At 38.8% G+C, this 144,179-nt stretch overlaps 5 protein-coding genes and 1 long non-coding RNA gene across 8 annotated transcripts; 2 read left to right on the top strand and 4 right to left on the bottom strand.

The window, feature by feature from the left end:
* Nucleotides 1-85,333: 85,333 nt before the first annotated feature.
* On the bottom strand, nt 85,334-94,307 carry gmppaa (GDP-mannose pyrophosphorylase Aa). 2 transcript variants are annotated; one of them, XM_044218160.1, is made up of 13 exons: nt 94,151-94,307; nt 93,314-93,411; nt 92,848-92,951; nt 92,316-92,508; nt 92,061-92,120; nt 91,851-91,981; nt 91,689-91,703; nt 88,444-88,578; nt 87,983-88,080; nt 87,821-87,867; nt 87,584-87,676; nt 86,587-86,755; nt 85,334-85,903 (listed from the first exon to the last, which is right to left on the bottom strand). In XM_044218160.1, exons 1-13 carry the CDS (start codon nt 94,188-94,190, stop codon nt 85,803-85,805), a joined length of 1,284 nt encoding a protein of 427 aa, XP_044074095.1. In that variant the 5' UTR covers nt 94,191-94,307; the 3' UTR covers nt 85,334-85,802. The 2 variants fall into 2 exon arrangements, with proteins under 2 accessions (XP_044074095.1, XP_044074096.1); XM_044218161.1 differs by lacking the exon at nt 91,689-91,703.
* On the top strand, nt 94,267-95,739 carry LOC122886160. Its single transcript, XR_006380275.1, has 2 exons — nt 94,267-94,398; nt 94,881-95,739. It is a non-coding gene; the product is annotated as an uncharacterized LOC122886160 (long non-coding RNA).
* Nucleotides 95,740-95,973: 234 nt separating this feature from the next.
* Nucleotides 95,974-103,996, bottom strand: pnkd (PNKD metallo-beta-lactamase domain containing). The gene is made up of 9 exons (XM_044218162.1): nt 103,801-103,996; nt 103,131-103,246; nt 102,707-102,819; nt 102,167-102,225; nt 101,230-101,322; nt 100,435-100,598; nt 100,020-100,106; nt 99,640-99,755; nt 95,974-98,159 (listed from the first exon to the last, which is right to left on the bottom strand). Exons 1-9 carry the CDS (start codon nt 103,956-103,958, stop codon nt 97,986-97,988), a joined length of 1,080 nt encoding a protein of 359 aa, XP_044074097.1. The 5' UTR covers nt 103,959-103,996; the 3' UTR covers nt 95,974-97,985.
* Nucleotides 103,997-104,014: 18 nt separating this feature from the next.
* On the top strand, nt 104,015-109,335 carry LOC122886159 (protein lifeguard 3). 2 transcript variants are annotated; one of them, XM_044218164.1, is made up of 13 exons: nt 104,015-104,214; nt 104,792-104,962; nt 105,372-105,661; nt 105,773-105,840; nt 105,999-106,063; nt 106,177-106,230; nt 106,369-106,419; nt 106,558-106,597; nt 106,790-106,827; nt 106,940-107,027; nt 107,378-107,473; nt 107,608-107,661; nt 108,682-109,335. In XM_044218164.1, exons 3-13 carry the CDS (start codon nt 105,388-105,390, stop codon nt 108,829-108,831), a joined length of 978 nt encoding a protein of 325 aa, XP_044074099.1. In that variant the 5' UTR covers nt 104,015-104,214; nt 104,792-104,962; nt 105,372-105,387; the 3' UTR covers nt 108,832-109,335. The 2 variants fall into 2 exon arrangements, with proteins under 2 accessions (XP_044074099.1, XP_044074100.1); XM_044218165.1 differs by lacking the exon at nt 106,369-106,419.
* A 52-nt stretch (nt 109,336-109,387) lies between these two features.
* On the bottom strand, nt 109,388-136,978 carry dars1 (aspartyl-tRNA synthetase 1). The gene is made up of 18 exons (XM_044218159.1): nt 136,822-136,978; nt 133,554-133,656; nt 131,606-131,635; nt 131,177-131,234; nt 129,918-130,010; nt 128,545-128,647; nt 123,646-123,748; nt 123,148-123,228; nt 120,608-120,667; nt 117,361-117,472; nt 115,698-115,832; nt 113,877-114,024; nt 111,985-112,131; nt 111,594-111,636; nt 111,036-111,116; nt 110,393-110,504; nt 110,112-110,183; nt 109,388-109,917 (listed from the first exon to the last, which is right to left on the bottom strand). Exons 1-18 carry the CDS (start codon nt 136,842-136,844, stop codon nt 109,826-109,828), a joined length of 1,596 nt encoding a protein of 531 aa, XP_044074094.1. The 5' UTR covers nt 136,845-136,978; the 3' UTR covers nt 109,388-109,825.
* Nucleotides 136,979-140,240: 3,262 nt separating this feature from the next.
* Nucleotides 140,241-142,354, bottom strand: cxcr4b (chemokine (C-X-C motif), receptor 4b). Its single transcript, XM_044218158.1, has 2 exons — nt 142,182-142,354; nt 140,241-141,854 (listed from the first exon to the last, which is right to left on the bottom strand). The coding sequence occupies exons 1-2, from the start codon at nt 142,185-142,187 to the stop codon at nt 140,733-140,735; spliced, it is 1,128 nt and encodes a 375-aa protein (XP_044074093.1). The 5' UTR covers nt 142,188-142,354; the 3' UTR covers nt 140,241-140,732.
* Nucleotides 142,355-144,179: the final 1,825 nt, after the last annotated feature.

Genomic DNA, 144,179 nt, shown 5'->3' with positions numbered 1-144,179 from the left:
TCATCACTGCCATTATCATTAACAGCAATGAAACAACATTACAACCCTCTTTTCTGATCACTTTTAACACAGAACTAACACTGGCTAATATGGCTAATTTAGTCTGTTATCTTGAACATCTTGAAGTGGCTTTTATATAAGCTTTATTGTTATTGCTGATTGAGAGCTATTTGGTTCTAGTTAAAGGAATAGTTCCACATTTTGCAAAATATGCTTTCTGGCTCATTGTGGTTTTACAAGGGGTTATATGTGAGACTATTTTGCAGTGATGTCCAAGAAATAGCCTGGCTGAACTCCTGCAACACCACAACATGTAATTTTAATGCTTCGGTTAGTGTACGAATTAAATAAACAAGATATAATGTATTAATTAGTGAGCTTTAGAGGTGCTAGAAGGCAAATTTTTGTTAGCTTTGGACAGAGCCAGGATGGCTGTTTTCCCTTGTTTCCAGTCTTTCTGCTAAGCTAAGCTAACTGGCTGTAGCTTTATATTTACCATACACTGGTATCAATATTCTCATTTCTCAGCAAGAAAGCAAAAAAGTTGAACTATTCCTTTAAGAGTCTGGAAGCTTTTCTGACATCACATTAAACAGTTTGTAGCTCTTAATCATCAGTATGAATTTGTCAAAATCAACCTGGGCTCCTAAAATTAACCTTGTCATGATATAAAAACCATCTCTTTCCTTAAGCTTCATCCACCTTTGTCTGTTTTTCCTCTGACAACTTGAGTATTGCTGACCTTTTGTGTAAAATCCCTCTTTCGGGTAATTCAGATTGGACCAAAAAGAACAAGATAGAGAGGGAAAGAAGGGTCCCTGTCGACACCTTGTTCCAATACTCCACACCAGCTGCAGGCTAGTTTAAGCCTCTGGGGTTAATCTGCCATTTAGTAGCAAACAAGAACCACATTAAATATATTTCCACTCAACAAAGCCCTCTGCAAGAAATGTTCTGCTGGACTCTGATTATGTTCAAGGGCTCACACTTATGCTTGAACAGAAGGGTGTCTTCTGCCAAGACTATGCTGATTTTCATTCAAAGAATTATGCCATCACTGGCATGAGGGCAAGTGCTCCTGCCCTTTGAGCTGTGTGTGCCAAAGTGCCCTATTTTAAAATCTTTATTCAGCTAGCATATGACAGTGACCTTGTGGGACACCTCCATGCTTACTTTTTACCCTAATGTCACAACAGAAGGGAACCTGAGCGAACCAAATGACCCTAAACATGGGCTTTTCACCCCTGCCCCTTAGAGAATCTATGCATGCCGCAGATATGTGTGACCAAACAACAATAAATTAATGCCGTTTATTGCTTGAGTTTCTTTATGGTAATGTGAAACATCCACTGAAATTCAGAATATAATTATAGACTGCAAAAATCTATTGTTTGCACATTAGATCTAGATTTCTTACGCACTGTAACAGAATACTGCATGTGTTGCAAATATGTTTATCAATTGTCTGTAAATAATAGTAACCTGCATCAACAAATAATTCCACCAACACAGTTTTGTGGCCTAGTCAGCCTTGCACCGTTATATACTGTACAGCATGCTGTGTTCACTGTTGCTTAATCTTTCCCTCATCATTAGTTGTGCCACATTATCGACGTAAAATAAAAGATTAATGTGTTCTGTGGTTATACCTTCAGCATAAACCTCTCCCCTAATTCAATGTCCACTGCTTACAGGCTATTGTGCATGTGAGCAGAATACTAATGTCACTCCAAGGACCTGATGGCTTTGAAGTGTGCTGAGGAGCTGAGAAAAGCACAAAAAGCTTCATTTAAACTGAAACAGACACATTTCTTGTCACATTTTAAAATATTGTCAAAAATAAATAAACACTGTTGTTGTAATTATATATGTAAATTTAAACACATACTTTACACTTTAATTGTTCATCAATGTCAAATGCAAAGGAATTCCAACGAACTTCGTTTATTATTGTCACATTTGGCTCATTTTTGAAACATCAAAATATGAAAAAAAAATAAACACACTCTGAAAAAGTTACTTCAAACTTTACATGAAAAAGTTACTTCAAACTACATTTCACAGTACATGAACATTTTGCAACTTCGCAGATATGTTATGTTGATAAAAATCCAGGCGGCATTATTTTTCTCACACACATATTTGCTGCTGCAAATTAATAGTACATGAACATAATTTTAGGAGGGTTGCCCACCTCACTTTATTCAACACTTATTATTATGATCTTATTATGATACACGGTGATGAAGAAGTGTGCACAAAATGCCATAATGTAAAATAAAATAAAAATAAAAAATGTATTAAATGTGGAGAGTGTGTGTGGCATTCTTCAGTGTATTTTGTACAACTAGGACACACATGAACCAGGTGTAACTAAACATGTAAAATCAATGTTACAGCACGGATCAACTGATGTATTGTAGAAATAACAACTGTTGTGAGCTAAGCCACTGGTCTGGGTAAAATGTCAAGCTTCACCGATCCTCTGCTAAAAATAGTCAAAAATCAATTCATGGAAGTATTATGTAGAAAATACCTCAATTTCCAGTTTTTCAATCACAAAAAAAGAGTTTTCTGGGAAAGCTTTAAAATGTTTTGCTAAAAACAATGTCTTTGATTTTAATTTTTTACTGTATACAATATCTGAACTGAAGTCATGAACGCACCTTTGATATATCACACTTTGAACTGTTCACTTGAACCTTGGGCAATTAACTAGGCTTTTAACGTGTTTGCTTTGCAATCAGAACCCACTTTACCCCACAAAATGGTTGAAAACAAAAAAGCACTTGTTCATAGCCCTGTAATTCTTTCTTTTCTACATTAAGGCTTGAAGTGAGTAGAAGAACAGAGGAATGACACATAAATCCCTCTGCATTCTCATTAGCACACAAAAGGCATCTAATAAAAGGCTGACCTTCACACCGTGTTTTTGAGGGAACCTGCAGTTTTAAAGTCAAAGTCTTTATGCCAGATAAGCAGTAGTGTATTTTAATCCTCTCTCTGCTGAGTGGGGCATCTGGTTAAATAACTGTCTTTTCACCTCTACTCTTTGTAGTGGGGATTTCTGTTATGACCGCGCTTCCCTCCGCAGATCCCCAAGACCTCAGATCCACCCATTGTATGGGCACATTGTGTCAAGCTTAAGCTCCCGCTCCAAATAGCCTTCACAGGCTAAGGCAGCATATTCCTGTCCATGGCATGAACCAATCCTTATTTCCGGTGAGTTTAGATTATAAAACTTTTTTCAATATTTCTGTTCCCAATCCTGTGTTTACAAAAGCTGCTGTTGGTCAGTTATGGTTGAATCTCAAAACCAATTAACTTTTTTTTCTCTCCTCACTGAGCTGATGCCCCCTCCGACAATATCTTTTCCACTGCTTGGTGCTTCCAATCCAGTGTTTCCAAGGCATCAAGCAGGATGCTGCAGGTTTGCCATTTCAACTCCAGCATTTCAGCCGGGTTAATTACTTATTAAAGATTTCAGAAGTGCACACTGACATGGTCAAGACATGAAGTGAGAAGTGGGTGGTTTCCTGTAATGAACCTCATTATGCTTACCTTGTTTTCACACCCTGATACAAAGCAAGTGAGGTTGTACCCTATAAATATGCATGCACTGAACGTTTGACTGTACTACCTGACAGGCAGTATGTCCAATCAAAGCTGTCTCCATGCCATATCTGAAAGATCACAGGAGGTGTCAGTGTATGACAGTTTCTGTGCTGCTGACTTTAGTGATGCCGTGGTGATGTTCCTCAGGCAAGGGATCTTCAGCTAGCTCATTCAGAGATGATATATGATGCTTGGAGATGATGCAAACTGGTTTAACGAAGTGGCAACTAAGACAACCCCTTCTCAGCATCTGACCCTGCTGAAAATTCCTACTACTTTCTACTCCTGTTCTACTCTGCTTTAATAATTCAAAAGCTTCAACTTCCTTTTGAAAGTCCCTGTCAAGTGGGAATTTCCAGGAACAAGATACACAAATTTCGATGCTGTCTGTAGCCATAAAGTGAAACAGAGAAAGAAAGCCAAAGCAGTGAACAGCATCTTAAATTGAAGATAAGGTTGGTATGACCTTGTTACAGTACATGGAGTAACAGCCATGTTGGATGACGAGGGTGCACGGCCTCAGTCCCTGGTGACTGGCACACTAATCTTCCTCTCTGCAAAGACTTTGACACAAGGAAACCACCAGATGGATTTGCACACAGAAATCTTTCCTGGTCTGAATAGTCACACACTTAAGTTACATGATACTAGAAATAACAGACATTTTAAACATTTCAATAACACTTGTTCATAACATTATTAACAGACACTATTAAATGCTTAGACTTGCACACAGTCAGTAGGAATATACGGCAAACCAAGGCATGGCTGCATTCTCATTGTATAATCCTTTGCCCTCCAACAGTGAATAGAGTACTGCAATTAAATTTGCAATCTAAATTAATGTTACAGTCCACACATGAACAAAACATAACTTTAAGTTTGCAGTTTTCCATTATGTTCCATTATTAATTCCATTAGGCATAGTTTATGTAAATCCCATTACAGCTTAAATGCACGTTTGGCTTTGCATTTGTTCCATGTTCAGTTGTCATGCATAAGACAGCAGATATGAAATGGCCACACAGATGGTTTTGGTAGTGATGTATAGTCGTATTTTTTTCTTTTTAATGTAACTAGGAGTTGGGGAGTTGAATGGTGGGGGTGCCTATCATTAATGAAAGCACTGACAGAGCCAGGACAGAGGTCATACTCAAACAGCAGCTCCACAGCAAAGGATGGCCGGTGACTGGTGGAGCACATTCACAAACTGAACACCTTAAAAACAAATAACTCAAAAAGGTATGTCATGTTTTAAAAGCATTTAATGTCTATTTCAACAACATTGCTTATTTGGTTTCTACATTTTGTATCAATTCTTCCAAGTGGAGATGTCTTTTCTGATTTTGGCATATTTGCCCCATTGGACAGCTTGATGTTGAGACAGATGTCAGAGACAGAGCGAGATGATGTGACAAACGTCCTGGGCCTGATTCAAACTCAGCATACAGCATCATGGTTACATGGTGCTGCATGCACCTTCAACAACCATCTCTCCTATTAACTTTACATTGTAAATATTATACGTATATTATTGACTGAGTTTAGATGTTTATAATAAATTCAAACATATAAAACAAGCAAATGTCATTTAATGTTGTAAGCTCACCTGTAATACTAAGTGATGGTTAATTATACTCTGTGGCAAAATTACATCTATATATTTAATGTGTGAGAAATCCAATGAGATCATAGCATATTCACATCCATGCACGTGGCCATTGTTGACTCATTAATGCACTCTACTGAGCGACTGTTTTTTCATATATCTCCCATCTGCATTGCACACAAAATAATGCAGAAGCAATTCCTTTTTAACTTCATGGTACATATGTGAATGCAATATACTGTAACTATGTGGATCTTTAAAACCATTCGGAGAATAAATGGGGACACTTTCAGTGGAGTTCACAGCACATCATTTAGAATGAGTGTAATGAGGAGTGAGAGGAACGGCAATTAACATTTAAAAGCGGAGCCTTCCTCGTTGGTAATGGCTATAGTGCCATGGGTCTGTATGACTTGGCACAGTGCAAATATTTAACAAGGTCCTCACTGGAATGGATGAATGTAAAGAGGGTGACAGAATTTCATGTCTGAGAGAGGCACTGACGGTAAAATTTTGATAAAGATACACATTACACAGTAGATATTAAATTCTTTCTGGGAACTTTCAGAAAAGTAACAAAATAATTAATAGTCGTATGACTAGGCTTAGAGAAATAACACACTGCACAGTAAAATGAAATAAGACAAAGACCTGAAAAAATTAGAATATAGAAAAAAACAGACACATTTAAAAAAGGTTTAATGATCAATCAGTGTAAAGAGTACAAAAATCAGTTACAGAAGTATCACATTTAAGATTCTTTTGAGTGAGAGCTGGGGTGGGAATTTGTTCTGTTCAGGTTTGCAACATTAGACAGAATTTTGAATGATTCACAGCAGCAGTAAGGACAGAAGTGTAGTCCCTACTTCGAATATGCATTGAACTAATTCAATCTGGGTGTATAGTAGTTTGTAGTAATTATGAAAATCATTGATACATTTTATCCCAATCTGCCATGTCATTTGTAAAGTAAAGGTTCAAATGCAAATTACCCCAGCAGTCATCTGAAATAACATTCTTGCTAATTTCAGATGAGGTGTGCTTTTGGAATGTAATTTTTTCTTGAAGCTGCACAATGACTGTCCTCCTCCTGCGATGAAAATTAAGAGCAGTAGTGGAATCTACAAAGCAATGCATTTTGCTAAATCAGGGGGGTGACAAATTATAAAATGGATAAGATATATGGACTGACACAATCTTGCTGATCCACCCCACGGTGCAGTGCGCATCCAGTACTTGCTCTGCAGCTTCCTCTCTGTTTGAAATTGCAGAAACACACTCTGATGCTAAGGCCTTGCATTTTGGCAGTTTTGGATGAGTATGAAAAAAGCTCAGTCAAAGCAGGAGGCACTACTTTATGAATCTGGACCGCTTTCATCCATCTCGTTTGACAGAAGCATTTCCAGTAGAGCTCATTTCCCACGTCAGCTGTAGTTCTTTGATGTCAACAGTGAGGATTAGTTTAGCAAAACGCAAAGTTCTTGGAGGAGAGTATCCCGGGCCTGCTGTCCTTCCCTGCCCATTGTGAAGGACATTTCCCTCTTCCAGACTGCCCAATCAATCAGCCTCCTGCAGGGAGAGGGAGCTTCCTTGTCCCTGTCACAACAAGTGATTGCCTTGGCTCCAATACTAGCAGAATGTCAAGCTCTCAGCAGCTCATAATCGTCCTTACCTGACAAAAACTGTCTCAGCAGATGCAGGTCTGGAGTTGACTGAAAAAGATATTTGACAACACTGTATGGATTAATTTGTGTTAAAAGACTGGTGGTTTTTTCACGTTTTAGTATATTAGCACATTAAATAAAAACCATGCAGTATGGTGTGCAACTCAACTGAGAGAAACCAGAAACTTGGCTGAGATAGATAATCTATCACAGTGAGCATCGTGTTTGGTTTTATTGTCCTTTTAACCTTACATGTTGAAGCAGTTTGGGTGAGAACATAATCATCACTATCAGTCTACATTTAACTCAGTCTTTTACCCACAGACAGTATATTTATCTCTCTAATGGCAGTGAGTCCACAGATTGTTGTACCAGTTTTTAAGTCATTCAAAAACCTGCTGTTTGAAAGCTTGAAAAGGATTGCTAAATACAGACCTTAACTGACAATTATGTGAAAATCCTTTTCACAGTCCATCTTGCTGATGTCAGATTTGATGGCATGTAATAAGGTTAATGTGCTAAAAATTGGTATGGCTCTTTATCACACTCCTATTCTCTACTAAACTTGCTTGCTGTGTTCTGTCTGGATGGCATGGAAAATATCTTGCTTTAAAGAGAAAATTGGTCAAGTAGGAGGTGCTGAAGTATTTACAGACAATTCATATATTTAATTATTAAAGATGGATAGAAGACGCATTAGCAACTAGTGACACCATTATTTCTACAGTTTCTATATGCAAGGGATGATGTACGGCGAGCCAGTCATTATTGTGAAATTAACCCTGACATGGTGATGCTTTGCGGAGGGGTCTAGAATAACCCTGAAAGGGTTAAGTTTGCAATAATGACTGGCTCGCTGTACATTATCCCACTTATTATACGGATACTTACTAAAGAAATCAATAATTTGACACCAAATATTGATTTAATTAATTTAAAAATGAATTTTAAATGTTTTTTTGCCACAGGACTTCTTTCTGCGGATTGATATAATTGAACTCCAGTGTCCATGATCAGAACTGCGTCCATAGCAACGGTCTGTTATTTATAGCAGCGGTCAGCTCTTCAGAAATAACAGACCTTAGAATGCCGTAATTGACCAATCAGAATCAAGTATTCAACAAAGCCGTGTAATAAAGTAGCTTAGGGGTTGGAAAATAGTGGTCCTTGGCTCAAAATCTGCACCTCATCCAAAATAATTTTTCTCCCCAGTTCAATCAGATACTTTCTTATTTATTTATATCACCCCAAAACCTTTTAGCAATTTTAGTAAATGTACTCTATATATAATGATATATAAATAAAACTCATGCAAATCCCAATTAAAATGACCTTACTGTTTATTATCATCTAAAAATAAATACCTTTATGATATTTTGCCTTCTGCACCACATGCTGACAGTTTAAGAAGCCACACAATGGACAGCACAAGGTTTTTATTATCTACCTTTCATTTGCATGGTTTTGAAGGAGACATGTCTTTTATCTGGAGGTGCTGACTTTGACTGTAGCCTATCTTAATGGAAAATGTCACAAATTTCCATCCACATCATTTAAGTCTATTTCAGATTTTAAAAGATTTAAAAATACAATATGAAATGTGAATATCAATATCTGTTCACACATGTAAAGTGTTGAAGACTTCCAACCAGCTGGATATGTAAAACTAAAGACAGGGCTGACAAACCTGCTCCACGCCATAGATTATTCAGACACTGTGGGTTACATTTGGCTCATAAGCTGCATATCATCTCATCCACCCTTTGTTTTGTATGCTGCTAACAATGAAGTAGAAAAGTCAAGTCATATATATACAGCCCAAAATCTCATGTTTGTCTCAGAGGGCTTCACACCCTCTATTCAAAGACGTTGATTCAGCTAAGGACATTTTTTAAACATTGCGTCACCAAATTTAAGTTAAATGATATATTGTAAGTGATATACCTATTTAAAACGTTGGCTTATTGAACTGTGAACCTGCAAGATTATAATTATAGAAAATTTTGTCTAAGCGCCTCACAGTTTAAATGACCTCTGGCTGTAATGTGACGGTGAATAGCCCTTTGGGAAATGAGACACAAGGTGTACAGGTTGCCATGAAGGTAGCCTAACGCGAGAGACAGGGAAACAAAGGAACAGTTACAAAGTGAGAGTGGGTGCTTTTAGTGCTATTTCTGTCCTTTTTGAATCCAGGTGAGTGATGTGAGGCTGTTGCTTGTCTGCTCTACTCAGCCTCAGGCACCATTTTCTCCTTTCTTTCTTTCTTTTTTTTTTTTTTTTTTTTTTTTTTTTTTACACTGAATTGTCAAATGAGGCCTACTGTCAGAAGCAAAAGCTTTTGCTTGGGAAATTGCATCAAATAATTTCCAAAAATAATCTGCATAAGTGCAAAAGCACATCAGTGTCTTGCAATATAGAAGACTAGATTACAGGGGGAAACATTATCCTATTCACTCCACTCCCGCTGTGGTAAATCTGTTAAAGTATTCTGTTGTGAGAAGGCAATAATCTGAAGGTTTGTGCAGGCTTCAATTATTGGTATCTAATGTTCCTCTGTACAGTATTTGCTACATAGGGGGGAGCTAAAAGAGTACCCTAAAGGTTTCTTGGAATCACCAAGAGATTTTGTTTTCATTTCAGACCAAAAGGCATCAGAGTTGTGTTGTGCTCACTGAAAAGAGAATTATGGTCACATAAGTGCAGTATGTTCGTGGTGGTAATAATGAAAAGCAAAGCTGAAATGAGTTTTGGGGGAGAAATGTTTTCCTGTTTTTGCTTGGCAGTGCATGTTATACAGAAACATGACTGCGATCCAGATAACCTTTACTGCATATCAGATGGGAAATCCTCTTTCATCAGGGGGAGAGGCAATGGAAGGCGCATGTCCCACAGATGCCTCCATATCCCTGTGATGATGGGTGGACAGAAAGATCAGGGATAAAACAAGCCAGCCAGAGAAGTAATATTTCCTCCGAGGCTGTAATATAATGGCTTGGATCTTAGCTGTGATAGATTTTGCTTTGACACTGTGTAAAGAAAATTTCCACACTATCCAGTTTCCATCTGTAAGCGCAAACAATGCCGAGATGGCTCGACGGCTAGTTTATTTGTTTCACGTTTGTTCTCCACTCCCTGTGGGTAATAGTTTGCAGAGAAGTGTCATTGAATAAAACAGACAAACATTTAAGCTGAGAGCTGCCCTGACTGTAAAACAGTCTCTGAAACCAGCTGTATCGATTTCTTGTCCTGGGTACACAAACACAGTAGCAGGGTAGAGTACCATCTTTATCTCGACTTTCCATCGCTACTGTGACTGATAGGAGAGGCCCTTTGCTAACAGGTCTGTCCTCTACATACATGGACAGTTCAGACCAGCTATACATTGTCCTCTGCACACACCCTGCCAGCCCCCTGAGCCAACAGTTACAGTATTTGACAAATGGACTGATGCTATCTCGCTCAACAATACATTGACTTCAACAAAAAGCAATTCACGGGGACATTTTGGTATTTATAAATGTCAGCTTAAGTAAAAGCTAAGGTCTCCAGCTGCAAAGGTTTTGTAATTAAAGGTCAGCATTTGTGATAAAGCTGTTGTTTTTTCAAACCATTCCATTTTTCCATTTTCCTTTCTCACACTGATGGAAAGGACTAAAACAATCTAAGATTAGAGGTAAAGGTCTGCATTCCAGCAAGACTCAAAGTGGGGGTGCAACAGATGCAAATTTTAAGATTAGCTATATATTCTCAAGGTTTGATACCTAACACAGTCCACAGAGGAGAGAAACTGAACACTAATGGAATTCACCAATCTCCCTACATATTTAAACCAAAGTCTCAAGCCACACACACAAGGTCATTATTTCATGTCAACAGCAAAAACCTGCATGTGAACTATTTGAACAGTTTGTGATGGTGACCTTCTGAGTCAATTAATGCTGTCTACTGTATGTGTGTCTGTCCACCGCCCATCACGCTTTTCCCTCGACATCCCAGGAGCTGTCAGCCACTCAGCAGAGAGCACCGGTGGGAGGAACAACTCAATTTGAGAGGTCCATGTGCAGAATTGAAGCAACAAATAAATAAATAAACAAGAAAAAGTCAGTGAAGGCCTGGAGAACATCAAACGAGACACCTGGTTCCACTCCAGTAACATGGTGACAGATAAAGAGGGGTGGCCTCCCCCTGCTGAGCAGGACCTTCTCAACTGGCCCCATCATGACAGACACGGTGATATGTTAGCTTCAAGAAGAAACAGAAACAACTTCACACTTATAAGTTGCAACAAAACACAACACTGCACAGGAAGTAAAACAGATGAAAGCCTGAATTAAAGCAAACTCTGTCTTTTATTTCACAGCTTTAATGTTCTTACCAGTCTATCTTTAGTAAACTAATTAAAAATTGGTGTTAACTGATCACACATGCATTTTCAGCAGATGTCAGTTTGTTTATCATGTCATAGTTGAAAAACTTATGTTCAAAGCATGGGCCACACGAATATGCATAATCAACACTGCTATTACAGCAAATACCACTGTTTACAAATGTCAGTAAAATTTGAAGAGGCCAACTCATTCTTTGTATTATTTAGTTACAACCAACAAAGACAGCAAAACATTTTCTGGCTTCATGACTAAGTCTGATTGTTTGTTTGTGTGTCACATTTGATATCTGAGACACTCCTGAATTAATAAAACTTGAAAACACTGCACTCGGTTCTGGCATTTTGAAAATTACACCAATTGGAATATTAAAATGAGAGAGGAGGTGATGTGATGGTTGTTTGTTTGTTTCATTTCAAGGTTATGTCAAACACAGCTATTCACTTTTTGATTAAGCTTAAATAACTAATGCATTTCACCACTTGTTGTGTTGCAGTTAACATTATTCTCAGACAGTTATGGTTTGTGTTTTTTGTTTTGTCATCTGGGAGTGTTGGGTGGGCGTGTGAATAAAAAAGGATGGGGGTGGGTTGGGGAGGGCAACGCAAACAGTTCCTCAAAAGCCTTGAATCTATGGGCCATGCGCAACAATGCTGGGTTTGTTATTAATTCAAGCCAAAAGACTCTGATTAATCATGATATTCATGAGGCACCAGCGACAGAGTGGGAGTGACCTTGACTTCTCTCTCAATGTGCTTATGCAAGCCCCGAAGTCAAAGGATATCAAAAGGGACACAGTCCTGGAGATCTGGGGCAGAGACATCACCCACATCCGTCACAGACCTCTGGGCTAAACAATCACTTGGAGAGGCTGAACCACACTCTGGGTAAAATATCAGACTTTTAGTGGGCTTCCTAACTTCCAAACTAGCCAAATCCTAGGAGGCCAGTGTAGTGTGTGTGTGTGTGTGCGCGTGTGTCAGCACACAGAAAGTAAGAATATAAGATATAATATATATACACCTACAAGATATAAGTACAGCTAAGCAATAAAATAATCTGAAAACTACATCACAATAACATTTCCTTGATTAAGGAAGTTCTAATTAATCAAACATTTCTAATTAATGTAGTTTTTACATTTCAGCCAATCAAGCTGAAGCCAATCAGGATACAGTTTGTTCAGTGCAGACAATCAGGCTGTAGTTTGCTTATACGTTGTCACAGTTGCATGTAAAAAAGTAGCCCTTGAAAGGTAAGGCAAGTGGGAGAGAAAAGAAACAATACAAGAGCAGTGTAGAACCAAGGACAACAAAAATACAGCTAACCTCCAAACATGAGGAAATTATTGATTAAAAAAAAGTCACTTTCATGTAAAGTGGATATACTTAAAAAAATAATTGATCTCTTTTATTACCTGTATATGTAGGTGCCATACCAGTACACTGGGCCAGATTTACGTAGCGATATTTGTGCTGTACGCTTTCATTCAGCACCGTCTGCATGAAATTAGCATTTGATTAAGTAAAGCAGCAGGTAATTATGTAATCAGTGACTGGATCTGTCTACTTTGTGCATTCTGTGAGTGAAAGACCACTCAAAAGATGCTATTCAGTAGTTGTAGAAAAGCAAGCTCAGAAAAGAAAATGATAACAAGTCAACAAGTCAGTTCAAAAGCCATTTTTACATAGTTGTGAAAATGTTTGTTTTTTGTTAGAGGAATAAGGGAAATTAAATGTTCATGTACATTTACAGCATCAACAGACAATGTTAAAAGAATCCATCACACCAGCATTGGCATTGTAGTGATCATACAACATTTGAAGGTCCAGGTAAATATTTACACTCTGCTGACAGCCAATATCTACATTAACATCAAATACTATAACCAACGTCACTATCATAAAAATGTACATTTAAGTTAGTTGTTCTGTTATAGATGATGACATCGAACAAACCACTTTATGGGGTTTTTTTGTTCTGAAGCACATAGTCAGGAGCACTGGTCATAGTAACAACATCAATCACTGAGGGCATCAGTAATTTAACGCATTAGTGCTAATGCAACATCAATAACTGATATCTGGTTTATAAATACACCTGAAATGTGAAAAATGAGGAATAAGTACAATAGAAATTGGCTTAGATTTGTTTCAGGCAATACATTGTAGTTTTGGCTAAGCCTCATATGTTTTGTGTTGCACTAACTATTTATGTCCCAATTTAGAGTCTCATAGTGTCACATTAAGAGTCTTATTAATAGGGAGTGTTACTCATTTGAGCTATCTCATCTATTCTGCACTGTCTCCCATTTCTGTCAATTTATAGCACTCCAAGGGAGGCACCTGATAGCCCAGCTCAGCCTTTCTTGAGGTTCACGTTCTGCAGCGCCAGCATTGGCTGTCAGGGACATTTAACACAGAATTTGCATTATTTATGAGGCTACCTTTGAAATGCTTTCCTTAATTATGTTCCAAATTTCCATACAAAACTCGTGCAGTCTACTTAAAACATCCCGAAAACACATGCCTAACGCAGCAATCGGAAGAACAGAGCTTGGTGTCTAAACAAATTGAGTTGTGACACAGTTGCTGATTGATCATGTTTACCTCACCCATCTCGCAACTCACATTGTGGGTAAATGAGTTCTAACCAATTTACAACACTTAAAGCAGTAAGGTTTCCTTGGTTACTTTTTTGTCCAATCACAAAGCTTGATGCCTGTCCTCACCCCCCACCACTCAGCCTATAAATGGCAGATTAAGTTAGGGGACTTGGATAGATCCATTCTAAATAGCCTTGGGTTACACTAAAACAAGCAAAATAAGGCAGGAACTAAATTACCTTTGTTTGTGCCTGTGAATGATATCACTCAAAGTCACTTTCATATAGTGTATCGGGAGGGAGAAATCCTCCTGATTGCTTGAGGGAGTGCCTAGTGAGGCAAAATCCAGTTTATTTTCATATATTTGACAACGTATCATGTGTTCGTTTGGGTTGTGGATCAACCAACAAACATCAACAGTAAAGTTTTTATATATAATACTGCTCTCAGTCACCAATCTGCCCCAGTGAATAGGCTTTGAATCCATAGTGTAACATAAAATCTGCCACAGTCCTGTCTTTCGAAGCATAACCCTCTGTATGGCCCTCAGTTTTGAATCTTAACGCAAAGATTTGAACAAAACAGATTTCTTGAGTCTCACCGAGGACCCACTTGTGAAGAATAATAATCTATTACTGGCTTTATTTTTTGGCTGCCAGCGTAGCCATTTAAAGGTGGCATTTAGCATTTAAGTGACTGTGAAAATGCCGTGTCCCTGCCAAGTGAGTGATACAAGCTGTTGCTGCAACATACAGCTCATATTAATTAATTAAATCATATTAAAATATAGCGAGTTAAAAGGCAATTCCTAGGATAAAAACTAGACTGTTTTGTCTACTGTAAAACATCAAGACACCAAATTCAAAACCTGGTATTTGGTAAAACAGATTTTGAAAAAACACGTCATAAGAATTGGAAAGGAACAGAAATGAGTATTCCTCTGCAAGAATATCTGTCTGTATTTCCCGGATGCATGACTAAATAATATCTCCTCTCCAAGTAACAGAGAAGTAATCAGGTGCTCCTTCAGCATCTGGCAGAATGATGAATTTCCTCATCGGATCCTTCACTGAAGTGTTAATGTATTTAACAAATTGCATTCTATTCTGAAACTGATACATTGTGGGGAAGGGGTGGAAGCTGGGCAGTTGCTATTTGCCTTTGCGCTACTTTTAATGAAACCCTGTCAAATTTCACTGACTTTTAAGCCATCGGTTAGAGAAAGAAAATATGCCACATGCAATTTTTGCATACACATTTTGAAATGCAAAGGATAATTTCCAATACATTAATGCCCCTATAGTATGTGCAGGCTTTGAAAATGTCTCCTGTCTCCTATACCTTGTATCAAAAAAGACCCAGTGGCAGAAAGCAAAGTTTGCCAACTCTGAAATTTATGCCATCTGAACAACTAAAAAATAACTATGTTCATAATCACAAGGTCACATAATAATAGGTTCCTATGTTTTTGATCCTTCATAGGGATTAAAAGTCAGGATATCTTGGCCTCTGCTGCATTAATTTTGACCATTGTTTATTTTATATTTGTCTCTTCTAAGTCCCCCAATTTTATTTATCCCTTTAAACAATATTCAACCCTTGTGGTGAGTGTTGTCCCCAAATAGTATGGCAAGAAAGCATTTAAGGCAAAAAGTGAGTATTAAACCAGGAAATCTCAGTACTCACCCACGTGATGTTTGAGTCCAAGGAGTGGCTCAAAAGTTCTGTCCTCTCCTAATAGATTAATTGTTGCGATTTGGTGCAGCACCTTGAAATGTGCATACAGACAATATATAAGATTTTTATCTGTGTGCTGTAAGTGGGATTACTTATCAATACGTGACATACTGTGTGATGTTAGCAAAGACAAGTGGATAACACCTAAACAGATGGCATGATGCATCCAAACATGGTCTTGGCTTTGCTGTTAAGCCACCTAATCTTTTTAAAACACCATCACATGGACTGACTGCAACCCCTCTTTCAAGATACCTTTGCACATTTCGCACATATTCACAAATGACGGAATCTTAACGGAGCAGCTTACAAAAGGAGAGGAAAGACAAGCGAATCAACTCTGAGAGTGGGTGGTGTGACTCTGCTTTGAGGGGACAGAGCCAGAAACGCAGTGAGAATGTGGGGAAGACGTGAGGTGGAGGAGAAACCTCCAAGAAAATAGACAAAGAGAGAGATAGAGATTTGGAAGATCTAAAATAATAGTGACATTGTCTCTAGACAGCACTCATTATTTCTCTATTGAGTGAGCTCAGTGCTGAGGGGACATGGCTGAAATACAACTTCAGAATACATTTGACAGCGGGAGCAGAGATGAGGCGGTGGATTTACAGTGCCATACAGTATCAGCGTAATATTCAACTCCTGTCATCACAAATCACAGCGTACTGCACACCGGATAAATCCTACAACTTATTTGCAGAGGAGAGATATTTGCTGTTTGTTTAAAGGGAGAGGTAGGACAGATAAAGGCCATTTGATTTAAAAGCCCACATAAAATCTTGAGCTACAAACACCAAACCAGAGTATGTGATCAAGTGCCAAATGATATGTGAGCCATCAAAGCAAAGACACCGCTCTGAGTTTGCTTCAACAGCTATTTGACCTAAGATTTATCCACATGAATTACTGGTGCATTTATGCTACACACAAAACAAAATAGTGGCCAGAAAAAACACTAGTATACAGAATACAACATTATTACTGACAACAGGTTCTTGGTTTTGCCTCATTCAAGTAGTGTGTGAAGTAGAGTCAGATAGAGCTGCAACTGCAGCTAAATTGTTCTTTAGTGTGCTGATCATTTTCTTTCTATCTTTTGTCTATAAAATACACCAAAAATGCCCATCCCAATTTCCCAGAGTCCCAGATTGTTTTCTCACATCAGCAGTGTAGACCCCAAAGATGTTCAGTTTACAATGATATGAAACAGAGAAAAGCAGCAAATCTTCTCACTGGAGAAGCTGGAGGTTTCGATTGATAAATGACTTAAGCAATTGCTCAATTATCAAAATTTTTGCAGATTACTTTTCTGTCAATCAACCAATCCATTAATCAACTAATTGTTTCAGTTCTAGAGTCATGTATCAAAAGTAAATGCAAAGGGGAAACACACTCTTTTCCCTTTACTGCAAAGAGCCTAAATATGAAGGATCCTTCCAACTTCAGCAAAACACATATAATGTGCTCACAAATATGTGTTCCTACCAAAGTTATTCAAGATTATTTGTACTGGGAAGCCTGTGAGCCTTACTTCTTGCCTCATTATTGTGTCTGACTTGTATAAAGTACTTTGATTGCTTTATGACGAAATGAGCGTCACAGTCTGGACAGTAAATAGAACTGAACCACAGTGTGACACCATCCTGCTTCATTTAATGAATCCTGATGACTACAAAGCCAAGTTGCTGAGAAAAAAAAAGGAATAAGATGGAGGACAGTTGTATTCTTTGAAGACATGAATAAGTAAGTAAAACAAATCTGTCTGCTCAAAATGAGTGGCCCATATTAATCAACTAAATTGCTGCGTATGAGTTGCCCTTTAAAATCCCAGCTGTCCCTGGGGAAGTGCTGGCTGTTAATATTTAATATGTACATGTGTAGTGTCACAAATCAATCTGTCATACAAATTAGTTCGAATTAATTCAATTGGTGGTCAAAAAGCCATCTGATTAACATGAAGTGCTGACATCGGTACTGTGGAGATTAATAGTGCGGTTGATGTCACGGTGGCTTTTCTTGTGTAACATGATGCCGTTTAAATTTTTCTGTGCAAACTGCACACAACGTCAAACCATTTTTCACATTTTTGTGTCACCTTAAATGCAGATGATAGTGGAAAGTCATTCTGTGGTTTGTTAAGGTTAATGTGGCACAGGCACTATTAGTGCTCAAGGCTCGTTTTGTTCTGGCTCTGCTTTGGTAAGCATTCGACTGGGCCGGGTGTTAAACAGATATTTCTAGCTGCAGTCAAGGTGGCAGCGCATCATAAATATGTATGTACCTGAGGCGCTCATGGAAAGCAATAAGACATCATCATCACAGAGATCACCCTGCTGTCACTCCCCTCTGCAGGGCCCATTAATAAATACTGACAATCAGAGCCCTTGACCTGCCCCTGTCACCCTGGAGGGGTGAGGGAGCGGAGCATCCCTGTTTCCCCAATGTTCCTGTACACTCCTTTTCTCTGATGTCCATAATCAGTTTGCCATAGGAATATTTTTAGATAACCATCACTACTTAAAATCTTTCCTAATGCCAGCTATATACAAGTATAACTAAACAGAGGGACGATCAACAAGGTCTTTCTCTTGACAGACATTTACACTTGACACAGCAGGAAAAGCACAGGTGTAAAGGTCTATTAGGAGACTGATAGACCAGATTAGAGCACAGTAGGTGTTCAACTGTGGGTGAGACATAAAGACACCAAGTACGCTGTCCAGAGTTTTGTGGGTGTAGTGCAAAAAATAAGTAAGCAATGAGCCACAAGGGCGTAATTTCTACTTTTGAAAATCCTATTTTTGTTCCATTTTACAGTTTGTTTGATTAACTCACTAAAAGACCACTAAACAGTGTTGTCTTACTGTCTAACCACCATAATCCAGCTGGGAGACGCTCTGACAAGCATTAGAACATTTAGAACTTTTACAAGCAGTAGCAAGTGATTTGCTGATTTTTTTTACTCTGGATTTTACCTCTCAGGCAACACACAAGCTGTCCTACCTTCTGGGGGAGGATGTTGGGGCTGCATGCAGCTTGTGGGGAAGGCTGCAGAGAATACTCAGGGCTAAAGGAAAAGTTCAGCAGCTCCTCTGCATGTCCAAGTAAAACATGATTTTGCTGTTTTTGTTTACAGATAATTCTACTAAAAAAACTAGAACTGATCAGCAATCAAAAATAATGCAGTAAAAGACAGATCTCTTTTTTATGTATTGAGTTTAAAAGTTTGTTGTTGACATTGGAAATGGTAGTTTGAATCTTTTGTCAAACATTTTTTGTATAACATATTAGCAATATTTATCAAAAAGTATCAGGTCTCAAGGAAATTATACGCGATTATTGGGTTAGTGCATTATAATGCAGGAGTTTATGTGGTTTCTTTTGGTATACTAACATTAATGGAAAGCACAATAACAAATTGAAACATAATTTGATATTTGCTAGTTGATATATATTTATATAACTTGTACATTCTTCTTTGTTGTTGTTGTTGTTGTTGTTAATACAGCAGTCCGATATATAGTATAGACCCCGTTTACACCTGGTATTAAAATGTGATTTGTACTGCATCTGGTTAATAGGGAAAAAAAGGGAAAAACCAAACAGGGAAAACCCCATGTTGATGTAAGGTGTAAATGCATGTAACGAGCACTGCAACCAGAATGTTATCGCCCAGACCACATGTGGCGGTGGTCTGTCAACACATCATGATCGGATCTCAGGCAAGTGTAAATGCAATCTATATAGTCTGGCCACATTCTTTAGAAAAACAAAATCCTCCCAGCAAGTTGAAAATTCACCTAACTCATCTCAGGCTGCTCATCAAAAGGCTACAGACCATCCCTTCCTCAGCAGAAGAAAAATAAGTAAAGTCGATACGCTTCCCTTCGTCTGGCACGCGCCATGTTTGTTGACAGTCCACCAGCTCCACCTACGTAATGTGCATATTAGGACCTGATCTCAATGCTGGAAGAATTGAGACAACAAGAATCCTTAATAATACTAGGTGTATTATCCAGCGATCCGATGTCATTATTCAGATTTTTAGATAGCGGTCGCATGTTAATACCAGGTGTAAATGGGGTTATAGAGACAATTATATAAAGAGCAGTGAGAAAAAATCTGCACTGTGTGTGATATACAGACAAGTGAACAGACACTTGTAGCGCACCCCACGCCCCTTGGTGCAATTTTTAAAATGCCACAAAGGACACATCATTTGTAGGGTTTTGTGGCACCCAAAATATTGTACATGATAGATGGACAAATACAGATTGAGAGAGATGAACCATAGACCCTTCCAAATTTCATTACTGGGGACAACAATACCTCATACTGTAGTAGCAATAGGGTATACATCAGTACTACAGCAAAAACATTTTTAAAACGTACTTCTATTTTGAAATTAATTGCATTCCAAACATAGATTTTTTTCTTTCTTCAATTATATTCTTCCTGTAAAGGCTATGTAAGTATTTAAAATGTGCTTTATACAGTATATCATAAGGCATTTTGCGACAAGTGCTTAAGGTGAGCAAAATGACAACGATGGACAAAATGTCTGAATTCCAGAGCAAAATTCCACGCTGCATTTCCATTCATTCAAGGAGAGCAAGTGTCTATCCGTGTTTAAGTAAATAGCCTTTATAGAGAGACAGGGTGGATTTTGCCTCCAGGTAGCAGGGGCCTTGGTGAATGAACAGGAGACCTGTCACACCAGAGCTGTTCTCCTCTGCATGTCTGGTAGGATTAACCTTTGTTTATCCCTGCCTCCACTCAGAGGGCTTCCATAGCCAGGCGGGTGCCTGTACCAGCATCCCCTCCTCAGGCCTCAACCTACCTCACATCCTCTCCACGAGATGTTTTGTAGATGTGATCCCTTGTTACTATAAGAAGTAGTAGATTAAGACTTAATTGTAAATGTTACCCAAAAAAAAACAAAAAACGTAACTATGTGATGTAATATGTTATTATTCTTAGTGTGTGCAACAAAATAATCTAATTTCTTTGTAGAATTGTACTACAGATATTGATGGATTACTAAATGGGCCGACTGGGAACAGGCCTAGGGGCCCAATTGATGAGGAAGCTCCTAGGCCAGAGCCTCTGTTTGTTGAAGTGACTGTTAATATTTCTTGTTGAAAAGTCAACCAAACAACTACAAAAAGAAGCTAAACGACCACAAAGAGATGCAAAACGACCACAAAGAGACGCAACACAACTACAAAGAGATGCAAATCACCCAAAAAGAAACAACAACGATTACAAGGAGATGCAAAACGACCACAGAGATGCAAAATGACAGCAAAGAGAAGCAAAATTACCACAAAGACACGCAAAATTACTACAGGGATGTAAAATGACCACAAATAAATGCAAAATGGCTGACACAAAGAAACACAAAACAACCACAAAGAGACAAAAAAGCGAGTACAAAGAGACACACGTCTTTTTCAGTCTAGGTGTCTTACTCCGATGTGGGAAGGGTTCTGGGGGCCTTTTACATGTCTGTGCCGAAGAGCCCATTGTCTCTAATCCGTTCTCATTCCCAGGTCGTCAAATACAGATGTTTCGTCACGTCTCATACAGCACTATCAGATTAATTTGCATTTCAGTAATGTTATAGACCACAATGTACAAAAAACTGCAATAAAAACTTCCTATAGGAAAGCACATGAGGTAGAGCATGAGGCTATTAAACAGTAAATCATTACTGTAATTCTGTACCACCACATATTTGCTAATTTATTTTCGAAGTGTGCTGCAGCTGTGATGAAGACCTCTACTGAAATGCTGTGTGGGCAAGTGTGCTGATGAAAACATGTGAAATAAATAAACGTTCTAGTTTGGTGTGAAAGTATGTGGTGAGTATTAATCCATTCAGAAGAATATTTCATGCATCACAAATATACAAACCTACAATTTCATACTTTGCACTATGGAATGTATGCCAATTAAACCATTAGAAATTATAATATTTGAGGGCTATTCTGATATGTACATAGGTTCAGAGTCAAAGTCTTAAAAGCTGTGTAAAAATACTGATCAAATGAAAATGCACTTTGAAGATATAGGTTTGAGGAATTCTTTTTAATAAATCAAGTGGCAATATACATGAGGAGACGGTTCCACTGAGGTAGCACATGTCTTTTAGCTTTACTCCGCTCTCTCTCCTATTAAGCTCTGATTTATGGCTTCATAACCATAATTGCTGAAGGGCAGCTGCTCCATTGCATGATTCAACGGATTTCCAGGGTGTCAACTGCATCACCTGCTGTTCTGCTTGGAACTAGACATCACAGGTAGCAGGCTTCTGATAAATAACACCATGTGCACCCTGGCTGAAGTCAAGAAAACCACAGCAAGAAATTGAACTGAAGGCAAAAATCATCAGTGTCTTCCTTCATTTCATGTAATTCATCAAATATGAACCCTGGACCCCCTGCATAAACCTTGTGATTTAGAGAAGTAATTAATGATATTACTGGATGCGTCCTAATAGGAGGAGCCGGATACAGGAGATGGCTGCCTGTTGTGTGCTGTCATTTTAATACAGATGTACATTTAGGAATATCTAGTAAGAGCTTTATGAAGTTTGCATTACCTTGGAAACTGCTGGCAACTTAACAGCCCTCCTGTCTTAAAATGCTTTCCTTGTTTTGCATTTCAAATGTAATCATGGATAATTTTGCCGCAATTTATTTGAGTGACAGAATGACGGTGGAGTAATGATTGCAAAAGAGCAGTTTATCATGTCGTCACGTCACATTCCAAATTAAAGATACAATTCAGAAATCCAGAATCTGGCAGTCTAAATTTTGGTTGTATATTTTTTCTGGTCTGTCTAAGAAGAAATATTTGGAATCTTCCAATAATTTAGGCTAATAAAGGGAGGTTGCTTGTACTGCCAATCCAACTAAGAATCATCCCAAATCTGCGGCTCTTCAATTCGATGCTTTAAGATCATTGTTTTAGTTTGCCAGTCAGACAAACCAGAGGACTTTGGTGATGTGAGCTTGTTTTGAAGTCTTTATCCTCCAGAGAATTAAAAAACAACATAATTCAATTTTAACAAGTGAAACAACAGGCCTTATAGCACTACAGGATCGTCAACCGTTTGGGTTCCTCAGACATGTTGGTATGAAACAGTCACCTTCAGTCATTGCTCACAGCTGACCTTCAAGTGACAACTGGAGATACATGAGGTGCTGTACCTCTCTGCCATCCATGGCATTTTCCATCCAACTGCTTGTGCATTTCAGCACAGTAACATGTATGGAAAAGGGAAATATATTTCCTCAAAGAAGAATGTTGCAGTACTTCAAGATAAGAAATATGTATTTAAAGTAATTAAAAAATAACTGTTATTTTTCAGAAAACTGCAATTATTGTTCAACATCACTGCTATAGCAGCACTTCCGCCACACACCAAACATCCCAGTTATGGCACACAACTTCCTGGTACAAATCTACAAAAAGCAGGGAGAGATGTTTGTCTAAATATAGAAAAGTAAATATATATCCATCCATTTGTCAGTGTCCACACAAACTCCTAGCAAAGCTTTAAGATATCAGCGATGGAACCAATCAGCATAGGCTTTAGAAATCAGATGGTGAACGTGGTAGTCTGTTTATTCTGCTATAAAAGGCAATATTGCTTTCTTCTTCAATGCTACAATCACACAGACTATCTCTTGTCAAATTAGTCCTTAATCAACTTTCTGAATATCTAATACACTTTGAGCTGATACGTTTAGAAGTTGGCTTTCATCTGTGTTTCAAATGAGACCTCTAATGTGGATGTTTCCTATGCATTTCCCCTCTGAAACTCATTAATGTGTAGAACATGCATGACAACATGCAATTTACAGGTGACTAATCGCAATTAGACATTTTGTCCTGCATCTGCTTAAATGCAAAATGCACATAAAAAACTGGAAAATATGTTTTCAAATTAAATGAGAGGAAAACAGTCCATATATAAACTGCTGAAAAATATCTGGAGTCAACTCCACTTACTCCAGCATAAAGAGTGTATGAATGCTTGTGTAGTTATCTAGACAACATAAGTAATGACTTTAGGTTTGCTGACAGGGATGAAAGCTCATGAGCTAAATGGAGTAACAAAGACATGACTATATCTTACACACAATTCTGGACACATTATGACAGATATTACTGATCACTGATAGAATTGTAACAGCACAATATTGCAGTCCATTTTGGAACAGTAAAAATCATGCTGCCTTTTTCAGACATATGTTTCCACCAACTCTGACTAGAATAAAAACAAGATTTGAAGTGTAAACACAAACAGAAGAGATCAACTTGACTTATTCAGCAGGGACATGTGTAAATGAGATTTTGATTCCTGAAGTCCACATTTAATTGGGTAATGGCAGTAATATAATGGCAGCAGTGATTCTGGGTCACAAATGACAAACAGCTTCATGTGATTTTTCTGTCTGAAGGAAAAAACATTGCAGACACTCTAGCGTCTGCAATGTAATACATCTCATCTATTGATTCCTGGACATTGGAGCCTTGTGTTTAAACAATAATTGATTTGTTTTCTAACTGTGTTTCTGGAACCATTGATTTGAACACATCAGCAGCTGCTATTGTATGGTGCTAATCGGTTTGGAGGGAGTTGTTTCAAATGTCATTATGAGTAAAAATAAAGAAAGACAAGCTGTGTTATGCTTGTATGATACTGAGGAGATCCATAATTCGAACAATGTCACTGCACGATTTTATTCCTGAAATGATTTACTCATTCTTCTTTGCAGACAGTAGAAAGTCTCAGAGAAGGAAATTATTTAAAGTAGACTGTAGAAGTCATGGGTATTGTTATTTTTTTTTTATTTTCTTCATATCATGGGATAATTGTCATAGCCACAATAATTATGTTGTGACCTTGACATAGCAAACTTTGTTTGTTGTGATATAGAGAAACTCTATGTTATATAGTTTTGTGTTACATAGTATTGTATTTGTGTTATGTGCATGCAAAAGAATACAGTGTGTCATGGTTCAGATTAACATACAGAGTTCACTGTACACCCAACATCTAAACGTTTGAATGAAAACCATTTGTGACACTAGAAAAATATTTATTCCTCCTTAAGTATAACCATTTATAGTTTTTACATAGATTTTAGTGAACATGCAAATAATAGAATTAATTAAATTTCAAAAAGCATCTCCATACCTAAATAAAAAATAAAATGTCACGAATAATGTAAAATGGGGACGGTATCTTTAAAGCAGCATTTAAAGAGAAAATATCTGAACAAAACCACAAAACCCAGTTTAAACATCATCAGAGAAAGTGATTTTGTATTTTTTGACCTATGGGCAGGGAAAGCAGCAGACCAGTGACAGTTCACAGTGTTAATGTATGCAACTTAAATGTGCTGTCTGTCAATGAATTTAAACTAAAACCCTTAAATTAAACTTACTTAGCTCACCCCAACTACTTGTTTTTTTTTATATTCAGGTTAATTAAAAAATACACACTGACTAGTCATAAATTGTGAGCATTCCAACTTTTTAACAGCAATTAAATCAGATCTGATTTAATAGTATGGTGGATTATTTTCCCAAAATCAAGGCTAGGAAAAATCTGTTGTTAATAAGCAGTTTGACTATGACTCTATGATCAGTGCTTCACTGTTTGATATGTAAAATTGGGGTTTATTGTGCAACTTGGTGGCAGCTACCAGTTAGTGATTCAGGTTTTGAAAGATTCCTTTGGTCGGGATTCAGAGCATTTTATTATGATTTTTAAGAGAAAATCAAACAGATGGGGGTTCTACACTGTCTCCACGTTTTAAATGTGTGGTCAAAAAATCCTGGACCCATAACTTTGGATGACTATTGCATTCTGTTTCCTTCTGCTCTCCCTTCTGGTCTCCATGTGCTGCTGCAGAGTCTTTATCTCTATGGGCAACAGCTACAAGTGAGCTAACTAGCTACATGCTAATAAAAGACAATATTAAAGGGTTGGTTCACCCCAATTACAAAAACACACATTTTCTTATGTACCTGTAAGCTTGCATGCACAAGTGTTTATACAGAAAAGTGTACAAAATTGTGAGCATGTACATGTTAATGTGTGTGTAATGTGTGTAAATGTTTTTCTCCTTTCCATTCATTCAATATTAACTCTATGTATTATTAACTGACTGAACACCAGGAGCCTGTATCACAAAGCAAGTTTAGCTGACTAGCCAGCTGTCTTTGATCATACCTCAGTACAGACTGAGAAAACATGATGGCTACCTCCTGACAGCAAGAAGAGCTCCTTTGTTTGTTGTATTTAGCTGAACAACATGACATAGTCCAAAAAAGAAAGCTGCGTGTGAAAGCTTGATGGGAATAGGACCAAGGATGGGGAATACAGTACAGACATACAGTGCACAGCTTTTCTACGCATGCGTAGTCAGTGTGTGTGCCAGTAGTGCGTACAGTCTGTGTGGTTGGCCTGCACGCAGATGTCCACACAGGCTTTTGCGGTCTTGGGCAGATTTACATCACGCAGACCCCTGCAGCCACACGGTTGGAAACCATGAACTGGCCTTAACTCAGGTATCACAAAGCTGGCTCACTTAACCTGTAGGAGGTCACCATGGTAACATATGCTGCACACCCAGTCAGCTCTAGTGTGGGCTATTAACCAATCAGCTAACTGGAAAGAAAATTGACAGACAAAATTACTACATTTACAATGACTTGACAAGCAATTAACATTTCAGTTTAAAACTGTTTATTTGCTTTCTATGATAATTATTGATGTAAGAAACATTTGTAGCACGACCATTTGTCCAATCTGGTTTTTAAACAAAAGTTCTAACTTCAGGGATTAAATAAACACATTAAAAGTCGGCCCACTGTTTTTTTTTTTTTGGAGAAAAAATGTCCACACACTGTTAATTAGCTCCCAGTAAATTATAAATGCAACATTTTGATCAGATATCAAGCATTGATTTATTTTCTGTAAGTCAATAAACTAAAAACTGTCATGTTTGAGGGTCTGTGTTTGGTTATTTCCTGTTTTATTTTGAAATATTCTCCTTGCCTCACATGTCTGGTAGTTTTACTTCCTTTCTTTGTTTGCTTTTCCAGCCAGTTTGGATTGTTAGCCTGGCCCTAATTAGTTTCACCTGTTATCTAGCCCTCACCTGTGTATAAAGACTCTGTGTTTCCTTTGTCAGTTTGTCCTAGTTGCTATGTTGGTTTTGGCTTCTCTGATGTTTGGACTTATATCTGCCTGTTACCTGTTTGGTACCTGCCACTAAGCTCTATTAAATCACTTAAATCATCCTGCTGCCTTCTCTGTCTGCATTTGGGTCCTTTCCTGTTCCCTGTTTGCCAACATTGTGACAAAAAGCACAAATGCCAACTTATCTAAACAACGTAACTCAAAGACAGCTAAACTTTGCTTTTGATACAGGCCTCAGATGTTGAAAATGTTGGTTTGGTTTTCCTTTTACCACAGATCTCTATATTAATTTTTACTGTGTACTGTTTGCAACAGTGACAAAAGCCAAATAAACAGACAAAAACCACCTCTGAGTATTTCATCATATTACACTGTTACAGACCAATGGCATGTTTTCATTGCTTTGGCTGTGTGCTGCATTCCTCAGCAGCTGGGAAATGTAATGTGCTTATTTTGTGAAGACCAGATGTGCAAGAATTCTAGAGAGTATAAAGTCAACCACGACCTACTGTTACACCAAAAAAGATGTGCATCTTGTGATGACAAAATGCATCAAAAGAACTGCAAAAAGCAGTTTTTGAACTATAATTCAGGCAAGCTGTCAGGTCAACAATTAAACAGAGAGCACAAGCAGGACAAATATTTTCTGCACAGCAAATGTCTGGTAAAATTGTTCATACTAATGAGTTTAATTCAGCTTTTCATCTATCAACATCTTTCCTTTCTTTTGTCTTAAGTGCTGTGTATTTTACAGCTTGCTCATTTTTCAATGGTAAAAGCCTATTTTAGTGCTATTCACATGGGTACATTTTAAGGTTATACTAATGCATCTTGATGCAAGAAAATTACACTAAAATACTTGAGTGCTGACAGGGAAAACGTATGTATTTGGCCTTCCCTCTGACAAACATTTCACTATCCTAAACTAGGGCTAAAGAACACTTTAGGTAGACCCTGGGAAGTTTGTCATTATTTTATTATTTATGTTTTTCAAGAAAAGTTTGAAAAAGCTTCAACATTATGCATTGAGGATTAATGTTCACTGACACATGGAGATAGCCAAGCTTTGCAAATATTGTATAAAAAACAATAGCCCAAATAATACAAAAGTGAAAATTACCAGTTCACTGACCTCTTCTGATTAAATGTTTCAAGTCTGCACCTCATTTCACACCCATCCATGTCCTTCAACTATTGCTGGTCAGCAAAAAAAAGTTACTTTTTAGACGAGAAAGCTTTAATGCTTACTTTTCCCTTTCTTTTTGTTGATGAGCAGGGACGCTCCAATCACTGTTGTTAGTGCTGATAAGGATTTAATGTAAACAATCAATAACCAAGAACCACTTGGTTATCTGGACAGTGATCAACAGTCTCAACATTTCTACAGAAAATGCCTGGGTTCGCAGACCCTGCAAAAACCACCACTTTGCCTCATGTCTAAACTTTATGTGTATTATTTTCAAAAGTGGACTCAACAAAATATTAATATGGTCCTTTACTACCCATTTCAAGTGATTCACTACTTTTGAAATTCTTGACAGTTCTAGATAGTGTCTCTGGATAGAAACTGTACTGTTTTTTTTTCACCCAAGAAGTTATCAAAAAGGCACTGATGGAAAATGTATAAGAGTTTGGATCTTTCAGCACAACGGGTAATAAAATTCAAACTAGGTATACAACTAACATTTATACTCATTATTGATTCATTTGTGGGTTATTTGTTGATCAGCTGGTCTACAAAATCTCTAAAAGTATGACAAACGCTGATTAAAAGTCACTGGCCAAGTTCATATTTTCAAATTGCTTATTTTGTCTGATTAAAAGCCAAAAGCCCCAGAGGTGTTCAGTTGACATTGTCAAACAGAGAAAAAGCAGCAAAACCTCTGAAGGGTGTCAATGTACCAAAAAAAAACAAACAAAACAAGAGGTCATTTCAGTATTCAAATACTTGAAAAATAGCATGTGAAAACGAACTTGTTTACAATGTATCAATGGACCTATCATTGGATCCTACTGTAGTGTAGCATACATGGCAATCTGTTGAATATATGTAGGTGATCCAAAGCACAGAAAAGATTGTCTGCACCAATCTTTAAAAGAAGATTAAGAAGATTGGCCTCAGGCTAGCCTGCCAGCACCACTGGAATTTGGTGAAAGTGTGGTGAAGTGCCACTGCAGTTGTATTGCTTTTTATTGATCCTCTTATAACAGTTTTTTCTATTACTTTTCACTGAATCAAGGCTGGGTACACACAAGTTCATGTAGCATTAGTTCAATAACATTTTCACAGAACAGCCTCAATTATGAGATTTCTGACAGAATCTGATCATTTTCACTGTGTCATGGCTTCCAATTATCAACGTGTTGTATAACAAAGTGTAAATGGTATTGTGTCCACATGTTCTGTGGGTGAAGAGCTTGTGCAGAAAGCTTGAATACCAAAGCATGCCAAATACAGTGAGCTATAGCCACTCAGATGAGTTTTAAGCTGTTTGAATCTAACATGGTAAATGATCAAATGGGAGGCAAATTTTCACGAGGTTAATTTAATTGACAGGGGACATTTATCAGATTAGTTGTACACATTTTTCTATATTGAACTGGGAATGAGTCATGGTCTTAAACATTTTGCAGTTGTTGATTTCTGGACAGGATTAAAATCACTGACCAGTGCATGCTATATTAAAGTAACCAGACGCCACTGATAAATACTATCTGGATAAGTCTTTAATCTAAAAATAGCTGACAAAATGAACACTACTGTCATGCAGTGGTGGAAGAAGTATTAAGATCTTAAGTAAGACTCTCAAAATCACACTGCAAAAATACTATAAAAAGTATAAAAGTATTGGAAACAAAAATTACTTAACGTTCAAAAGTAATGACCCAGTTAGGCAGCAGAATGGCCCCTGTCACTGTAATGATACTGTATCATATACTATATTATCTGATTATTACTACTATAACATTACTATTAATGTACCATACTTTATATATGTTACTAAATGGTAAGTCAACCCTCAACAATATATCATTTTAGAAACTCATTTAGTGTAGGTTTAATCTAAAAAGTAACTAGTAACTAAAGATAAATGTAGTGGAGTAAAAAGTACAATATTTCCCTGTGAAATGTGGTGGAGTAGTAGTTTAAAGTAGCTTAAAATAAAAAAAAAATAATTATGAAAAACTCAAGTAAAGTACAAGTTCATAAAAATTGTTCTTACATACAGTACTTGAGTAAATATATTTAGTTACGTTCCACCATCATGTCAATACAAATTACAGGTCAGAATGGAAATCATAAGGAAGCAAGGAGGGACACTCCAGTCCAAGTTGTAATGAGTGAGCATATGTCTGTACATGCATCGTTGCTCTAGATGCGATCAGTGAAATTAAACTTGGAGTCAACAGACATGATCAAATTGTCCCTAATCTGACAGGCTCATTCATCACCCAATGGCAGATTCCTTCCTGTCAGTGCCAGCCTCTCAATCTGCTCTGCTTAGTTGCACTGATTGAAATATGATACAAAAATTAAATATATATAAGTATTGTTTAGTGCAGGTATTGAGATTTTTTTCAACAAGCTCAGAATACAACTTCATTTTGAAAAAGCTTATTCATATTTAGTCTTTCAGTTACAATTAGAAAAGTCTAGGACATACAGTAACACTATACAAATGAACAGTTTCTGTCTGTTCGATTGTGACTGTAGAAGCACTGACAAGAGCACAATACAGAATTCATACACAATGCTATTTAATTGACTTATATTATTGATTATCCTGTCTCGTTTATTTAGGCAGAAGGAGCACAGGCCAATCTGGCACTCCTCCTTGCTGGGGTCTTGTCTTTAACAACCTGTTACAATCATTAGGAGCAAAATATGTATTACTAAGCTAAACTGTAAAAGATCTTTAAATTATTGAACAGCCGTACTGATTATTTCTTCACTGCTGACAGAAAATTAGATTGTCTGCCATTGTGCATTCAGTTTGTGCTGTTTAAATTAATTCCTAACTCAAACCAGGTGATGCACAGCTCCAAATAAACAATAGTTATCAAATAATTTACTTACACCCCTTATATCCTAATTAGGCATGTTTACTTTGGCAATAATCATTTTCAATTTCACGCCATTTTAACTTGAAGTTAATTAAAACAAGGTTGTTCATTAGCATGGTTCCAGACCCTTCCCTAGCCACTGCACCTGCACTATAATGCAATGCAAATCGGTAGCAGGGGGAAACTGAAGTGCTTTCACATTTCCTTCAAGGAAATCTCCAATGAAATGGGCAGAACAGAAAAAGGGAAAACAAACAATTAAAAATAACTCCACAAATATTCTCACAGATGGAAAAAACACTGCACTGCTTAAGTGTTCATATTTAGAAAAAAACACGTGGACAATAATGTGGCCCTTACGTGAGTTTATTTTTCTCTGCTAAAGAAACATGTCAGTTTCATCTGCTTTAGAGCATAAAGAGCATTAAAATGCTAATTAGTGTATTTTCAAACCCTTAGTTCACCACTGCACCCATGTTATAACATCATGTAGATGACAGGCACAGGAACAATCAGGTGCTTATCAACATTTTAAATTAAATACTCTCCAGAGGGCTGTGTTTGTCCAATGAAAAATAACCCAATTAAAAGAGGCTTGACAAATGACCTTTCTGAAGGTAAAAATAATGAGCAGAACAGTGCCCGGTAAACAGTTGTACTGAGAAACACAAAAACACAAAGGTTCCATGGCTTGAGGCTGCGCTCATGTTCTGCTCTCGAATGACAAGCCATGATATGAGCTCACTGCAATTCATTCATCTGGCTGTATTCATTTCTAATCAAAGCCAGCACAGAATCCAACACCTTCAAAAGTAACAGAAAGCATTGCTAAGTTAAAAATATTTCATGTATCACTTTGTTAAGGTTTCTTAAAACTGAACTCCTTCGGTTTCTGTACAGTGAAGAGAGATAAGTTAAATTATGGCTGAAGAACAGAAAAGCATCCAGAGTCATACTTGTGCAAAATAGAGTTAACAGTATAAGGCGTTTATACAAAAGTAACAATGACGCAACACAGGCTATTACTTTCATCTGTCAAAATTCAAAGTACAAAATACCTCTCACAGATCACCTCAGAAACCCCCACAATCCCAAGATACGTTTCAGACAGTCTTATTCTATTCTAACAAAGCCATTTCTACACAATGATGTTAGGTTTTTATTGCCCTTTATCGTTGATAAAGTTGCCAGCATCAGAACCTGAATTATGCCCTCCCAGTTTACTGTATCATGCAGTGGGGTATCAAAAGTAATTAGCTTGTGGGCCTACCTCTTGTACAGTATATATGTATGCTTAATCTGAATAAAATGTGATTTTAGTACTGTGGTGGAGTCTAGGTTCATTGCAGGTTTATTTATTGCAACCCAATCACATTTGATTGTCTCACATTTGAAATAGGCCCAATGAACTCTCCCCTCCTACGGCCGAGATAAAATGTGTTTTGGTGCAGCCACAGTGAGCATTACGACAGTACGAAGACTAATCTAAAAACCAATGATCACTTGTTTTCATTATAACTTTATTTCAGGTTGCACATATCCTGTTACATGGTAGCATTAATGTTCACTTTCATATTGTTGATTGTGGCTGTATGTGGTCGATTCCATGGTGTGGTGCATGTTTGTATGCAGCTCTGGTAAACAGTCAAGGTTGCACTCTGGTTTGCATGATAACACTGTGATTTGTTTCTTCTGTATGTAGCTGCCATGCACGGTGTCAGTGTCTTCATTAACCAAGCGAAGGAATCCTACTTCCCTCTGAGGCAAGTCTTGTTCACAGTATAAAGAGTGGGGGTGGGGGACCTCTGGTGTTTCACAACCCATGGCTTCACAGACTATGCTCCCTGATTGATGTTTTTATAAGTAAGACCTTGCACGGCTTTCCCTCTGGGCCGTGCCTAGGCTTCCTGGTATCAATCACATATCATTTCCATTCTTGCGCCTTTGCCTGACAGAAATACTGTAAAGGTGATCTATGTGTGTGTGTGTTAAGTAATTATTAAGTGTCCAGCTACACTAATAAATCATTCACATCATACCAACACCCCTGCCTCTAACCTCTCTCCTTTGCCCCATTTCCCACTTGTCTCTTTACATTTTCTTTCCTGCTTTCTGAAACAACATTATAAAGAAAACATTACAAACATAAAGGTGCAAATGAATAGCTATGGTATGGTCCATTTCTCTCTCTCTCTAGGTTTACAGGGGACTTTTAATTGCAGTGCAACAGCTTGTGTAAGGGAGGACGTGCCGATTGGACATGTAAGGAGGCCTTGAACTACAGTGGCATTAATGACATGGCTGCCATCAATCAAGGGCTGTGGGAAATGACTGTAAATAAGGTTCTGATCATGGGAGGTGTGTGGTGACAGGCAGGGTTTCTGGTACACTTTACTCCCTCCAATTTGACTTATGTAAACATGTGTCAAAGCAACAGAGGGCAAGGGTTGGGGCAAAGCTGGGACCGATAATGTCCTCACACAACAAAATCCCCCATATAAATATATAAATATATTTAATATATTTTTTTTATCACCATTTTTTATTTTATCATCATAGCAACATATCGTCAGGCGTGTTTCGTTTTGCCGTCCTGCCATTCCATCGGCCTGTTTGTTTGTTTTTCCTGTGCTGCCCAGAAGGTTTTGTCCTTCTGCTGTCTACCATCTGCCCGAATCTATGTGAATGTAGCATAAACGTTATTGCGTTACATTTTTAAAATGGGGGCGGGTGTATATGATGATGTATGATACTACTGATAAGAGCACTGTTTGGCAGGACGAACGGATAGAGTGGTGTGAAAAAGCATTTGCCCTGTTCCTGATTTCTTATTTTTTTGCATGTTTGTCACACGTAAATTAAGGTTGTTATTATTAAGGGAAAACAAAATCCAAACCTACATGGCCCTGTGTGAAAAAGTGATTGCCCCACCTGTTAAAACATAACTTAACTGTGGTTTATCACACCTGAGTTCAATTTCTCTAGCCACACCCAGGCCTGATTACTGCCACACCTGTTCTCAATCAAGAAATCACTTAAATAGGACCTGACAAAGTGAAGTAGACCAAAAGATCTTCAAAATCTAGACATCATGCCGAGATCCAAAGAAATTCAGGAACAAATGAGAAAGAAAGTAGTTGAGATCTATCAGTCTGAAGAAGGTTATAAAGCCATTTCTAAAGTTTTGGGACTCCAGCGAACCACAGTGAGAGCCATTATCCACAAATGGCGAAAACATGGAACAGTGGTGAACCTTCCCAGGAGTGGCCGGCCGACCAAAATTACCCCAAGAGTGCAGCGATGACTCATCCAAGAGGTCATGAAAGACCCCACAACAACATCCAAAGAACTGCAGGCCTCACTTGCCTCAGTTAAGGTCAGTGTTCATGACTCCACCATAAGAAAGAGATTGGGCAAAAATGGCCTGCATGGCAGAGTTCCAAGACGAAAACCACTGCTGAGCAAAAAGAACATTAAGGCTCGTCTCATTTTTGCCAGAAAACATCTTGATGATCCCCAATACTTTTGGGAAAATACTCTGTGGACTGATGAGACAAAAGTTTAACTTTTTGGAAGGTGTGTGTCCCAGTAACACCGCATTTCAGAAAAAGAACATCATACCAACAGTAAAATATGGTGGTGGTAGTGTGATGGTCTGGGGCTGTTTTGCTGCTTCAGGACCTGGAAAACTTGCTGTAATAAATGGAACCATGAATTCTGCTGTCTACCAAAAACTCCTGAAGGAGAATGTCCGGCCATCTGTTCGTGACCTTAAGCTGAAGCTGAACAAAATGAAGACTTTGGAGTGGCCTAGTCAAAGTCCTGACCTGAATCCAATTGAGATGCTGTGGCCTTAAAAAGGCAGTTCATGCTCGAAAACCCTCCAATGTGGCTGAATTACAACAATTCTGCAAAGATGAGTGGGCCAAAATTCCTAAACAGCGCTGTAAAAAACTCATTGCAAGTTATCGGAAACGCTTGATTGCAGTTTTTGCTGCTAAGGGTGGCCCAACCAGTTATTAAGTTTAGGGGGGAATCACTTTTTCACACAGAGCCATGTATGTTTGGATTTTGTTTTCCCTTAATAATAACAACCTTCATTTAAAAACTGCATTTTGTGTTTACTTGTGTTATCTTTGACTAATATTCAAATTTGTTTGATGATCTGAAACATTTAAGTGTGACAAACATGCAAAAAAATAAGAAAACACTGGCAAATATTCTCACAGATGGAAAAAAAAGATGGCAAACACTGTATATATATATATAAAAAAACTTTGTCCTTCACCCTCCGCGGGTGGTCTCGTCCTTCGAGCTCGGGTCCTCTACCAGAGGCCTGGGAGCTTGAGGGTTCTGCGCAGTATCTTTGCTGTTCCCAGTACAGTGCTCGTCTGGACCGAGATGTCTGGTGTTCTTCCAGGGATCTGCTGTAGCCACTCCTCCAGTTTGGGGGTCACTGCCCCGAGTGCTCCGATGACCACGGGTACCACTGTTGCCTTCACCTTCCAGCTCTTCTCCAGCTCTGAGCCCTTGGTACTTCTCTAATTTCTCATGTTCCTTTTTCCTGATGTTGCCATCACTTGGTATTGCCACGTCAACCACAACGGCTTTCCTCTGCTGTTTGTCCACCATCACGATGTCAGGCTGGTTCGCTATTACCATTCTGTCAGTCTGGATCTGGAAGTCCCACAGGATCTTGGCTCGGTCATTCTCTACCACCTTTGGAGGTGTTTCCCACTTTGACCTCGGGGTTTCCAGTCCATACTCAGTGCAGATGTTCCTGTACACTATGCCAGCTACTTGGTTATGGCGCTCCATGTATGCTTTTCCTGCCAGCATCTTACACCCCCTGTTTGGCCGGGCGACGTCTGAGCCGGCATGTCATGTATTTCATCGTCACTCATCATCATCATGAGGTAGGCAGCAGCGTGAAGGGTCTTGCCTAAGGACCCACACTGGATGATGGGTCATTGCTCATTGCGCTCCGAGGGGGATTCGAACCCTTGTTCCCCCGTGAATGTCCCGTGGCCTACCAAATCGAGCGATCCAGCCGTTCCACACTGGATGATGGTCATTGCTCAATGCGATTCTAACCTTCTGTCCTGTGACTTACCAATTGAGCTATCCATATATATATATGTGAAGGGTCTTGCCTAAGGACTCTATTGCCTACATATATATATATATATATACAGCCATTGCAAAGTGGCAAAGTCTGTCTGATTCAGCAGCCTTCTTAACTTGCTACAGTTTTTCATTTGATTGTTTGTGTTAAATGCTCACTCACAAATGAAAAGTTATTTACTGAGTAAAGTGCTAACCCACTGACAAAACTACAGCTGAACACACTCTACATTAGGAGGGTTTCAGCTGCATATTTCCATTGTCCATCTCACATCTGTCTGATACAGATACAGCTCCATTTTAATCTACACAGCTGTAAAGCTGTAAATGCTTGCGCTTCATGACTGTAATTGCAGAAATTCTTCTTTCATTTCTGTATATATGTTGTCATTATCTTAATGCATACTCTTGACTCTGTATATATTTTTTTGGATCTTTTGTTTTGTATTTTTTATTTTTGTTATGTGAACTTTGACCTTCTTGACAATGTTATTACATGCCAGAGGCCTTGCTAAGGGGAAGTGAGTGTATGCCAGTGCTTTTGACAATAGAGTGTTAAAACCTGGTAAAAGCGCTGAACAGCAGGGTAAATCTTTTTTTAGGGATCACAGATATAGTATGGCATTTACCTGTGAAAAGTATTTTTGCAAAACACAGCTCTTCATTGTAACATGCTTTTTTTAGTGATTTCAATCTAAACATGTATCTACAATGTAATCTACAATGTATGTATTCAGTGAGCCGAAGGACTGAGGAGAGGTGTCTTGTAGAGCAATGTCATATGATGTTGCTGTACTGACATTATTCTTTGAAACTGGAAGCCTTGGAAGGAGAGACTAGACTAAAGAGCAGTGGTCCTCGCTTCCTTCAACTCCATATACACAATGTAGATTTTGTAGCATGACCATGTGTCAGAGCAGACCAGCTACATGCGTGTAACTACATTTCCCGTGTACTAGGCTGGGAGAGTATCTGAGTGCACAGCAGTTTGTGGCTGAATGGATCCAGCAGACACAGAGACATGACTGCAGCTGCTGGTGCTGTTTTGCTGACGTGCTGCGTTTTGCTACGCAGTTTCTGTAGACAACGTGTTATACTTGCACCTTTGTCAACAAAGTTGCAACTTAATCTCAACTAATCAGTTTGTCCTTTTGATATTAATATTAAAAACGGAATCAGGGAAGAAAGATGAAGCCCACCCACCAGTCTGACGTAGAGCTATTAAACACTATGTGACAGTTTTCTGTTTATATCAGTGTTGCCTGATTCACTGTCGACCCACAGGTTGACCAGCCCACAGAGGAAATCCCACTGCTCCAGATGGCCAGACTTCCTCTGCTGTCAGATCATCATTGATGTTTTTTTAGCTAACTTTGATCACAGTTAATTTGTGACAAATTATCTTCTCTCTTTCCTGTTCATTTGTTGATGAATAGCCGTCTGACTTGAGAGGATCAGAGATACACCTGTATTACAGGGTCTGCAGCTTCCACACAGCTGATTTTAATCTTATATGGGATTATTTTGCCATGACAGATCATCATTTATAATTGTGGCAGGCCACCATGATAAAACATATTCTATGTGGGGAAACAACTGATGCACAAGTCCATTTTTTAAAGGTTGACTGTTCAGTCCGTGACCAATTGATAAGTTGATTTGTGAGGTTTCAAGAAAGGCTGATATTTAAAGGAGCAGTGTGTAGGATTTAGTGGTATCTAGTGGTGAAATTGCAGTTAGCAACCATTTGAATGCCGCTTGCCTCGCCCTCCCCTTCCAAGCATGTAGGAGAAACTATGGTGGCTGTGAAACGCACAAAAAACGCTAAAGGCCCTATCTAGAGCCAATGTTTGGTTTGTCTGTTCTGGGCTACTGTAGAAACATAGCGGTGCAACATGGCAGCCTCTGTGGAAGGGGACCCGCTCCCATGTAGATAAAAACGGCTTTTTCTAAGGTAATGAAAACACAACAATTCTTATTTTCAGGTGATTACACACTAATGAAAACATACTTATGAATATCATATTCCGTTTCTGCCAATAGATCCTTAAGTAAAGTTGTGAGTTTGTGTCCAGATGTATTCGTGAATTTTGAGAGCTCTTGCCCCTCCTGACACATCACCTGCCCTGCACACCAGTAGCTTTTCCATTAGCACTTTTGGCCACACAGGGTTGTGCGGAGGTGTGGTAGTGTTAATTTGTGCTTTAGAACGTAACTGCCGTGAAACAATCAGAAAATATCGTTTTATTTCTTAGATTCACTGCTTTGTTCTCGCTAACGCCGCTCCCTCTCTTCATTTATTCTAATGCTTGCTCGACCACCCTTGCTCCCTCTCTCTGGCTCGCTCACTCAAGACACACCTTTAAGCAGGTAGCACTGTTGTAATGGAGATGCTAACCCCCGCCAAACTGGGATGACGTGCAGAGTCAAACCGAGTCGAGCCAAGCCAGCAGGTATAAGGAAAAGGGCTACAGGTGGCCTTCCCTTTCCTGCAACCACAAGCTTGTTATCCACCTACAGTAGCTACCGACACTGTAAAGCAATTCCTTAAAGTGATTTGAGGTGATAAGGTCACCAAAGAAGGGCTTTGTAACAAGAATGAACAAATAAAGCATTCACCGTATGTGCAAGCCCTTGGGGTTCAGAAGGCCCTGGATTTCAAGACTCAGTATGCAAGCAAGCTATATCTAATGCAAATTAGAAAATGACTTTTGACTTTAACTTTTGATTTTTTTTTGATAGATAACATACAGTAGAGGCATTAGAGCAACTTCTCGTATTCCAAAAGAGTGCAGAAATGAGTTATTGATGTGAAGCACAAACCTGCAAATATGAAAACTCATTTTGAAACAAATTCCATAAAATACATAACTTGCAACACAGCTCAGATAGATATACTGACTGTGGTATAGGTTTCAATATTCAAACAGACATTGTTAATTATATTTTCCAAATTTTACTTGATCCAGTACTAAAAGCACTGCTTCTTCATCTGGTTAGTGAAGAGAGCATGGCCCCCATGGGAATCTGTGAGAGATAGGCATAGTGATTGTCTGTTTACTTCTATATGTACAAAAATGCATTAAGTTTAATTACTGTAGCCTCGTGTGAAACTCTCCATTCAGCTGACCAACTCAAGGCAGTTAAATGGATCCCTGCAGCTTCTCAGATCAAAATGTTTGCATTAGATTAAACTAGTACACACACATTTTGTATCAGACCGAACATTTAGAATGATGCCTTTGTTGTCTACAACTTTTCTAATATTTCACCTAAAAAACAATTAGTATGAAAGACACTGTAGAAGCCTGTCTATCCAGTGAATAAGTGCCATCACTCATGATCTGATGCAGAAAACCATTTCCAGTCCATTACTTCTCTTGCTTACTGCCTCTACTACTAAGACTATAGTCTCTACCTTCACTCACCTGAGAAGACCTGAGCACCAAACCAAGGATATAAATCTACTGCTGAGCTGTGGCGAACGAGGTGAGCGATGTCATACTAATAACACAAAGGACTGAGAGAACAGGTAATGGTGGAAACTTTTTCCAACAGTTGGGCTTCATCTGTCCTAACTGCTGTTTCTGGAAGACATCAAGCTAACAGAAAATTGCTCTGTTCTAAGAACGGCTACTGTTAACTGTGGAACAGATGGCACAACTTGTAACACACACATAATGCAATCAATGTAGTTTTTAAGCAGTGCTGAACACACATTAAAAATTTGGTGATGATAATGTTTGCAGCAATTTTTACATTTCTGTCTACTTACTTATGGACACACAGTTGCTTCCCTTTCCAGGGATCATTCCTTTGAATTAAATAATTTAAAACACCCAGCTGGCCTTACTTATGAAACCTTTAGATGCTCAGATTTAATCTTGACTTAATTTAACAGATTGATTTACCCACAAATTAAGACCATTTGAAAATAATTTATTTTTTGTCAGAAATGTTCCATTTGTGATTGGAGTTATTATTACACTGAAATGTTTTTTATTGAAATTTTGCAGCAAGTTCTAGGCCATGGAATAGTAAATAATGCATTACTGAGGTTTGGGAAATACAAATAATAAAATATTCTAATGGTGTAGTGCTTTTAAGATTTTACAGTATTTTTAAGACAGTTTGTCACATAGCTTAACAGAAACATTACCTGTTGTCTAAATCATACCAGTTGCTAATTTGCTTGATATTAGGATTGTGCAAAGTGCAACAACTACAATAGACTACTTCACAGCTAATCAAAGAAATAATATGGATTCCTTCAACATAAGGAAATGGTGCCTGGATGTGTGGCCTTAGTGGGATGTTCTCCTGCTTACAGTTCACTGTCCTGCCAGCCAAAAGTTCAGTCTCTCCAATCACAGATCGAATGCGCTCCTCCTTTTCAGTTGTTTGGGAACTGCCCCCCCCATGGCCCCTCTGTCCGTGGCAGCTAGCAGCTGACAGATGTTTTATAGTTTCTTGTTTCAAATCAAACTACTTCTTTCTTCTTTCTTCTAAACTTCCACACATGCAATTTTGAGCTGATATTACACTGGTGACTGGCTCCCAAACATTGTTTGTGTGCACAGTTGTTGCTGTTGATGCACTTCTGTTGTGTTTGTTTGTTTTCATTTATTTGGTCTCATATGTTCTGATGTTTAATACTCACTTTGCACAGGATGCTGGGGAATGCTGCCCTCATATAGGATTATTTTTGCCATTTATAGATGCATTGCCAGGAATGCACATCTAATTTAAGATGTATGTGTGCTCAGACATATGGTTCTCTTATTTTCCTGCTATTCATGTTGGTGGACAAATTCAAAAGGGAAAATAAGAAAACATTTGTGAGTTAGTCTCAGTGTCACAGGCTTCCATTTCATCCTTTTAGCTGGTTAGTGGATGTGGACAGATGGGTGGTTAAAGCCACACAACATGGCTGTATTGCTTTTTCCTATAACTCCAAGGTCATAGTTCAGGCTTGGCTCAGTGTGATTCCACTCATGTAACTGTGACTACACTGGGCTCGCTTTATGAAGCATGTGCCTCGATGTGATCCCAGTGCAACATTTCTACTTGGTAGCCCCTGCTGATGAGGCTTTGGCTATCTGTACTTTGCTCCTGCTTACTGACGCTGCCTTCGTGACCCCTCCATCTTCATTAACATTACGATGATATCCACCCTTTGCACACAAACAGACACTATTCCTTATCCACTCTGCATCCTCCTCTTTTCACCCAGTGCACTTCGGTCTGCAGGAAAAAAACGAAGAAGCATTGATTTTCTAAAGCTGCCGTCTGATGTAGAATGATTTAGCAGCCCCCATGCCCCTCCCTTGCTATGAACTCTACGTATGAGCCTGTCCAGAGCAGGGCAGGGCTGAATAACTCAGACTCACTGATGGATTTGGATGAGACCTTGTCCGCCCTCCTGTCTCCATAGCAGCGGTAATGATGGCAGCAGCGCCAGTTATAGTGCACACCATGCAGACGGCCATCCATATAGATAAGAGGAACAAATCACAGCTAGTGTCTTTCAGCGTAAATTAGCGTCCATCCCCTTGAATTACTGAGCCAACCTGTGCCTTATCTGCCATTATCAACACACCATGACCACAAAGTCTGGTTCAGCTAAAACATGAGAATACAATAGGCCTATCATCCTCCCAGGAGTGTGATCTGATACCAAGTTACCAGCCTTACACCACTACTGGAACAGTGTTGATGAAATTATCACAAAGTACTAACATCCCCTGGTTTCACACATATACACAGTAACTGCTGATTCTGACTTTTGGATCTGGATGATTATGTTTAACAGTATTGACAGAGCAGTACAGACAGTTATACTATGAATATTGCATAGTTTAACATAGTTGGGTGTCTTTTACACTGAGCATGTATAATGTGTTTGCAGGTCACAGGACAGAATTTCAAGAATAAACACATTGCAAACAAATAAGATTAATCTTTGCATCAAAATATCATAATTCTTCTTTTTGGGGGCTCATATTGACGGTCTTGCAAAAGCAGAAAGGCCTGGAAAAATATCATAATGACTCTGGATGTTTAAGCTTTATCATCTTACCTGCTCAACACACACTTAAACATCAACCAAAGGTGGGTGTATGGTGATTTTCCAGTTTCAACTCAAGGGAAGAGGGAGGAAGCTTTAGAAATAGTCTGTATTCTTTAGCAGTTTAACATTCTGGGCATGCAGCAGCACAGAGATGAGAGAGAGGGGCTCAAAAGGTTTAGTTTGGGTTGCAGAATGAAACAGCTTCACTGTGTATATATATATAGTAATATAAATGTTGAGGTTACTCTGTAATAATTAGAGAAAGGACGGTTCAGTAGGTTTAATAATATTTTCCAAATCAATTTAGCATGGCTATGTAGGAAGCTGACTGCAAGACAGACAATAAGTCGTGCAAACCTCATTAGGCTTTCCTTTTGTGAGTGTGCGTCTGCAGTAGTTATTGCATTTAACTATAATACAGATTATGTGATAATAGCTTATTAAATTCAAAGTTCACTGTGGTCGTGGAAATTAATTTCAAGCAGGGAGCATACCTTTCTGTAACATTTAGGTATGCAAGACTTCCTCAATTGCATGACAAACAGAATTACCCCAGCAGATAAGCTAATATAAAACACCAACATTGCATTATTATATATTTTTTTTTGTGTTTTAGTGTTACTACACTGAGGGTGGCTGTTGAGTGTTGTACACTCAGTGCGGTCCGCGGCACATCAAGCTTAATCAGTGAATGTTTACTGTAGATGAGAAATTCATTCACATTCAGTGCATAACCATTTACTGTAACCATTTCTTGTCTTTTTCAGGACTGAAAGTCAAATCAGCCTGAATGTTTTTTACAGCATTTCTTAAAGGAGAAACCTTTACCAGTGTGTAGCCACTCCTACTGTGGCTCATCATCCCACTGTTTAACTTTTACTGTGCAGAATCTGGCTGACAACAGTATGTTTATACATACCCTTTATCTGCCCATCTCTACCCTTGGACTTAACATTCTCCAACAACATTTTTTTTGTCAACACTATAATCAACAATTATTACGCTTTAGATTTACTGTTAACAGAGACTCCAGCCTGCAGTGCAGTTCATACACTTCACTAATAAACCATAACTGTAGAGTAACATTAGGCTTCATGATCAAAGAAAGTTTTTATATCACTTCAACACTTCTGTCCATATTTGCCTCTCTCTTGCTCGTCCACATGAGTCTGCATCAAACCTTTTTATCAATTGATGGTTTTTATAATGCCTGCACCCCTACTTCCCATGTCTATGTCTCTTTTGAGAGTTGCACAGTATCGATCGGGCAGGATGTAGCCTATGATTTCAAAACGAGAGCTCTTTAACGCTTGCGTTTTTGTATTGGGCGACTGTGGCTTAGTGGTAGAGCGGGTCGTCCACCAATCAGAAGGTCGGCGATTTGATCCTGGCTTCCCCCAGCCCACATGTCGAAGTGTCCTTGGGCAAGACACTGAACCTCAAATTGCTCCTGAGGGCTGTACGTTCGGTGTGTGTGAATGATTAGTTTGTTTCTTTGGACTGATGAGCAGTTAGCATCACACATCAGTGTGTGAATGGAGTGAAGGTGACATGTAGTGTAAACAGCATGGAGTGGTTGGAAGACTAGAAAGGCACTATACAAGTACAGTCCATTCACCATTTATTGGTCACACCACACATGTTGATTACGTTACTGTTAGAGTTAAGTACATGTACTAACATTGCGTTGCTGGGACTTGACAAGAGAGAGCAGAGAGGCAGGGCGGGGAAAGAAAAAAACAAAACAGGCAGAGAGCAGGGCCACAATGCCGATGGGCATGCGATTTTCAGGAGGACATCAAGGCCAGACTTCTTGCCTGCTCTCCACCACACACCTGTAGAAGGAAGAGAGGACCGAAGTGCCAAGCCCGGGGGGCGGCTCGGGGGAAGTCCTCAAAACGAGCATAGAAGGTGTTAAGAGCATCAGGAAGACACAGGTCCCTGGGGCATTCTGCGTCTCTTCTGGTGTAGTCTGTGATGCTCTTGATGCCTGTCCACATGCTCCGGGGGTCGTTGGTGGAGAAGTGACCCTTGATTTTGAGAGCATGGGTAGCTTTGGTAAGCGAGCCTGTTATCATAATTCTTCAAATTACAGTAGTTTTATCAAAGCAAACTACAGTGTTTGCAGATATACCAAACTTTTTAAAACATCAGGGAAAGAAAAGCCTTTGTTGAGCTTTGCTGAGAATGTAAACATAGATTTCAGACCAAGTAAGACAGAGATGTGTATTCACAAGAATTTTAAACAGGTCACAGACTCAACAGCTGTAGTTACTGGTGAGTGGTTCACATTGTGCTCCCTAAAATCAATAATAATCTATTTGGCTTTGTCTACACTGAAGGATAAATTGTTATCTCAGCACCACAGTAAAAGTTCTCTCACCTCTGTTCTATAGACATCCATATTATTGTCATAGCTCAGCCCAATCACTATTGTATCATTTGCAAAATTGACAGTTTGGCTATAAACATTTTTACTGATACATGACTAATGAGTAAACATACTATAGAGTAAAGGACTAAGGCGTCATCCCTGTGGTGCACCTGTGTTAAGGATGATAGTGGACGAATGATTTCCTCCCACCCTTACTGTTCTGATGAAAATCATACAACCAAGTACAGATGGATTGACATAAGCACAATTCTCCAAGTTTAAACACCAGTTTTGTTGGCACAATGGTATTAAAAGCAGAGCTAAAATCAATGAACAGAAATCTGATATAGGTATTCCTTTCGTCAAAGTGTGAGCGGTGTGCAGGACAAGGAAACTGCATCCTCAGCTGACCTATATCATAATTTTCTATTATGACCAGTTGACAGACAAGTTGCTGATTTGTCATCTAAATGGCACACTCTTGAATTGAAAATGCAAATGAACCTGTAGAGCAGTTGTGCCTTTGTGAAAAATTACTGATTATTGTGTGTAGGAGCCATATATATACCTGATTTGACCACTAGGGGAAGTATTGTTTTTCTTTGTGTGTTATGATTACACATGAGCCCCTGGGGCCTGTACTACGACTCAAGTTCAACATACCCCAGGTCTCTTTTCATTATCTGGCTTCACTAACCCTAACAACCGCAATCAGGATAAGCGTTCACACGACGCTGGTAATCAACTCGGTAAATGAATCCAGGTTTTCCCAATCTGAGGGCGTTTGCAGCATATGACCAATTGCAAACATGCACAAGTCTACTGGCATTAGAGCGGCATGTTTTACAAATGAATAGCAAACTATAATATTAGAGAAACACCAAGGATAAAATGTAAAGATAATGGGTAAATTAAAACTTAAAATGGAGCAGTGCAAGACTTAAGTGCAGCTTCAAGAATAAAGTATAATGTAACTCAATACTTAAGAATTTAAATAAACCTAAAAATTGTAATAAGAAAATATAGGAAGGTAGGAAGATTTGCGTATTCCATTAAATTAATGTGTTGCTTAGATGTATTCTTATGGTGTGTATGCCAATTTTAGCCTTATTCTTTGAGCTGCAACCCGAATGGTGTGAAACGGACTTGGGAGCAAATAAAAGCTAAATATAAAAACATAATTCAAAGCAATAAGTAGGCTTACTTTCATACTTTCATTAGCTCCACAGCATCTTCTATGAATGATGATGCCATTTTCCAAGAGAATTGATTGGTCAATAGCCTATAAAGGCAGTGCTTTTATACATGTTGATCTGTTATCTCCAACATGCTGCTCCAGAGCAGGTTTGGTGTTCAGCATGAGTTACCATGCCAATCTACCCCGGCAAGAAGTGAACCACTGTCGTAGGACTGAATACCCAGGGTTAAATCTGAAGTTACCACGCTAACCCCAAATCCGGCTTCGTAGTACAGGCCCCAGGTGTGTTATTAAGAGCATGAAAGATCAGTTTTGAGATCGGTTGGAGTTGGCAGGTGGTTTGGGAGCACATGGTTCTTACCGTAAGCTGTAAGCCGTAAGCAACAAAAAAAGTCATAAAATGTAAGTCTACCATATTTCATCTTTGCAATAAACTGGAACATCACCCAAAAGGAAATAAGTCTTGGATATAATTTCATTGCTCTATGTCTTCTATGGATACTTGTCAGGAACATTCCACACTACCTGCTAAAGTGGCTGAGTAAGGTTTGGGCAGTCACTTCAAGCTAAGAAGAGGATCTTTCAGAACTACACATATGCATACCCAAGTTTAGAGACCTCTAGTCTCTTGCTGGGCTTTTGCTGGGATGTGTGGGAGGTCTGCTTCTCATCGTGGTTAATAACTATCTAACTCAAATCATGTCTTTCCTCTTCGGAACACATTTAGAGCTCTTACCCTGCCAGTGATTTTAGTATAGCTGGGGTCTTCTCAGACCATCACTCTTCCTGAATTTCTGAATCAAGGCTAAGGAGCTGAAAGCCTCTTGTGCACTGCTTGGTCTGCCTCCTGTACATCTCTCTCCATTAGTTGTGTCAGCCTGTCCCTCTCTGATCACAGCCACACGTACACAAAAACACAAGATACATGCACACACACACACAAAGTCACAGATGCATGCTAGAGATACACATACACGCAGTTGGAGGTTGCAGATGGGCAGTGTCAAATAACCTTGCTCTGCAAACAAGCGCGGGAGGACGACATCATGCCAAAACAGCTCATTAAACGCTATTAGCCTGTCATTTCATCTGAGTGAATCCTTTCTCGATTCCTCTGCTTAGCAAACAGCTTTGGGGTCACAGCTAAAGACGAAGAAAAAAAGACAAGCAAATGAAGCAGGGCCACTCACCCTAATGGTGCTTGTGGGACTGACATAGAGGATAATGTGTTGTCAACGATCAGAGAACAGGATTTGAATCTAATTAAACACAGAAAAGAGTAGTGGATGTTTTGTGCTTTTGAGAACATGCATCTCCCGGGTTACAAAAAAACCCAAATTACTGAATTAGAACATCAATGAGCCATGTAATGCAAAAAAAACAGTGATTCATGTTAAGCAATTAAACAATATAGTTACACGCCGATTGCAAAGTTAATGTTAAGTGCTGAATGAATGTAACAGTTTGAAGCGCACACAAAATGGATGAATACATGGATGAGATGAAAAATCTAATTTTTACAAAATCGTTCAATCATTAAGCTGTCAATTTCTAGTGCATTAGTGTATAAGTGAGTCAGAGTCAGAGAGAAGCTGCACTTGTCCATAACATTAAGATAAAGTCATTTGAAACTGTGACGGAACTCATAAAGGTCATTATGCACCAGACAAATCAAGGTACTGATTTGAAATCAATGTAAATGAGTGAAGAGGTTCATGGTCATGCACCTTGAATGGAAAGATAATCTATAGACTAATGAGCTGCTCTGACATACATCTTTAAAACAAAAATGTAATTCTTCTACTGTTCTTTCACTCTCTGCATTTCCAAAACAAGATTAAGGATTTAATTCTGTAAAATCAGTGTTACTGTGTATGTCGACCATAATATAGCTGAGTAAGACATTATGTTTCTGACTTTCTTCCAAAATCCCAGATGACTCAACTTTCATCTGAACTGACATTGGCTCAGAAAAAAAGATATAAAGTGAAGCCAAATGGCCACTATTTGAAGTCCATGGATCCTGTATAACATGGAGACACAGCAAAGCCTTTATAGTAAAGTCTGTTATGATGTTAACAATTTATTTATTTATTTATTCACTCTGACATACAGGAGGCGCCATTCAGTCCTATTTGAAAAGCTGTTGTCTGGTGCCTCCCTGCAGACAGCTTTATAAATCAATATGACTCCACAAAGTCAAAACACAGCCTAAATTGAGACTAAACAGATGATTAATATGGCTCAAGGTTTTGATAAAGGTCAATTTGGTAAAAGTATGCATCGGTTTGAAGCAATTACCACCTATGTGATCTGGCTCCACCTGCAGAATTAGAGTTGCCATGGATACTTGCTGAGCAGGAAATGGTGATGCTTACCCTACATGACAACATCTTAAATGTATTCATTACATCTATGTTTACCTGTGGGTATGGGTTTCTCCTACATATTCAACAACATAAATCGAGTGGATTGGAGGATATTACACTTGCAGTATACTATGTGCTACTGTATATGGTTGCACAGAAGACTGGCTCTCCAGGTAGGATAAGAACATAATGTACAGCAAAGCTACATGTAGATCTAGTTAAAACTTGATTCCACTCTCAAAAACTCTGAATATTCATAAAATATAAACTCATGGTCTTATGGTACTGGTGGTATGGTAACTGGTTACTCCCAGCTAAAATATATGTGGTGTTACTTCATCAGGAATTCAATATCCTGCACTGAAGTTCAGCCTTTGGTCTCTGTGGGTAACAAAATTTTGCTGATAGCAAAAGTAAAAGCAAAAAGAAGCCTGATGACTCAAGCTGTCTTTGAGATTGCACTTGCCACTTTGCGTGTTTGTGGCTCCAAATAAAAACAGGAGGTAATTGTTTCCTCAACAGCTCCGAAATCAAGTACACGTCTCACTCCACTGTCCAGTGCCAAAACTGTTCCAATACAATAGTTGTTCAGCTCTGTGGAAAATTCCCAGAATGCAATGTTTGCTCCATATACTCACTGAATATATATTTACATTTACACAAGGATCTCAGCTATTACATTTTTTTGAGTATTCGGAACATTATACAGTTTACAAAACCTTGATAAGCTGTTCTCTTGGTTTTGAGAGGTCTGACTATGCCAGCTAAGTTACTCCAATAGAAAGTGCGATACTACAGATATACTTCAATTCTAACCGGCCATTTATTGGCTCAAGCCTTACTTGCTTCATATTCAGCCTCAGCCTAATCAGCTTTTGTTTGAATACCACAAGTACATTTTAACTAAACATTTACACTGTAAAATATTAGAATTTTAATGTAATAAAGAATTCATTTATCACCTCAGATAACACCTCAAAGCCACTAATACGTTTGTTCTTCCCATAGCAGCACTTTCAGTTCCTCCTGTCTTAAACTTTTATAATGACACTTATTTAGATTTTCTTGCAGTAGCAAACTTGTGTGCCTTGTCTCAAGTAAGTTAATATGTAGTAAAACACAATCCTAGTGTTACACATTTCTTAGAGGTGAAAAACCCCAGGGGCCAGATGCATAAAACTCACGACTAGTGTAATACTCTGTGAAAAGACAGAAATATGCATATGCAATCTTTTTGTCGGATTTATAAAGCCGCACATAGGCATGGTTCTGGTTCTGGCATGTCTACATATATATATATATATATATATATATATATATGTATTACACATGTTGATGTCCCCAGAGAGTTGCATGAAAGGGGAGGGTTTTTGAACCACAACGGTGCTTGCAATTGGGCTCTAAATATTTTGGGATCCCGTTTTTCTTTGGGCCATCTGCAGTCTACTCAGTGGTTAGATGGAATAGGTTTAAACTGTGATTTGTCAGTCCCTTGTAGGGCAAACCCTTCATACAAAATAACATCTATTTGTAAAGAGGACTTCCTACAACCTAAAAGCATGAAAGACCATTCAAAAATATAGAGTATTCCTCTCAGCCATCTGACTGTACCGAATCAACCTTTTGCAGCAGGCGACTCCAAACTTTTGAACAGTAGTGTATATATATTTTTAAGAAAACAAAGGAAATAAATAAATACATAATAATCAGTAAGTCATAGAAGATAATTATGTTGGAAAATGAGTGAGGAAGTAGGTTGATCTTAAGCATGTGTGTGATACCTAAGGTATGCAAGAGTATGTATGTGAGTGTTTGGCAGTGCCAGAGTTGTATGGAGGATAAATAAATGAAATAACAAAATCAAAATAATAATAAATAATTATCATTGTCATCACATCACTGATAATACTAATAACAAGGACAACAACAGTAATGACACTAACAAAAGGGGGACAAGTGCTAGATAGTAAAATATAAAATAATAATAATAATAGTAATATCACCATGAAAAAATAGTGTAATTATCGTCATTATGTAGGTTTACATGTGTGATTACATCTCGACTGTGAAATGGAGGTTCATCTGACTAGGAAGAGCACAGAAAGCTATGGGCCATCTCTAAGAGGAATGAGTTTGACCTGCAGTTGGACCGTGGATAGAGGCATTAACTTCACCGGCAAAGGATAGTGGTTGTTATTTTTGGGCATGATTGTATGTAACTGTGAATGAGTGAGTGGGTGAGTGAATATTGCACTGCATATGTTTCTACGGTAGTGGAGTGTCGTATACTTTGGATAGCAGGTGGAGCCGCTGTGGTACTGAGAGGTTGTATCTATTTTTCCAATTCCTTAGAATGGTTTTCTTAGCAATTATTAAGGCGATCAGAGTTGGCTGTGTATGGCTGAGTAGCGGTTCAACTGAGAAACGGTCTCCTGGAAGGCATACAGATGGTGGAGACTGGAATGCTGCGACTCAGGGTGTAACGTTTGTCCAGAATGTTTGAATGCGTGGTCAGAGCCAGGTGGCATGGTCGTAATCGTCTGTGGTGTTTGGTGTACAGTGTGTGCAAATGTCATAGTCTGCGAATCCCATTTTGGACATTTTATGTTGAGTGTAGTGTGTAGGATTATATACTGAATACATTGCATTTTAGTGTTAGAGGACATTGAGAAGATGTTGCAGATTTGTTCCCAATAGTTGATACGGCGATTTTTTTGTGAATGGTGAATTATTTGAGGTGGTGGAAGAGTGTCTTTTGATAGGCTGATTTTACCTTTTAGACAGTATTTAAATTGTGAATATTGCAGGAAGCTGTTACCACCAATATCGTGCCTTTGCCTTAATACTTCGTGTCGTATCAGTGAATGGTCTTCAAATAAATGTTCCAGGTGTGTAATACCTGATTTTTTTCCCGTGAGTTGAATGTCACGGCTATGAAAGGGTTTTTGAAATAATTGTGTTTAACTGGCTGTGAAAGAAATGAGAGATCTGGTAGTGATAATTCCTTACATTCATATTGTTCAATATCCATGGGTGTTGTTTTTGTTGGTTCTCTTGTAGCCATTTTGTTATGTGTTGTAGATGGTTTGCGAGATGATAGAATCAGAAATTTGGTGCTGAGAAACCTCCATGGTCTTTGGGTTTCTGCAGTGTGGATAGACTGATTCTTGTTTTTCTTGTATTTTTCTAGTAAAATGTGTTAATGATGGAGTCTAGAGTGTTAAACCAGTGTGATTTGGGTTGGACTGGGGTCATGGAAAAAATAGAATTTATTTTTGGTAGTACGGACATTTTTACTGCTGCTGTTCTTCCAATCCAGGAGATGGGTAAGTTGTTCCAGCGGATAAGGTCTTCTTTGACCTTCTTCTCTGACAGCTTGGTAGAAATATTGATACCAAGGTATCTGATATTACCTGCTGCTACTGTGAAAGGTAGCTTTTTCATCGCAGCGTTCCAGTCTACCCCACAGTAGTCTGAAATGTTTGAAAATGTATAAATAATACTGGAGACTTCTGTAAGGGAATTTAATGAAGTTTTGAAGAAGTGCAATTTCACCGACTGTGTTAGCACCAGAACAACTGTCATTATGCACAGCCATTATGCACGGATGTAGCTATCTCCAGTGACCGTACCACTAATTCATCACATGTACCAGTAAACCATCGTCACTGTGATATCTCTATCATCATTGTGAAACATCAGAAGGATGATCAATGATTCATTTGCTGAGTTCATATTGAAACAGACTTTACAAAGTGCTTCACAATTCAGGATAAAATAAAAAGATCTTTAATAGGGAAAAGATGGTTCAAATGTAAATAAAAAGAATGATAAAATACAATTTGGTTTATAAATGCACCTTTGAGTGACATTTTACAAAACAATAACCCAATCAGTGAAATTAGCAAACAATCTAAACAAACAATGTTTTACTCTAGGTTACATCTCTCATCTTATATATCATATCACCTGCAGCTAATCTCAAGAAAACCGTGTAGGCCTGGTCTGAAGTATGTGTGAGGTGTGCACATTCTCACCACACATTCTTCTTTTAAAAATACCAGTTCATGTGTGGGAAATGGTGTATGTATGTTTTTTGTGCGTACGTAAGTGGTGGGTTGGTCATTCATCTCATTCGTCCTTATCTTTGCTCCGACAAACCTTAAACTGTGTCACAGGTCATCAGAAATTCATCATTGACTCAGTGTTCACTGAATCGGTAATCCAATCAGTATTCCAAATTGACTCTAGAGAGCAGTTTCAGACGTACTCCAAGATATCAAGTAACGTGACGTCAGCAGATTACAGACAACACACACATGTTAACCAACCTGGCCAGTCTGTGATGAGGAAAAGAAGCAAAAGATCTGATGATAGTTAGTCTGGATTTCTCTTGACAGAGCACTGCTCACTATTGGGAAGACAGTCTGGACTGTTAAAGGAGATTTGTTCTTACCCTGTTCTAGATATACAGTGTAGTAAAATTTAAGCAGCACAGCTGATCTCAGTTAAGTAACTAATATACTAAGACCTTGATTTCAAGCAAAACAAAATTCCTAAAGTAACAATACAAACACACCTTAAAGTAACAGGTATATTTGTTAACATTTGCTAAGAAATTACAACTTATTGTATACTTTAAGGTTTGTAAACAGTTGAGCCAAAAGTATGGATGATAACACTGATCTTAGGTTAGTCACTGGGTGATTCAGTTTCCTGGGGGTATCTAGCAGAATACAACTATATTCAAAGAAGCTGCTATATATGCCCTCAAAAAAACAAGCCCATCTCCATCATGGTTTTCATTTATTTTGGTAAAATAGTCAGTAGCATTCTATAACAAAATGATATGCTTATTGTACAGAAACTGCAACAACTATAAATAAACATTTAAACTCTTAATTAAATGAATAATTTCTTATTTTCTTTGGTATTTTTGTAGATTTGCAATGACGATTGCTGGGTAATACGCATGTTGATGTTGTCCAATGTCAAGTCTTTAAGCGCAAAATCTGTCAAGGCTGACAAGCTGAGCAAATTTGCAAGTCAAGTGAGCAGTCATGCCTTTCAAACATAAACATGTCAGTAAGAAAAGACAAGAGAGAAAAGAACAGGAGGAGAAGGTATCAAAGGTCCCTAAATTAGATTCCTTTGGCTTTTTTATAAACAGTCGCCTGCCCCCAGACAACCCCCTCATAGCAACAATGCAGCAGTTCGACTGGCATCAGCATCGCTGCCGTCAGTGGTGTGCCAACAACCGTGCAGCAAGTGATGTTAGGATAGCAAGCTAGATATAATGTTAGTCCTAAATAACCATATTAATGTTAGATATAAATTTAAAGTTATACATACATTATGTATAAGGCTTACTAGGCTACAAGTTGGCCACAAGTAACTCACTTGTAGGTGAGTAAGTGTTTTTTCAAGGGGATTTTAGGTATCTGATGGGCTGCCATCCCCCTGTTTAACAGGCTATTAAAACAGGAGGTTTTAACAACCTGTTAAAGTGTATGCCTTACATTGTGTATGTGTTTTTCAGATGTGGGTAAAGCTGCTGTGTGTACTGCCATACCAAACCATGCTGTGTTTTTAGCTACACTTTTTTATCTAGAATAATTCTTATTATTGTTTTTACACAAGATAATTAATTACTTTGCTTGGTGCTTGTAAATTGTTTAGGTAGACTACGGGGAGTATAATGTTATGGCAGCCTGTCCAGGCCGTGTTGTTGACGAACCAAAGGCCCACAGCGGTACTAAAACACAGTTTAGAAAAGTCGTATTGAGAATTATAAAGGTACTTACCACTGGCCCTGGGTGAAACATTGTTAGTCTTGTTATGAATAATAAGAGGATATTAAGACCATTTTAGCTGTACTGACAATGAGTGACATTTTGGTGTCTAGGCCCTACATTCTAGATGCCCTATATTCTAGATGTTGTTAATGCAGTCACTTTTTATATATAAGATATATGGCAGAAATAAGGCTGTTTGTTGTGCAATAAAATCATTATTTGTTTTAATCTGTTATTTTTTCATCTTTATTGCTGAAACATCATTGAATGATGTCTGATTGGATTTGATTTAAAGGGCTAAGCCAAAATTGTTCAAATCGACTGGAACAGGAGCTTCTGACTATGGCAACGGCTGCGCGTGCAGATGCAGCGGCCTGGAGCTCATTCAAACTCCGCTAGCTACATACATCTGTTTTTTGCTGTTTTTTGCAGCTTTATTGCTGAAACATGTATTACCTATGACAGTAATACATTATCGTTGTCATCGGAAAAGGAAGCCGGGGTTTGGATTAAAGAGCCTTTAAGCCTTTGAGCCAGATCAACCGCACCAGGCAGGCACCACAGCGACTGCTGTGATCGCCCAGGAGGAGAGGAAAGACAGCCGGGACAGGAGCCATGCTGGCCCAGCTTGGACTTAAGGCTGCTCCTGGCTAATGTCCGGTCTGGACGAAATGGGACTCAGAGACTGTTGTGCCCACATCTTTACAGAGACCTGCTCCATCAATATCCCGGATCAAGCACTCGATGGGTGGACAGTGTTCCGAGCTGACAGAGTGCAAGACTCCGGCAAGATGAAACGAGAAGGACTCTGTGTTTACGTCGATAATGCTTGGTGCTCAAATGCAGGCAAAGTGGATGGACACTGTCTCACAAATGTCGAACTCTGAATGAGAAGATGGAAACCATATTATCATCACTATCACGCAAATTTAAAAAATGTGCTGCAGAATTATTTCCTGGGTGTATATGTGTAGGCTATGCATGTAGGCCTATATAAATAACTTTATATATTGTTTTATTTAGTTTATATGTTACCCTTTTTTAATATGAATTTAATTATCTGTTATGTTCTGTGTATGTAGCATGAAGGGACTACAAACTTTCCTTTCATTACACAACCTTGTGTTGTAAAATGATTAAAAAATTACCTTGTACCTTGACTGTAAAATCCAACACATTGGGGCATGCCTCTGGCTAATGCTGTACAGAAACGTATTGCTCAGATTAGAAATATTAGTCTGCTGTATCTGTACAGAAGTAACATTAACATTATATTATATTCTATATGTTGTTGTCATCTTAGATTAACTGACTTTGTCATTTGTTGATAAGAATGCAGGCAGAACTTCAGCATTTGAATCAGAAAACACTAGTCTTTTCATGTGTTATTCATATGATTACCTTGATGAGTAGAATGACAATTTACATTAACAACCTAGAGGTCAATAATGAATTCTAGAGCAAACAAATCATTTCAAGTTTTCCACCAGCCTAAAGAGAGATACCTCAGCACATCAATGCAAAAGCTAGTCTTGACCATCTGCTGCTGGTACTGCGTTGTTCAAACAAAAATTCATCCACATTATTGCTTCCGCCAAGGAGGTTATGTTTTTGGTGCCGTTTGTTTTTCTGTCCGCAGTATTACGGGAAAAACTGCAGGCCCAATTTTCATGAAACTTAGTGGAAGGGTGTAGCATGGGCCAAGGAAGAACCCATTAAATGTGGATCCATGGCAAAATGAATTGAATTAATATTTTATGGTCGCACCAGCTTCTCTGCCCTCTCCTCTGCATGTTTGACCGAGGGCAGGCCTCAGCTCCTACACACTCACGCACGCACACACACACACAAACACACAGAGCGGACAGCAGAGCAGAGAGGCCACAGTGGAGACAGTGAACCAGGTGAAGTGAGGGTAACGTTTTACTCAAGTTGACGACAACTTGAGTAAGAAATGGAAAAAGTGATATTTACACCTACTTTATCTGCAGTTGTTGTTACAACCACAGCGTGCTTGTTAAGCTAATAGCAAATTGTTACGAACAAGCTAAAACAGGACTAGTGGCGGAGGTCTGCGCTCTCCAAGTGCCCTTCTAGTTCTCTTATATTTGGGAAAGTAAGCCAGAAACTCATTAAGGTTTTAGTAAGACTTCAGTGTTTCCTCACTGGCATATTTATTGGATGTGATATTTTTTCTTAGTGCAATATTTCTAAGATATGGCCGTCATCAATATGATTTGCCAACATTGTAATTCAACAGATATTAACACGAGGTTGTGACAAATATGATGATAAAACCTGATCTTTTTTTGTGTAACAGATATCTCAGTGCAGTGACACTGCCTTCTGAGTGAGCAGGGTTTTAATAAATTAAACCCCCAAACACAAGAGCTATCGATAAAGTCTTCACAACTTAATGCCTTGTGAGTTGCTGCCATGGATGTGAAGAGATTGGTGGGGTTATTTACACCATAGGGGCAGAGTTAATCTGCCTTGATGCTCTTGGATCTCTAATCAAATAGAAAGAGACTGTAAATACCACAGAATAATCCACCCACCTCTTGTGGCAAGGAGTCAGATGACTTCCGGAGTTTACGCATAGAAAAAGAGTTCATTTTTGAAATAAGAGGGTCCAGCTGAACATGCATTATGTGCAGTAAATACTTATGTGAGACCATTACTTCATGTTCCTCTATGAGTAGTGGTCAAGCTACTCATTGGAATATTACATTCTTGTCCTGAAGGACAAAGGCAACCGAAGGCCAAATTTCTATTTAAAAGCGCAGCGCAAAGTGGCACTGCATCTTCCATTAAAATTGAAATAGCTATTTGCTCATTCAGTGTAAAGGTAATATGCTGTTTTCCATCCAAGGATTTCCTGAGACATATATACAAAATACAAAATGTAAAATAATGGGTACTAGAATGTGGATATTTAATTAGAAAGAATGGCATGGTGGTGAGGACCATGCCAGAGTTTTGTCAGAGTTTGACTGTTGCCTCAGAGCAAGAAGGTCTTGGGTCGAAACCCCACTACAGCTGACTTACCAGCTTCGGCCACTTCCTCTTTTGCAGTTTCTCAAGCAATAACTTCTAGCTCTTAGCAATTACACTGCTTGCTGCTGTTTCTTTTTATTTTATTTTAGTTAATTCAGTGCATACTTTTTTGGTGCGATGTATTCACACTTTTTCTCGGGTTGAGATTTCTGTAGAATACAGAATAGAAATTGTATTAATAAACATTTCTCGTCCCCACAACAGATTTCCTTTAGTGTATACAAATATACAAATCTGTAACTGATTTTCGACATGGATAGTTTTCCACGCTGAACTGTCCCTAGCAAAGTACATGAATCTTAGTAAATCCAGAAGAATATACAATTAACCACACTTATCATATCCCCTCTACATGCACAATCCTCACTAAAATGAAAATGCATTAGGAATAGAAAGGCATTTCAGTGACTGCATGCAAGATGTGCCACAGATGACAGGCGAACTTCAGTCCCAGGCTGGTGCGCCTGTTTGATAACTATCATGCACATCTCTCAGCAAAGAATCCATGACAATCAAGTCCTTGTAAATCTGTTTTTTGTCTTTTAAACTAGTTTACAAAAAAGCTTTGAACACAAGAAACTATGATACACTAGAATAAACTAAAAGCACACATGAACATGCATTTTATAGTATGTGGCAAGTACTCAGGTATGAATCCAGTAGCCAAAAATACATTGAATTGATGCAGAAATACTACAGTAAGACACAGACATCAAACAGAAAAAGGTTTTTGCTTTGATGTCTAGTTACTGTCTAGATGAAATAGTTCCCAGTGATCTTGTCCAAAATGAGGTAAAGCGCACATCCTCTATACTGGAAGAAAAGAACTATATATATAGCTCAATTGTCCATCTCCTATGAAACCAATCACACTCTGAAACCAGGTAAAAAAAATCAGGGGTGGAAGTCTTTGATTCTTCAATACACTGTGGTTTATATGCATATTTCTTGGTTTATTCATATCTCCCATACAACTGTGAGAGCCTTAAGGCCAGAACCTCTGCTGAAAGGATTAAGTTCAAAGGCAAGCGAGAAAATTACTCACAGACTCAAAGTCTTCAGCCGTGCAGTGGGCCTTCTTAAAGCGACAAGACTTCACCATGTCCCACAGGCGGTGAGCTGAACGGTCATGTAACCTCTTCCAGTCAAACTGGCCACAGCATGGTATCTCTGCTTTGGTCCCATTGAGGTATTTGAAACTTTCCCTATTCACCTCATACACTGGACTTGTGATGTTCTCTGTATGCTCTGCAGGTATATGCCCTGATCTCCCTCAGATGTTCTATGTCACAGGCAGTGAGTGCAGACTTTCTAAGATGATTTATATTACAGAATGTAAAGGCAGGGAAGGTTTTCTCAGGCGCCACCTTTTCTTCGAGTTTGCTGATATGAGGGAACTGAAAGTAGTACACGATCCCGCTAATGCTATGGCAGAAGAAGAAGCTGAGACATCCAATCAAAGCATAGGTCCAGAGGCAATGCTGGACTCGATAGGCTCCCATGTTGACGCCATGCACCAGACCATGTAGAGAGGACTTTCTGGCAAACTTCTGCAAACTCCCTTCCTCTGGATTAGTGTAGGAACGGTTGGCGGCGGGGGGGGACACACTGGGTCAGTTTCACCCCAGGCCCCGAAAAGTGAATGCGTTGTTGTGCAGCTCATTATCATCTGACAAAACTAAAATGGAATCTGTGGGCTTTTATAGGAAACATTGGGCGAGGCAGGAAACAAAGAAGGGGGGCATTTCCATTCAAATACATTATCTCTATTCATAACAAAACCTTTTTCACCAACTATCCATCTCACACAAACAGGAAGCCAAGTTCAAATATATGTAATCCATTATAAAAAAATAAAAGCAAAGTTCATGCCAAATGGAAGTTAATGAAAGCTCCCATTAAAAGCTTTCTTTTATCTGAGTGAGAGTGAGGAATTTCTAATGAAACTTGTTCCCACTGGTCTTGATAAAGAGGCATAATAAAGGTTCACTGATCGACAATTAAGTTTAATTCCTCTGCCACAGCAGCAATAAATTTGAGAGGATTCAAAATGTAGTTTTAGCTTGAAAGCACTACGGCAAAACAAATTTGTGTTGTAATTGTCTTCTCTGAAAACAATGACAGTACAACTCTGGCTTAATAGTGTAGAGTACTAAAAATGCATCAACAAAAAACTACCAATGTTTACATGCGTGTGTGTGTGTTTGTGTTTTACGGCACCTTCTAGGGGAATAAGGGTATCACATGGTGTCCGTCCCCAAATTAGGTCAGTATACTGCACACTGCAAAGACTGTAATGCTGAAGTGGAAAGATAATGTACAGACAATCAAATAAAGATAAATACAGTACACTCTGTGTGTAACAAAAACGTGACAACAACATTTACAAAAGAAAAATGCCATTCACCCCCACTCCTTCTACATGCACAATACTAAAAGTTGTTCTACAATGTTTATTGGATTTACACTCGTAACTAGATGATATGATAATTACATACATTACATTTATTTTATACTTTACACTCTTGCTTGGAACTTTCTCAAGCTGCCTCATGAAGCAGATCATCTGATTTAAAAAAAAAACGTTTCAAGTCATAATCATACTGATGTAATTGCAGAATATACCAGTGAATTAAAACATTTTTTTAATAAAAAAAAAAAGTGAGTGGATATGATCAGTGACGGTGGCAAATCACCTTGCCTTATAGCAAGCAACCTGGTCTCTAAAAAAGGTATCACTTCGCTCATCTGGCAGTACTAAGAGACACTTCTCAAGTGGTGTGCAGGATTTGTGCTAATGTAATCCGTGCTAAAGATGGACAGACAACAAATCTTCATGAGCGTGCACACTATCCCGTGGATTATGCAACATTGCCATCGCATGCAGTGAGTAACATGCAAGAAAACATTCCACCTTAAAAGTTGCCGGTAGATGCTGGTAGCCACAATTAAAACATCCTTTAATTCATCATTCACTCTACTGACTGCAAATGCATCACAAATAAAGAAACAAACAAACATTACAAAGCCAGCCTGTTAAACTTGGCCACCTTGTGCTGCATCCACAATGCCCGCAGGAAATGAAAGCTTGCTTAGCTACATTTTCATAGCCTAGCCTATTAGATGAGCCTGACCTCTGAATGCACATTTCCTCATAATGGATGTTTCCAATGCAGCTTAATTTGCTCGGCACAAGTAAGTAAATGAAATCATTCAAAACACAAACTCTGACGATTTATGCTGCCTTGTCTAAAATTCTACCCCATGCGTTTCCATTTCCAATTGTGTATATCCCATAAAGGCATAACTCTCAGTATTCTGACGTCTTTTTTTCAGGCCAATGCCTTTTCACGGATGTTTTGGAGCTGCACTGATGAAGTGTCATATAATGCAGGTACTCCTATGTCAGCAGAAGTAAAAGTAGTAGTTTTCCCCTGTATTGTTCCTGTGGTTGCTATGGCCACACTAAGTGGCAAGTCAGAAAAGTTAAATTGTTAACTCAGGCAGACAAATGAGAGCAGTAACAGTGACAGCACTCCTGCATCAGACACAGAGTCAGTGGCAGTACTGTGTTAACACTGGAACAACAGATGTTTTAGTGGGAAACACTGTTTGAGATCATTCACAAACATACTATCAGTTAAGATTGCAAAGTGCTGTACCAACCCTACTGATGATGAGCCATTCTTGGACTATTGCATTATGATGGCGTTGCATCAGCTTATCGTTTTGAAGTTGAGAGATAAGTGCACCCTTGGGATGCTAACCAACTTGTGTCGAATGTAAAGAAGACAGAGCAGATGTCTTCCTAACTTTGGATCACAAGCCAGTGGTCATCCACATTCAAGCTATAACTCAGGTCAACACATACATGCATGCGACCTCAACAACACTGCCTTCTCCACATGACCCACACTCCAAACATAATATAACAATAAAACTTTAAATAATCAATCTCTTAAACTTCATCGGTACCTTTAAAACTGGTTATCACGGAAAGAGAAAAAAAGCACTCTTTCTAGTGGGTCTTTCTAGCACTATTACAATTTTTTTATAGAGACTTCTTCTACGTCATCTTTTGTATTGGTTAGCTTCACATGCTGTACATATAGACCTTCTAAGCACAGGCCTAGGTGGCTTTAATTAACACTTCAAAGTTTAACTCCTGCCTACAATTTACAGGTCTCTGTCTCTCAGCAAGTCTTTTGTCTTTGCAGTGGAAGCACAGGCCAAAAATGATGAATAAAGAAAGCATTTTAATAGAAACTGTGCTCAAGCTGGGATGGTCTATACAGAGAATGGTTGATCATAACACAATATTTTCAGAATAAAGATTACTTTAACACGTCTTTCCAACATCTTCCTAATATTGCTCTTTGTTCTGTTATTTTATTGCTATAAATATCTGCTTAAAGCATACATCTGAATTTGAATTTTCGGTTAACTTCAAAATTAAACTTCAAATTCAAGTTAACTGAATGCAGTTAAAGGGATGCTGCTTACTTCACTGGCCGTTGTCGCGATGAAATAATCAACATTAATTCAATGCCCAGGGCCGTGGTTTTGTTAAAATTATTTTGAAATTCCCCAAAGACCGCCATAATGACCTTTTACAGTTTCCTTCAAAGCAAGCAATCTTGAAAAAATTCCTTCTTAAATAATTCACAAGCAGTTCAAGCTATTTATCTTGGTATGTTAACTCTGGATTTGTGAAAATACACTTTCTGCTGCACTCATTTCAGAGTTGTTAATTGAGTTTAAAAAATTCAGTCTCCCTCTAATTGTTCCTGGTAAAGCCCAAGGCTATCTCTCAGTGTCATCACAGATTAGGGATTTAACTCTCTTGTCTACAAACACCAAGTGAGCAGTCCTCTAACATCTAGATGACATGTCAATTCTGTTTCAGAGACAGACTTTCTCTTAGAACAAACATGTTAAAAGTCTATGATAAATCATTTCACTTCAAACTTTTAGTTATCATTATTTCTTAATATTATTTATAGCTTTCCTGCTGCAACGTTTCCATGCCATTACTGATATCAGCTCATTCACCAATATGATTATCACTTTTTTTTTTGTTATCGGAAGCAAGTCAGTGACAAACACAGCATGTCTGTGCATAGACAGGATGTGCAGCTTTATTTTTACATTCCATTGTATACTTCTACTACTACTATAATGTCAAGCCATCGGTGGTCATGAGCATACACTGTAACATGTTCTGTTAGACAAGGCAGGAAAATAGAGAAAAATAATAATCTGTAATCTTCTTAGTGTTTGTTTATTACTGCGCAATGTATAAATATTAAAATCACAGGATGACAATGGATGTTCATTAAACAGTGATAATGATTTTTTAATCTCACTCGATTTGAGTTTCTCCATAATGCTCCAAAATTGCCCTGAACTAGCTAAGCAGTAACAGCCAGGATTTTACCTCTTATCATCCCAAATAGACTGAAAAAACATGTGCTTTCTATATAATTAGTTTTGCAAAATTACAACACCCAGCTAATTAATATTTTCATGTCTGTCCACAGTAACGGAAAGATGGATTTGATGAATTACATTGCCTGCCCCGGCCCCATAAGACTCAGCTTAAATTACTATAAATATATGCAAGCAAATTGAAAATATAATCATGAATTTGCTCTTCATGCACTTTCATGGAAAAGAGACTTCTGAAACCAAATTAATGGAAGTGCAAAACATGATGCAAAGTCCAAATCAAATGTGTCATTTTGACAACAGCTAACTTTAACTTAGCTGGCTCCGACAGATGGGTTGAAATTTTATGTAGTGTGTGGATTGTGTGTGTAGATTGTGTTTCATAGACCATCTGGCAACTTGGGTGACGTCAGCCAAACATCCGAACCCCCTTGAAATATGGGAGAAACCCGGGAAAAACGGGAGTGTTGGTGGGTATGCCGTCATACGCAACTGTTTATGTCAGCTACACATACACATCCGTGTATGACGGTGATGTCACTTACTGGTCCTTAGCAGTTTTATTTCAGGCCGCAGCAGAAAATGCTGAAGTTTACTCGAAATGCTTGGGGAGATGCAGTGATGTTGATAGGTTTTCAATGTAGTGAGTCCCCGGGACCCACAGGTGGTCATGTGAGTAGGTCCCCAATAAAATTTGTGTTAAACTTGTCTTTAGGGATGGGTATCATTAGGTTCTTTATCGATACAACTACTCTTATCGGTTCTTTTTCATTACTAAATTGCTTCAAAAAAATATATTATTTGAAAAAAAAGAATAAATTCAGAACAGGATTAGAATTGAATATTTTAAATATAGCCTAAATGTTGTTTCTAGAGCAGCAACAGTAAAGTTTACAACAGCAAAGTCACTATATAAACTCAATAATATCTCACTGGAAACAAATCTAAAATGTCAGTGAAATATATAATAGTCCTGACATCAAAATACTGAGTAAAATTTAGAAGAATGAAGAACACAGACATCAGTAAGTATCAGTCTTTCCTCCTGTCCTATGTCCTCTTCCCTCTGCTGCTGGTGTGATTCACAGCAGGTAAGTTACCGCTGGTACATTTTGGAGTCAGATGTATTCCATGTTCTTGGTATGTTTATTGTAAATTGTCATTTACAGTATCTTGTTAACCACATTAAAACAATATAATGCGCTAAACTCTGCCTCACAGGACACTGTCAAACTGACTATTCTCATAAGTCATTAATATACGTACCACCACTTACTCACTATTCAATATTCAACAAAGACATCTCACAAAGATTAGAACTGTTTCTCTGATTAGAAAAGAATCAGTCAGTCATTCAATCCAGTTGTTTTCTTCATTCAATCCCCAACCCCACTGGACTTTCCTGTCCCTGATCACTGGAACCTGGTTTTGCGAAGATTACTTTTTTTCTTTTTAAGAAAAAAAAACTCGTTATTCTCAAGAGAAACATCTCAGATGAACAGAAGGAAGTAATAAAGCACCAACATCTCCAAATGGGACTGGCTGTCGCTGCCTGATGTTGAAAGTCAATGACAGTTTTACTGTCTTTCTGTGTTCTAACAAACATAGGCTGATCGTATGTCTAGATACATTTTAGTTATCTGGGTAGTAAAATCTATAATGAGTTGAAAACATCCAACCACTGATCCCCAAGGGTTTACAAAGTGCTGAATTTTGAGTGTTTTCCTCACTACTAAATGGAACTGATGAATCTTCTTGGGTGAGAGGAAAAACAACTGCTCAATTATATATCCAGTGGATTTTGTCTGTTCATTTTTGGACTAGTTGCAGGGTGTGTGATTGGTTGAAATATGAGACATTCTTAAAAGAAAAGAACAACAATGGTTTTGTAATGTTTCAGCCTTTATATTAATATGAACCATGCTATACATCGCTGGATTGTGTTCCTTTCCTTTTAAAAGTGTAGCACTTATGTAACTTTGACAAAAAATAAAAAATAAAACTGTACTGTTGACTAATTACTTACCTAAAAGCAGAAATAATTTAGGTAATGAAAATCATTGGCTGGATATCAATCTAAAAACATATGCCATAGTTAAAAAAATGTTGACAGTAAATGTTGACTGATTTGTTTCAAACTGACTCAATTTGCAATTAATTTTGAAATTCATATTTGAATGAATGTACTTATTTTGTGTTATCTAACTCCCTTTTGTTGGGATTCACAATAGTTAAAGGGGCACCAAACTGTGTAGGTGCAATCAATTAGATTTGGCTATCAAGATTATCAAAGATGATCATAAATAATAACTTTAATGAATAAAGTCCTCGGGGGCACCACTCTTTTTGTGTGTGTGTGTGTGCAAGCGCAGGTCTGGGTGCGTTTCTTTGTTCTGCCTCAGTATGTCTCGTGTGCACGAGCATGAACACACATAGTCAGAAACAAAGAAATGTGTGAAGCCGGAGCTTTAAAGTTACTCTCCGCCGTGTGGTTTGTGTTTAAGGCCAAATCGAAGTATATGTGTGTGATCTGTAAGCTAACGGTGCCAAGTTAGAAAAGAGGATAGTTAGTTGCATGCAAGACCCTGTGTCTGTGTGAACATCACCAACATCAACTTAGCATGAGGCTACCAAATTAACAGATGAAAACACATCACAAAAATAAACCTCAGAAAAACACATCTGTACATGTACATCATTACAGTCTTTTGTATACGAGGCAAGCTGGGAAGAACTGTGGTTCCATTGTGGAAGCGTCTTTCGCTGTGCAGTGTCCGCTTGTAGAGATCGGAGGAAGCCGGTTGCTCCGCCTGTGGTTGTCCTTACAGAGTTAACACCTCTGATTTTCCTACTATGACAAGTGAAAATGTCTGCTGTCAAAAATGCCTATTCTGACAGTCTATTCTGTTCTATTCTGGCCTATTCTGATTCTTAGCTCAGGACCTCGAGTCAGTTAACACTACGAAGTACAATGTGCCAACTGTGACTATATTGCCATGGTGTTACAAAAGATCTTATGAAAACTGAACCAACAATCTTGTTTTGAGTTTTGTGCTTAATCTTTACCCCACTGAAGCAAATCATTTTTTGAAAAGAAATTCCGGTAACACTTTTTTTGGATAGTCCGCCTACGGATAGTTTATAGAGTATTTGTAACATTTCAACTGTTTAGCTTTGTCTGTAGATGTTTAACAGATTATCAACACACTATATGTGACAGTTCATTTAGACTGAGGGCAGACTGGATGCTACAGTGACTCACTATCGCCTCTTGAGGTACAAAGTGGTATTGCGGGGCAGGATGGACCAGGGCTAGCTGGTTAGCATGCTGACTTCAGTAGATATTTCTGCAACACAATACATAGACGTCTTTGACATACAGTAATATCAAAATTGTTACTTCTTCACATTCTGATGATAATTTTTGTTAATTTTTGAATGTTTTAAAATAAAATTCTTAAATATAGCTCATTTAATGTGAGTTCACCCACATCTGAATTGAAAAACTGAGACAGCTGATAACCAGCATTGTTGTCCAGGTTATCTGGGACCATGGACCAAAGTTAGCTTTAGTGAAGCCAGATAACTATTGTTTTTCTTTTTCTAGAGGGTGTTTATTAATAGTGCAAGACAAGTGATTAACAAGCCAGCTAACGTAAAGTGGCAATCCTTAAGATTTTAAAATGTAAGTTGTCTTGTATTGTAGACGCATTTATGATGAACGATAGCGGTCAGTGAGTGTCAAGCTCACTGACAAACACATTGCATTTCCTCTGACTACTTCTTAATAAAAGTCAACTTGTCGTTAGCCAGTTAAATGCTTTTAATGTGAAGCTGCAGCAGTAGGAAATGTTCGGTTTGCATTAGCAGTAACTTAATACAGTATTTCTTTCCAGGAATAATGCCACAGACACCCAGTTTGTAATTTTATCAGTGGGCCATAAGCTAAATCACCATTGTGGTAACTCATTTGGCGATAGATAGTGACTTAAAAGACATTTATTTAAATGAAAATCTTTGAGATTTCCTCTTAAAAGATGCATGTTATGTTGAAGTATCTTTCTGATGACAAAGACATTGCTCAAATGTTGATACTCATCAAAAGGTAACAGTTGCACTGAATCCATTTTGTCAAGATTAACAATATTGGCATAAGTGGCTAATTTCTTACACTGAATGGAAAAAGTCAAGGGAGGAAGAAGGAGGAGATCAAAGAGAGGTCCTTTTTAAACACCAATATTCTTTTCTGATCCTGTAAAAGAGGGTTTCTTTCATATATGTTAAACTATATTTTTAACATCAGTGCATCACAGTTCTCTAGAAAATAACCTCAGCAGTAGATATCATGTTAATGACACATGATTGTTATGCAATGGAAGACTGAACCTTTCCTGTTGTCTGGAAAACTACAATGTGTACATTATTTTTTAGAAAGTGATACTATTTTAAGCAATGTTTAACCTGCTTATTACTTATAACTCAAAACTTTGCTGAACCTCTAAATGCACATGGAGCTTATTTTGGTAAAGAGTTATGGTCTTTCCTGTGAAACAAATGCAGTAGGAACATCAATTATAGACTTTAAAAGTATATCATTAAGTTTAACCACATACCCTCAGCTTATTATTGATGTGTCGTAAGTTTCACAAGCATCGAACAGCATCCTTAAAGAACGCTCAGAATTTGATCTGCTCCCACACAGTCAGTGTGTTTGCTGTTGATTTAAAACTCATCTAATTAATTATTCAAGGGTATTATTTTCTACATTGAATCCATTTCCTGCATCAGCGATGCCAGTAATGGCTCCCAGAGGATTCTGGAGTGCCACGCTTTCACCGCCTCTGCCACACTGCCTTCATAATAACGCTCCAAACAAATTCAACACGCATGCACACACACAATCACACAAATCAATGTTTGTAATGCTTGTAGCGTTTAGCAAAGTAGGCCTACTATACTAAGTGAATTTCTGTTCTTGGCAAAGTGGAGGGTTTTTGTCAGTGTTCTCTGTCCAACTGGAGACGTTTCAGTGACGCGCTGCTGATAGGAGTATGGTTGAACATGATTGAATTAAAAAAAAAGCCTTTGGTCCTGAATTGAGTTTTATGTGTCTCATCATGCCATTGCAGAACCTTTTCCCTTTGAGGTGCATTTCTCAGAGGAGGCCCTGAGACATTTTAAGTCAGTTTAAGCTCAGAGACCCTGGGACTTTTGTCCCAGCTTTTTTCTCTCTGTCTACCTGTTTCAAGTAAAGTATGAGGTTAACTACTACAAAATCAATATGATTTTGCAGGCGATATGACATGACATGACATTAAGCAAATGAGACACTCAGCAAAGATGTTGTTTTAGTTTTCACTATAATACTGGAGCTATATTACTTAGTCACAAACTAAGAAAAATGGTTTGTGCCAACAAGGAACAAACAAGCTTTGAATGTTACCAAGCTAGCATTTGCAACATGTACAGCATTTTTTTTTTTTAGAAACTTCATTGTTTAGAGTTTACCTATTTGCCTCTTTATTGTTTAAATGGGCAAAATGTAAGATTTGGCCAGAATTTTATTTTAAAACGTTCAAAAAATTAACTAACCTTATCAACAGAATGTGAAGAAGCAACAGTTCTGACGTTATGTCAATGACGTCAATGTATTGTGTTGCAGAGATATCTGCTAAAATTAGCATGCTAACCCACTAGCCCCGGCCTTGTTCCGGCTGTGCTGTAATACCACTTGTGCCTCGAGGGGCGGTAACTAGTCCGATAGTGTAGCTCAGGTAGTTCTAGCCATGGACTATAAAGATGGACGACATGACAGCTTCCCAAAAGTGAAGCCAAAACATCTCGATCGCCCCCTGGTGGCTGGCTGCAGTATGGGTCATAAACTGGCTTGCGCCAGTTGGATCTCGATACAGTGGCTCAAACTCCGATCACTACTGCGCAGACTCTGACACCAAATGATGTCACCAGCGCAAGATGGCAGCGCCCGTATCCGGATATTTTGGCTTCATTTTTGTACTGTGGGAGGAAGGGGAGATGTGTCGTCCATTTTTATATACAGACTATGGTTCCAGCTGGGAGATGTGTGCCGGCGGCAAGTTCGCTACATTACACAAGCTCTCTTAGCTTTTTTAGTCTTAACAAATAAATTAAATTTAATAAAATACACCTATTTTCCTTATCAAACAGAAAATACAACCGTAAACCTTCTGAATTAATTCACGTTTCTCTCTCCCTGAACTACTACATCATAAAACACACTTCATTCAAACTCCGACAGAAACAAAATAAAACTCACCAAAACTGTCTTAGTTCATTTTAAAACTGTTCCAACAATCACCAACTCTGGTTTGGTCTAAATAAATCCTTAATTCGCCACGTTATATGTGAAAAATATTCTGATTCTACACACTGTCGTTGCCTCTGATGCCTGACCTTCCTCTCGCTGCTCAACTGCATGACGCCTCTCCTGCCCCTGCCTGAAGCCGCCGTGTCAATATCTCAATACTGGTGTATATGTCGGCTGATAAGTAACAAGGAATTGCATTACAGAAATGCCAAAGATATGTTTGAGGTACTTCAGAAACATTACACCCTCACCAATTGCATAGTTTGAGCATCAGAGAGCACTGCCAACTGTAAATTGTCCTGCTCAGATCATATCTTTAAAAAATCTAATTTAAGGGATGTTTATCAAAAATGTTTTTGTAAAAAAATATTATCAGCCAATATATCATCATCATTATTTTTTTTTTACACTTTCAAGTATCAAAATCAGTATCAAAAGTCCTAAGTAGTAACTGGGCTCTAAAATTGAGCCACCCTTTTCTGCTCTAAGCATGTGCTTCATGCAAATTCAACACCTCTTGTAGTTGCTTTTCAAAATAAAAGCCTTATAGCAAAGAAAATTGTGTATGGCTTTTATTGTGACGTAAGTTAAAGGCATAACTAGGAAACAGCTTGGTTAGGTTTTAATCAAGGTTAGAAGTTGGTCTAAATCTGTATTTGGATAGTTTTAACTGCTTTTTGTTGGTAGTTTGGTTTTAGAAAAGGGAGTTTGTGAAGAGCTCACTGCAGTTGCAGTTTGTGTGTACATCAAATTTCCAACACAAATAATCAATAACCACCATGGTTGAATTTCAGAACCACGGAAATGTTTTGTCCATAATATTCCTTTATTTATCACTATTTGTCAGCAGTCATTCTATCACTTGCAGTGTCACAGTAGATGATCTCTTGTTTTCTTCTCTGCGCTGTTCATTTGTTGCAGCTAGCTTGTGTTAATGCGCAAAGCTACTTTTGAAATATTACAAATGAATACTGGATAAATTATCAACAGATAATCAATCATAAAGCACTCTATAAAGCACTCTGAGCGGTAAAGTACATGGCTTATATAAACAGTTATATAGGTTATTGTCTCATCCCTACATATAAGTGCAGCTGAATCAGTGAATTCACAGTGGTTCTTGAAGAGACAGACTCCCAAAGGCCTTTTTGTCTTGTGAAATGATGTCATACACTACAAGTGTGGGCTGGCATTAACTATCACCTGCAGAATGTATTGGTAAGGAATTTATTGAAAATGTTTTCAGATAAAAGAATGAGTCACCTGCCAGCTGACAGGCTGGAACGCTGAACAGCATTTTATCACAATCACTGCTTTTGTAATCTGTTCTTCATGACCACTAACAGTGCTAAATGTTGTCATGTCCTGTCTTTACACTTGATGAAAATTGCTCCATGTATACTGTTCTGCTTTTGATAGGATGTAAAACCCCTTTAAATGAATCAGTTAAAAAGAAAAAGATGATACCAATTTTAAGATTATGGGTTATTACAAGGCTGCCAGCCTAAGCAATTAGCTTTTAAAAAGATAATTGCATTTCTAAGAATTTCTCAAGACACTAAGATCTTTTACCAGTGAATCTCCAAAAGTCAGAAACACTTGGTGGAGAGGGCACCCACCATCAAGGGTTTGAATCCTGGTTGTGGTAGCTCTGGCTTAGTTGTGAGTTCCAGCAAACATAACTGCTCGTGTTCATGGTTGGGAAGCCAGCAAGGGCAAACGTCCTGCGCTAGCCTAGAAACTCCTGCTGGCGTGGTGGGGGCACTTGCGAGGGGAATGGAGAGGGGTAAGCTTTTCTGGTGAAGCTGGTGAAAAACAGCAGCTCACAAGACAGTGTGTCACAGAGTATCTTTTTTTATTGTGGTGAATCAACACAACTATCAGCACACAGATTTAAGGTGTGTTGATTGATTCACGACGTCACCATGCAAGAAAACATTTCACCTTAAGAGTTGCAGGTAACTGCTGGTAGCCTTTGAGCAGCTTAGTGAATGAAATTATTTTTTCTCCAGTTTATAGCTAGCAAACGTTAACTAGTAAAAATGAAAAGGCAGCAAAACATCCTTTTCATTCACTCTACTGACTGTTTCTTTATTTGTGATGCATTTGCAAAGAAACATTACAAAGCCAGCCTGTAAGTCTTGGCCAGCTTGTGCTGCATCCACAATGCCCGCAGGTAATGAAAGCTTGCTTAGCTAGCCTATTAGATGAGCCTGACCTCTGCATGCACTGCAACTTTTCCTCAGAATGCATGTTTCGAATGCAGATGCATTTGCTCGGCACAAGTAAATGAAATTAAATCAGTCAAAACACAAACTACTTGTGTTCATCGTTAAGTTATTGATTAATGCCGCGCTAATTACAACCTACAACATCCATGGTATCAGCTAATATTACTAGATGTGTGACTGACTGCCGCGTAATATTCTCAACATGATGAAACTATTCATAAAGTCAGTCTCACATTTGGTCAGTTATATTTAACCTTTGAAACGAGTCACAACTTAAACGTGCACGTGCACACAAGCGCGTGCGTAATAGGTACACTCCGGTACTTGAACAAATAGCACTACACCTCTGGTACTATGTGTGTGTAGAGAGAGAGAGAGAGAGAGAGAGAGAGGAGAGAGAAAAGTCAGTATTTTCCTTAAGAGTTTAAATATTTACCTTATGACATAAAACAGATTATTGCTTGAATATTGTAGATCTTGTATTATTATTTTTCATATGCAGTTATACACTGCCGGTTACAAATTAAGTGACTGGTAAAAAAAATTGAGTGGCTGGTAGATTTTGGCCACAGCCACAGCCACAGTGGCAGGTGCACAAAAAAGTTAATTTCCAACCCTGGTACTCAAAATTTACTATAGTGGCTCATAGGTCAAAAGTCTTGCTATACATTTAAGGCACTCACACATTTGCATATAGTGAATCAGTAAGTGAATCAGTGAGAAAATAAAAGGCAGTATACTGTAATGTTTGAAACCCAGTGAATCCACATGCTTACACTATTTAAAATACTTTCCTTATACACCGTAAATAAGTAATATTGCAGCCAACCTGTGTGGCTGCCCTGATGTAAAAATAACTAAAGACTGTTATTTTAGTAATATGAGGCAACATGATGTGCCCTTTTCTTGTCAATTATATCTGCGTAAACCAACTTGTTAAGGCAAATATTTTTCTCTCAAGACTCAACTGCAGTAAAAAGGACCATTACCAGCAATGTCAGTTTTCCCACAAATAACGTCTCACATAGATAAACCCCATTTAATTTAAATGAATGTACCAAGTAAATCCAATGTCTTATTACTGCCTGCTGATAATTTTGAGTGTTTTATAAACAACAACTTTTGTATAGCCAGGAGCATAACAGATTCTGCACGACTATCCCCATCACAATGACTTTTTTTTTAACAACAAGCCTGGGCAAGGGCATTTAATTTAGAGAGCAAAACTCTATTTCTATAATCACGGTAGGATTATACACATTGTAAAAGATAGATGAGGAGACTGGAGGGGACCCCAATAATAAAAAATAAACATGCGTGTGTATTCATGTGCAATAGGAGAAGATTATGGGTTGGTAGGGTGTAGGTAGAAAGAAAGGTGGGTAAAAGAAAAAGATAAAGCAGAAATGACTCCACACAAAGGATCCAAAGGATCCATTAATATAACTTTGCCCGTTCAGACAGACAGCATTATAGAGACTGGATGATGAAAGTGGTAGTGGAGTGGAGATTCACCTGCAAGATTTCAAATAATTCTTCTTCTCTGATGTATCAATTCTCATTTGCAGCACAGTAGCTAGAGTTATATGATTCATTTAAAATTTTATAAAAATGTTCAAACAGAATTTTGCACATTTGGTCTATATTGACATTTGTATCTATGTTTACATGGCACATCACTGCATATCCTCAGAAAATGCAGTAGCATGAGTCATGAGATATTTAAGTGTACATGTCTGAATCAACACCCCAGTGATAAGACTCAATGTCTTCATGAATATATCAAAGACTAAACAAACACCTGCTTTTAGGCTTAGGCATGCATCTGCATCTAGCGGTGGGATCCCAAGCTTCTCATCTGCAGGAAAGGTTTGTTAGATCAATAAGAAATGTGATGTATTTTAATTTTGTGAGTTTTGCTGTCCTTACAGGTGCAGTGGGAATGCTAGAAGCAAGGGGGGGACAGCTTCTAATGCTACCCTGTAGCTTATTTACTGAGTGCCACAAAGTCAACCAAATACAACAGCTTTGCTCAAACATTGTAATCATGGGGGGTCACTCTCTCTCACACACACACACACACACACACACACACACACACACACACACACACACACAACATGTCTGGCCTTAATGAATACCCACAGTGCCCTCTACTGGAGACAGAGAAATGCACCTTTAAACTGCATCTTTGACAAAAGTAATGCTGAACAGGAGTCCCAGTTTAGGAAACAGGTGTTCACATCAATAAAAAATGAAATTTTGTTCCTACCTGTAATTGCTCTGCCCTGTGCCTCAGCCACACTCTGAGACATTGGTGTAGAACTTGACTGGATGGTGAACCTCTCCAGATCTGTGACAAGAACAAAAGAACAAAAAATAAATAACAAGGCAATTTAATTTATTGTACATATTTATTTATGATTTATATTTTTAAAATAGCAATAATTTACCTTCTATGAGTAGGAAATGTTATTGTAATATTGTTTTTGTATCAGCAAAGCTCAGTTTGTGGAGTCATGGAAAATGTACCGTATACACACAGCTACCGCAGGACCCCCATTACTAACTAGTTAATGTATTTGTGTGAGTCGGTTACAGCAGGCAATGTTTAGTGTGGTTACACTTGCCTGCTCTAGTTTGGAGAAAACCAACCCTTATCTTGAGGTTCCTATCTATTCCAAAAGTCTGTTTGACTGGTGAAACAGTTATATAGTCACAGTGTAGTTTAGTATAGTTATAGTTTAGTTTCTACTTATAACAACTATGACAAGTAGTTGAAAACACTGTTATTTAGATGTTTCTGTGTTTGTTGTAAACTTATTTTTGACATAATGGAATATCCAACTAAATAAGTAGTAACACACAGTAGGTAGGCAATGGCAGTGGACATATTACTCTGACTGCACGATGTGTGATCCATTCTAGTTGAGTAACCAGCTCACTCAGAGGAAGGGAACATAACTATACTTTGACAAGACATCAATATACATAAGTCTATTTTAATGCATGAGCTGTCTGACAGCTGCTGCCAGCACAGCAGAAGCGCACCCCAGGACAGGGTGTTTCTCAGATGCTTTAATCTTAGATGTACAGAATGTGCAAAATTATGATCTTATGGAAATGATGCAAATAATCACACTGCCACCCTCCATTATGTGTATGTGACAGCCCTGCATTATGCAATGCAATGCATAGTGTTCTGTCCACCCACCACAATTGCATTCAGAATGCAGAGTGATGGTGTGCATGTCTAATAAATATTGCAGGAGGATACATTTGGACCATCTACCCCACTGCATAAATCAAGAAGCTTTCCAGCCCCGCATTAGCAAGGCTTCACTTGGCTGCATGGACCTTCTGCTCTCCAGCAACTGTCAGTGGTTACTCATAACCATCTGTGTGACTCCATGTTCGTCTACTCCTTCTATGGATTGGGGTCTACGCCACACTACATAAAGTTCAATGTTTAGTCTATTTTTTGATTTACTTAAATCAAGTACACAATAGTTTGTTAATGAGTAGAATAGAATCATATTTAATTTCATAAAAAGCCCCCACTACTTTATCAACTTTAGCATCAGTGCAGTTTGGATTTTTAATGAACGTAAAGAAAAAATTTGCGACAAATCCTGTAACTGGAGTTCTACCAGGCAGGCATGCCAGACAAAAAATGAACAGCAGCAAACGAAGCACCTCTGCTCAAATGTCAATACATATAGCAAACATTTTGAAAAATGTAGGAGATGCAAAGTACATAAATATCTTGTAAACTAGCTAGTTCATTACAGCTATTTACATGTAAGCATGTTCTCTATAATATTTCACTTTTATCAAACAAATCAAACATTTGTCCACCTAATGCTATATCTTACTTAAAACAATTAGCTGGTTAAAAGCTATAATTATTTAGCAGGACACACATACACAGGTGGGTTATATACAATATATATATATATATATATATGTATATATCAAAATGATTTACCTGTGTTTCAAAGGCCTTTTTCATGGCAGCAATATTTGACTTGTCATAGCAGGAAAAGCATGGTAAGCCAGTGAGCCAGTATGCTCAATACCATGACCCCAGGCATCTAGCTAATGCAGCCAATTAGTAATGATATTAATTAGGCCTGTGCTTTTACTGCTAGGACATAATATATACCTGCCTACAGGAGGCTAATTAGGCTTTTTTGATCAACAGAAAAATAATATTTAAAGTTAAAGTGCAAAAATCTCCACAATTTCATCTTAATTTAATACAACTATAAAACACAAAATAATCAATTGCATAACTTATTTTTCCAACACCGCTAGCTAGTTAAATTATCACTGTTGCAGACACCAGTTTATAGAAGTTGAAGAGAGACTTAAGTTTTTTTAATACATCGTTTGTATGTGGTTGCTAGCACTCAACATTTAGTTACAAATATCTCTCCTCCAGGTGCTAACATCAAAGTCATTGTTTTAAATTTTTTGGTTGGGGATGTTTCCATTGATTATTACATGCAGTCAAAAAGGTTTTCTCAATCTCCAACGCTGAAAAACAACCCACAAATCGTTTGACGACACTTTATCTCGGTGAGAATATCCTTTGTCTGGACGGATAAAAAATATTCCTGAGTCTGAAATGTAAATACATGATTAGCCACATGTGAGAGACAAACTGGGGCTAGGCTATTGCTATGCTAAAGGGACATCACATTAAGGAACAAGTTACAAACTTCACCTTTCAAGTCTACAAGAAGTGTGTTTGATATTCAGTGTACATCTGACTTCTGGGGGTAACTTTCTTCAAAGACTGCTAGAATTAGGCTGAGTATATTTACTTTTTTAAATAGGCATTTCTCTGTTTGACTGTGCTCTGTCTGCTGTGTTAGGTTAAATTTGTTTTACCTGAATGTAGCGCTCGAAGCAGTTCTATGAGGGGCAGTTTATGCAATAATACATTCTGGCCCTCACACACACATACGTTCTCCTTTCACATACATATATTTTCACTCTCACATTCATTTATTTTCATTCTTACACCCACACATTTTCACTTTCATATTTATATATTTTCACGCACACATACATACATTTGTTCTCATGCACATGCAGTCAATGTGTACATTTAATATTATATGTGTGTATGTAAGAAGAAAATGTATGTCTGAAGAAAATATATGCATGGAAGAGAAGAATATATCCATGTGTGAGAGTATAGTGGAAAGCAGCTAATTTATCGCGCTGTGATTGGCTGAGAAGCTACATCCGTATACAGAACTTCATTCTTCCTGAACCAGCTGTCCCCTCGTCCTCTCTAAGCCTCTGGCATCAACGCAAACCTCACATAGAACCGGGCTGTGTTAAAGCCATGTGACAGCTAGCTAACGTTAGGCTCTATGTGAACAACCAATGGCAGAGAGAAACAGACTTACTTGCGGTTTGGGAGTTCCAGGTGAACTCCTGAAAGCCATCGTCGTAGATGTGTGATGCCAGAGGCTTAGGGCTGATGTATGTATGTGAGAGGGCCAGAATGTATTATGGCTCGTAAGGCCCCTCATACAGTTCAGCAGATTTGATTAAATTGATGTACTTGCATGATTCTAGGAATTTTTGGACCACATGGTTGAATGCACTTATTGTCACTTTGGATAAAAGCGACAGCTAAATAAATGTAATGTATTCAAAACATAATATTTATCCAAACTTTACCAAAACTAAAAGTATAAAAAAAATACTAATTCCTAGTAGTTGTGAAAGTTTTTCATTAAGAAATAAAAAAAACACAATGAGATGAGAACTTATTGTTTATTGAGAAAAGCTTTGTCTTTTGAGTCAATTTGTTGCAATAATGTAATCCTTCACTGCTGTGATGAATGTAATGCACTAAACTGAAACTGAACTGCATAAACTGAATTTTGCTACCATTACAACATATCAGTAGACCACCTTGTAACACACTCAAAAACAATGCTAACATCAGTTGTAAAACAAATAGATTACATAGCATAATCTCTGCTTTAGCTCACTTCAATTAATTATTTAATGTTTGTGACTTATTTTTATTAGAAAAAGGTAATATCTAACAAAAAGAGAAGTCACAAACATTTGACTGTCCTCTCATTCATATTCCCTATACTATAGATAGATAGAATAGAAGACGGATTTTCACTGCGACTTTTTCCTGTACCTCAGAGTTAGCTGAAGTGGTTTAAGACTTTGAGGCAATTCAAAAGCTTCATGCTGAGCTGAAGCTCAAGAAATACAAAGAGCTGCTGATGAATCAGTCATGGCCAAAGCAGTTCTAGAGTTGAAACTGAAACGTGCCCACAACCAGGTGCATGTGGATATTTAAGAAGTACTTCAAAACTGAGGCAGCCAGCCCATTATGGTGAGGCTGTCAGATAGCTAAGCTGGAAATCAGTGGTTTTCACCCGTACTCTGTGCCCTTAAATTACATTTCAGCAGGGCTAGAACACTGGATTTACTATTATTTATTAAAAGAAGAGAATGATATAAAGTAAAAATCATAGATATGTAAAAATTTACTTTTTTTCCTCTGGGGTAAGCCACATATTAAGCTGTCATCTTTTGGTGTGTTGTGTAAATTTATTATTTTTCCACTGCATTTCTGCTTGATGTCTGCTACTCTATAGTTGAATGCTTGCATCATTCAAGTTCAAGTGGGCGATTTGAATATTTTTAACCTGAGTGCAGGCTCAGACTTTGGCACCCTGTTGGTTTTCCAGCAGTTGTAGATGCAGCCGATGTGTGGTTTCTGGTCCATGACTGCAAATACATTGCATGTCTGAATGATGGGCAGAAGTCTCCACTGGGTAATTTGGACCACAGGGGAGCTCATGTCACTCTGCACAAGAGCAGTAAACTGTAATAGATGCATTGCCCTCTTGCAAAAAAAACAAATATTAAATATCCTTTGTGATTAATTAATGAAAGTTTATTTTTGCACTGGTTGTCAGTCATTTATGAGTTATTTTTTACACTCTAGAACAGATGAAGACACAGCATGATTATATTCCTGAAAGAAAGATGTTTAAATTGTAACATAGACATTGAGACACACTATAGTAAGACAGCAAGTTGACATGGTGCATCAACTAGATTAAATTACTCAAGGAAGGTTTCAACCCTGACTTGTACTTAAATTGGACCTGGACACAGCTGTGATCAAATCTCCCACATCTGAGCCTGGGAAGAGAGGATACGCAGCACACAAACTGTAGGTAAAGTTAATAAGTGTACAACAACGCCATATTTGATAAGAGCCCAGAGCGAGATGACATGTTACACATGCTGTAATCGTTTCAATTTTTTTTTTTAAATGAAAAAAGACACATACCACTACATACATATCGACAATTTTATTATTTACAGTTCACAAAAAAATGCAGAACCAAAACAGTCGTTGGTTGAGTCGGTTCGCTAATTGCGGGTGAACGAAACAAACCAGGTCCGTCCCCCTGTTAAAACTGATGAGGATTAAGTGCAGGAAAAAGACAAAGTGGCAAAAATAAGAATATCTTCTTTAAGTTGCATAAAGTGCTTTTTGACCAGCATGGGGCAGAGAGACTTGATGCCAAATGCACGACAGAGCCAGTATTGACTTCTCAAGTGCTTTTGGACTGACTTACTTACAGAAACAAAACAACACAGACATCCCATTTGAGTGGTCTTCTCCAGCTACTTGTCAAACATTAGTCCAAGTATAAATGTTGATTTGTCTCCTTGATCCACCACCTTCTCAGGAAAATATCGGGGTCTCCATCATGGCCTACCGATTCTCCTCTGTTTGAAATTGGACAGGTAGCATACACTCTGCTTGTACACACATGTTTCTAGAAGCTACCAGTTTTTTTATTTCAGGGTGGGACTCAACCATATGTGCATTAAAACACAGCTGAAAGTGGCTGAAATCCGCACAAAGCTGCAGACTGATGTGTTGATTTCAAGTAATACATTTTACAAGTAATACAAATTACTGTTGACATAGGACTGATATTACATGAAGACTTAGGAATTTGCCAAAATACAGACACCAATTCACTCTGGACTTTGTAGCCTGGTTACAAATACTGATGTGATATATTTAGGAGGATCCTAATCACAACAGTATAAAGTAATCACAGCAATTACAGCACCTGATCAGGTAAAGCCTATAACCCCTGCCATTGCAGGGGTTGTGTGACGTGTTGAAAATAAAACATCTTATCCATTTAGCACAAATGACCAAAATCTTACAAAGCCAGCCATATCCGGCACTTATAACACCACAATGTCAGTAATAACCGTAAGTAATTAGTATAATCTGATAAATTGTGTGCGTAATAACTTCTTGTAGGCCTGGTGAATGCCTCATTATTTGATTTACATTATTTGATTTTCTGATTTACTGGACAGTCTTTTGGTAGAGGGTAGTATCGAACCCTAGATTAGTTTGTTCTTTTAAGAATCCCTGTTTGAGATTTCTAAGAACTCTGAACAGCAGATTCAAAAGGAGCAGAGGTGACAAACTACAGCGTGTTGTGCCTTACAATACAAGTTTATCACAGCATTGTGCATTGCAGTTATAAAAAGTTTACACAATTTCATGTTCCTGCAGTTGTGCTGCTCCACATTTAATGATTCTCTTAGTTTCTCAAACATTGTTCGTGTTAAATCCTGTGCTAAGAGGTATTTGACCAGAGAGAGAGCAGGCGAGTTTATGAAAGTTCAGTGTGCTGAGAAGTGGAACTAAGAATGTTTTCAATGTGGGGATTCTGATTTGGCTTAGCCCCTCGGTATTAAACTTGCCAAAGCATACAGTGAAAGGCACAAAAACACAAATGGAGGTACAAAACATGAAAATTGGGTTTTAATCAAACTGCATGGCAACTTCATGACTTCATGTTTCAAGAGCTGTAACTAATGCTACATTCAAAGTCAGATGAAAATAGTCAACTGGTGGAGTGTAATTACTACAACACCACAGAGACTTTTTTTTAAAAGCTGGTATTTAGTGCTATGAAGGTATATCACTGCAATATTATGCAGACTGTCAACATTTGAACAAAAATGTGCCAGTGCTGCATTTATCTTGCCAAACCGTGACTCAGTGGCTGAAATGAGCAGATGGTTGTTGATGCAGACATGTTCAAGGACAGTTTTCCTAAGATACATCATCTTGTAAATAAAAAATAAGAGAGGATGAGACACTTACTTGACACATTCCAACTTATTTAAGTTGCTTATTGTGTTGCTGTTTTTTTTTAAGTGCAAGTTCACATTTATGATACAATGATACAAATTATTCAGCTATACACATCACAGTTTTTACTGTATTTTATTAAAAGACCATGTCAAGTTCTCCCTCCAAAGTAATCCCCTTCCAACCCCAAACACTTTCAGACAGAACATATAACTGACACATCAGAGATAAAGAAAAGACAGTAGAATAAAATACAGGTTTTTTAAAATATATGTCAGGTTATTATATAGCGAAAGTTACCTTGTATTTTAAGGATTATAAACAAGTTAAAATACATATTTCTGCACAGTGTTGACAGAATGTACTGTCATGTTTGTGACATAAATGCAACTTAAAACCCTCAGGGTTGAGACAAGTTTGTCTTCTACTTGGCATTTCTGTTTCAGGGGGCATTACACCACATTTATCAAAGTCAGAAGTCAAAAAGTCTGACTTAACATTTCTGGAACGCAGCACATCTGCTGAGTGAGGAACAAAAACGCCAGCGTTACACCTCTTAGGGGAACTGGCGCTCTTTGATATTTCAGAGCACAGTTTAGCAAAACATTAGTATTCACTGGTGATGCATGACAGCCAAATGCTATTTTTCTTTACCGTATGAATTTGAGCAGTGTGAGATGTCAGTTTCTATTTGACAGCTCATTTATCAGTCCTTTAGGCTTCTGGTAGGAAACATCCATTCAGTGTACAGACACGCAAACCCTCCACCTATCCTCTCAGGTGGAAACATCCCTGGACCTTCGCCCATAGTCAATCTGGCCTGCACTGCCAAAACTCCACACACACACACACACACACACACACACACACACACACACACACACACACACACACACACACACACACACACACACACACACACACACACACACACACACACACACACACACACACACACACAGTAGCTGGGAGGAAACAATGACCACTGAAGCTGTTTTTATTTTGTTTATTTCGTTAATATGAGCAGACATTGGTATGTCCACTGAGGTTTTTAACCTCTCAGTTGGTTCCATTGCTTTTTCAAACCAAAGCTTATAATCTGTATGTTCATGGTCACATGTGACAACATGTGCAAAGTTGGAAATGCATCATTATCAACAGCTCTGCATTCAAGCTACCAAGGTAGAAAAAACATGGACACCTGTGTTAGCATCTGTTTTTTTGGCTGCACATTGATTCTTTTTTATTACATGCATTCTTCTTCCTTGTCAAAAACTGGCAGCTGCATTACCCATAATGCAACTTGGTTGGACATTCAGGTGTGTTATGCTAGTAGCGGTTAATGTTGCCTCGAGCTGTTAGCCTCAAGCAGAGAGGAGGAGCGGGCTACAGAGGTCTGGTAAACTCACTTCTTTCTAACGCCACACCCCCAGATTGTGTCCAAACTTGTGGTCTTCAGACCCAACCGACAAATTTATCAGACTTCACGCAGCTCCCTCTGGAGCCACAAAAGGCTTTACACAACTTGTTTCACATATGCAGTAATACTCCACAAGACCTGTAAACAGACTTTAATGTGTAAAATTGGTGGAGTTCCCCTTTAATTGTAGATGTTAAACCAACTAATGCTGCTGTTTTGGTGTTCTGGTTGATCTGTAGTGATTTTGAAAGCTTGCAATTTAGTAGCAGCATGTGTTTACTGTTGAGGACAGCCAAATCAATTCAACGATGAGCAACTTAGACTTACTGGGATGTTTTACCTTTTTCTACAAGGAAATCCAGACTTGAGTATAATCAAACACTGTAATAATAATAACAACAATAATGATAATCGCATCATCTCCAGTTGTTAATTTTCTTTCTTTTAAAATCTTTATATTGGCAGAGAGATTTTCCAAAGGTGACCCATCCTGCAGTTCTTCTCTTGATAGTTGAATGTGTGAATAAAATCAAGAAGTTATATTTAAAGACAGTGTCCAGAACAGTGGGAGTGTGTATTCCCATCTTGTATGAGAAATATTACAGTGTTTGATCTCCTTCTGTTGTTCCTTGTTTCCTTTCCTTCATATTTGAGGAAGGACTTCAGAGAGAACCTTAAGGGTAGCAGTTGGGGAAGGAAATGTGTATTGTTTATGCTGAGCAAAGTGGACTTTTGTTTTCTGTGGCCTTGCTTTAGAGAAACTAACCATTTAACGGAAGCCTCAGGTATTTAGTGTTAGCTTGGAAATTATTTGCACGTCTTAAGATGCCAAAGCACATGCAAAAAGAATACAGATGTTGACAAAAAGCTTTCTAAAAGCACGTCACTCTCACTCAACATACTATTCCCTATGTTAGCACCAAGTGGAGAATGAGTGGCACCCAATGACAGTGACTAGTGTCATGCATACATTTTTGATGAGACTTTTTGAAGTCTGGAATTTAGCCTTTCCAGTAACCACAATCCAAAACCCCCCAAAAACAACATTTTGGGCAAATGACAAATAGAAGTGGGATGGAGCTGAGGTGGGGCAAAGTGAAGTGGTAACTAGAAGAGCTGAAGCTTGAGAGACCTGTGTATCAGGATAAACATTCCCTTAAATGAGCTTTAGTATCATAATATGACAGTCATGCACCAAGTCCTTTAATGGCTACAGTTTCTGTATAGCATGATAAGTTTGGGCAAAGTTAATTTTGCCCAAATTGACAGTTAGGAAATTTAGCATGAATGTGTCCGTGTTGACCTCCAAATAGAAGCATTTCACCTGGTATGTGTGTGCATGCTTTGACTTGCAGAGTCATGCAGATGTGTGTTTATCACTGTGAGACTACACCTTGACATCGCCAGCAGCTCTAGTTTACTAAATTGGCACTGATGTGAAAATGTACAAGCACCTTTGTGCCCTCATTTCCCCTTCTAGTTACAGAATGCCTGTATTGTCACATCTTATTGCCCTCTGGTCAACTCATAACTCTAACATGTGTCTTCACCAGTGATTCCTGTTAAAAACTGAATGCATCCTGCCACCGGAGACTTTCCAAAGGCTAATAGAGACACTTAGGCTTTCCTCATGCTTCATTTTCAGAAGACCTGTTCTATTTTACTGACTGCCCTGTGTTAAACACAACCCCTGGAACAACAATGACTTCATGCCTCCAATTATGGAAGCTGTTAGTGTGAAAGCTTGAAATGAGTAGCTAATATGTCATGGGAATATGACATATAACTAACTGATCCAGCTGCCCTTCATCAAATACTTTTGTTGCAAAGACATTTAATCCAACAACATGTCGTCTGGAAAAACTGTGCAGAAAGGCTTCGGCATCAGTGAAGTAGCAGATCTTTTACTTGTGTTGGCACCAGCAGTGTAATGGCTGCTGTGTAGTTGGTTTGATGCTGACAAATTCTGTCAAATTTTACCCCGGAGAGTACAGAGTGCAAATAACCCCAGTTTGTAAATCAGAGGCAAGAGATGATTAAGTCTGTGCTGGTGTATAGGTATCATAGGGGGCCCTACAATTTGCATTTGTTTGTGATTTTGTTTGTTTTTTAAATTTTTTTCAACCGCAACATTCCCGTTTTACTGAGTTGATTGTGTCTCTCTTTGACATGATGTCCTTCCCTGAAAAGAACTGGCAGTGTTTTTTGTGCAGATGCTTAGCAACCAGCTTCAAACACATTACACAAAAAATACACTGAAGAAGAAACAAGGATGTCAAGATAATAACAGCACAAATGTTTTTTGTTAAATTATGTGGTCCACCCTGGATTCAGACCATTTTTTGACATCCTGGACTCGTTTTTCACCTGACGTCATGTACAACACTATTTATTTAAATAGACACGGTGTACTAGACAAGTGTGAAATTTCCTTTCCCTCAGCTGGTAACTTCAGATTACAAAGACTAGAATCATTAGAAAGGTGTCAAGTGTACTTTTTATTCTAAATGAGCAACTATTTTTTAAATTTCAAATCATAATATTAATTATAATGGTATCAGTGAACCTCTAAATGTTGTCAGGTGTTAACAATGAATTAAAATACAGGCAACCTACAATTCAGAAATTGATGAGAACAACCTTCCCAAAAAACACAAAAATAAGAAAAGCTATCACAAAAACTAAAAAGGAGCAGAGAAGCTAAAATCTCAGCCTTTAAAAATCCATGTTGACTGAAAAAGGTGAGTCACACACTTTCTGACAGCTGACATGCCCTTTTGACTCACCAAGCTAAATTGCCCTTCACGTAGACAGGATGGGAGGGATTTTAATCCATCTTTTGTCACGTCACCTTTGCTGTCCTTCCCCCATCTGATGTTTTTTTGTCACTCTGTCCTGTATATTTTCTACCTTATAACACCCAGGTCCTATTTCCTGTGCTTCCTCTGCTGACCTGCTCAGAGCTAAGCACGGACTATGCTTCCCACTGAGAGGCAGAAGAAAAAAAAAAAAAACAAGAACAAGATTTCAACAACATGTTGTCAGCAAGTGTTCAGTAAATAATATTGGAATTTAGATCTACAAGCTCTACCCCCAGTGTGAGCAGTTCTCTGCATAAAAACATAAGTTTCACTGTTATTGGAGTGGAAAGCCTATTTGATCAAATGATTTTTAGGTTTGCCTTTCATGTGAGGAGCACGCAGGTTTTTTTGATGAACATCCCACCAAAAGGATAGAAACGTTGTAATGAGCGGCCCTAGACTGGCATGAGGCAGTTTTTTTGGAGCAGTTATGGCACCTGAATCAACAATGAAAAGCACAGGCGCCTACATATGAAACCTGAAATAAACCCACCATGAATAAAAATGTACATTAACTTGTTTTTCCTTTTCATTGAAGGGTAGTTTATGAACAGACTTGATTAAAATATATTATGCTGCAGTTCCAGTATCACAATTTACATTGCTCAATAGACACTCTCTTTGCAATAATTGGAACAAAAGTGCTGAAGTGATCATGAGTGCTCGAGGGCTTAATAAGTGAATGTTAATGTGCTGTATCCATAAATTGGAACAGTTCCTCCAGTGATTGCGAATGCCCAATTTAAGTATCTGCTGTTGCTGCTTATATGGCAGAATCTCAAGGCCCCCTGCTAAGTTCACATTTTAAAAGGCAACATTACTTGATTGCAATGTAAATTTCAAGCCCGCTGATTTATTTTGGTGGTAGTCAATTTTTAAGACCAACAATGAGGATGCTAAAAGGTTTTAATCAGAGCTCCACACAAGTAATCACCTCTAAAAATTCAGCCAGTGATTTTTATTTTCTTATAATTCCTCTCCTCACACTGAAGTAACAAGTCAAGTTTGTCAAGGATGCCCTTGAGAAACGCAGCGTGGTCGTCTATAAATTATTATTATTATTTTTTTTTTTTTACATCATATTACATCCAACCAAATATATTACACTGGTGTCTACACTAATTTTACAGTTCGGTAAAGTTAATAAAAAACAATACAAACCTCTGGCATGACAGCACTTTTCAAGGTGAATCAACATGCGTGATTAGCCTCTCTTTAATGTTGCTGACACCCAATGATGCATAAAGGCTCGAGGACAAATATATAAAAATCTATCTTTCAAAACTATTTAATGAATGTCCCATATCTTCATTTGACACCTTATATACAATAACTCAGAGGCAGTGCCGGCGTGTGTCCAGCTGCATCCTTCATCGGTGACAGCAAGTGGACAGAAGCGTGAGGAAGATTAACTAGAGAATAATTTGGTTCTTGAAGCTGCGGTTGAGGTCTTTGTGCGGGAGGACAATAGAGTTGAGTATAATCACCTCAGAGGGGATGTTCACGTTACAACCTGAGGAGAAAAAGCAAGGCTGTAGTCTCTGCAGTGTAGTACAGTACAGAGGACATACACATTATATTTCAGTTTTAACTCGCACTCCTGACATATAGGATGTGACGTATTTTACATTTCTGGTTTATTTGGAATGAAGAAAAAAATCCCCTAAAAAGGTAGTTAGCCTAAACAGCAATTTCCACCATGGCTGAACAGGCAAAGAAGTCATAGAAAATCAAATGACAGAGATCCTTTAGTATCGGATGTACTGTTTTGACAGGTGATCTCTGGGAAGTGCTGTGCAAAAACTTCAAAACAATGAGCACTCAGCACTTAAGATGACAGATGTCAGATGTATACTTCAGTAATGCTTCCTGTAGATTTATTGAGTCTTGTTGGCCACTTATTGCTAGAAAATATAAGACAAATGCATGCACAAATGTGTCAAATTACTATCCAAATATATTCTGTAGATAACTGCTGGGACTGATCCCAGCATGGGTTTAGGAGTAACCCTTGTCTAAGCAACCAAATTTGGAAAATGAAAGCATTTCCCTCATTAATCCACTAGCTTTTCATTTCTGAGAACAATTTTTTTTAAATGTTGAAGAGAAAAATACATATTTTGATACTGAATATAATGAATATTTAACAATTCATCTGAGGAATGCAAGTTTCACTTAAGGTCAGAGCATGCTTACCGAGAATAGTAATTGAGGGTGTGAGTTTTCCATCTCTAAAGAGGGTCTCGCTGTCAATCTTTGCGTAGGGATCATTGGGGTTTGGGTCACTTGGGGTTCCTTCTACTCTTGCCCACTTGCCAATGGTGCTGTCCCATCCCACAATGCTGTTCAAAACACAGCAGTGATCCTATAGGAAAAACATCAAACAAGTTAAAAGTTTTGAAATATTCATCAGCAGATAACTGGGGGTTTCGGGTATCCAGATATGCTGTATTAGAGACACTTCCTACATGTCAAATCAGAGTACTTATAACTTCAGATTAAAAACAGGTCATGTTTATTTTGAAGTATAGCACAACGAACAAATTGTCCTTGTAGGCAATATGCAATGTAAGTCAATAAGTCACCCGCAGTCTAAAATCATTCTGGAGGCATCCAGTCATCACTGGAGACATGGGATTAAATTATGGCAGCCTCCAAATCGTTAAAAATGACATCTTTGTGAGAGGCAAAGGCAACAATATTTCTGGTATGACAGAAGAGCTTAAAGATAAATTCTAGAGAAGTCGCTGTGGAAGTGTGGATAATGTTTCTAATAAAATGGTAAGATGTCACCCGCAGTAAATGGGCAGATAAATTTGCCTTCAACTCACTTAGTTTGAGTTCCAATTTCATTCCAAACGTGATAGTTATACTGTGAGGGAGGTTAATGTTTTCAGCAAAGGCTGCTCTTATTGAACCAAAACCTTAAACCTACCTTAAACGTAAGAGTTAGTTCACCTATTTATGTGGCAATCAGGTGAAAATGACATTTTTAAATTCATGTCAGACAGTACCGACTGCACATTGCAGTGCACCTCACCTGCACTTTGTTGCGTGGCAAGACACCAAAATACCAAACCAGTGCAAGTGAGGAAAAAGCTCTAGTGTGAAAATGTACAAAAATCTGAGTGCTGTGTTGCAACAAGCCCTGGCTGGTCCTGTTTGGGCAGTGACAGGAAACGCAGGGGCTCACCTGTAGAGTTGCACCATGGAGGATGATGGATTCTCGAACTCTGACCCCGGCACCAATAGTCACTCCAGTGCCAATCGAGACATTGGGACCCAACTGGATCGAGAAAGAAAAAAGATTAGATACACCTTTCCCCAATAACAGCTCCATATTTTTCACAAAAGTGTGTTCTGTTAATGGCACATGTTCATATGAATGCATTTATGGTATGAATGCAACATGGTAGGGAAGGATGCTTACCATAGCAGTGGGGTCAATATTGGCTGTAGGATGGATATAGACATTACCTAGGGAAGTGAGAGGAAGTGTGAATAAATTTGTCTTCAATATTCAATAATAATAATATAGTAAATTCAATAATTCAGGAAATGGACAAATCTACAAAAGATTTATAACTCTTACCACTTATTTTGGGCCCTCCCTCCTTATTTGAGGCCAGTCTTTCGGGGTGAGTTGTGTGATACTGGTTGAGGTACAACCGACTGGCATAAATTGCAGACCTGGGAAAAGATTATAAAAAAAACAACAAAGGCATTTTTGATGGCACCAATATCAATGCTATCAATATCACACTGTTTCTTTTGGATTAGGGCAGTAATGTACAGTTTTGGTGTTCAAAGTACAACATTGTAAAATGTTTAAACGTTGATTAAGGTTTTCTTCAAAAAGAATAATAATAGTGTCCAACTGTGTTCAATCTGAACAAACCATTTTATGTGAATACTATTTCAGCTAGGTTGTAAGTCTATGACAGTCCAATGTTTCTCTTCTCCTCAACATTTTTACTGGCTACAGGGTTGTCCATGTTGCAGAGACAAATTTGTCCTGTTGAATGTGACAGCATTTATGACATACGCACTCACCCAGCGGATTTAATCTGGCTCCAGAAGCTGAGGGTTTTATATACGTAGAGTTTGCCCTGTCCTGCCAGGGCAGTGAAAATGTCCTGCTCCAGTCTGATCGCCTCTGCTCGGTGCCAGCCGTTGGTTGGCTCCTCTCTGCAAGAGACAGATCATCAGTCTATGGCACTGAGTTACAAACCAGGGCCAGGGGCCTCATTTATTAAAATACAATCTTGTGCACAAAGTTAGAAGTTAGAATGAAATCCACGACAAAGTTGGGATTTAAACAGAAAAACATATTATAAACTGAAAATCCTATTCAATTTTCACTGCAACATCACAACTAAATTCAGTTTTTATCGATATTTTCTCTCTCCATATTTTTTTTTTTTTTTTTAAAGAATCAAGTGAAACATATATTTTCAAAATGAGGCACCCAAAAGACGTGGCCTTAAAGTGGATGTACCTAAATATTAAGCAAATGATGAGACACTGCAGGCAAGGGTTCTCCCTCTACAGCCATAAGTACTGACAGGATCTGCAGGCTTGTGTTGCAGCCTAGCCCTAGACATACTCATTTTAAAGCTTAAAGTTATAATCTCGAAGAGTTTCATTTAAATAAATGTCTGTTAAGTCACTACCTATCGCCGAATGAGGTAACACAATGGTGATTGAGTCTATGGCCCAATGATATTTGCTGTATTACAAACTGGGTGTCTGTGGCGACATTCCCAGGAAAAATGCTGTATTAAGTTACTGCTAATGATGAAGACGAAGAGCTGCAGGCGACAGGCTGCACACCTCCAACTCCTCAGCGAGGTAACCAACTCCTTTCACTGTGCCCTGCTGTGCGCAGACTCATGCTGAGTGCAACATAAAATCAGATCATGGTTGCTCACAGAATTATGGAAAAAGGCCAATTATTGCCTGACTTCTTTATTAAAACAACAGTAGTTTGTTTTGCTGCCCCCAGAATTATGTGACATGTAGTATTAAACTGCATTTGCTGTAACCACCAGTAACTAGGTGTTGCCAGATCAACCAGGACTGAAATCTTAAGGATTGCCACTTTAAAGTCTTTCGTGACCAAATTTACCATTCTCCCTGACTACCTAATGAGCCATTTAAATATGTATTATCATTTTCTTGTACTAGAAATTGTACCAGTAAAGAAAAAGAAAAAATACAAGACTTTGAGAACTGAGGATGAGTTCCCATTGCTTTGTGTTTACCCCACTTGTACTTAAATAGTCTTTGATATTATGAAAATATCCAGCCCTGTGGCACCATTACTTCCAAAATGTTTTTCTTAAAGCCAAAGAAAAACATGAATTTAATGCCCTATAATCGTGCCCCTAGAATAAAATGAGAGCAGTGAGTTAAAATGCATCACTAATACTAACTTTGATGGTGTCAGTACTGGGTTGAAACCAAAGCTGATTACCTAGTAGTGATCAAAACTTAAGTAGAAGAGTCTACGTGTTCCATATTAATCAGGGTCTCTGGCATAGTGTATTGTGAGAGCCCCAAGATGAAACAGAGTGTTAAATATTGATGAAAGGAATATTTTAAAGGATTGCACCCATAATCGAAGTTTTACAAAAAGGAGGGGATGTGGTTAGAGGCAAAGTATTCCCTGAGAGATTTTGAAGTATAACCCTTCTCATTTCTATCAAGTATCTCTGATGTGTTCAACAATTTTGCTGATTCAGTACCCAGCTTCATTTAAGTGCTATTGATGTTAGGAGGTGAATTATGCACAGCGTGGTTTGACGTTTTGTAATATATTTCAAGTGTCCTTGGGATGCCAAATGTTAGGTCTACTGTGCCGCAGTGAACATTTGAAAACACAAAAAGTGAAAAAAAAAAAGTGTTAAAATCTTGAAGTACAATAAAATTTTTTAAAAAAGACAGACAAATCCATATATTGACCCATGTGTTATTATGGCCTCTGTGAGTGACCAGGGTGCAATCTGCCCACATGCACATTTAGGCTGTGATCAGACAGGAAGCTTTTTCTAATGTGCCGAAGAAAAGCACAGCTGAGTGTAGCAACTAACAAACAGAGCAAGAATTCATAAGATGTAACACAAAGTTTCACCAACTGCAAGCTATCTAATTAGTCTTCGCTAGCTAACCTAAACAAACAACAGGGAAAATATAAAAGTACATGTAAATAGAAGAAGATGAAGATGAACAGACCGTTGAAAAATGCAGGATGCAGTGTTTGACATTCGGGAGAGCAAGCTACAATAGGGTTGATTTTTCTGGACAAAGATTAAACATCAGACAAAGGATTTTTTTTAACCTACGGATAAAGATATTGCAAATGAATTTTGTCTTTAATCCAGGACTTAAAGCAAAGGTTCAACATTTTGGGAAATTTGTGTTTGCTTTCAAGCAGAGAGTTAGATGAGAAGATCGATACCACTCTCGTAGTTGTCCATTAAATATGAAGCTACAGCCAGCTGCATGTTAGCTTAACTTAGCACAAAGGCTGGAAACAGGGTGGAAACAGCTAGCCTGGCTCTACTCAAAGGTATCAAAATCCACCTACCAGCACCTCTGAATTTTACAAATTAACATTTTATACCTCATTTGTTTAATCTGTACAAAAACTGAAGTGTAAAAATGATAACAGGTTAAGTGCTGGATGTTTCTTGGCTCTGAGCAGTTGCCAGACAACCAAGAAATAGTCCAGCACATAACCCACTGTAAAATAGAAAAATAAAATGAATTGTCGTTTTTACAATTCTGTTTTTGTCCAGAAGAACAAGTCTTAATTAGCGAGCTATGGAGGTCCTGGTAGGTGGATTTTGTTACCTCTGGACAGAGGCAGGCTAGCTATTGCCCTGTTTCCAGTCTTTGTGCTAAGCTAAGCTAACCGCCTGCTGGCTGTGGCTTCATATTTACCAAACAGATACGAGAGTGGCATCAATATTTCCATCTAATGCTCCGACAGTAAGTGCATATTTCCCGAAACGTCAAACTATTCCTTTAATCTCTGACTCTGGAGTTCTCCCGTAGTGCCTGTTTCAAGGTCAAAAATTGCCACAAATAATAAATAATAAATAAAAATATCCAAGCTGCTTGCAAAATGGGAGGTGCATAATTTGGCCAAAGAAAGTGCACAGAAAAAGGGCACAGACAACATTCACAATGGCCCCTATGCAATCTCAGTCTTATCATGGGTTATCTTTCTACAGCTCACACCATACACTAATTGCCCTATAACTACACCATGTAGCCTAAATGTACCAACTTACCCATCGTATGGATATCTGATGATTGTGTGAGGAAACAGAAATCATGGCAGGGAAGAGAATGGAAGGAAAAAAAGACAAATGAAGAGCAACAAAGAAATGGAATAAATGGTAATCACAGGCATTCCCACACAGAGATCCCCATGAGGGAGAGCTTCAACTCACAACAACATGTCCTGCTGATTCTTCTGAAAGACGGTGCCGATATGCTGGAAGATGTCTGGCTTAAAGAGGTATATACCGCAGTTTATGATGTCACTCACAAATGTGCTCGGCTTTTCCACATAATGCAAGACCTGATTAAAAAAAAATTATATCAAGGTGAAATAGTAATGAACGGCTATTTAGGGAAATAAGATAGGAAGGGTTAAATACCTCATTTGTTTCCTCGTTTTCAACAATACAGCCGTAATTCATGGATTGCTTTCTGTTCGACTGATAAGAGAAGAATGGCAGTAGAATTTAGTCTATGTCAAATTTTGACATCAAAGAACCAAGATCTGATATTTCATTACATTCAGCTAAACACAATAAATAACCAAAGAAAGGAGAACTTTTTGGAGTTTTACTTTGACTACATTTCATAAGTTCTATTAAAGACAGTAACAACTGTCAGTAATGAAATCTCACCGTTGTCCCAAGGATAACAAAGCTGTTTGGTTCTCCATGTTCTTTCTGGAAGCTGAGCATCTCTCCGAGAGGAAATGCTGAGCAGACATCAGCATTCAGGACAAAGAAAGCTTCTGGACTGCCAGAAACAATCTGATCTCTGAAGTGATAGATGCCCCCTCCGGTGCCCAGGGCTGCATACTCCTGCAAATACCTGCGGTGCAGAGTCAGGAAGAACAACACACCAGCAGCCATTCAGCAGTGGTAGTGCACCACAGCAGGAAAAGTACTTCCACTTGTACAGAAAACATTAACTTAAAAAGAAGAGAAAAGCAATATATTAAGTATTTCTGTTAATAACGCATTCAACAAAGAAATGTTTTCAAATACACGGTTCAGAGCATCTGAGAATATTTTTTATAACTGGTGTCTATTCTTTACTTAATGTGCAATTAAGAAAAGAAAGAAGTTCATTGATATGAATGTTCAGTATGCAAGTAACCAGATACGTCTGTACTTGTTTAGCGAGGTACCTAAGAGCTCTGTTGTTTACCTGATGGAAATTTTGAACTCCTGCTGTGCATTAAACAGGAATCTGGTCAGTTCTTCATTCGGTTGATAAAAGCCGATGAGCAAAATCTCCTTCATATTCGGTACCTTGTAACACAAAAGATGTTTGTTACTGGACTGATTTCATTAATGGCTGTTCTCTGCATCACAAGCCACAGGGAAAAAACTATTAACACCAACCAGCAACTGGGACGACAAGCTCTTTTTAACACCCAGTTAGACTATCATAGGCTGATTCGACTTCAGGACTCATGTGATGCTATGCAGGGGCCAAACTTATATAACACTAATATAAAACTAATGACACACAAAATATGTACACAAAACAACTTTTTATTAACTAGATACAATCTGTAACTTGAATATACAACAGATTCACAGTGTTACCTTTAAACAATCTACTTTAGCTTCCACATACATTGTATGCTACATTCGCTAATACTGCTCACCTTGGCACATGCTTCAATGTGATGTTGCAGCATGGACACACCAGCTACTGGAAACAAGGGTTTGGGAACTTCAAAAGACAGCGGCCTGAACCTTGTGCCTGCAAAGCAATGTAGGTGATTACTTGCAAATCAGATTACGTTTTCTCATGTTTCTAGTGTGTATCAAAACTAAACAGAACCCTTAAATACATGATATGTGATGCCCTGTCCTCTCTTATATGTATATGTATAAATATAAAAAGATAAATCCTTTCAGATATTTGGCATTTTAAATGTCCATCTTTATGGACAAGCAAGTGTTCAACAAAAGGTTTGGTAGTAAATTAAGCACCAGGCTTGGTTTACACTATTCTCATGTTAATATATTTTAACTGCATGCCGAACTGCAGAGTGTGTCCTAACGCCATGAGTCAACATATGACTTAACTTATTCCTGTAGTAAGTGTACAGTAAACTTAAAACCTCTCATTTTTAAATTGGAGTTCGTTCACTTCATACGAGATAATGGGTCTAATAGGTAACGTTAATTGAATGAGTCAATAATAACATTAGGTAGGGTACAAACAGTTACAGAACTGTTAACGCTACCTGCATAGACAGAGTTGTTATTTACATGTTGACACTTAGTGTTGTGGTCATAAAAATATTAGGTTATTAAGTATTAGCTAAATGTTCTTGTTTGCTTTTGTTTGTGTGGTGTCCTCTCATTGTGCCACGTCAGTGATATAAACAAGCTCAGCGGGTCTTTAGAGGGCTTGTTAGCGTTAGCAACCTAGCTTCGCTTTAACCAGGCACAGCTGACTCTGAAAACGCGACAAGGATGAGCTTTATCCTCACCTTTCTGAGGGCCTCCAATTAAAATAACCGCCTTCAACATCTTGACCGAGAAGCTGTGATTTGTGACAGACAGGTCCTGCCCATGGATGTGGTCCTGCCTGAAAACTACCTGCTGTTTGGTGTTTCCGCATCCACTTCCTACTTGTGACGTTGACGAGATCAGAACGAAAACGCGGAGCGGAGGAGATGATAAAGACCAGGCTCTGACAGGTTATTTGGCTATTGGAGCAACGCAAATGGTTATTACAGTAGGTGTTATTTAAGTGATATGTAGCATCTATCTATATTTAATGATCAATAAAAGAGGCAGCAAAGACATCCCAAATGAAAACATTAATGCAACAAAATCAATAGTTAAATAAGGAGACAGAACTATCACTGAAAGTATCCAGGTAAATTAAAATGAACTAATACAAAATAAAAAGGGAAATTAATAGTTATGTTGCTGAAACCTAATGAAACAACCAATCAGAAAACAGTCATTTCCCCCTTTCATTATGCTGGTGTTTTGCATTTATGGTAAATTTATCATAACACCAGCCTCCAGATTCCCTCTAGAGTCGTTTGTCTAGAGGCAAAACCTACCTCTTTTGGTGTCAAGGAATCGAATTCAAAGAGGATAGTTATGATTAAAGTTAGTGGTAAGCATTTTTAATTCTGCAGAGAGAATGGAAAATTGCATTTGCCAATCTCTCGTATTCTATAAGTCATTCATGCTCATTGTTCACAGGGACAGTGGATCTTCATGCCATGAGACATCAGAGATTTTAGGCCTTTAAGGTGAAGCCTTGTGGGAGAAAAAAAACATCACGATCGCTCCACTATTAACACCTTTGAAATCTCAAGCAAACCCATGCAATAGGCCTATAATATACACCACCCTTTCAAGTCAGTCCATTAACTCCTCTATCCACATTGTACATAGTTAAAATGGTGACTGTTGTGCACTTGGCAGATCAGAGGATTCTACAAATGCAGGTGTTAAACAAAATTGTCTTGTACAATATATGCAATAGCACTGAATTTGGTCTTGTAAAAAATGCTCTGAAAGTGTATTGTGTGATAAATTCCTAAAATACTAAGCAAATACATATCATAATGCTCTTTAAATTTCAGACTACAGTAACATAAAACAATCCCTTGTGTTAGTGAAATTATAACTTATAATTTTGAGTTATCTTGTCAAGTGATACGTTTGTCCCCTGTACAATTATTCATGATTATTATGTTGTTTGATTTACAAAAAATGCATCTGTAACAGGCCTTTTTCACAGCAGACATTTTGACTTATGTCAGGAAAAGCACAGATGTTACCGATGACATTAACAATAGCTCCAAGCCGAAGCAGCTGAAATTGAATTCAGCCATCATTCATTTACTTATTTACACCTGCGTTTTTACTACAGTGACATGTCAGAGTGTCTTTGGGGAAAAAGGCCTAAATGGAGGAAAATGGGAATAGTAATATCCATTGACCTACATGACACTGTACTTGGATTGTCCATTGCTTTATGATAGATTGAGTTTGTGTTAGCCAAGGCAGCAGTTTCTGGTTGTGGTGGCTTTAAATAAATGTTTTTATTAATGTATTTTTTGAAAGTACTGACAGTTTCAGGCACGAATGCAAGCCTGCTTCTGACTGTGTAAAGTGCATCAGAGGTTTAGACTTTTCAAGGACATAATAATGTTGATAGTAAAAAAAAATCTAACAGTATTATCTTTGTTTTTCCTTTATCTCTTATTATGCAAAATAAATTACTTTCATCAGTGTCCCTCTGATTTATACACTTAAAATGTAGACACAATTCTCAAGACACAACACATTGGTCTGTAATCCTACAGCTCGTCGTTGTGTTTTATTACACTGCTTTGTCGACACATTGTTCAGTTCACATTTTTTTTATAGAGTATCTTTTGCATGTGCATAAAGTAGGTTATGTTCTTATTTGAGTTGAGGGAAGTTACAGCAGTGGGAAAAATAACTCAGCTGTCAGTTTTGAACACTCATAAAGACAACAAATAACACATACACAGCTCTAATGAAGGAGTTTACTTTCATATTTCCTCATTAAAACGTAACCTGAAGTAAAACAGTCTCCCATGTGGTGGTATTCATAACTCAAACCTATGCAAATAAGATGCGAATCTGCATCAAACAAACAGAATAACATTTTAGTCAACAATCACCAGGGGACAAGGTGCTTTGATTTGAGCCCTTCTGCAGGAGAAACGGAGGAATCTGAAGAGCGCTCGTATCTCCTCAAAAATTTAAAGGTGTATTCCTTTGCATTCTCGCCCATCTCAGGCTGCATTAGTCTTCCTTTATAAATAGCAACCAAAATATTCAAATGTACATGGGAAGAATACGTTTTTACTTGAAATAATTTTAAGTGTAATTGTATTGTCACAGTATAATAAATCTTTCAATATTTTTAAAAAATATGTACAATTTTGCTCTCCAAAGTTTTCAAATTGGCTACAAAAACATTCCAAAATTCTGAAATTTTAAAGTAATGCCACAGTCAATGTCACATTGTAGTCTCATATTATAAAGAAGATTAAAGATCTTTCACCATCTTACTCTCGAATATTACATATTTTAAACAAAAGTCAAAAGTGATTGCAAAACAAAGTGTGTGCCTACAGATTGTTTGGCTCAACACCACCCTGTACGTTTGATTATGTTCATTATAACTGTTGGCAGTTATGAGTAATTCAACAGTAAGTCACATTTCATACATTACAGTGCACTACCGGTCAAATCCTTCACATATGCTGCTGTTCTCGTTCATGTAGTGCAACTACTACCACTTGGAAAATACAGGGGCACAAAAAAGGGCTGTACTAGAAAACACATGTTCCACGTCTAATACCTGGGGCCCCGTTTCAGATTAATTCTTGTTTCATAGGAGGATTATAAAATGAAAAAAACAACAACAACAACAAAAAAACAGAGCTTGTAGCCCAATCACATGCATCATAAAGAACTCATGTTAGTAACATCTTGTTTAAGTCAAAACAAAATTGGCTCTTTGATTCAGCAAACAAAGATTCACATGAAAGGCTAGTGTACAGACCCCCCCCCCCCAATACGTTGTGCTGACTTTAATACAAAGTACCGACAGCAAGCAGTGTTTGTGATTTGTTAAATTTACAGTACCATTATAGTAATACAATCAAATATTCAAGTCCAAAAATCACAGCTTCCACAGCAAAGTTAATTACTGTTCAGCAGCACTGTAAATGTGAAACCAGCATACCAAATACAGTCAGCGTACCAAAGATCTTCATGTAAGGATTTTAAAACAATGTATTATTGCCTTAAAAATAATACCAGGTTGTGTAGTAAAAAACACAGTACCTAACATGCTAACTTATGTAGTGTGCAGACCTGTTACCACCCTGTGCTTCACACACCAGAATCAGAAATCTGTTTTTACCTACTTGTAAAATAAGAGAAAGCTACTCATGCAAATCTACATGTTTTTGTCTCTGTGTTAAAGAGGCAATAAATGAGCACTGTCTAGAAACACAAAATTAGCATAATATACAGTATGTGGGGAGGCCATAGGCTTATTGATTAGTATCATGTAATAATGAAGTTGTGACTATGTTTCTAGTAGTCTCTGATACAGGTTGATAAAGGTCAAAAATGACTGAATGCCCCTTTAAATGTACAAAACTGGTTTCTTTGAACAGACTTAACCTTTTATACAGTACCTCAGAGCTCCCCGCATCTTTACTTTAAAACTGCAGATTGCTGCTTTCATACCACGTCCAGCACAGGTGAGCTCACTCCTCTGTTCTCTGACTTTTGGTCTTATTGTTCCCAGTTCTATCTCCTGTTGTAGAGGTCTTTGCGTTTTCGCAGCTCCTCCAGCACCCGAGCCCTGAACTGGGTCCAGTCTTCATCCTGGAACTGCTGGAGGCCCAGGGCCAGATGGAGCTCTGCAGAGTGACTGCGCAAGAAAGGATTGTACTGCCTCTCGTCTCCGATAGTGGACGGACTCTGAAATTGAAGTGCATGTCAAAAAGCAGCCCTTTTCAAAATTGATCTCTCTAGAGGCCACAATAATTCACATGCCATTCATTCATTTACACAACAGAATTGTGGGTAACAAATGATTCCTGCCAACTTAAACCAGCACAGCTTTGCATTTCTGCATCTGCCCCAATTCAACTGCTGCGAAACTTCTACTCAACAAAGAAAAAAAATACCCTTTAGCTCTCCATTTTATGCATTTAGTTGGACATAATCCACACTGATTGTCAATCCAGATGATAAAACCCTGGATCACAGAAGTTAAAAGCAGGGAGTTCAAGTGTTAATGGGAATTTCTGCTATCATATTGTTTAATGTAAAGCTCTCTGAGCAACCCCTCCTTCCCCATCACAAAGCAAATTCAAATACGTAGTTAATGGATATCCACCAAAAGCAGCACTGTCAAAAAGCCAAGTCTGAGGTAGTATCACAGCAAGCCAGATAAACCACGTGGTAATAATCAGAATGATAGGCCTTATTCACAGCAGACACATGCCACTGTAGGAAAAGCAAGGTGTAAATAATAAAATTAATGATGGCTGATTTCCATTTAGCTGCTTCAGTTTTCAGTTTCAGGGTCCTGGTACTGTGCATGTTGGCTCGCTGTCACGGCTTACTGGGACACTTGAACAGAACAGAGCCATCGTTAATGTTATTAGTAACACCTGTGCTTTTCCTACTGTGACGAGTCAAGGCTTTGTTCAAACTGCACTCAAATCAGATTTGCTTCTCAAATCCGATTTTTAAGGACAGACTGTCTGCACTGTTATTTGCAAGTGATCATATTGGATTTGTGTGTCCAGACATCACCAACATATCTGCACGGGTTGCTGTGGTAACGACGTAGGCGCCAGTCACTACGTACGCTGGTGACGCGGCTGTCCAAAGCGGAAGCATGAGACATGGAGATCCATCATCTCGCCCTCCAAACAATCGCGCTGTTTATACACCTTTCTCACAATAGTTTATCTTTCAGGTAGCTCTTGTTTGTGTGCATGTTTTTACTGTACCCCTGATCTGCCCATCATGTTCAAAAACTGTCAAACTATTACTGAGGAATCAGACTAGCCATATTGCATGCACATGATGCAGACAAAACAATGTAGTCAGTAATTTACTGAGTATTGGGTATGGAAGTTCAGGGATAAATGTGTGATACTGCCTTTAGTGCCATGCTGTATAAATGGTAGATAAAAACTAATCTAAATTCTGGATAGGCACTTCACTCAACACTGAACCTTTGCTCTGTTACAGACTGTATCACAGATAAGACCAAACTGTGAGAGCCTGGAAGAGGAGGGAGTGAGAGGAGAGCGAGCACTGGGGCACTGACAACACGTACACTGTAGGCAGGTGATAAGCCCTTCCTCCCAGGTGCTGGACAACGTGAATCCTTTCTAGGATGGCGTGCTAGAGAGGCATAACAATGGCAATATATCATTCTCACCGTGCACAGCTTCTGGCCTCGCTGCTGCAGCACCCACTGATATTTGTTTTCCCTGGCAGCGTTGTGTGGCTCAACCTCAGCAGCAAAAAGCAGGTTGTCCTCTGCATACTCATGACCTGAGGGATAGCCAGTGGACACAGAAATAAAAAATAAAAAAAATCATGCCCACACGCATTAAACCACACTTACACGCTATAGAAGTCCCCATACAACCCCTAATAAGATTTTGACTGTAAACACGTGCATTGGTGCTACAGTATATCTGTCAAAGCACAGAAATCAAGCCACAGCACATTCAAACCACCGCCACATCCACATCACGCAAACACTGACACACTTGTTTGACACGGAGTCTCTGACAACTGTGAAGACTATCCTACCAGGCCATAAGAGAGTATCATCACTCAAGGAGGCGACTGTGTCCAGAGATGACAGCATTGTTGTGGCACTGCCTTCAAACATCCTTCCTGAAAAACAACAAGAACAGGTTTCACTCAAGTAATTCTGAGTTCAAAACAGGGTATCTACAAGTTTTTAGAAGGTATTGTCTCTGCATTTAGAAGGCCAGACTTCACACTTTTTAGGATCTTTTCATTGCTACTTGGAATTCAATTTAAAACTTAAAGATTTAGAGTAAATTGGTCAATTGCAGTCATTCAGTGGCCCATTAGGGATCACCACTGTAACAGAGGTCTCTGTTGCTCTGTATTCTTTGTTTCTTTGTATTCTTTAGTGTGAACCAGAATGTCAGTTCTATATGATTATTTCTATGGATCCTGTTCTCTTGTAACTCACCACATCCTGAGAGGAACACCAGGTCACCAGAGAAGAGGCTGGAGGGGGCGCTGACCCCCCGGCCATCTAGGAGGTAGATCATGTGGCCCACTGTATGTCCTGGAGTGAAGAGGGCCTTAAAGTGCATACGGCCAACTGTTACTGAGTCCTTGTGTGAGAGAGGGCTGGGAACACAGAAAAAACTAATGAAAGTGCTGTAAGGATTTAAGATGCAGAGTTTTTTTATTTAATGTGTTACACAATCAAATCAAAAGGAAACTTAAAAATGTGTGGGCAATCTGTCAGCTCTGATGTAACTCTCCTACCAAACTGTCAGACAATCAGAGCAGCAGGGCATTACACGGAAAACTAAACCCAGAACAGCATAATAAATGGAATGGGGCATTGGGCAGTAAATTGCTAAACGTATAGCCAATTGATTTATTAACAACAACAACAACAAAAAAAAAGAAAGAGATTCATACATTTTCAAAAAAGTGATATATGTACAATATTTCTACGACATTTCTACATAAACCACAAAAACGACTAGTTTTGTGGTTTATGTAGTCAAATCCGTCATCGTCATTTTGGACAATACACTTTAGTCCAGTGGTTTGGATGTTGTCTAGCTTAAGATGACCCCCATTCATAGGCCACAACCCCCCAGACATAACGCAACAGTTTATCATACCATGATAATTTACCGTGAAGTCAGCTGCTACGAGTGCTGACAGAGGGAACAAGACAGGACTGAGTACAGTCACACTGATTCTGTGGGAAGCAGTGTGCTATACAGTGCGAGCAGGGACTTACTGCGTGAGTCCAGGAATGTTATCAGCTGCATTTCCATAAACTCTGCATGAGCTGTGAAGCCTTTTCAACCCTTTGTTTCCCCCACTGTGGTCCCTGTAAATGGAACAGAAAGCAGAGGCTTGCCGGTACTGTGGACACAATAGAAAATTGCTTATTTGTGTTGTTTTCAATCTACATTAAGCATTTTCAACTACATACTCTTTATTTTAGTTTAAGTCTCATTATCATTTTCCTGTTACATTGATGTTTTCCATCAATAATGGCTCTTTTAACAGATAAACAGTATAATTATACAACAAATGTATTGTTTACATTTGAAAGAGTTTTAGAATAATTAAATGATTAAAACTTCCGTTTAGTCGATGTTCCCACAGTGTTGCATGACAGATACAAATACTCTAGCTACTAGCTTTGCTAAAGCAACACGCCTGTTAATTCCAGCTTGTTATTGGCATTATTGTGCACTTGACACTGAAACAGGAACCTGTTCCTATTTCAATCTGCACAGATTTTAATGCTAAGCTTCTAATTTCTTTTACCAGTGACTGCTGATTTCTTATATTCTTATTTAACTGTTGCTCAGCGGTATCTTTGTCTCTTTCTGCCCTTTCAATTGTCAGTCTGGTTGAACCATTGTACAGCGTTTTGTTCTCCATGTACAAAACATTATCTTTTTTGCAAACCCTTCTTACAAAATAACATTTATTTGTAAAGAGCACTTTCTACAACCTAAAAGCATAAAAGACCATTCAAAAATATTGAGTATTCCTCTCAGCCATCTGACTGTACCGAATCAAGCTTTTGTAGCAGGCGACTCCAAAGCAGCTTTTGAGCAGTAGTGTATATATAGCCCCATTTCCTCATGTTTTATACATAAAATCTTAAAAACAAACCACATATTAAAATAATATGCATGTATAAAACCTATAAAACTCACCAATGCTTGTGTGTACAGAGTATTGCTTCTAACGTAACTCCCTCTTCCTCAAGGACTGCCTGAAAAATAACAAGTGCTGTTAAAACCTTCATTCACCATATAAAACAACACTTCAGCAGCATTTTACTCAAAAGCCCATCGAGCTGCAAAATACTTCAGATTGCAGACACAGTATGGTATTAGTGTGCCTGTAATGGATGCTGCTGAGCTAAAGCTGTTGACAATCAACAGCTGTAGTAAAATACATGTGATTGCAAAGCAAAGATAATAAAGAAATCAGAGGAGTCAATATGCGATACTTGACTGAGTAAGAGGAAGGCATACTTGTCACACAGTCCCTTTGGGTTTGTGAGCTTGATAAAAGTGTTTTGTGGTCAAGAATTACATCACTAGAAACACTATTAGCTATCTCTTCTTGCAACAGAAAAGGCTAATTGCACAGGAACATTTTGTCATTATCTGCATAGTAACATAGATCCGAAAGCCCCTTAGAGACAAAAATAAATAAATAAAGCTTTTACTGACAGTAGAGACATTCACCTGAACTGTTTGAGGGTCTGCAGGGTCTACAACAACTGCAACACTGGAGGCCGTGTCAATTACAAGATAGCTGTAGTTGTCAGACAGTACCGAGATGGGAATTATTTTGATACCTGTGGGCAGACAAAGAATTACAAATGAAATACTCAGTACAACATTTTCATTTAGAATGGTAGAAGTAGACATGTGGTATTAAAAGGTATAATGTGAATAGTATGTCATGAAATGATAGCACCTTTGCACTGATGGTAATGACAGTTGCATCTATATATTGTACATGTGACTCCATGCATTATGTGTGACCCAACCAACAGGGCCTTTCCGTTTTGTGGACGGCACTCGGGATCTCCTCACAATAACCAAGGAACATATGAACAACCACTGTATGAACGTAGTAAAGTGTAAAATCTAGACTGCTGCATACCATTGAACTCCATGGGCTGAGCTGTGGAATGTCCAGCAGGGTAATGTTCTCGGGCTTTCCTCATTTGCCTCTTGTAGTACATATAGCCAAGTCTGGTCCGAGTGTAGAGTGTGTACCTGCGAAACAGTTCAAAAGGCTAGGAAACATTGGGTCTGGTAGCTGGGGTTGATAATGCTAACCCCACCATGTAGTGAGCATCTTTCAAAAGACAAGGTGGTCACGCCTACTCAAGTGAAATGTCTGCAACTTTAACGTGGCCAAAGTACTAACTAGTACCACTTTAAAGTGCCATTTTTCGATTCGGCAAAACTGTGTTCCACTAAGCAGCACCAATTATGAGACAGTTTCAACAACTAGCAATTAGTTGGTTGGCATGTTATTGTAAGCAACAACGTCTCCTAAAATAAACTAGTCGTCAAATATACGTTTGTGGCTAGTGTGTATTGCGAATAAAACAGTGGCTATTATCAGTTTAGGAAAGGCTTTATACCAAAATTTCAGGGGTAGAACTTTTACTAAGTAGCAAAGCAACCTAAAATTGGAACATATTTGAATACAGTTTGGTGGGACGGCCTCTCTTAATAAGAATTGCTAGATGTTGCTACGCTACGCTAAAGAGACTCACCACGATAACAAAATCTTGTTTTATTAAGGAAGGTCATACACTCACGCGATTCGGAACAATGGCTTCTCCGTGCGAGCCATTATTTTGCTCAACAAATCTCTCCAAAACAATTTTCCTGCGCGTCTGTAACGAACACATAAACAGAAGAAACAGAAGAAGGATGCGGTGATAACCAGCGTTACCATCCAGTCAGGAAGCGCCATAGCCTCTGAGCGGAACGTAATGACGTGTTTAAGCGACACGCCAACCTCGGAAGCGAGGAGAAAAAAAAATATTACAATGTTTTTATTAAAAAGTAGCGTTAATTGTGAAACATTTAAAACATGTTTTGAATTTTTTCCTCAATCACATCCGAGTCCATTGTGCTTCAAGAAACGTCTAACGTGTGAAAAAATGCCTTCATTACCAAAAGTTAACGGTTTTTTTTGTTGTTTTTTTTTACAGAAACTTATCGTTAAGGTAAATTGTGTGACGTTGTGTCAAGAAAATGGCTAGAATTGTAACTTCATTTTAAGTTTAGTCGTTATTTTAAGCTTAAACTTATTCCCACTCAAAGTTAATTTTGTGGCCGCAAAATACAATGTTTTATAGTAGTCTATGATTCATACTCAGAGTTATCATTTTAAGACTTTAGCCCAGCATTTACCACTCTATCTTGTGACATGTACGAATTAATTCCACTTTAATTATTTAATTCTATATGGCGTCAATATGGAATCGAGCCAGGTTTCGGTTGACTTCTAAATAATTTAGCGATGCCTAACTTTCCTGTTGGGACATAGATTGACACTAGACTTTAGCTCAGAATGAGATGATAAACAGTTGGCTGTATAGCGTTTAATTACATTTGGGTCAACTAAGAGGAAAAATGCAATAGGCTTATTGAAAAATATATCATGATGCTTAAAATAATAATAAAAAACAACTCAGCGTTGGGAGTAGCGTTACCTAACCTCCAACTAAATGTGTGTAGGACACAGATACACACAACAATCTGTTTGTTTTTCAGTTGTATTATTATTATTATTTTGAATAGGAGCATGAGCAACCGGAGTCTCCATGCTTTCGGAAACACATCAGTGACAGTGTGAGTTTCAGTGAACATATCCTATTACAAAGATGACATCCTGTGGTTCAAGTCTGCAAAGCTCCAAGGACAGAAAGGACTGAAGGGCACAGGGCTCCCATCTTAGACTAAAGCCACAAGGTAAGTAACATTTCTTTCTTTCTCTCTTTGTTTATGTTGAAAGTATTTATTCAGATGAAATTATAATGAGCATTCAGAGTCTCATTTGTGTCATTGTTCTCCTAGACTTCTCTAGTATGACTAGGTTATTTTATATGGTGCATTTATTTGTTACAAGTACACAGACATAGCTTAGCAGATAATAAATACAGAACTTTGGATTGCTACCTTTGTTACAAGGTGGTTTTAACTGTGTTGTAGTTTTTGCACAACAACCAGATTTTATTTAGTAATTGTAAAAATGAAAAGTATAAGTACATACTAATTAATTGGATAACTCTTAATAGCATACTGACCAGACTAAATAGTTAGAGGTTGGAGAGTTTACCTTTTACACTTGTAGCTGATCGTCACTTATCCTCTCTTCAAGGTGGGCCGGCAAGATCATGACGTCTAAAATTGATAATCCTCCACCCTATGAGGAAGCACTGCACCCTCCTAAGTATGGAAACTACCCCTACCAGCCACAACATGGCTCCCCTCTTCCACCACCTCCATCTTACAGCCCCAGTCCTGGCATGTGCCCCGGCCCGCCTGGCTACTGGGGCCAGGAGGGTGTCTACCCGCAAGCTGGGATGTGGGCAGCCCCTGGCTTCTCTCCATCTGGGGTGCCCACCACAATACCAACTCTGTCTGCTGGAGTGCCTGCATCCAACCCAGGTTCTGAGGAAACTATACAGGACTTTACTTAATCATATCCTGCATTATATTTAGATTAGCTCCCAAGTGTAATAAATATAAATTACCACTTTGCTGTTCCCAATTCTGCAGGAGTAATGGAGGATTTTCTGACCACCCAGTGGGAGAGCACATCTGTTCGGCATGCCTTCATTAGAAAGGTAAGGATGTTCACCATTGATCATGTCACACAGATGTTTGCTGTGTGTTTTTTGTTGTTTGTCGAGTGCCAGTGACAATCCTGTTAATTTCATCTACAGCCACTGAAATGTTTTCTTGTGTGCTCAACAAAACTGCTTGGTTTTGTGTTTGTGGGCAGGTTTATTTAATTTTAGCAGCACAGCTTGCCGTCACCTTTTCAGTTGTTGCTGTCTTTACATTTGTGTAAGTGTCCCTGTTCATCCCAGTCTAATATTCCGTCTCAGTGCTTACTATATCTGATGGAGGGCGAGGAACAGTCTACTCCTGAGTGATCCCTTGTGTCTGTGCTTTCATAGTGACCCAGTGAGGCTGTTTGTCATCAGATACCCTGGCATCTACTGGGCATCTTTGTGAGTTACACTCTAGGAACAAAACAAAACATACTTTCAATGCAATTAAATTAAATAAAAAACATAGAAAGAGCAACTCCCCAATATTCTCAGCGCTATTATTGTCATGACATGCAGTAGTGATTTATCTCTCCATAGTGTGGTTTATTTTTTGGTTTACTGCATTCTCATCTGCTGCAAAAAGCCGAGGTAAGCCTGGCCCTGGCCTCTCCGAATAAGATAGAAAACAGTTTTACTACTGCTAATGTTATGTCTTATTAATACCTAACCAGTAATGATACATCTGTTTGTATACATTTTAAAATATTCATCGCAATTTGTGTTTAGGAGGCGTTTCCCATGGAATCTGGTGCTGCTGGGAATATTTGTAAGTATTGTTTGTTAGAGATCCATATGGCAAAACTGAGAACATATTGTGAGGAGTGAAATAATATTTGAGTTAAAGACTGGAAAAGTAAAACAAAACAAAGACAGCCAGTAAGAAAGAAAAAGAAAATGAAAAAAGGTTCAAACCCACTCTGTCGTTTATGACACATTGTTGTCATGTTTTATCTCGCAGACTCTTGCCTTGTCTTACATGGCCGGAACAATTTCGAGGTTTGTTTTTCAGGCAATACACCACAATACACAAATACAGTACATTTAATGATGTATTACACCCTGTGATATTTTATGTTTCTGTTTTAATCACTATATGTATCTTTTACAGCTATTATGAAACAAAAGCAGTGTTTCTGGCCATGGGAATAACAGCAGTAGTTTGTATAGCTGTCACAATCTTCTGCTTCCAAACCAAGGTAGATGGAGATGTAAACTGTGTCTCTCTGTAGCTCAGTAGCCTGTGGCTTGTCAGAGGATGTCTTTGTTGTCAGTGTAAAAGAACGCCTTTGTCTCGCATTACACTGGGGCACTGAGTTCCTTTAAATATTTATAACGTTTTGCGATAAGATGTGAATCCAACTTCTCAGTCTGATGCAACTCAAGATGAATAAGTTAAATTTTTCGGGCTGGTACGTGACACATCCAACCCATTTATTTATTTTACCTAATTCTGATCCTCTTTCCAATTATCTTGACTGCTCTTTCATGTGGCTTGAAGCATATTAACTTCACTTTCATCCTGTTAATGACTTGTTTCTCATCACAGGTGGACTTCACCTCCTGCGGGGGACTTCTCTGTATTGCTGCCGTTTTGCTCATGATTATTGGGATTGTTACAGCGGTCGTCCTCTCCTTCCACTATGTGAGGACTCTTTGGTCAAGTTCTTTAATTTATTCTCTCTACTCTTGTATCTCAGTGTAAGGAGTAGCAGCTCAGTAGGGTGTATCTGTGTGACTGATTTCACATTCAGAGGCCTTTCTTATGTCACTCAACAGGTCCCTTGGCTGCATATGCTCTACGCTGCAATTGGAGCCATCGTTTACACTCTGGTGAGTCTACACTCACATGAATTTAAAGAGAGCATTTAAGCGTGGTATTACAAGGTTATTGTTGAATAACAAGATGCATAATGGTCCTTACACCCTCAAATACACAATTGTTCCCTTGACTTAACAACATGCTGACAATTTGCTATTTCTAGAGTCTTAGATCCATCAGGTGTGTCTTGATGTTAGTGCAAGAGATGTTTGGCCATGAGATTAGTAAAATGAAAACAAACGGTTTATCACCATAGGACCACGAAGGGGCTCAGGGAATGTTGGCAATCTGCCCATCAATTTATGTGATATCATCTGTGGTTAACTGATGTTTTGGTCTGAGAGTGGAAATGGAAAGGGTTCATTCTCTGGGGATATTGAATACAATCAGAAAATTTCATGGCAATTTCACCATTTGGTTGTGATAGTTTTAGCACTGCTTGATTCATGGCTCTGGGGATGGCAATGCCGCTCTGTCCACCACTTTGGTCCATAATGTAATATCTCAACAACTATTGGATGGATTGCCATGAAAATTTGTTCAGACATTCATGGTTTCATGGTTAGTGCTAATTAGTAAATATTAGTATACTAAAACGCTAAGATGGTGAACATAGTAAACATTAGCATGTTAGCATTTAGCTCAAAGCACTGCTGGGCTGTAAATACAGCTAGTGTGGCTGTAGACTCATAGTCTTTGTGTACAGGCGGGCACATTGGCCTGAGAATAGTACATGGGTTCACACATCAGGATTCATTCAGATAGGGAACAAGGAAATCAATATCAAATGGTATGGCAATCTAGCAACTGTGTTGATCTGACTTGTCTGATCTTGAATGTGACTTTATGCTTGTGACTAGATTTGGGGTTAACAGGGGGAAAAAAAGTATATGACAGTTTTGCCAGCTGTTGTCAAAAATCTGTGATGGTTTGTATTTCCATACTGCACTCAAGATGACAGAAGCAGACAAACCCGTGTTCCTTCTTTTTTGATGACTAAACCTTGCCTTGTCTTCTCTTCTCTGTGTTAGTTTTTAGTATACAACACCCAGCTTCTTATTGGAAATCGAGAGTTGGCCATCAGCCCAGAGGAGTACATCTACGGAGCTCTCTCTCTCTACATTGACATTGTTCACATTTTCCTCTTCATCCTTCAAGTCAGTGGAGCTGCTACAGAATAAGCCCATGGTTAGAGCACATCTTGCTCTCTACGAGTTTGGACTGGATAGGATAGGATGGACAGGATATTGTGTTTGACATTAAACACACAAGTGTGTCACTTAGGATGTTGCATTACCAGTTATCAATGCTGAGATTCCTATTATTTTAATTATATTTGTTTATTTTTTACATCACTAACACTTGAGCACTTATTCATGCACTGTATGAAGCAGGGAAGTAATTACGTCTTTCACTTACCAAAGTGTGAATGAGGAGAGAAACTAAAGCCTTGCCTTCTGTATGGCTGTTAGTTAATATTTTGTCTTGCCTTCTTGTTTTCAGCAAGTTTTAGTAGATCATGCATGCTTCTAGCCATGAGAGATTACATCGAGACTACTGGAAGGGACATAAAATCTGCATGTTTAGACAATGCATTAGTCTGTGAACTATTACTTAAATCAGATGTCATCATTAATGAATTCAAAATTAGTATACACACACACACACACACACACACACACACACACACACACACACACACACAAAACAAATCATTCAAAAATGGAGACCAAGTAATTGATGGTTTTAGAAGTTTTATTTGTGTTTCATCCTCATCCTAATTACATACAAAAGGCCCATAGTTACAGGGATACTGCTGTAGACCACAATAATTAGTCCTTAGACCGTGCTGGTAGTTGGAGGGACTCAGATCTATATTAAAGTAGTTTCTCCATAGAAAATAACAAATACTGACTCATTGATTAAAAGATGGATTAAGTGTGTTCAGCTTTACAGCAACTTCCTTAATCTGTGATTTATTGTAAGACAATCATGTACACCAGTCAATAAAGTACACCTTACTGTTTCAACTGCTTCATTCTCTGGTCTTAATGGTTAATCATAGTGGCACGTTAGAGTCATAGGGTGACACTAGCTCCTATACCCTCTCCCTTTCATCACCAGCATCTGTGTGTTAGCCCAGTGATAACTGGGTTTGTCCATGTGGTTAAAGGTTCAAGGCGTCAGGCGCTTAGGGTCACGTGGGAACATGGAGGTCTGACGCACGTTGTGGAGACCCAGGTACAGCATGCAGACTCTCTCCAGGCCTGGGAGGGATGACAGTTCAGTCACTCATCAAATCTTTATTTTTGCCATTAAAAACCTACCAGACACCAGGAGTCATGTTCACACACAGTTTATTCAGATAATACTCTTTTAAAACAGGTCATCTGTGTTAACTAAAACAGAAAAGCCCCCCCAAAAAAAAAAACAAAACAAAAACAAAGCAGATATTCCTTACCAATGCCTCCACCACCATGTGGGGGAGCTCCATACCGGAAGGAGTCGATGTATGCCTTGATCTTCTCCAGATCTGTAATATCATAAAAAGAAAGAGCTTCAGTTGTGAAAGACTTGTATGTCTTGAAACTTTTTGCTTGTTTTCACCAACATGTAAAAACCATCAATCCAACAAATTTTCTGGTGTAATTCAAACTAGTCACCAATAGAGGGAGACAGAAATCATATGTAAATCACTTTATGCCCCTTTAACAGAGCCATCTATACACTCTTTACTCTTACCAATCTGGTGATGGATGGCCCTTTCAGTCAGCAGCTGAGTGTCGTGGACTCTCTGAGCTCCAGACAGGATCTCCTCTCCCCTCATGAACATGTCATATGAGTTGGAGTATTTCTGGACAAAAAACAAATAGAAACATCACCTATGAGGTCAAGAATCTGTTAATGAAAGGAGGTGAAAAGACCCAGACAGACAAAACATAAAGACTTGGAAAGTTAAAAGAAGGACTGCAAGTTGACAGTGCTGCAGTCTGGATCAACACGGGACTAGTACAAAACTCGAGAAAAAGCAGGCATCACCATGGCAAAGGCATCAAACAGTTGAGCTGAATCTGTCCACCTAAACTGGTTGACAAGCAAGATACTCAACAACAACTCATAATGCTATAAAAAATGTATTAGTACATAAGTTAAATTCTTCATGACCACACTGCAGGAAGCCCAGTACGTCCAGCAAAGGACAGAAGGCTGAAGAGTCTTTGGCTAGTCTAAAGCTGCTCTCTGGCCTCAATGCAAGTTTAACCACAGGTCAACCAAAAAACTCATTTGCAAAAAGTTACATGACATTTGTCACTGCACATTTCTTACTATGTAGCCAGTAACTGTGTATACTGTTTGTGTGTGTATGAGTAAGTGAGAGACTTACCGGGTTGTTTGGATCTGGCATCGTGTAGAAGGGTCTAACAGCCAGTGGGTACTTATCCAGCACATAGAAGTCAGTATCATACTGAGAAGAAAAGACAGTCAATAGTTGTTTTTAAAGAGACTTTCTGGATACACCAGATACACATGGATGAATCAAGACAATGGTATTGCATATTGAACTACTGTTCTGCACTATAACTACATCTTCCTCAGAACTACTCACTTGCAGTGATTATGAAGGCTGTGTGAAGTTGTAAATTAACTGTCGTCTATATTATTTTTACCTCCACCTACAGAAACTCCAAGTGGAAAATTCTGGCAATGCTGACTGTGACTCAGGTGTTATAACTTGATAATTAGATCACCTTGTTTTTTTCTTGGAGCACTCTGATGAAGGCAGACAGCTGATAAATGCTAATTTTAATGCTGCAACCTATCAAATAATGGCTTTTTAACTTTCAATCCAGAGATGAGTTTTTTCTAACCTGCTGACAATTTTCAAGCAATAGTCATATTTTTGCACTCTGACATTAAATTAATGAAACTGATTTGAACAAACCTTTTCCTTGACAAGACGGCCAAGCAGCTTTTCATTGGGTGTACTAAAGAACAAAAAGACATTAGCTTTAAAACTGATAACTCTATCTTATTGTGTCACATTGTTTACCTGTAGCTTGCCAACATGTGAATATTATAAAATGATTTAATTCTCTTCTAGTGGCTTTATGTCCACAGCATGACAAAAAACTGTTTCTATGCTTTTCTATGCATGCAGTTCAACAGAACGGCATTGATCGTAAGAATCACTTGAATCTTAATATATTGCTGAGTTACTTGTTTCACTTCCTCTCTTTAAACTCATGTCAACAATTTATTTCTGCTTTTATCAAATTAAATCATCTGACAAAATGAGTGGGATGTAGGACAAAGGGCATGTGATGTATTCTGACCTGAGATCGTCCTCGTCACCCATTTCCACCCCGGCCTCGTGCAGCATGGCCAAGGCCTCTGTGTACTCCAGCCTCAGAGTGGGCTCCAGGAATTTGAAAGGCTCACTGGGGAACTGCTTGTTCACCGTCTGGATCTCTGTCTGGAAGCTGATACAGAGGCGCACACACACACACACACACACACACACTTAAACCTACTAACTTCAGAATTCCTACCCACACAGAGCCAAATGGCAGACAAATTAGCCTTTGGTATTTAACCTGACAAGGGTCACAGCCCACACTGGTCAGTAACTTTGTAAGATAATATTTTAGTATTCTAAGGCCTCTTACAGTTTTGTTCATTGTTTGAATTTCAAACATTGCCCCTGCTGGCCACCATAGATGGCTCTCTAACTATAAACAGAGGAAAGCAGAGCTAGTGGAGGTAGTAAAAAAATATTTAAATGGAAAGGGGACAATGTTAACTAAATCAACTAAATCAATTAGAAACATTACTACAAGGTGGGGGTGACAGCTAACAACAAGTATTTTGATACGTTTTCAAAGCAACATCAGACAACTAACACGGAGGCCACGTCATCTCTGCTTGAAGTGCTGGAAAATCAGTCAAACGTACATGCAAAATGTTTTATTACGTCAAGGTGGAACAGACTGGAAAGTACAAAAACAGTCCAACTGTCCTGAGAAAGAGGAACTGCGGTCACAAGTTGAAACTAACCAACCATGAGTATAAAGGGGGATGCAAAGTGCAGCTAGTTTGGTGGAAACCTAATATGACCCATCTCTGGAACAGTGCGTCCCATAGACATTTAGTTAATTCAGTATTCAGAAGGGTTTTTTTTCTTTTTTATGAAGCGGTAAAGAAATTGAGTTGTTCTCTTGTCTGTCCAAAGTAAAGTCCCCTCTTCTTTTCTTAATAAATGTTGTAGAAATTCTACCTCCCATTAGCCCATCAGCCAAATCTCCCTAAATTTTCATCTTCCATTCATGCCAAAAATCCAACAATACAAGTATGGCTACAGAATCTACAGCATGTCAGCAAAAAGTAATTAAAGGGGTTAGAGCACAGAAGCTAGTCAATTCTGAAGTGGTTTGGGTGCTGTGTAAAATAGGGAGCAGCTTTTTATGTCATACATATATATTTAATGGTGAAATTGATAAGAACATTTCTTCTGGGAGAGCTACAGAGGGCTTTTACAACCTTGGACTGTACCACAAGGGGGTAGGCCTCATCCCTTCATTGCTTGAGGTCAGCTATTGAGCTGTAAGGACAAACTGACACTAAAATGTAGAAAAGGTTTTTAAATCCATCATTTAGAGGCAGCCTGTATGGCACCTAAGAAGCCAATTTGGACATACCACAGTGTGAATGCCCAAAAATAACTGTTGTACACGGATACTTGAAGCCAGAAATGCTGAAGGTTCCAAGCATGAGAAGAGCTTTACTGCTGTTTTTTTTAATTTTTATATACATCCATTCATTCTGCTCTAACAGCTCCCTACACATGCTATACTGATTCACACCACTAGAAGGCAATAAAGCCACATCATCAAATTTTCTTGTTGGCAAAGTGAGTGGAAATCGCTGACTTTCAACAGAGCCGACAGCAGTGGATGACAGCACTTAATATGGATTCAACAGCTGAAATAGTTTTGCTAAGAAATACAATATTTTGACTTTTTGCCATCCACTGAATTTCCACCCTAGGAATTGATCCTGTCAAAATTGAGTAGGAAAACAAAACTTAAGCCTCTATGGCGTATCATTTGCATCTTCACCCTAACTCACAGAAAGTTTTGAGCATCACAAATACCATGAGAATTTGTAAAGTCAAAACAAAAATGTCAACCCATTCATTTGAGCTTTACTCTATAAATCCTAATCTTACTTGTCTCTCAGGCCCTTGAAGATCTGCACCATGGTGTCAGTAATGGAGTCAATCACTTCGTGGTAATGGTAGTTGAAGGCCATCTCAATATCCAGACCCACAAACTCAGTCAAGTGACGGTGGGTGTTGGAGTCCTCCGCTCTGAAAACTGAAATGATGCAGATTAAATATAATTGTCTAAACAAAGCAAACAGAAGTTGAGGAAAAGTGGCAGGTTTCAAGACATCTTCTGGTGAAGTGTCATCTTATCCAGGGTGCACTGAATCCGTAAATGTGCACTAAAAGGGTCAAGTTAACAATCTGGCCACTAAATTCAGCCTTGTCCCGATTTCATTTCATGAATTTAAATGTGTTAATATGCAACTTCATTGAGAAGTATTTTGTCACTAGGATAGGCTTATAGGGAGAAGACAAGAAAAAGGCAAAAACTAAAATCAGTAGTATTTTAACTTGAGATGATGTTATAATGCTAATCTTATTGCAAAGACTTATTTACTGTAGGTACTTTCATTTGATCTTTCATTTCATTGTATCCTTCAATGTGAAGCACATTGGATATGAGTGCTATAAACTACTCTAATCACTAGCAATGATGGTTTGCAGGTGCTTGTATGATGAATTAATGACATTATGAGCGCTACATGTAATTAGCCAGAGCTGTGCATTGTGGTTGTTTATAAAAATGGCTGCTCTGTCAGGATGGAAGGCCTTACTAATGTGAAACTGAGCTTCTTCTTTATTTCTGTTCTTTCTAATTGACAGGTCTTCAGACAGGTGGAGCAGTCTTTACACATACATACAAACAGCTGATTAAAAGGTGTGTCTGCATCCACATATGGCTGAATGGAGTGGAAATCAAGCACGTGCACATAACTTCAAAATGATTGAGATTTATAAAACACAACCATGCATACGTATGGCTTCCTGAATCTGTATGTGCATATTTCTGTTTTTGTATGCACACCAAGTTTTAGTCTAGAACCTACACAGTTTTATGCATCTGACCCCTGCATACATTTACTGAAACAATGAAGAAAAACTCCAAACATAACATGACATCTGCTCCTCTGTACTTAAGAGCAGCCTTGTGTTTACATCTGTTTGTTCCCCAGTGGACCCCTTTAGCTGATTTCAGATAGTGGCGCCATAGCTGTGGAAGCTACATTTTAACACACTACTTCTGGGCCACTGGGATTTAAAGGAGAGTTGATCCCAGTTCTCCTTTCTTGCTGAATTGGTGCGACTGTAACTAAGGCAACAGTGGTGAATACATCGTTTCCTTAGAAGCAGTGATGACCTTAAGCCCTTTGAATTTCTCCGGTGGAGCTACAGAGAAGCAAACAAAGACCTCGGCCGAGTCAGTAGAATACTGAATGTGCATCCTTCTCCCAAATGTTTTATTTTATCTTGGTGGAGAATCGTGTATCACTTTAAAATACAGATGCAAGTAGCAAATTAATAAGGAAGGCTGTGCATAGGATGTTTTGTATTTATGCATGTTTATTACATACTGCATGTATTCAATCAGATGGTGGAAGTGTTTGCTTACCTAAACTCTTAAACTCAGTACAGCCCCATAAAGTCTTTTATAAGTCCCATTGTGTCACTAACACACTAAGCCCTACAGCAGCTCTGACCACAGTGAAAGCAACAGAGGGAGGTCTGTTAAAGTTTAACAATCTAAATGCATTTGGAGCCATTTTAAAACTGTCATCTCAGTTAATAGGGTCTACAGTTTTCATGACACTCTTGCTGCTCATTTCGCTGTTTGCCATAAGTGAATGGAAGATGTGTGAGGGGACAGATGGGAGGCATTCTTACCTGGACCCACACAGAAGACCTTGTCAAAGTCAGCACAGATGCACATCTGTTTGTAGAGTTGGGGAGACTGGGCCAGGTAGGCGCTGGTCTTAAAGTAAGACACCGTGAAGACATTTGCGCCACCTTCACTGGCAGCTAGAAGTGGACAAAGACAACTTTTAGATATGAAATTTGTTTTTTCCTGTCCCACAGCACAAAATGTCCATTAACTGCAAGGGCTGTTTTTGACAAATATGTGTGACTCAGTGAGGTTCCTTCTTCACAAACTCACACCCCCGCCTCAAAAGATGATATTATCTGTTCAGTAGATCTTTCAGTTGGAACACTAAATAGCCAGCTTATAGTACTTTTTTCTCTTTTTTGAAAATAATATTTCTATGACTGATTTTTTTTGTGCAAATTCATCATTCATCTAATAAAAACTACATGCTACTGGCTACTGGCATGTTTAAAAAACAAAACAAAAACAATACAGGCCTCAAAATTATCTAAGATAGGCCAGACACATCTGCAGTTCCTTATTTGATACAGACGTCATAAGGACATTATCTGATATTCTCATATTGTCAACAGTAGGGTGGGGTTTCACAGAGCACAAACTGTTCACTGTGCTATGGGTGGCAGGCAGGAAGATGTGGTTTTTGAAAAAAGTACTCAGTGTTCATTTACAGGTGCCGCCAAAAGAAAAGAGCGGCAGTTTTGAAATTAGAAGTGCCAGGCTAAGTCAATATCATTGGCTCTTAAAGAGGAAGGGAGTGTGTCACAGGATTCGCCACAGTTCATTTCAAATCTCAGAGGCATGTGGGAGGCTGAGGGCTGGAGATTTGTGTTCAAGACTATGCATTTTGTTGTAAGAAAAACAGAGAATCCTTATTCATCTATTTTGACTCAGACTTACTATAAATTGATCCTGTGCCTGTTCACTTATGCACAACTATCATTATAAACTATATAAATCTTACTGAGAATTTTCTCTAGGCTTTAAACGATGAGTTCATTTCAGATGAAGAGTGGAACAATTTTTTTCAAGGTAAATTGTGTATATATAGAATATGAAGGCATCTCCATCACCTGATGTTGAGAATAAGATACCAGGATAAGAGAGACAAGCTCAAAACAACTGTCTCTTCTGTATGTCGGTGAGAAGACTTCTGTTTGAATCTGAATGTTTTTTCTAGTCTGCCCTTCTTTCGGTGAAGTGGGATATGGTCTTTTGGGAGCAAGCTTAAGGGAGGCCTCGCCTCTCAAATTAGAAGGGCATTGTGTGGAAATGTGAGAGTAGAGTAGCTGATGTGGTCTATACATCAAAATTCCCAATGGGCTGGATTAAAATCCTGATAGATCTAAAACAATAAAACTCTTAACACCTTCTTGCCTGCTGTTTTCTTGAACATAGATGTGCATGACTGTGTTTGGGTTCAGAGACTCGTTTCGTTAGCTTCAACTGAACTTTGAAGTTTGGTTCCTGATTTGAAAAAAAATGGACAGCGCCTAAAGGAAGTCAACCTTCCAACTGTCACACGATGACTCACAGGACACCTGTGGGCGGCAATATGAAAACAAGTGTGCCACTACTGAAACATCTCATCAAAAATGATACAGTGCATGTTAGTCTCAGTTTTCCCACTGGGCAGGATCAACGTGGCAGAGAGTGTGTTTGTACCTGATATGATTTTAGGGGTCTGGATCTCCACAAAGCCCTTTTTGGTGAGGGTGTCTCTGAAGAGCTGGCACACTCCTGACTGCAGGCGAAAGATGGCCTGGCTGGTAGTCGTCTTTTGGGAGGAGAGAGGCATTACCACACTTTGCGTGATTCATTGGATTTATTACACAATATAACAGATGTGTGAAAACAAGACCGCCAATTTCTGTTCATGCAATTCCTCTCGACACGAAGGGTGAAAACGCATGGGCAAGACATGCATTCAAACCCAGTGAGGAACTTTAAACCCTATCATTATAAATGTAAATGCTGAAACCAAGGCGGGGAGAAAAACTGCTCAAACTGAATCAAGAGATTACTGTAAAAACCCTAAGCCCCCCAAAACTATAGCAGTTAGGCGACAGACATGTCAAAACTTGAGAACACACCCTAAAATCGAATGACTCATCTCAAATGACCACAAGATTTTTACAATTGAGCTTTACTGGCTTTCAACTCCAGTTATTATTATACATCTTCATGAAGACAGACGCTGGTCCTGTCAATACAGGACGCACAGGTCTGCGTTAATTAAAAGGTTTCATTGCTCCCCTTTTTTCCATCTCTAGTGCCTGTCCAATCCTGAATAGGTTTTGTCGGTTGACAGAATGGAAAGGTGATAATGTCTAAATACTTGCAAGATCATTAATCTGCAGACAATGCTTCAGGGCTGTCTGTCTGAAACTTTTCCTTCTAATCTGAATACTTTGCAAAAAACAAAAAAAGAAGTGGAGAAAAACAGAAAACTTTCCTGCGTCAAAACACTTAAAATATTTATAACACCAAAACATTTAACAAGCAGTACACTAAATTAACCATGCTAACCTCTGAACTCCTATGACTCGATTGTGTCATGTATTACACATTGGGCTGTGCTCCATGTTAAATCTGGGAACCTAAACCCAGTCTGTGTGGGACCACATTCAAAAATTGGACAACACCTCCTGTTTACAGCATGTGTCAAGGTGGGTGGGTAGGTAGCGGTTAGTGTGTACTCAAACTGGCACTTCCTCTGATGATGTCCTTATAGCATGTGGTCTCATAAAATAGACCTGAACCTGAGAGGGGCACAGAGTACTGGCTTGAAACCTGACTGCGGCGACGATCCACCACAGGCAGGTTTCATGTATAAATATTTGCCTGGTTTCACTCCTGGGCTCAACTTTATTCTTTTTTTCAGTAATATGGCTAACGGTTGAACGATTGGATTCTCTGTCCTTGAAATTTTGTTCACTGATATTTGAGTGCGATGTGTCAAGCTTCTCTGCATTTGTCTCATGTACTATAAGTCAGTAACGCGGGTAATACGGTGGCATTACGGGAACACTTTACACCACTATCAAAATTCTCCTTGTGTGACAAGAGTAAGTCAAGCAAAACAAAATGAACTAGAGTTGAAACAGTAAATCAATTAATTGTTTAAGTCGTACTTTCTGGCAATGTGAGGACTTATTACTTTTCTTTTTCTTTCGCGATAGTAAACGGAATATCTTTAGATTCTGGACTGTTACTGTTAACAACTTGAAGACATCACCTTGGGTACTAGAGAATTGTGATAGGCATTTTTCACAATTCTGACGTTTTATAGACCAAACAATGAAATGATCAATTGAGCGAGAAAATAATAAATTGTTAGTTGCAGCCCCAAAATGAACATAAGGTACACTTGAGCTTGGACTGATACTTGCAGCACTACTGTTTGCATTGACTCTGCTCAACACCAACTAACTAATCGGGATGTCCAAAAAATTGTCTACCTGTGAGTCCAGCTGTCTTATGCAAACTAAATTAAAATTAATACAAGTAAACTTTTCCACTGTGTGTGAAGCACCTGTTTAAGGATGGTCAAGTTACCAGGGGAGTTCCATAGGAACTAAATTATCATTGGAAGAAGTTTATGGTTCTCTTTTGGAGTGTCTGTCTGCCAGTGTGGGAACCACTTTATAGCTTCGGTGGGCTCTAAAGTGCAAAACTGATGACAGACCCAAGTTCATGAGCTCAAAGTGTACTTTTACAGAAACAGGTGTTGTTGTGAGGCTGGTGAGCTATGTGGCTCTGTGCTGTGGTGGCAGTGCCTTCCTGCCTGCTGCATCATACACGTGGGAGGCACAGATCAAAACAATGAGACACTTTGCGGCTCGGCCTCTACTGCTGCTCGCATAGGTTTAGCACATCTCCCACGCTGCAAAAAATTCATAGCATCGGCCCACTAAATCTCTGTCTTTTTCACTTTAGACGTGTAGTGGTTTGTTTTGCATTTCGAAATACTCAGTGGCTTTTAAGGTTATCTGCTTTCCCTTTCATGTGAAAAATTGCTTTACATTTCTCCTCTAATTGTTTTAACTTTTTGAGTTTCCTGTACTACAAGATAAAATGTTAAGAGATTAGATTATCTTTATTGTTACTATGGGATTTGTAAATTTATTTATTAGGGATTAATAAAACTAACAATTTTAATATTACCACAATTAATGGTGGATAACTAGCCCACAAACTGTCACTTAAACTTGAACAGGTGTGGCCTCAAATATCTAAACTAACTACGGATGCACCGATATATCGGCTGAAGATCGGTATCGGGCGATATTTGCCTTGTTGACTATCAGCAAATAGGATGACATTCACTGATGGCAGTGGCCGATGCTAATCTGTTGTGTCCCATCGATTTTGCGCTGGCTCAATTTTGTGTTTCTTATGTGTATTTGTTGTATAGCAGGCTAAAAAGGCTTTTGAAGCAGTTATATTTCAAAAAAATAATCTTTTTCATGTGAAAGAAGGTTATATTAAAGGTTGTTTCATAAATTTGTATGATTGAATTTATGCTCATTGAAAGATAGTGTAATGACGGGCTGAATGACTTTACAAGCGTTTTTTTATAATGACAATTTCTTTGTTTCCCGTGTACAAAAGGGAGAATAAAAAACAATAAAAACCAAATAAACAATAACAAAAAAAAAACATTGGTATCAGCATCGGCTATTGGGCAAATTGTTATTTTAAACATCGTATTGGCTCAGAATTTCACAATCGGTGCATCTGTAAAAGTAACAGCTTTCTTCATTGTGCGAGGCAACTATACAAGCCTCAAATGTCATGTCAAAAACATGTCACTTGCGAGATTAGATATATCAAGACAAACATTCTGCAGGCTTTGTCACATATTCAGTGTTTTTCCACTTGTTTTTTCTGAGCTCTGGAAGCAACTTACCCTGAGATCAATCACCCTGTTGTCCAGCTTGGTGTCCTGGTTGACTGTGGCTCTGCCTTCCTGAGGGCAAACAAAAAACATTATCACATCACCAAAAACCCTCAGACTATGAAATATTCAACAGTGTAACTGTTCAGCTGATCTGCTCTGTTCTTTTCATAGGAGTGTTTGTGGCCGGTGATGTGTAAATGCTTTTTTTGTACAAAAATCCTAGTTCACATATCAGTTATTGGTAGTTCTAAAAACTGCAAAAACTGGTCCATATGCTATTTTTCCTAAATAAACTAAAGCACTAAGCACTGTACAACTACCTTGCTCATACATCTTTAACACCAACAAGTAAAAAACAAAAACAAAACACAGTTGCTTTGTTCCTTACAGCAACTATTACAGGGTCAACTGCAACAAAAGACATCTGCAATGTGGGACAACAGGGCAATAAAAGAGAAAAGAAAAGGAGAAAAAAACAAATGAAAGAGTAAATGTTTCATCACGGGAGGAACCACCGCTTCCAGGGTCATGGATGTCAGGCTTCCTCCAAGGACCCGCGGGGGTTTGAGCTAATAGCTTGTGTAGCCACATCCTGCTCCAAACAGCCCCACGCAGAGTGACAAAAGGTTAGACGGGCAGACAGTCAGACAGACAGGGCTGTTAAGGCCTGTGTCTCTCGGGAGGGCAGGTGCTGCTACAAGTGTGTGACTGACATGTTGAATCCCTACAGAAAACACCTGGGATGCTGCTGCAGCTGCAGAGATTGGCTTGCTGGATAAACACGGACGGGCTCTCAGCTGTCTCTGGTATGGTGAGACCCATATATTGATTTGCTCATGATAAATATATAAAATAATGACATTATTTAAATACACTATATATTTATACAATTTATATTGGATATGCTGAATCCAATAGGTGTTGGGGTGTGGCAATTCATTCACTCCATCCATTACAAATGATGCTGATTCAACAGCTTCAATCTGTTAATGGAAAGCTTTGCATCAAACAGCTGTGGCTGCAACATTATTGCTAATCACTTTCGAGTGACCAAATGGAGATTCTTTACAAAAATATGTATTTTCCCAAAATGCAGCTCAACAACTCTGTCATCAGGTCTTTTTCTTCTTAAAGTATTATAGTATACTATAAGGATATTTAATGTTATAGATTTCAGCATTTCACAAACAGGCATGTCAGCCAAAGAGAGCGACCACCGATTTCCGATGTTTGTTCCACCATAAGTCAGAATTATAGCAACATTTCAGTTTCCCAAAGAAAAATGGACAGCTTGATAAAATGTCTGCAGGATGAAACTTTATAAAGCTGCACTCAAGTGCTGCAGGAACACTACTAAAACATCCAACCACCTGTTTAAGGGACACAGCATTTCCACTGGCATCTTCGGTTGGCTGCAGCTAGTTCTCCTAACCTGCTAAGTGTTAGTGTTGTTAACTTGTTTATCAAGACGAAAAGAGTACTGCAGTAGCTATTTGCACAGATCTATAGTTAATTAATTGTTATACAATTTTCAATAATACATACTGGATCCAAATGTACAAAGCTGAATTCTAAAGAAAAAAACAATCATTCATGAATTGAATCACCTACCAATCACACCTGTATCCAACTGGCTTGCTGTTAAGCCAGCGATTCACACCCCCAAAACAGCAGCTTCAAAGTTTAATAACCAGTAATAACCACCTAAACTGTGGGTAGGAAAAATAATGACATCTTAAATGCATCACAATTCTCTGAAATGACTCAGCATCGATGCACAAATCTCCTTAATTAGAATTCAGAGGGCTCCCTAAACCCTGGCTGCTGGCTCCTATACACACAGTGTGATGGAATCACAGTTTGCATGGAGAGGTGTGAGTCAAACGAGGTGATGTTAGTCACTGAATGTGACGTTAATCAGTGTAAGCCATTCTGCTCTTGATTTCGTTTAATTCAACCCGGTTTAATTACCCAATCCTTGAGTCTGCCAAAAACACAAATTTCTATTCTCCTTACGGACAACGTCTTCTCTCTGTGAAGGACGAAGTTAGTTTACGTGTGTATATGCTACAATTGTGCTTTTAACATCAAGTATACAGCTAAATTAAGGCTTAATTGTTTATTACGAGTCTTAGACAGTGGACTCTCATGCACACTGACATTCAGTTCCTGAATGAACAGTTGATGTAAGAATTTTTTTGAATTAAAGCATAGTCACCAGCTGTTTTTTTTCTGGCTGAGACTGAGCTATCTTAATGGCATTGCATACTGATTCTTTTCACCTGACAGTAACGAGTTTCACCATACGAATGTACCACACTTGGAGGTTCATGCTATTTCATTCCTAAAATCCCCTAAATTGTTGGTGGTTGGATTTTCTCTTTTTCAGCCAAAACACAACACACAGTGGATCCTTAAGAGGGCCTTAATCACCTCTAAATGCCACTAAAATGTCCTACAATCAGTGTGAACTGCAGGGTATTGCTTCATTAAAACAAATGAATTGGGTGAGCTTTTCCACACCTTCTTATCCCTACATTCATCCTCACCTCTTCCCCCTCTCCATCAGGCCTGACAGCATCCTCCAACTGCAGGGGGAGACGAGGCTCTGCCTGGCTGATGACAAAAACCTGAGAGGAGGGAAAAAAAGAGCCTTAAAATTCAGAGGGTGACAAACCACCAACGTTTGCATTAGATGTTCAGACAATGGAAAGTACCTGGAGTCCACATGCACACTTAAAAAGTCAAACTGAAAGACACTGACAGCCCCATCTGTTAAAACCTCATCTATGTGTGAGAAATAGACTATGTGTTAAAACGATTGGGTTTCTGTGCTGCTAACAATCATGTACATGTGGTGGATACAAACTATACACCTGTAGAATCTAATACAGTCCACTGAGCCCTGCAATACTGTACATCTTGTATCATATTTATGTTGTTGTTGTTGTTGAGAGTTTGTGGTGTTGCATTGTATTGCATTATATTGTTGATAATATATAGTGTGTGTGTGTGTGTTTGATGACTGCAGTGAAACGTATGCCCACCCTCTCGATGTGGAGCTCCACATCCTGCTGGGAACAGCTCTCGATCTTCTGCTCCACTTTCCTCACCAACGCCTCCACGTCTACTATGCTTTCCTTGGTGATGCTGGTGGAGACAGTTGAGAGAGTGGAGTGTCAACAACACATAGCACTTAGAAAACAAACTCATCTGTGTGAGAGAGTAAGTGTGTGAGAACAATATTTCCATTTAACTGCGACTGTGAAAAATTAAAATGCTTGTTTCAGTGTGATGTGTAGTGGGTAGTGTGGGATATGGGTGAATGATTTTGAGTTTTTTTTTTCCAAAATGACCACACATCCTAAAAATACAACTGCAGCTATGGTAATAGCTAACTGGGGGGAAAGGCGCAAACAGATACCATGAGTTTGTGGCTTCATAACAAAACCACAGACCCCCTTTCTCTGCTCAACATAAACACGTGTCTACTTTCGTTTGGCTCAAATCGACAGGTTGCAGCAGGGTGGAAAAGGTTTCACTGTTTCCACATCTTTAGACAAATTTGGCTGGTCTGTTATGGAGTGGGCTACAATTTATTTTTTTACTCACTTCATTAAAAAAAAGGAGTCTATTTCACTTTTTGCTTTTGGAAAATCTCTGCGTCGGGTGGCATCACACTGTGATTTTGAGAAGCATAACAGCCTTACTTGCCCCAACTGTCCGTTAAATGGAATGTGCGCTATTAAACCAGCAGCAGCTAATTTCAATGCAGATGACAGGATACATTATAGTAATGTGCATAATCACATAGTTCTAATTCCTTTTAAAATTTTATATCGGCCACAAAGGAGGAGGAGTAAATAAATGGAGGCAGGCGAGTTATAGAGGGAAGGTTGAGATTTGAGAAAATGTGTTGCAAAAAGGTTGCAGCTTACATCATTTTGTAAGCTCCTGGGAAGTCCCCAGCTCTACTACAAAGACAGTTGATATTGAGAGCATGGCTAAGAATTCCCCCATAATACACTCAAGTGAAAGTCAACTACAGCCATGTGAAGGGGAACTCGTTTTTTATTTTGTTGCTATGGGTTTTCAAAACAATGCGCCGTCTTCCTTCCACAGGTTCCACTGAAACGCAGAGCATCAACAGAGATACGAGGAACAACACTGACCACCATGCAGCGCAAGGCCAGATGGGAAACCCGCTGTAATCCTTCACTCCTCCTCATTAAAAAGCAGTAATGAGGGACTGAACACTGGGGTACTGCTGTTCCTTCAGCCCCACGACAGCTGCCGCTATAGCCCTTCCCCTCTAGCAGGAGATCAGCTAGATAAATAAATCCCCACATTAATAACCTCCGCTGCATTGCCCAGAGGCTGGCAACAACACATTCAGCACACACTGAGGGAAACGGACTGATTAACTCAAGACTGAAAGTTGACAATATCAAACAGAGATGAGAAATACGACTCAGAGAGAAAAAGGGAGAGAGACTGCTTTTGCTTTGAATCAATGTCCCAGGAACACAAAATGTTTGCTCTTTGAGTTTATGGGTCATCATCACGTGACCCTGCTTACAAATTGGGTTTAATGTGGGTCCAAAACCACTCGGAATGGGTACCATTATTACAAGAGATTAAGTTTTGTTACTATATTATACTTACTATAGAATTAAGAGAATTACTCTCGGATTACTATACTAAACTTACTTTAAATGTATTGGTATAAAAATGTTACAGAGATCATCTAAGCCAAAAACAGTGTTGAACTCTGAAAGACACATATGGCCATTACTTCAGCTGCTAATGCATCACTAAATAACGTAATAGGCAAGTGGAGCTGATTAGACAAGGTTTTCCAATTTCAATATGTAAAAGACTCTACATGTGTTTGTTTTCACCAATCCTGTCGCTTTCAGTCCTTGAAGCCCACAAACAAGTACCAGTGCCAAACATTTCCCTCAGAACCTGAGAACTCACTCAAACTCGCATTATGCTGCAAGACTTTAAACCAACATTTTGGTTTCCCTGTCTCATGCAAGACACCTGCTACTGTTAGATGTCCCTGTTGCATCTAGTTTAAGAGGAGCCACTGTTTCCGAAAAGAGATATCCCTGTTAGTGTATTTTCTGAATAAAGTGAGCAGCAGCTATGAAATTTCATTCACCTCCACTGGGTTGAAATGGAGGTAGAAATCTCAGTGACATCTCAAAATCTCACAAAAAAAACATAACAAAAAGAATCTGCATGGCTCCATACAAGTAGAGAGGTAAGTGAGACATGTTTTTTTAAAATATGGGTTAATCTATCCTTTAAACTACTTACAGCTGATCTTTTATGCAGTGGTAGGGCTGCAGCTCTGAATAGTGAGGATCTTGCACACACACACACGCTATGATCATTTCAAACATGTCATCAAAATCAGCGATTCTTTAAGACGCCCTGAGTGAATCAGGTGATTCAGGACTGAATTAAACCTACAAACTTCACAGTAAACAACAATCAGACGTGATTATTGTTATTTCAGTTTTAGAAGCCAAATCAGCCACAGTTCTCTTCTGCTTTATGCTCGGCACTCCTAAGGTACTTGAGTCGAGTGAAAGTCGCAGAGCCTGAAGATCACTTAATTAAATTGTGTGAGTGAGAGGAGGATGACTTGGACATACAATATGTCAAGGGAGACATCCCCAGCAATGTCATCACTGCACTCGGCATGATTATGAGAGGATTTACTTGTAAGCCAGGGTCTTACTCGGCTTGTCAATCATTGCACCAAAGTGTGTGAAACTGGACCAGGGCCAGAAAGCCACAGGACCTGATGGTCCCACCTGCTCTTAAAGACTTAAATATAAAAAAAGCACATAACATTTTGATACCAGCAGCAACACTCACAAACCCTCTTGGTAAATCGTTACACTGCAGCATGACTTTTCCATTTTTGAGTTTTGATGTAAGACCATGTTGTCTTGGCAACCGTGTCATCACTTTCAATTGCTCTGTTAGGTGACAATGTATTGCACTATTCTAACTGCCTAACCACAACATTGCAGAACCGGATTGAGAAACTGTCGCATATAAAAGAAATCATTTGACAGTTACAAAAACATATTGAAACATTTTGAGTGATGTCTTAAACACAATATCCTGCGACATACAGCAAACTTTTCTACAATATTAGACAACATGCAGTTTGAAATCCCTGGTCCTTTCTATGCCTGTGTTCAATGCCATTTCTGAAGCCACAAAGCACTGTAGGATAACAGAAAGCTGAAGCTGAATCTCATGGACGACTGGGAGCAGGTCAGCTGACTGACAGAGGAACTATGGTGCAGTCAGGGGATTCTGACACTTCTAACAAAGTGGAGTCAGTGTGTTCAGGCAGCAGAGGTCAAGACTCGGGTCAGAGCGGCAGTGACCTCGCCATCATTAGAAAAATGTCCTGGATTTAGTTTCCTGTAAACCTCAACATACTGCAACAACCTGCCAAGAGGCTCCTAGGGTCTCATTTATGAAACATGAGTATAATGAATGTGTGTATAATGGTAATTTATGCACATTTAGGTATTCATCAAACATTTAGTACCTCTGACTTGTTTACATATGACTCAGGCAGGTGTGTACATAAACTCCATCATTCATTATTTACTTCTCATTTCTTTACATAAATCTGGCTGTGCTCATATTTATTTTGCTACATAAATCTGGCTGTACTGATATTTATTTTGCTGTATCTAATATACCTGTTTTTAAATTCTGTAATACCGATTGTTTTGCAGCTACTATTTTGCCGCTCAGTCCTAAATGACCGGGGGAAGTGAGAAGATGGGTAGAGACACTGGTCCTATGGTCTAGGGATGTGTGCGATTAACCGAATAGTGAAGTTGGCACCAGAAATACTAGTCGGTTAAACAAAATATTGATATTTTATTAATGTATGACCCCGGTTAACTGTTGCATTGTACAGATGTTACGCAGCCACCCACCACTCAGCGCTGAGTATGAGGTCACTGTCTGGAACAATAAGGGAGCCTGACACACATCCCAATGATGTTTGACGCTGCTTTATCGGTGATGTGATGTGTAGTTAAGAGTTTTAATAAAACTGATTTCTTTCAAACTTTTTGTAAGATTCTCTGAGAGGATGAAACAGCATACACTTGTTTTGTCTTGTTGTCAGCTTTGTGTGAGGCTGTAAGGCTATGATAGCTGCTACTTAACAGTAGGCTTATTTTAAATACAGATGCAATCTCTGCATTGCTTAAGTTGTTTAGTATCCAATGTCATAACTAACTGCCATTTTGGTCTGGCAGATTACAGTTGTGGGTGTTGCCCTTTGCCTAATTTAGCAATATCTGAGGTGGTGCCAGTTATGTAACACATAATAATTAAGGTCTTCCCCATTTACAAACATATTGAATTCATCTGGAAAACAGATGCTTCCAAACATCTGATGAATGCACTGTATATTTTAGTAAATTACATGAATTGTCAAGCATGTTTTTGTTCAAATTTAGAATTATTTCACAAAAGAGCCCCTTTGTGAACATCAGCCTCGTCAGATCGTCAGCCTGAAGTTGTACTATACCCCCCCCCAGCACTTTTAATAAAGTGCATATCCGCTGATAGTCGTGTACATTCATAGACTACCAGTAATGGGCTACAATTTGGCTGCTAACATGACTAATGATGCTTGGCTCTTAAGTATTTCTTCCTCCTCTGATCCAAGCTGCTGTATCTGCCATCTCTGCAGGAACTGCTCCATTAAAACACTGCTGTATCCCACCATGTTAACAGCCAGCTTTTGTTGTCAAGTGAAAAATGATTGATTCCACCACCCTCCACCTCACTCAGAATGTGTGAAAATGGATCGGTGGATGACTAGGGCGCAGGATTTTCCCACCATTGTTTGTGCCCTCTCTGACAGGAAGAGCAGTCTCAGTACTCACTTTGCGGCAAACTTGACCATCTGCTTGCTGGCACGATCTCCCACTGCGACCAGTGCCTGCACGTTGAATTGCTGTTGACGCAGGACCAAGAAGCATTGCTTCCCTAAAAACAAAACAACAACAATAGATAGTGCCGGGCTGTTAAGATCTCTTTCATGCAAGCTTAACAGGCTTGTCACAATAAAAGCCTGGGCGCTCTCTCTGAAGCAATAGATGTTCTTTCAGTTAAAAGTCTACATGTAACTCCCGGTGAAGAAGGTAAACACCAGCTGTAAAGATGTTCCTTGTCATCTACAGGTAAAGTGTCAAACATTTGTGAACGGAACTTTCTCTTTGAAGAGCACAGTGTGGAGAAAGACTGATTGCTACCTTCCTAACAAACACACACACACACACACACACACACACACACACACACACACACACACCTAGGAAGAGTGTAAACAAGTTAGCCAACAAAAACTCAGGGTAGTAGACAGTCAGACCACCCAGATACTTTGATGTTTGTTGCCCGTGAGAGGGGGTGGGTGGTGGGGATAATAGCAATGCCAAAATCCCACCAGCTGATGCACCTCATCCCAGACCAAATCAGGATGTTATTCTGCTCACACGGACATCCTTACAGCGAGCAGAGAGAATGAAGACATGAGTGGAGGGGAAGTGACTCTTGACTCTGGAAGTTATCTTGAAAGAAAATGACTAAAAGATATTCATTGACACCTTAGTTTATTTGTAATCGCACGTTTTGCACAGCAGCAGAAAGGCTTGATGTTTCATACAGAGATGTATTAACCTGGCAAAGCTGAGTAGGTTCATTGTATTCAAATAGAGTAACTTCAGGGCTGCCAGTATCTGGAACCCAACAAATGGAGGTTATCTGAGCTTCCAGTTGGCAGAGACATGCTAGTCTGACAATTATATCAAAAACACCCTCAGGTTGTCAAACTCTGCTTAACATGGAAGGGATGGAAAAAACTGCTCTGTAAGTGTCTGCACAATCCCACAGAGGAATATACTGGAGAAAATGGGGGAAATTCTCAGTTTACACAGGGGTACAGTTTGGTATGTATGTTCACAATAAAAGCTGCCCGTTTCTTTTTTAGTTTCTGAACTTCAGTGTTGATCAGCCTGAAGAGAGTGATATCAGTCATCTAGGTCATGGGAAGTCAAAAGCAACTGGTATTGAAGTTTGGTCTTGAAGAGAGGGGAGCAACATGGAGAACTGGCCCAAGGGCAGAAGTTTTAGACATTTCACTACAGTACACCAAGGATTAGCACAGAGGTCATCTAATCTTGGCTGTTTCTGTCTTTCACACAAAAGGAAGTTGCTCTAAGCTGAAAAAGGTGAACAAAGATGGGGGGAATGATCTCACCTTTGGCTCTGCTGGTGTGGACTCGGGCACGCAGCCAGATCAGCTGGTCAGCTTTCTCAGGAGTAAGGTCTTGGACCCGCACCAACGCCCTGTCTGGCTCATACACACACAAAAAAATGTATTACTTCAAAGGACTTTTCTGTCTGCTGTTTCCACACCTCTGTGCAAAGAATGTTGCGCGCACCCCCCCCCCGCACACTCCCAAAGGCAGAAAGAAATGTGAATAAGCATGCATGTGTAGACGTACACACAATAAAATGCTCAAATTACAGTCGTGCCTAATAAATAAGACACACTAGGAGGCCTGCTGAAACGCTGTCTAACTCACCCATTCTCTGTGGGCTACATGACAAATTGACTCTAGTTTCACCTGTGTCACTCAGACGCATGCTTTCCTCCTTATTATCAGCGAGCAGAAGAAGCAGACACTGAGGCTACACCAGAGAAAACAGAGCCGCCCTTTTGGCTGAGAGCTCTGCGTCAACCCACATGAAAGGCCCCCCCTCCACACAGGTGAGGGAGGCCCCCACTTTGTTTGCTGCCACTGGAGCTGAAAGAGCACCCAGACAGATGGACGACCTCGACAGGTCCGCCTGCTGCCTCGTTCATCCGGGAGTTATCACACACTATTAGTTACTGCAATTATCGCTGCTGCAATCATGACTAGAGAACAGACCAAAAGCATTTTTCATGATGTTTATCAGCTGTAATCGCGTTATCTGTAACTTTTGACAGCCAGACTAAGGTGATCTGAGACATTCTGGATCAGGATGTCATCTTGTATTTTAAGATATTATTTTATGGGGGAGACTTCCACTTTTGGAAGTATCTTATTCTGTGAATATCTTATTCTGTGAGTCTGTTTTTCCATTTGTGACAATGAATGAAAACATTGTTCTGAAACGCATATCTTTCAATCACTATGTTGACACTGTGCAGACACAAGAGAGTGGCAACATGGACAGCAGGCACATAATGAAGTGTACTAATAAAAACATCTAAAGAGAGTGATCAGTCCAATGTGATGAATTGAGACAGGGTTGGGCCAAAATGTTAATTCTACGAAATTAAACTATATTCAACTACTCTTAAAGCACCAAAAATCACCACATGTGACCGTGAAATGGGTCTAGATGGACATTAAAATTATAGTCACATCAAGGCGAAGAGCAGAAAAATATCTATTCTTTTTCTGTGTTTTCAGCAATAAGAGCTTGTTTGGTTGGCTGATGAGTGAAGGAAGTAGCTTTCATACTAACCCAGTTTTTGTTGGGACTGGACCATAGCCGACACACCATATCGGTCCCTGGCAAAGTCCTGAAAGAATACAAGCATGACATCTTAGCAGTCGAGATCAGTCACTTCCTCAAACAGCTAAATAAAACATCACGCTGCTTTTAGCGTATGCACATCAACTCTCTATTGTCCTCAAAGGCAACTCTACCACTTTGACTTCATAAGCGTCAGTCTGTCTACTACATCTGAGATAACAGACAGACGGAACAGATAATGAGGCTTATCACGATGTTAGGAGTAAAACTGTCAGAACAGAAAAAGTTCAGTGTGGAGGCATTTGCATACAACAAACTGTTGCAAAGGTGTGAAAGCAGAGGTAGAATCAAAGTCAGACAGAAAGGCAGGCAACTGGTCTTTGAGGATGAGTACTGAGATCTGTAGGGGATACTTACATCTTCCTCTGTGCTTTGTTGTTCTGCTGCCTGAAACACAAAGAGGCGACGGGGGTTTAAAGGGCATTGCAAATGGCCAGTAAAAGAAACAACATCTATCTATTAAATTCAAACATAAAACATTTTCAAAAACATTCCACTTCAAATGGAGCAACTTCAACGTTTTGCTACAACAGTCATGTAAATTGTGTTTTCATCTTGCGCTATCAGAGATTTGAATAAAATTAATAAATCATAGCTCAGTCGTGGAGCCAAGCCTCAGATCCCCCGGAATGCACATCTCTTCTACACATTGCTCTAACACATCACAGACAATGAGTAATGGCAGCAGGAGATATTGCTTTGTAACAGAAACAGCTTAAGTGGACAGATTCTTTATCTCTGCACTGACTTCTAGGCAAATGACTCCCAGAGTGCGATGAGATTGAGCCTTGGCAAAGTTACAATTCCATTTTCTATGCAAATTGATATTGGTGTGTGGAAATGGCTGGTGGCGGTGGAGTGAATTGGAATCGCCCATCCTTGATATGATAATCCAGTCACGTGATGGATGATATTGCCGCTCATGATCAACTGAATCTAGACCTGCAATAGCCATGAAACAACTGACCCACACTGGAGTCACTAAAATGACATGTGCCACTCACTCAATAAACATTCAACTTAGCTTTCAGGTCTTCCCCTAAGGCAATGCTTACTACGCCACACCGATACAGACATGCTTCTACCATGAAATATGCTGACTGGATGAATTCAGCTGGAAGACAGGATACTTTGTTGCTTTCACTTATAAAGGCCACTTGAGTCATGAGGACACACAGGGTTATAATTAGTCTTGGAAAAGCCAGTGTTGAGCTAGATGACACATTTTCTAACAATGGACACAGCTTTCCTCATTTATATGCTACATACTTTGCTTTAATGGACTGCCCGAGGAAAAACTTCAGGATGCATCACGGTTAGCTAAAGTCACCAAAGACTGACTTGATCGTACATTTTCTGCACTTTTTGTTTGGAAGTCGTTTGGAAACACTGCATCGATGACGTAACGTTTACATGATTAATAAAGCTCAGGAGAGTGGCTCAGAAAACAAGGACTGGTGTTAAATCTTATTAACAACACACTTTTAGCAAGTGGAGTAAAACAAACACAATGGAGGAGCTATGTAATGTTAGGTTAGCAGGTCGCTTTTGATTTGTGGGGGGAAAAGAGAAAAAACACAAAAATCAGTGCATGCCCAAAGTTTATAAAAGCTCATGAATATCCAAAACCAGTGCACTGCTGTCACTTCAGATATGTTTGTGTGATACAAAAAAATGTGGCACTCCATTTCTACTGTGGAAGTACAGAAGTACTTTAACACTGCCAACTGATCCACAGGCTTTGTTGGATGTAAAGAAACATAGTTCACTTGTACTCACTTTGTTAATGACGTTAATAAATCAGGTAAAACTGAAAAGGTCTGAGGAGTCTGACAGTGTGGGGGATTTTTGGTTCTTTCACAATCAGAGATTATGATCTGGCACACCTGTCCACAAGTCTTTCTAAAGCACAGGAATGTTGTCGTGAGTGTGACCCTTAAGGTGTAAAATGTTTAATGTCCCTCTTAACATGCAGTTACATGAGCTGCATGTTAAGAGCTATATATATATATATATATATATATATATATATATATATATATATATATATATATATATATATATATATATATATATATATATATTGTGCACTCGGTGTAGAAGAAAATAGCACTTTGTTTGGGTGGACATAAACAAAGCCAAAATGACAGGAATACTTAAACAATGGCTACTCTTGCCCCCGTGTCTAACCAACCCTCCTGGACCCACAATGCCCAGCAGAACCGCACGTCACAGCCTTACCAGCTGTAAGAGGGGGCGACGGATGTGAAACAACAAACAAGAAAAAAAAAAAAACAACACTGACCAGCTTGGCCTGTTTCTCAGCCTTCTTTGCAGCTTTCTCCGCTTCCTTCTGCTGTTTCTTCAGGCCTTTCTTTGACTGAGCCTGCTGCTCCTCCTCCGTCGCCCTGAAACAGGAAGAGACACACAACATAAACATTTAAGTCAACTTCCACCTCCCATTTCTCCTGCATCCCATGAGGAAGTTATTGACCGCCTGGGAAAATTAATTCGGAGCCATTGCCACCTCCAGCTTTTAAGTCTGCACTACCTTTAATCCCATTGTTATTTCCAACAAAACAGCTGTAGCCTGTGTGAATGTAGGGGTGGGAGTTTGGAGAGCGGCTAAAAGCAGAGATGTCAGAAAGTAAGATTAGCTAGATAACGGCTTTAAGAAGACAGTAGTCTCAGCAGCACTTTCTAATCCATTATAGAATTTGTGAAGAATATAGATTATCTGATTATGATAACATTTAGTCTTATCTGAAAGTAGATGTGTCTTTATGCTAAATGCTACTGCCACACTACGCAGCACAACACAATGTCAGTGCTGACAAGCGTGTGGCATTTACCTATAAAGTAAAGTTTGTTTTGTGGCAGCAACAGGACAGTAGACTAAACACTATACTAGATGGTGTAGTCCCTCATTCGTCCAGGAGTATTCATCGTAGAAAAGGTTTCAGTCGTAGTCATCTGGACTGGACATCTACGACTGAATAAACTGCCATAAACAGGTGGGAGTCAAACAGTCGGACATTAGACCAAAAGTTCATATTTTGTATTTGATTTTAACAATAATATTTAAAACTTACTTACTTACTTACTTTACTTTTGCATAAATACTGCATTTGAGACTTAAAATTAAATAAAAGTGATTTTTGCTACCCTAAATCAGTGCAGCATTAGAGCAGTGTCTGTGGCTTACTGAGGAAGTGATATGCCATATCTTTTTTAGGTCAAAGACTAAAAGGATGTACAAGACAAAGCAGCAATAAACCAGGTGATCACAGACTTAATATTATAAACAGTCTGAACTTTGCACTTCTCCAAATCAGACTTGCATTCACTGTTATAAAAGTGTGCTAAGACTGCAGGTGAATGAGTGAGTTTGTTTTTTCCCCCAATGACCAGGTGTCTAGACCTGAAGGAAGCCTAGGAGCAATATGGGAGCTGCTCCTGTTTAGTCACAGGAAATAACAAGGACCAAAGACCAGCTAGAAATAGAAATAAAGCCTAAACAAGAAACAAAACACAAGAAACACAACAGATGATGTCCTCGTCTTCCAAGGGAGGACTTCAGACCAGGTTTTACACTTCCCCTATGGTGAAATTTAACACTAACACTCTTCCAACAACCTGCAATCAAATCTTTTTCTTTATGGATCTCATGAATCGTATGCCTAATCTCAATTTAGGTTGAACAAAGGTCCCACACTTCGCAGTGACACCTGAATTAAATGTGGGCCTACATTAATTGGTACTGGTTCTGTTCCATTACTGTTTTGAAAGAGCATAGCATCTGTATCTATGGAACAAACAACCTGAAACATACATATGCGTAGACTACGTGTTAGACTACGTGACTACATATGCGTTACCTTGTGTTATAGCTGTGTTATGAACCTGGACTACACCGAGACAGAGTGTGAAGTAGATTAATAAAGATATGCTCGGGCTGGTTTATTTATTTATGTTACACCAACCAGTTGAATTTGTCAAACTGGATCAGCAATCTTTTTTCCCTTCAAGCAAGTGAGATCAGTCTGACTGGCTGGAGCAGCTGTCCACAAAACACCTACAGTCTGCTGTCAAATCAGTACACAAACTTTGTGGTTGTCCATTCTTTACAACGCATGTTTTATTAATCACTGACAAATAATTACATTACACAGTTAAACATCCAACAGCTTATCTCATTTGGCAACTGACAACTGTCACTAAACTACCTTTACTGAATAGCAGTTGCCATAATGACACCTGTTCAACAGGTGTATTGATAAAAGGACAATAAATGGATATAACAGTTGCACATAAAAAAAGTTATCAGTCCTTCTATGAGGCTTAGTCATCAAAAGTACACCAAGTAGGACCACTGAAAGCTATTTACATTAAAATGCAATCGAATGCAGCAGCCCTGCAATCTTCCATTCGTGAAACAAAGACGTTTTAAGTGTTGACGGGTTTGATTTAAGTCACTGGTAATTGCTGAAGCTACTATTTGTCGTGGTGTTGTATTGGTTTGCATTATGTTTTAAGGTGTTTCGAATATTTTTGCTTCTCCTTATTTCTAAACATTGTGGACAAAATATTAGAAACAACTTTTACTATAATGCAGTCCAGTACCATAGAATTAAGGTAACACACAAATAACTTAAGTAATCTCAACCAAAACCAAACATTTTAAGTAATGTAGTATTTAGTGCAGGGCTAGAATATTGCATTGTATTACATCTTACAAGATTACTATAGTTCTGGTCACTCTGTGTATTTTCTACAATAAGTTAAAGTAACTTAAGGTAGACTAACTTATTTAACCCCAAACATTCCTTCCTGTCTGTAACTCCAACTTTAAACTGAAACGACGTGGCCCATGACCAGAGGTGGAATGTGCATGAACACCCTGACAGGTTGGGATTTGCAAACTCGTTTTACAGACCTGAACGTTAAATATTGAGTTGTATGTAGTAAAACAGTAAGTGTGTGGAGGAATATGACTCAAGATGTTATGAATCATAAGGAATCAGATTTCAACTATGCAGCTTTGCAAATACAAATACACTTTGTAACATTTGGCATGATTTCATTCACATTCCAGCTTTGAGTCTGCTACCAAGAACTAAGTGGATTAACGTTAACCTGAGTATAAAGGCTGATATTTGTTTTTATATTAACCAAGTTATAATATGCAGAATTCACCGGACACCTAAAAAAACGTCTTGTATTTCTAACTCTGCAAATCGCATATTAAGCAAGGACATTATAAACTGAGCGATTCTTTAATAAAATGTGGTGCTCAAAGAGCACAAATCCCGACTGCAGACACGTTAGCCAACATATGGGTTCATCTTGTGTTTAGCTTTATATTGTTGCTATTTTAACATCTTTTTTTCACATGGGTAAAACTTAATGATGTATTTACTTAAACTGACAGATGATGCAATCTGCTGCATGTTTAGGTAATGCTAGCTAGTTGCTATCCGTACTGCTGCTAGAAAACGCTAGCTAAAGCGCTATGTGCTGGCGATGCTGTGAGACGTGAGTTGTGACATGCACAGCTTTCACTCCATTCTTACCCCTGAACTTCCTCTTTAGTCATGTCGAGCTATATTCTTGGAGAATGAGGACAAAATGTTTCACGGCTGTCTAACAGAGAAGCACCACATCAGCTGTTCACTGCATGGACGGGTACAGGAAGGAAAGACCTGTTTTGACGGAGCACCAAATCCCGGATGCTTTGGGTTCCGGCTAGAAACGAATGATTGAAATGTTGTTCCGACTAACATATTTTTGTCAGATCTGTACAAGGGGTAGACAAAATAATGTAAACACCTAATGGAAAATGGCTTTAACTCACGGTTAACTTGATCATAACCTACTGTAAAATCCAGTTAGAACCAGATTCAAACCTTAGTGGGTCATTAGCTGGCCTTACTGGATTTAACTGGTGGTCCAGCTTGCTCAAGCTGGTTTAACTGGCGACCAGCTGGTAGATCAGTTTTGTGTAGCTGGTTCAGAGGTGAGCAGCCAGGTTGGTAGTGTTGGTGTAACTGGTCAATTGATGGCAGACCAGCATATACATACTGGATTAGCAATACATTTTAAAATGCTTTCTGGAAATAAGTAGACTACTTTGATAAGTGAAGTTTGTAAACAACATGAGAAAATGGACATAGCTTCCAGAAAGGCCAACTCATGTGTCCAGACTGCATGTGAATTGGATAAAAAGTGTAAAACTGTAAAAATGAGAATAATAAATGGCACAGACTGGCATACAACCAATGACACTTTATAGGTACGTACAGTATTTTGTGGGTATTTCTGTTTCTCTAATAACAAAATACAGAGATGCATGCCAAAAAATATTAATATGGATTATTAGTACACGACCATCTTGGACGAATTGTAGTCTGTGGTCCAAAGTTTGTGGTTTGATTTGATGGTCCCTGAATGCTGAAAAACCTTAATATTCTATGCTATAGGCATGACTCTAATATTACTGGGTGTATGCAAGATAAAGAAAAATTACATTTTAAAATACTTGATGTAAGTAAATCAACATTTCAGACCTACAACTACATGCAAACAAACACATGAACACATGGTAATAACACTGGTACTACAACATGACCGCCGTGTGTGGGCTTCTTTATGTATCCACATGAACACTAAAAGTGACAATAAAAGTGCATGAAATTACTTTCGCGCCTTTGGTCGAGTGCACTAAGTGCATCCAGGTATCCAGTGACCTTTGCAGGAATGGCCATACACAGTGAGTGATGGTGGTTTGAATACAGTGGGGGCCATCAAAGCTTTTCTCAGGCTGTTAGCCACAGGAGCTCCTGATGCAGGAAACAGCCTTCCTGCTGCTCACTTTCCAACCAAAACAATGTAACCATTAGCGGAGCAGGTCACTGCCCAAAAGGAACCTGTGGTATTTGTGTTCCTTTCATCCTTAGTTTGCAATTTCCCTCTAAAATAATCTCTGCATTCACTGATACTTATACTGTCACTCATAAATTTAATACATCTCAACAGCAAAACTTAAATGAGCCCCTGCAGTTTGCAACTTGGATTCGCACTGGTAATGAATCACCAGTGGAAACTATTTCCTTTCCATTTCAACAGCTTTGGCCTTTAACCCATAAAGCAAACAATACACTTGTTTGTTTTAACTAATATATTAGATGACATTGCAGAGGAAGATGATGTTGATGTTTTGCAAGAGATGGCAGCAACAGTATCATGAGACTGTTATCATATTAGCAAAGACTCTAGTCTATCTAAAATAAACACTTTTTTAAGCTGATAGTACAGAAGAGGCAGTATATTGATTTAGAGGTGTGTTTTGTTGAGCAGTGAATATTTTCTCATCACACAAAGAGACCAAAAACTTGAATTATTAATGAAAGGGCACCTTCTTTCACCCAAGGGTTAATTCCCATGGGGAGGATGAGGTCTTTTTGTGCACTCAAGTGGGCAATTTGGATAAAAGCCCTGTCCGTTTATGTTTTGTTATGGTGAAGTACTTAGAAAATTGTATAAAATACATCAATGGCAGCCAAAAAATCAGTAAAATTCATTAAACAAATGATATGAAAATGTGGTGAACTTTCAAGAACTGTCATGTGATATTAAAAGCATATTCATCTCGTTTGTGAACCATTTGCTTGATCTTTGCCTTCATCTGTTGTGAGCAAATGATGTTGAAGGGTTTAATAAATATAGCTGTTAAATTCTTGATATCTGTGGATTTTAACCATTTTCATGTTAACCAATGTATTTAGGGTATCTGACATGTGATTTAGGTCAATATAATCCCCATATATCAGTTAACTGTGCAAGCCTAAAATGTTCACATCAAGTAAAATTCTGTATATATGGTGGTTGATATGATCCCAAAGCCTCTAGTCCAACAACAACCTTTCCTGATGGCGGTGAAAGAAGCAGAAAAAGAGGATTCATCTGAACACAGTGAAGTGTTAATCACAGGTCTGTCCCTGCACAGGCTGCGGCAGCACAGCTCTTATGCTAATTCTGAATCATCTGGGAACATTTCCAAATGAAAAAGCACCTTTTGTTTCATTCTGTTTCACTGTGAGAGACCAGAGCCCCAAAATATCCAACAACCTTGTGGCTTGATGAGGGCACTTCACACCTTTTTTTTTTTCACGTATAGAAATGGAAATGTATCTCCACTGGAGTCTTGAATGGATGCCAGCACTGCATTGCACAGCGGCTATTTGACGACCTAATTCCCCTTGACATCTATTGTTGCCAGCTTCCTTTGGTCTCCAATTTGAACATCACCAGTCCACCCAGATTAAATCTCTTGTATGTATTGCAGATAGAAGAGCTCACAGAAAGATTGACGTGTGTGTTTGAAACTTGTCATTTTTGTGCCCAATCTTGTCACTATAGAATTCCAGCAGATTTATTGCCAATGATATATTGCATGAGTGCTCAACAAAGACTATGTCTGCCTATTTGCATCTTCACAATATATATCCTGTCTTCTGAATATCATTATTTTTTTGTTTCGTGAGTTGGGAAATTGCTAAGTTGACCCACTGATCGACTCTGTGAAGTGAATGAGGATAACACCTGGAGACAGTATATCTTGTAAACTGAAAAGAAAAGAAGTCAAAGGAGAACTTAACATGCTATTTTCTTTGTTAAGGAGCCATATGGGTGCTAATTATAACCAAGGAAAAGCTAAAACTTTTGTGTCATGGCTGCTTAAGATGTAAAAGTGCACAGATGTTCTTGCAATTACAGGGCCTGTCTGCTCAGTCCCCCTTCTGCTTTTTAGCCAGATCAGGTGGAGACATTTGTGTTAGGAGACCCCCTCCACGCCCCCTCCCTCCAACACACACACACCTCATCCCCCACACCCTGAGGGAGGAGGAGCTGGTTTTAGGTCAAAATGCACATCACACAGTCATTATGAGAAGCATTGAATTTTTTATTTTGACATTAAAAAACAAATTCAAAATGGTAAAAAAGCAGCATGCAGTTTATTTCTTTTATAAAACTTCCAGTGTGAATGACGGCAATAAATAATAGCTTTCAGATAATCACACAACCTAAGTGCGAACACACAAATGCTACAAACTATGTACAGTTCCCAAGAGCAGCTACCATCCCTGAAAACAGAAGAGGGCATTGTATGACTGAGCTTTGATACAGCAACACAGATTGTAAAGATGAAAACAGGGGAAATGGATCTTGATTGTAAAGCTGAATAAATGGAAATGAGGCACTGCCTAAGGACACAATCTGCTTTGAGGAACATAAAAAAAAATGAAAAAATGCAGTAAAAACCCTCACAAGACACACAATTGCAGTAAACAAGGCAAACAAATCAAAGTGTATAAAAACTCTTTTTTTACATCTGTACAAAATGTAGTAAGTTCTTTGAAATTAAAGCTTAGTTTTTTTTCTCTCCTGAGGGGTTCAAGTCACAGATTCTGAGGTTGACAGTTTGTTAACTTGACAAAACACTTGAGGACTCAGACTCAGTTGACACGGATGAAATTGGCCCTCGCTTTTTTGTCATGAGAGTCACTTTCTGACTTGATCTGCTGCTGGCTGTCAGTGCACTCCTGGCTGATTTCTTAAACTTAACTCCTAGGAAAGCATAGAGGATGGGGTTTAGGCAGCAGTGAAAATAGGCCAGCGCCTCTGTGACAGAAATCCACATCTCCACTGCTTGTTGCAGTTTACAAGAGGGTTCGACCACGTTCAGCATCATGAGGGTGTCCAAAAAGATGCCAACACAGTAGGGCAGCCAGCAGGAGAAAAAACACAGGATGAGGATGACCGTGGTCTTCAGAGCTTTCTTCTTCAGTGCCTGGACCTTGGAGCCTCGCGACAGCTTGGCGATGATGATGCAGTAGCAGATGAGGATGACCAGACCGGGCAGTATGAAGCCCACCAGGATGTGCTGGAAGCGGAAAACGACAGTCCAAATGACACTGGTTTCCTGCGGGTAGATCCGCTGGCAGATGAGCGTGGAGTCTGCAGTGTCCATGCTTTCGTCGGAGAGGTGGAAGTTTGAAGACCCGGTGTTTTGCACCCTGGCAAAGACAAGGTCAGGTACAGTCAGCACAGCTGCAGGCAGCCACACGCCCACATAGATCACTCTGCTCGCAAGCAGTTTCCTCGTGGCTTGGCTGTTGGTAGCCCGCACAACTGCCAAGTATCTGTCCAGACTGATGAAGGCCAGGATCAACACACTGCTGTACAGGTTGACTGTGTAGATCATGTGCACAGACACACAGAGGAAACTTCCAAAATACCAGGTGCTGGTCGCATCTACGGCCCAGAAGGGCAGTGTGAGGACGAACAGGAGGTCAGCCACAGAGAGATGGAGCCGGTACTTGTCCGTCATCGTTTTGACCTTTTTCTGGTAGCCCATGACAACAACGACTAATCCATTGCCAATGATTCCCAGAACAAATATTATTCCATAAACTGTGGGCAGGAAGATCTTGTTGAAGTCTTTGTTGAGCGCTACGCCACATGCCTCCTGGCCCAGGTCATAGTCTCCAGACCCCTCTGAGAGGTTGTCGGTAATGTTGTCGAAGAAGTCAAATGAGATGTCATACTAAAAGAAATAGGAATCAAAAAGTTAGATACATTCTATTTCTAGGTAGTTGTTTACATTAAAAAAGTAAATTGTAATGCTAACCTGTTTCTAAAGTTAAAGTTGTCTAAAAGTTTAAATTCTACTTTTCACCCAAGTTGCTGATTTTACCATTGAATGCATTTACTTCAAATTATACAGCAAGTTAGAGTGATGATACCACTGTGTTCACGGCTGGAAAAACAGTGAAATCGATCTAAATTAATTGCCATTAAACAGCCTCAAGCAAAAACAGACCTAACTGTCACACACAAGTTAAAGAAAAAAAATACCAACAAACAAACTCACCTCCATGTTTACCACTCGTTCGTAATGTCACGTTAGGAGCTGTGTGTGGCTTGAGTGTGTAGCAGGGGGATCACTTTGTCCGTGAGCAACCTACTCAATAAATAGCGCCGGTGGTGGTGACCCCTCCCCCGAGGAGGAGGAGCAGCAGGATGCGCTCGTCTCCAAAAACGGGCTGACTATAAAGCCAACCAGTCTGCCCATGGTAAGGGCGTCAGTTTGTGAAACTTTTTGCCTCCCCCAAAAACTTTAAAAAAAAAACACACACACACACAAAAAAAAAACGTTGAACCAAGTCTCTGGGGGCAAAGTGGAGGAGGACTGCTGTTTGAGAGTGTGTCATTATTATCTGGCCACTGGGACAATTATGTAATGACATAAGACTTAGATGATTCTGGCGACAGATTTTAAATTGATTTCTGGTGAGTTTTGCTCTCCTCTGTATCAAATCAGACTTCCTGCATGCTGAGTTTTTTTTCATGCAATAGGAAGTAAAGAGTTTTACAAACAAGAACTGCACTAATCTTATGATCTATTTGGGGAAGAATAGCCTGATATGCAAAACATTACGACATGGCAACAACAGGAAAAAAACACCATCTCAGGATCACAGATTCACTTTCATGAATTCTACAATGTTAACAATGAAGATAACCCCCCCAAAAAATAGCAATTTAAAAAAGCATGCTGAGTATCACACAAGCATTTTGTTGTAGTATTATATCAGTGTGATAATATCATTATTAACCCATTATTAAGTGCACTGAAAACCCCTACAGGAATATAGGAATGTTACCACAGCAGTTCAATAAGGTCACTAGTAACTGATACTATATTAAGTCCCAACAGATGTCAGTCTGGGAAGGTTATTGGAAAATTAGAGCAATTTTAGGATTACACATGCTTTCCTGGTAATATATCATCAGCTCAGCAGCCTCACATGTTGCACTTCCCTCCTCATTTTGCATGAAGCGAGCGAGGACTGACAATTAGATTGGTCATTCAGGGCCTTCTCCTAGCCTCATATTTCTCTCTACAAATCACTTTATAACTGTGCGTCTGATGACAGTTTTCATCAGCGCAGGTCTGAATCTGTCCTCACCTTTATACACAGCCTGTCACTTCTCAAGTGCTGTTATGTCTGCGCTCCCAAGTGCTAAATGACCCCCAGTAGATTTGAAAAGAGCCACACACCTTATAATGTTGGATTTCTATCAAACGGCTTTTGAGCCTCAGAGTGTAAAACATTCATTCTCTCACAGCTTTGCCAACCCCTCTCTGATTTCAGTTAAGTTAGTGATGAGAGGGCCAGGCCACATGAAACTCTCCGCCCTCCTCTCAGACGGAGCTGACGGTTGTTTGAAACTGAATATCCTCCATGTGACATGCAAATACTATATCATGTCTTTGATATATGAGAGCAGTGATAGATTCAATGAGTCGATCTGCATCATTGATCCCATTGATGTCTCCTCCTTGTGTTAAAGAGGCATTTCTTAGAGTTACATGACCACAAAACATTTTGAGAGCATCAGGACATCACTGCATTTATCATAGTTTGCTCTTCTCTAAATTGCGTTTATATGCATCTATTTTGCATTAGCAATTATGATTTGAGAGACAGATAATGATTTTTTTCCTATTATTTCATTTCTATTCCTAAAATATCAGAGGTTCGTCAAGGTATGATTGAGGTTCAACAACTAAAACCCCTCTGTTAAAGGTAAAGTACATTTCAAAAACATCATAGCCTGAAAACTCCCAAAACTCACCACAGTTCATAGTTGAGTTTCAAAACATCAGCAGGCAGCTGTAATTAAAATATATACAATTAGGTTGCATCATAAAAACTCCTGCTACCATTAAAAGATGGGATGAAAACCCCTGTTTGTGTTGTGGCTGTGCTGCATGACTTCCTGAGTAGCACAGAAATGTACTGACTAGCATTATGTTCACCCAAAACATAGCTTCCAATCCAGAATAGTTTCAAATGATTGTAAT

This window comes from Siniperca chuatsi, linkage group LG12 (assembly GCF_020085105.1).
Source record: "Siniperca chuatsi isolate FFG_IHB_CAS linkage group LG12, ASM2008510v1, whole genome shotgun sequence".
Taxonomy (NCBI): domain Eukaryota; kingdom Metazoa; phylum Chordata; class Actinopteri; order Centrarchiformes; family Sinipercidae; genus Siniperca; species Siniperca chuatsi.
This window is presented reverse-complemented; position numbering and strand designations above follow the sequence as displayed.

Coding starts and splice junctions, on each gene's coding strand:
- gmppaa (XM_044218160.1), bottom strand. CDS start 94,190: ATGTTGAAGGCGGTTATTTTAATTGGAGGCCCTCAGAAAG. Junction 88,081..88,443: donor AGCCAGATTAAATCCGCTGG/GTGAGTGCGTAT, acceptor ATCTTTTCCCAG/GTCTGCAATTTATGCCAGTC. Junction 87,677..87,820: donor ATATTGACCCCACTGCTATG/GTAAGCATCCTT, acceptor TTCTCGATCCAG/TTGGGTCCCAATGTCTCGAT.
- LOC122886159 (XM_044218164.1), top strand. CDS start 105,388: ATGACGTCTAAAATTGATAATCCTCCACCCTATGAGGAAGCACTGCAC. Junction 106,420..106,557: donor ATCTGCTGCAAAAAGCCGAG/GTAAGCCTGGCC, acceptor ATTTGTGTTTAG/GAGGCGTTTCCCATGGAATC. Junction 107,662..108,681: donor GAGCCATCGTTTACACTCTG/GTGAGTCTACAC, acceptor TCTCTGTGTTAG/TTTTTAGTATACAACACCCA.
- pnkd (XM_044218162.1), bottom strand. CDS start 103,958: ATGGCGCTTCCTGACTGGATGGTAACGCTGGTTATCACCGCATCCTTC. Junction 102,226..102,706: donor CAGACCCTCAAACAGTTCAG/GTGAATGTCTCT, acceptor GTTATTTTTCAG/GCAGTCCTTGAGGAAGAGGG. Junction 100,107..100,434: donor GGTGTTCCTCTCAGGATGTG/GTGAGTTACAAG, acceptor GTTGTTTTTCAG/GAAGGATGTTTGAAGGCAGT.
- dars1 (XM_044218159.1), bottom strand. CDS start 136,844: ATGACTAAAGAGGAAGTTCAGGG. Junction 131,235..131,605: donor AACAAAGCACAGAGGAAGAT/GTAAGTATCCCC, acceptor GTATTCTTTCAG/GACTTTGCCAGGGACCGATA. Junction 114,025..115,697: donor GGTCTTCTGTGTGGGTCCAG/GTAAGAATGCCT, acceptor GCATCATTTCAG/TTTTCAGAGCGGAGGACTCC.